Below are 144,179 nucleotides of genomic sequence, written 5' to 3'. Positions count from 1 at the left end.
AAAAAAGGGATTGTGTATGTCATTACTGTCACAGATATGAACATTTTATTAGAGACTGCAGAACTAAGAGATGGGATGAAGAAAGTGGAAGGACAGGAGTTTACACTCATCCAAGAAACACGGTAGTGCAGTCACATTTAAACCCACAAATAATATATGTACCTCAGACACAGTCACTAAGATTTGCAATAATCTGTAATGCCCCAAGTGCAACAAGTGCCACCACAGCAGAATTATCAAGCACCCCCAATGGTGACGCCACCTCAAATTGGACTGGAAGGTGTGATTGTGAGAGAAGGAAATCCTCTCCAGACAAATGATGAGAGAGGATGCATGCAATGAAGGTGCCCACAGACTTTTTTCATGTTTCCAGTTGTGAGAAGTTGGCCTGATATGCAGTGCTCACTATTCTAGTGATCACTATGTATCAGTCCAAACAACCCTTATTGATGATTGGTTGTAAGTCAACCTTATAGACCAGCTATCCTAGTAGCATGGATACGAGCAATCTAAGGCTAAGACTCTAGAGGGCGTGTTAAGCCAGCTGTTTTACCATCACATTACCCCTTGAACACCAAGTGAAAGGACACCACACAAGTTGTTATCAAAAATAAAGTATATTTATTTATAACAGGACTACCCTGGCTCTTTATGAGACAGGGAGCTAAGCACACAACAAAACTCTTAAAGAATTACTGAAAGTCGCACAATTTACACAGATGCCCGAGGGGCACGAAAAACCATATACACAAGAAGTGGAATGCGAAGTTACTAGCAGGTAAGTAATACTTTTCTAGACTGTAGAAACGCTAGGCCTACAATGCTGAACCCTTGGATTAGAAGCAGGAGGCCTAGGGACGCCGTGTGCAGAGTGGAAACTCTCACGCGTAATGCGGGAACAAGTCTATGGATACTAGCAATCACAAAGTTACTGTTCTCGGGCGAACCCGACTAGGTGGGTCGAAAACAAGAGTGGATCCGAACACTTAGGGTGTTGGAATATGCTGGAGCACCGGAGTACTCAGTTTACCTAGCCCAGGGGCTGCGGCTGCATAGGGTTCAAGTTGCGTCGGAAACCCTCGTTGAAGATCCAGGAGCCTGAAGAAAGAAGTTGCTGGCAGGCGGCCAGTGAAGAAGTTCGTGGGGATCCAAGCCTGGATCAGGGAAGGAGAAAACCTGTAAGCAGAGGGGACCAAGTTCTGAATCACTAGCCAGTGATTTAGGTGGGCACCAGGATGGCACCGGACGAAGTCACCTCGACCAGGTGAGTGGGCGCTGCTGGGCTCTGCAGTCTCTCGGACCAGGAGGCGTTGTCGGCGACCAGGATGGAGGTGCGAGCTGTCCCACGAAGGTCTCTGCTGTCGACGTCGCTGGACCCAGGATTGGGGCAACAAGTCTTGGCAAATGCAAGCCCACGCGGTGGACTTAAAATGGAGTCTGGAGTGGACCAGGAGGGTCCAGGGTGCTCCTCTTTTAGAGGGGAGCAAGGGCTAGTCTGGAGCAACCAGACCAGCGGTGTTTGTCGTCGTGAAGCGTCGTAAGGGGGCCACTAGCCAACGGGCAAGTGACCTGGACAACGCGGTGAGCAGCAAAGAGCAGAAGGGCCCCACGCAGATCTCGTGGATGCAGGGGGGCTGAACTTCGGTGCTGGAGCTGCTCAGGGTCGGGGCTTCTCTTACCCCAAAGCACTCAGTCGAGGGTCACTCGGTGGTCGTGCTGGACAAGCGTCGTGCAGTCTTTAAAGATGGCCGGTCCCTCGAGGTCTCGTCACACCCACGGATCACAGCTGGGCTGATGATGCAGGTTGAGGTCAGAGGTGCCAGGGAAGCCGGTTCTCGTCGTGCTGGGCAGTCTTGATCCGGAGGAGAGACTTACAGCAGACCGCGATGCTTGGTTGGTGCCTGCTGCTGCAGGGTGACTACTCCTTAGTCACAAGGGAGAAATCTTGAGAAGAGTCTTGAGGTCCTTTCGTGGAAAGTTGGTTCAGGATTCAAAGATGATCTAATTTGGAAGGGGGCCAGTTCCTACCTTTATCATGCAAAAAGGGGCTGGCACGCGACTAAGTCCTGCCCTATGGGTGGGACTAGGAGGGGGGTGGTTACACCCTTCTCCTTTGGCGGGCTTTCCCCAGATCAGGGGCTGGAGTGCCCCTGGAACTGGTTCAAGCCGGCCTATGCACAGTGAGCACCGGGGTGCCACTTGCAGTCACCTTCCTCTAAAGCCCTGCCTACCTAGGATACACAAAATCCTGTCTGGGACGGTGCTGGCACCGCCCCTGGCAGGAAACCCTTTGTCCTTGCCTCCTGTGCTGGGAGGACTCCCAGCAGCAGGAGGGCAGACTTGTGTCTCGGTGGCAGCATCCATCTTGTGGAGCTGAGGCTATGTCTGACTTTAACCGGGGTTACAGGTTACATACATGTCGTGTCCCTCTAGAAGGGTGGAATGCTAACCCCGTCGCCAGAATTGGCGAGGGGTTAGTATTCCAATTCGTATGACACCTTACTCGACATGTTTTGATAAAGCGATACCAGAGTTGGCATTTAACCGCGAGGATTATAATGCACTTAAGAGTATATGGTATGCGTTATCATGGAACAGCTATTAGGACTTGGTTCCGCAAGCTGCAAACGGGCTCAGCTCATGCCAGAGCACCATTTCACCTTATCCCATGCACTCTGCCTTCAGGATTGTTAAGGCCTGCCATAGGAGTGACTGATAGGAATATAGGTGTCCATTGTAGGTTTAGATATAGGAACACTATATCTAAAGCAAAGGGTGATTACACCACCTTGCCCCAGCTGTCAAGCAGCCAGTTGTGTCTGATTTAGTTAGTCAACCCAGGGGTGGCATAATACATGCTGCAGCCCCTGGGAGACTTCTGGGAGCACCTCAGCCCTGGGTACAGGGACTTGGAGAGGGCCCAGTGCCAATTCAGTACCTGAGTACAATTTGGAATAGAGAGAACAGCTAGGCTGTGGGTCTGATTAGCAGGCCCACAGCCAGGGAAAGTCGTAAACCAGTGAAGCAAAAAGCAAAAATCTGGGTGATCATAGGATTGCAGACCCTACTCTCCTACACCAGTATTGTCAGTGATGCACAGGCCAGATGAGTAACCCACTGTGACGACAGCTATCAATAACAAGATGTGTGCCTTCCTTATAGATACAGGAGCAACCAGATCTTGTATTGGAGAGGGATCAATGGACACACAAGGATGCACTGTGGGAAGTAATGAGAGTTACATTTCCTAAATCAGAGGAGTTGGTAATAGGATGGAGGTACATTGATGACTGTTTACTGTTTTCCCCAGCTGCACCAGCTAATCTGTTGGGGAGAGATCTTATGGCCAAGTTAAATATGACCATTCATTTTGAGTCTGATGGTACCATGATTTGTTCTACCCCTGGAGTTTCACCTTCCAGGGTTACGGCAGTAACCGTAGATTCCTGTACTGGAGATCAAATCAGAGCATGGCCTGCTGATCTGGAATCATTTGCCATAACACTGTATAGAATCTTAGCAGAGACGACAAAGTTACTGGAAAGGGAGGTCCAGTTACACAAAGAATTCATTTCAAGCGAAAAGGGCAAGATTCTTGGATACCTGACGCTGAGTTAATATTGCTAATAGAGGCCTTAAATATAACACCCGCCTAAGGCGCTCTTATAACCAGGGATAATAGCATGTTTTATAGACATGTGTTATATTCATTGAGCCAAGTAAAATGGTTAGGGAAATATTGTATGATCAACCTTTTGATGATGATGATGATGCTAATAAAACAGTTGGAGTCTTTCAGGATGCATACCTTTGAGGACAGTATTGAAAGTAAGGACACCCATACCAGGTAGAGCTTTTGATTCTGTTAGGGAAGCAGATCTTTCTAAAGTACCAGATATCTTGTGGGCTAAGGGTTCCCATGATGTAGGACTAATTCATACTGTTACACCATTTAGAATTACATTAAAGAAAGGTGGTATCTTACCTAGAGTGGGGCAGTATCCTCTTTCTAAAGAAGCAGATGAGAGCATTTCCCCTACTATAGCTAGAGCAGGGAGTAATTTATCCTGGAGTATCTCCTTGTAACACCCGATTTATCCGGTCAGGAAGTCTACAGGTAATACTTGACATATGGTTCAAGACCTGCACCCCCTGAGCAATGTAGTGGTACCAGAATTTCCAATTGTCCCCCGACTCCTCAATCATTATGATAAATATTCCTCAGGATGCTAAATATTTCTCAATTATAGATCTGAAGAATGCCTTTTTTTAGCATCCCTCTTCATCCAGATAGCCATTATTTGACATTATACTCCAATCTCGGAGCTCAGTACTTGTTTTCTTGTTTACCTCAAGGGTATTGTGAATCCCCTAGCATTTTCAACAGAGTGCTGAAAATTGACACACATTTTCAGTGTTACAGTACATTGTTGCAGTATGTCGATGACATTATAGTTTGCAGTTCTACAGAACAGCAGTGTAGGAAATATACTATATCTCTTCTTCCACAGAGAGGATACGAGGTAGAGACCGACAAAGTTCAGTATTGTCAGGAGAAGTCCATTATTTAGGACAATTATTATCAACTTCTGGCTGACGAGTAACCCCTGAGAGAGCAGCATCTATATGTCAAATGACTAAGCCAGAAACCTTTAAGGGAATGCAGAAGTTTCTTGGTCTCTGTAATTATGTGAGAAAACGGGTTTTTGATTAGAGCACTTTAATAGCGCCTTTGCAATCTTCTATTAAACAAGCAAAAGACAGAAATGACAAGATAACGTGGACATCAGATATGAGAGAGACTTTTCAGAACTACTGACGGGCGAATGGGAGGCGGTGGAGGGAGACGACTCTGCTTTACTAGATGCGCGCGGAAGACACGCGCTGCTCCTTGACAGGCTGAAGAACCCGAACTATGCAGCCCACTCGGCGCGCATGCATCACGCTGGCGATAAAGCTGGCAAACTTCTGACATGGCTCATCAGGAAGGACACCCAAACACTGCCGGTGATGTCGATCCGCACGGCGCAGGGAGATGTGGTCTTCACCCAGAGGGTGTTTTCGGGCCACTACAGAGCCTTGTACTGCTCCCGCTTGCGGGTGAAAGTACCGGAGATCGCCGAGTACTTATCCGGCCTCCCACTTCCGACGGCCACTAATGCGCAGTGTGAGGAACTGGGAGCGCCGTTCACTGCGGAAGAACTCCGGTCTGTCATATTCTCGCTCTCGAATGGCAAGTCCCCCGGGCCCGATGGCCTGCCGGCGGAGTTTTATAAGGCGTACTCCACCATTCTTATTCCGGAATTACTGCGGGTGTACGCGGCGTCGATCCGAGAGGCGGCTCTTCCTTCGTCCCTGAACGAGGCCAATGTGATCTCCTTCTTGAAACCAGACAAAGATGCATTGAACATGGGATCTTACCGGCCACTTGCCCTCCTTAACACGGATTATAAGATCCTGGCATCTGCGCTGGCCCAGAGATTGGCACCTTTGGTCCCTACACTTGTGCACACGGACCAGAACGGATTTGTTCCTACCCGCAGCACGTCTTACAATATTAGACGACTCTTTCGCGTGCAGAGTCAGGCAGTGTCCCGGTGGCCACGTTCGGGTGTGTGATCCTCGACCTTGAAAAAGCGTTCGACTCGGTGGAGTGGCCCTACCTTGCGCTGGTACTGGAAAAGTTCGGACTGGGTGCGGCGTACCTCCGAATGGTGGAACTCCTGTACTCAGCACCTGTAGTGCGCGTTCGAACGAACAGGCCCTTCTCGGACCCAATTCGAGTCTGCAGGGGCACGAGGCAGGGGTGTCCCCTCTCCCCACTGATATTCGCGCTCATGATGGAGCCACTGGCGACACTGCTGCGAGCCTCTGGCGAGACGTTGGGGATCAGGTTGATGGATGGGATGCACACAGTATCGCTCTATGCCGATGACTTGTTACTCTATGTCAGGGACCTGACCTGTTTCCCCCGCACACTAACGGACATCTTTCGAACCTTTGGCGAAATGTCGGGGTTGCGCGTCAATTGGGCATAGTCGGGAGTGTACTCTTTTGCAGCAGACACCCCTGAGTGTGATGTCGAGGTAATGGGCGAGCGACTACTGTGGTACCCCACAGTATTCCGATATTTGGGGATCCGTGTGTACCGCGAAACCACAGACCTACTGGATGGCAACCTCACGAGGGCGATTTCCTCGCTCACAGCGCAGGTTTCCTTCTGGAACACTCTTCCGCTGAATGTGCCCAGCCGTATTGCTCTGGCGAAGGCGATCGCCTTGCCTTGGCTCTTATATTTCTATGCAAATCTGCCGGTCAATGTGCCAGTTCGCACATTTCGCGAACTGGACACGTTGCACAGGCGATTGATTTGGAACAAAGGCCTTCCCAGGGTGGCGTTGAGGACCCTTTATGCTGCGACAGAGAATGGTGGGCTATCGGTCCCGAACCACGAGCTGTATTACTTGGCTGCGCAACTGCAGTGGGTAGCTTACTGGCTGAGCGGGCGTAATCTGAGTGACACAGCCACTACAGAGACTATCATGTCGATCTCCCAGATCCATGCGCTGTTTCATCCTTTGGCTAGGTCACATGTTCAGGACCAACTCCACCTGGAGGTGGCGAGGAAGTGCTTCCTCAGAGGCCTGAAACTTACTGCAGCGGTAAAGCCGTACGCACCCAACCTGCCATTGCTGGGCACGCCCTGGGGATCCGAGATACTCACGGCACCCCTGCTGGACAGCTGGGGAGCGGCTGACTTAGAAAGCTTAGGCGACCTATTTGCGGATGGTGCGCTGCTTCCTTTTGAAACGCTAGCAAACACCGGGTTACCGGTGGGGCAATTCCTGACTCACGCAAAACTACTACACACATTGACGAGGGCTTGGGGACCACTGGCGGAGGAACCACCGATGCACCTGCTTATCCAATACTTTCATGTGATGGGACACGGCTCTCATCTTGTACACTGGATTGCTCAAGCGTTGCACACACATACACATGTCTCCCCTCAACGCCTACGGGACAAATGGGCGACTGATAGGGGACGGGACTCGACTGACAAAGAATGGGCGAGAGTGCTGGCTGGATCGCAACTTGTACCGCGTAATGCACGCTTCAAGATTATACAATACTACGTGATCCACCGAGCATATCTGTCCCCGGACAAAATTAATAGGTACTTCGGACTCACTGCGACAGCATGCCCTAAATGTGGCCTTGTGGACGCACAATTTTTACATGTCCTTTGGTCCTGCGCTTTGCTGCAGCCTTACTGGTCTGCAGTGTCGACTACCTTGGCGAATGCAACGGGGGGCACCCTCCCAACCACCTGGGAAGCTTGTCTGTTGGGGTTATTTAGAAGAACGAAACAGACGAGGGTGCAAACGAGATTCTGGGATCTGGGGTTGATCACGGCAAAACATCTTCTTACTAGGCGTTGGAAGCATCATGTGCCCCCTCAAACGGTGCAGTGGCGGCGCTCGCTGGATAATTGGGCGAGAGCTGAGAGTGTGGCATTGCACCGCGAGGAAACGGCAGGACTCAGGATGTATCCTATTGCGCTGGAGTGGGATGGAATCCTGACGACCTATCACCAGGTGTGTTTGCGAACTGGGATTGCGTGAGTGACTTCCCCATGCTCTCCGACACCACTGTTGTCATTGCTCTCGCACCCGCCCCCCTCCCCCCTATGCTACCTCTCTCCTTGCTCCCTCCGCCCCCCCCTCCCCCCTCTCTCACCACGGCATTTCCCACATGCTTTGCTATACATAAGAAGTCTACCGAGCTAACCATGCTCCCGTCGCCAAGACATACTTAGTCACACTCCTCCCAGTATCCCAAGCTCCACACGCACACACGTGATCACGGTTAGGCACCGCCTGGTTAATGGTTTCCTATATGTTTAGGATTGTTCCTTATGGTTTATAGTTTTCGATTACAATTTTGAATGTGCAATTACTTGGCAATGTAAACAACTGACCTGCTTTTCCGGTCATGGTATGCCTTGAGTGCTATATGGAATGAGACTGGGCTATGCAGCCACTACACAGGGGTTCTTTGCATCAACGATAGACACTGCCACTACTGAACGTTAATGTATCGTGCATGTGCTGGAGCTATATGAACCTGTTATGCTGTTTGCTCGTGCTCCTGTTAAGTTGCCCCTTTGCTGTCATACCTCCACGGGGGGGTGGTGATTCGCGAAGCCTGGGACTCCCTGTCTTATGTAACAGCGCCGTTTATTCGCAATGACTGCATATGTGTATACTGTACTATGACAAAATACAATAAACATATTCACAAAAAAGAAATGAGAGAGACTTTTCAGAAATTGAAGACTGAGATAACAAATGCCTCATTTTTGGGAACTCCTGATTATACCAAGGAATTATATTTGTTTTGTCAAAGGAACAACCAAGTCATGACAGCTGTCCTCATGCAGACATATAATTTAGAATGCAAACCCATTGCATACTTTAGTGAACTTTTGGACGTAATTACAAGAGTACATTACCCTTGCAAGCAAGTTCTTGCCACTGCAGCATTTGCAGTATAGAAGAACACTCACATTGTCATGAGGGCACTGTTAAAGCTCTATGTAGAACATGCAGTGTTTGCTATCATTCAGAAGACAAAGACTACTCTAACTCACTTGAAGCCCAAATGCCTGTCGAAATTTTTCTCGGTTGAGAGGACACACAGGGCCCCGATTCCACATCCAAAACCGGGGGCCCCTCCACACACCCTCATAGCTCGGCTGCTGAACTTCAGAGACTGGGATGTCATTCTGCAGACAGCCTGATTAAAGGGAGATGTTAAATATGAGAACTCTACATTCTGCTTTTTTCCTGACTTTACCTACCGTATCCAGGAACAAAGAAGAAGCTTCGAGGGCGTCAAGAGATTCCTCAGGGAGAGAGACATCAAATACATGATGCTGTTCCCAGCCAAACTACAAGTCATAGCAGAAGGGAAATCCTGGTTCTTTACTTCACCGGAGGAGGTGGGGGAGTGGGTGGAGGGGTGGCGGAGGAAGGGGCCAAAGCATCCAAGAGACCCGAAGAGGACCTAACCTCATGTTTTAGCTGAAGGAGACCCCCCAGGCAATTGAAAATGGCAGTCGGAACGGGGAGCGATCCCCAACAGTGTCCTAGATGGACAAAAGGGGAAATAACCATTAATGGAAGCTCTGAATCCCACCACTTGCAGGACTAGCGAGATGATACAGAGATCGCACTAAGATAACCACAGGACGAAGTAAGAGAAGCAGATTAGGCGGCGGGACTGCTACGACAGGTGGCAGCATGAATGTAACTGACGAAAGTACTGAACCCAGGTTGGTTACCAGAATGTACAAAGAACATTGGCTTGAGGGAGGGTGGAGGGGGGAAAGGGGTGCAATGAGTAAAGTGGGGGTGAGAAGAACTTGTGGCCGAGTGAGCACGTGAAGTAGTTACATTGGGGCAGCCAATCCCCTAAGATGGTTAGTTTGTACTTAAGGGCGACAGGCGCACTGCAAATTGGGGTCATGGGAAGTTCAAGTCCCACAGTGCAAGGTGGCAGGGAGGGGGAGTGAGGGGTATTATGGTTTCACTATTTAGTTCAACAGCAGTTGGCCAAGGCACAAGGTAATGGGATGGGGCACACACCAGGGGGAGGGGGGAGTTATTCCTTGGGGGACACTCAAACGCCCAACCCAGCGCGAGAAAAGATTATGCAAAAACAGAAAGCACTTAAAATAATATCCTGGAATGTAAACGGCCTGGGGTACAGAATAAAACATACACTAGTACTCCAAATTATTAAGCGGCACAAACTGGATATTGTATTCCTGCAGGAGACGCATGGACAGGGGTATAATTATAAAGCATTGAACAGGTGGGGATATAAACGAATAGCGCAGCGGGATACACGTCAGGGTCACGGGGAGTGGGTATTCTTCTCAGAACCGCCACAACGTTTGTTCCTTAGAGAACATGGAGAGATCAATTGGGCAGGTTTGTAATCCAGTTGGGGAGGTGGGATGGTAGAATTCTGAACCTAGGCTCTGTGTACCTCCTACCACCAACACTACAGAGCGAGACCAAATCAGCCATGGGAGCGCAACTTCTGGAGATGCTGGTTGATACGCTAATTGTTGGGTGTGACATGAATGATGTCATCTCCCTGTCTGAAGATAGATGGCCAGGAAAGGCAACCACAAATGCCGGGGCTCCTCTGAGAGGCTTCACATAGGCACTAGGGTGGGCTGACCTTTGTAGATCTCATAATAGTGGAGAGATCCAATACACGCACCAATTGGCGAGACACAGGAGTCTGTCACGAATAGATTATCTGTTCACCCTCAGTCACAAGGTGGGCAGTTTCCGAGATACACAACATTTAGCAAGATGTATCTTGGACCATTCACCTGTGGTCACCTGGCTCAAGGGGAGAACAGCGAGAGCGGCCTGGCACCTAATGGACAGGGAATTTGTGGAGCAGATGCGGGAGGGTATTAAGAAATATTTTCAGCAGAATGAGGGGTTGGTGGAATCAAGCTGTGTTCTCTGGGAAACCTACAAGACAGTTATAAGAGGACACTATCAAGCCTTAGTAGGGCTTAAAAAGAAGATGGACAGACAAAAATACCAGGAGCTTGAGCACAAGATAGAGACCCTGGAATCTAAGGTGGTGGGCGGGGCCGACCGTGACGGGGCCCTGCTGAACCAACTACGCATGGCACAGCGAGAATTACGGTAGGTAGCAGAGAGCGCAGCAAGGGCCCACACTTTGTCAATTCAGCGGAAGATATATGGGGTGGGAGATAAGGCCACGAAACGTATTGGCTCGACAAAAGAGACAGCAAGAGAAGCTGGGTGACGGAAATCGTAGACTGCGATGGGGTGGTGCACACGAGGGATGAGAAAATAGCTGCAGTTTTGGGTGATTTATATGAGGATATATACACCTCAATTTTGAGCTGCTCTAGCGTGGACTGCACAGAACTTCTAGGAACAATGAACCTAAGTACCCTATCGAAGGAGGACTCGGAGATGTTAAATAGCGGTGTAACGGTAGAGGAAATGAAAATACCAGGGGCTCTTGGGGGACTCCAGTCCGGTAAGGCATCCGGCCCAAATGGTTTGCCCCTGGAACTGTTTAAGAAAACTGCCCAGAAAACTAGCCCCCCAACTATTAAGCATGTTTCTGGAGGCCAAGGAGAAAGGACAATTGACTGAGGATGAAAGAACCACCACAATAGTGGTAATTCCTAAAAAGGGGAAGCCATAAGCGGAGTGTACATTGTACCGGCCCATCTCCCTGCTTAATGCAGAGCCCAAAATTCTAGCCAAAGTCTTTGAAAATACATTAGAAGGTGTATTGCCTTCAGTGATACACCCTGACCAGTCTGGCTTTGTGCCAAAGCACAGTACACGTTTAAACTTAAGACGGCTATAAGGGGGACTCCACTTGACGAAAGAGTATGGGGCGGAGGATGTCTCTTGACGCCCGAATGGCCTTTGACAGTGTGGAGGGGACCTACCTATTTGCCTTATTAACCCGATTGGGCTTCGGCCCTAATTTCTGCGCCTGAGTCTGTCTCCTATATGAAGCACCTAGGGCTAGGGATCGAATAAATGGCTCTGCCTCCCATGTGATAAGAGCTACGAAGGGGCACACGGCAGGGATGCCCATTATCTCCCATGATCTTCGCTCTAGCGCTGGAGTCATTGGCAACCTGGGTGCGTGGAGATCCGCTCATTCGTGGGATTGCAGTAGACGAAAGATGGGAGGAAAAGATATTGCTCTACGGAGACGATATCCTACTTTACATAAGTAAACCCCGTACTTTGATACAGAGGATTCTGCATATCTTTGACCTATTTAGGAGTTATGCTAGGTACCAAATTAACTGGGATAAGTCCCTGATTTTTCCTCTTGCTCCGGGCCCCCTGACCCTACCAACTCGATGCCCAGCCCCAATGGCTACAGATGGATTCACATACCTGGGGATTAATGTCACTAGAGACGACGACCTATTTTTATCTCGTAACATTCTCCCTCAAATTGAACGCTCCCAGACAGATGCGGGCCATTGGCGTACATTCCCCTCTCGTTGATGGTACGGGCGGTCCTTTTCAAAATGATGACCCTCCCGCAAGTGCTATATATTCTTCAAAATACACCAGTTAAAATCCCTGAATCCTACTTCCGTAAAATTTATGAAATTTTGAGGTCCCTACTATGGGATGGTGGGATGGCCCGAATTGTGCTGGCCAAATTACAGCGGGTAGTCTGTGACGGGAGTCTGGCAATCCAGACATCTGAGTCTATTACTGGGTCACCCAGCTAATAATAGTGAATAAATGGGTGTTTGGAGACCGGCCGGAACCTGCATACAGAATGGACCGATTGGCCATGGGGAGTAGAGATTATCCAGCGCTTTTATATGGCAGAAGAGGGGAGAGAGTTGGCCCCCGCCTTACACGTTGACGGTATTACAAGCTTGGAAGGCAGCCAATAGATGCCTGGGGTGGGATGGGAAGCTCACGGCAGAAACCCCACTGTGGGATAGCGACAACCTAGGTGAGGTCAAGAAATTGAGAGCTTACACAAAATGGCATAAGATAGGGATCGAGAGGTTAGGTGATGTATGGAGGTCGGGTATCCTAGTTGCCTTCGAGACTTTGCAGACTGAAAAGGATTTTGCATGAACAGGAATATTTTGTTACCAGCAGTTGCAACACGCCATGAAATTTCATCTTCTTGAAAGGGATATTATCCCAGACTACCCTCCCTTGGAGGACAGACTGCTATTGGACCTGATGCCCTCTAAGCTAGTCCCCCTGATGTATAGAAAGATTATGAACAATATGCCTGACTGCTTTGCCCCACTTAGAGAGGCCTGGGTGACAGACCTGGGGCCCGTGGATGATGAAGAATGGACCGAAGCATTTCAGAGCCCAAGAGAGATAGCGATTAGGGCTCGGTATCTTTTGGTGCAAATAATACTGCACAAATCCAACCTATCCAAGATAAGAGTGTTTAAAATGGGCCGGATAGACTCAACCAATTGCCCCAGGGGATGTGGCGTGCTGGGCACATTTTACCACACACTTTGGACCTGCCCCTACATATAAGCTTATTGGTCCAAAATAACTGACATAATTAGAGAGGTGACGAATGTGTCAGTACCACTGGACGCTAAGTGGTTACTGCTGGGAGTGTCAGTTGAGGAAAAGTGGCCAAATCATGCAGCGGTGGAGAAACGCAACCTAGCTAGGCTTTGGGGGGCAACCAGACCTCAGACACTAAAGGACTGGAAAGAAGACCTAGATTGAAGCCAGCATGCGGAACAGACAATATTCCTCTCCCGAGGTTATACGAGTAAGTTCGAAAAAATATGGGGACCATGATGCAGTATTGTGGTATACCCGACCAATTTGGGGGGAGGCTGGATTTTTTTTTAAGCTTAGTGCGGTGGGGAAGGGGGCCTGAGATTAGCTAGGGAGTATTGTAAGTACCACTAAGTCTAAGACTAAGCCAGAGTCGATATTTAAAGAGAGATATGGCCCCCTGCAAGTGGCTAATTCATGGTATTCTGATCTGTTGTATATGTGATGTGTCATAAATCAACTGCTAAATAAAAATAAGTTTACTTTTTTTTTTTTTTAAAAGACTACTCTAACTACACTGAGAGTGTCAGGATATGAGGTGATATTGTCACTACCATCTTTGAAGGTTGTGAAGTGTCATACTGTAAATCATGCAACCTTCTTTGGTCATCCTATATTCAACCCTGAGGATGATGCACAGATGTGCAACTTACATTCGTAATGCATCTAGCCAAGCAACTGCGGATCCTATACTAGGTCGCATGGTCTATTTTGTTGATGGTTCTTCTACAATTACCCAAAATACAGGAGTGAGACTCACAGGTGCAGTAGCAGTTAGCGCATGCTTCCTCAGACACACTCCACATAATAGAGCAGATAACACTACCAGCACCTTATTCTGCACAAGCAGCAGAATTGATAGACTTGATAGCAGCGCTTAATCAAGGAGCAGGAACAATCATCACGATCTATTCAGATTCAGCTTATGTGACTACTACTGTACACTCCAGCGTTATGAGATGGAGCAGGAGAGGTTTCCTTTAGTCAGACAGAAGTCCTATTATCCATAGAAAACTCCTAGAGGCTTTAATAGAGGCACTTGTTTTACCAAAGGCAGTGGCAGTTGTGAAATGTGCAGCACATGCAAACAAACAAGAATTTGTGTCTCAGGTAATGCACTAGCAGATTGTGCTGCTAAAGATGCAGCTAGGCACACCCCCCCCGCCATCGGTTTCCCTAAATGACCCTAGTCTGGTGGTTGAGACAGCCTCGCTGTCTGAATATGAATCTCACCCTACCATAAATAAGGTCAAGCCTCAATTTTGCGGAGACAGCGTGTTTACATCTTCGAAAAGAATTGAAAGGAGCTGCTTCACAGCATGAGAAACAGTTATGGGAGGCTGTAGGATGCTCCAATCAGGGGATGATCTAATATAGACAACTATCTGCTGGTAACCTAATGATACCTCAGGCTTTACTTATGATAGCTCTTGATCAGTTGTATTTACCAGCCCACATTTCAAGACATCACTTGTCTATGCAAATACAACACAACTGGTTTCTTCCCAATTTGCATGATATGCTTACTATGTACCTTCATAACGGCACTGTCTGCCAACAATTCACCCTCAATCTCACCTTGAAGGTGATACATTTTACCATTTCACAACCACAAGGCCCTTTTAAAGACCTCTATAATGACTTTGTAGACATGCCAGACAGTTGTAACAAGTACTGGTATCTTATAGTTGTAGTTTGTCCTTTTTCCTGATGGACTGAAGCAGGACCGTGTGTCCTTTGTGATGCTAAGTCAGTTGCTACCTTTCTGATTAATGAGGTGATTTCATGCTGGCGAATTCCAGAAGAGATAAGATATTGCAATGGCACATGCTTTGTTAATGCAGTCTTCACACATCTTACGACAATGTTAGAGATAAAACATAAACTATGTGCTGTTCATCATACCCAAAGCAACGGCATAGTGAAGTGCCTAAACAGCCTGCTGAAGAATAAGATCAGGAAGCTATGTGCCACATTGCATAAGAAGTGGTTGTATTGCCTGCCACTGGCACTCTTTTCCCTTAGCAATACGCCTAGTTCTGATCATCACCTGACACCTCATCAGATAGTGACAGAGAGATACATGAATGTACACATTCCTGCCACTAGATGTAATGTACAGGGAGAAAGCACAACAGAAATTTTAGATGATGAAATGCATTCTTACCTCTATGATTTAAACAAGGTTGCAAAGTTCATTTCAAAACAGGTAACCAAATGGAAGGAGAAACGAACCACAGCTGAGGTCCACCACGCAGATGTGCACATAGTCAAAATTGTTTATATCTGCAATTTATCCGGAAATGGAGATAGCCCGGGTTGATAGGCCATTTATGGTGACCATGGTAACCCCCACTTCCTTCAAGGTAGATGGCAGGAAACCTTGGATCTAGCTCTCCGATATCTGTCTGAATCCAGCATCATGCCAAGCATCGTCAACAATGTAAATGAAACAAGAGGGGGGAAGATGATTGTCTTTGTAAAAATCCCCCCCTCCACCTCTAGACAATTTTTGGGATTAACAGAACGAGAGTTATGTCTTTTTGTTTTCCTTTCCCTGTTTTGTCTCTTAATAACATATTTTCTAGTGTTGCCCTTTTATAGCAAATAACTTTTAGCTCTAACATCTCAGACCTACGAAGAGAACTCTCTATTCATGCTAATGTGTACCATATTATTCATACTAGATTATCAGATAATATGTGGTATCAGCATATGTTGGACATAGGTTCACAAAGTACTAACGAATCAGGTTCTGTCTGCTTTCTAATTCCTCATGCTACAGGAGCAGATAGGGTACATTCAACAAGAAGTACCCCCAAGCACAGCTCTATGTCTTTTGCATCTCTCCTTGTGCAGGATTAAGGCCCACATGCAACTAACATATGTTAAAGTAGCATGTTTTATAGTAAATGCCACAAAATATTACTCTTCAGCAGACCTTTTTTATATCCTCTCCGATAGACAGGATGAGTTAGCACAAATTACGGAAACATGTTGTCCTATTACTGCAGAATAGATAGAAATGGCTTTAGATTTAGGGGTTTTAAAAGTAACACACCCGCCCACTGAGTGTAATAATTATTTAGTGATTCTTTTACCCCAGATTGTGTCCATAGGCCAGGATTTAGAGTTACTGGATAAGTTTTTACCCAGGATCAATGGCATGGATCTGATATCGAATTTCCCTGTAGGGTCATGTTTTAATGGAATGGTACTGGCGTTAGTCAGGTTGCAGTAAAAAAGTGTGCGTGTATAATGGATGATAATGTTACATGTTACACTTGGGCAGATAGCACAGTAAGTCCTCAGACAGTCATGAGATTAACTTTTGTTTATTTGTGTTACAGAGGAAATAGCACCATTAATGTAGGATACAATATTAACTGTAGTGCCATAATAGATAACACCGACATGAAGGGGGGAACTTCCAGCCTCATGGACTATATTGGCAGTGTAGAGAACTACTGTACACCCAGTTACCACCAAACTGGGAAGACCTCTGTACATTATTAACCTTGTACGCCTCTGTTTTGGTAATTCCTGAAGTCAATGTAGCCATTTTACATGAACACCCCATGAGCCATCCAACAACTTTATTACATTATCATCCAAGAAAGAGAACTGCAGAGTATTATGGTACTACGACTTAGAATGCCATTAATGAAGAGCATTGGTAGTTTAATAATGCACAACTGTTCTTTGGAAGCCTTTTGTCGTTTGTGCAGGCTAAGGTAACAGTTTGATGGCTGCAGATAATTTGATGGGAACCTTTCAAGTGCATCAATACTACAAAAGATGGATTTAATGCCATAGAGGAAGAACTGTGTGCTATGAGAATGCTGATAATGCAGCACCATTATGTACTTGACCTTATGATGGCCATGGAAGGAAGGCTATGTGCCAACATAGGAACTGCTTGCTGTACTAATGCCCCAGCTAATGATGCGGACAATGGAACTTTGTCAAAGGCCATACGAACTTTGGTATAATCTACAGAAGAAAATGGTGGATGAAGGAGGTGCCCCAGATAATTTGTTCAACAGTTGTTTTTCTTTTTTTACCATCCTGGATGTCGGGACTGTTGGGACCCTTGTTGCCAGCTATTGTGGCTCTATCAGTAATATATTGTGCTATCCAATTAGTTGTGGTACAAAAGGGGGTGGTGGTAATGGACGGAGCATCTGAACCAATCAAACACTCACACCCAGTCAAAAGATCTGGGTTTAATCCATCACCGTTCTTTAGCCCACTCTGCCACCCCAGTTCAGACATGGCTATATGCAAATCAGTCTGACCCTGTGCCTCTTGGGAACAGTCCAGCCCGAACTGCCAAGCCTTGCCTTCCCTGGACCGGAAACAAGCTTCCGAGGACCTGTTTCTGGCATTGCAGCCGTCTTCAGCCCGGCTTGCTTGAATCCAGTGGCAAAGTTCGGGCTGGACTGTTCCCATGAGGCACAGGGTCAGACTGATTTGCATATAGCCATGTCTGAACTGGGGTGGCAGAGTGGGCTAAAGAACGGTGATGGTTCAAACCCAGATCTTTTGACTGGGCATGAGTGTTTGATTGGTTCAGATACTCCGTCCATCTCCACCCCCTTTTGTACCATCCAATTAGTTGTAACATGTTGTAGAAGGATTGGTACAAAGACCGGAGGAATGTTTCCAGTTACAACACCAACATGAGTAGTAGATCCTCAGGGCAACATATATCACCTAGGGCTAGATGTAGGTAAATCCTATTTACCGATTCATAAATACCGAATTTTACCGATATGGTATTTATGAATCAGTAAATAGGAAGGAGGCAGATGTAGTTAATTTTAAATTCACAATTACCGAATCTGTAAAATTCGGTATTTACCGATTCGGTAAATACCGAATCGGTATTCCCCATTGATTCCTATGGGCTTTGAAGCCCATAGGAATCAATTGAAAATACCGATTCAGTATTTACCAAATCGGTAAATACCGAATCCTGGCAGGGGGAACGGGGTGTCACTTTGACACCCTGTAGCACCCCAATTGCAGGCTTGTGTGCCATGTGGCACACATACATGCCCTCTGGGCATGTCTGTGTGACACATGGCATAGGTGTACATGCACAGATGTGCATGTACACTGGAATTCGGTATTTTACCACCCAATAGGATTGGGTGGTAAATACCGACTCCTAAAGGGCCTGTGGCACTCTTTGAAGTGCTAGCTACATCTAGAATTACAGAATTGGTATATTTTCCGATTCGGTAATTTACCGATTAAACGGTAAATATACCGATTCTGTAATTTTAAGCCCCCTACATTGCAAAACCCAAATACCGGTCGGTAACGGCCGAAATCGGCAGTTACCGACCGGTATTTGGGCTCCTACATCTGGCCCCTAGTGCCAAGTGTAGACAAAGGTTTACAACCAGTAGTTGAATTGTCAACTGGAGATGGGAATGTTAAAGAAGATATGAAATATGCAGACAGCAGCAGAGAGCATCACACAGCTATACGTGGTAATAGAGCTGTGCAGGCCTAAAATCTGGTGCTAAATACTACACTGACCCTGCACTCCTTAATTGGAAAAGGAGAAAACTGAATTACAACTAATAAAGGATTTTTTGATACAACTACTATCAAGATATACGATTATTTGATATTATTATGTCTGGGAAGTTTTTTCTATGTTTGATATATTTGGTTTTGAATGGCCTGTATATACTGTATCGCACTAGCCACACTATCATGATACATATTTCTCGAGTGCAGGGTCAGTGTAGTATTTTGTAGACGGTGGATTTTGTTCAGCCTTAGTGGGATGTATATGGGCCCCATCCCCAACCTGTTGCGCCGAGGTTAGAAAATTCATTGAATAGGCATATTGAGCAGTGACATTTGGTGCTGGAATCTTTAAAAGCTCTGGCTCTGATTCTGTATATGTATTTCTAAAATCTGGTGCTGAATGATAGAGAGGTGAAGGGTTCACTGGATGACAGAATGCATAACCTGTAAGGTCATAGTTAAAGGAAAACATGTGTCTGGCAAGCTTGAAGGAATGAATGCCTTAAGGTTAAGGCACACGTTCTGTGTCCTCAGCAAATTAAAAATGATTAAACAATAGTAGCCGAAGTTTGAATTAGCCAAGAACACACAGAATCTGATGAGAGGTCTTGGGAGGAGACTGATAAAGCACACGCACAAATACACAACCATTCAAGAGTAGAAAATAGTCAGTGTGTTGAGCATTGTTAGAACTGCAATAAAGGATGTGTAGAGAATTAGGTTAAAGTCTAGGGTCACAGGTGACTTCATGTTTTTCCACAACCAGTATGTAATTACATGGTAATTCATTGCTTAAACTTTTGTAATAAGTATTGTCTGTGTAAAAGTTGGAACCTGTGAAGCCGCAAATTGAGACTGACTGTTTACCTGTGTGGAGACGGTCGCTCTCCCTGCTGCGGCAGTAAAGAGCTGTTTTTACCTTGCCAAGAGAAGTCTGTCTTTTTCTTTATTTCTAAGTTACACTGAAACAGCTTGTTATTTGAAGTTCTGATCACTAGGCTAGAAAAAGGAGAGGAACATAGACAGAAACCATGGCTATTGTATGTCCGTTAAGAGAAAGGACTGAGGATGAGGTCAGTATTGCAGTGCAATGCTGAGAAGGAGATGGATTGCCTTGCTTGATTTGAAACTGCTTGCATGATCACTGTCTGAGATTAAGTGGGCCTGCTTTGCTTTGAAGTATTTCATGGTGCAAAGTGAGACCGGAGGAGATGATCCGAGAACCAAACTTACTGAAGCAAAGCTACAAACATGAGATCAACATGTGACTCTGTCAGTGGCTTCCCACATGGGGGTCACCCCTACAACTGAAGCATTAAAGCTACTCCACTGCTTCTCCCACAGACACAAGATCAACGTTTGACACTGCAAGAAGCATCCTGTTTGATGACCATTCACCCTTGTGATTCTTTACCCGTGAAGTTTCAAGGCTTTGTGTCAGTACCACACTCAGTCACAGGCTGGTTTTTGACCCTTGTGAGGAGTGGCACTCAATACAATGTCTGCTGGGAGCCCCTGCAATCCAACCCGAACTGCAGCTCTGAGGCTGGGCAGCACCTCTAGGAGATGACTGCAAAGCTGTAGAGAAGTTGCCACATCTCCCCAGCACATCTGAAATCACCAATGAATAGAGCACGGCTTCAATGAAGCTGCTGTTGTAACTGCGACTGGACGACATCGCACCACAAAGAAGCAAGAGTGCCACAGGAGTAAACACGACTTAAAAGCTGACCTGACTTATGGTGATGCTGTGGATTGAGGATATGGTGACTAATGATGTTATCCCTCAAAGCTACCCCACCATTTAAAATCCTTTCTCTTCCTCATTACCCTTCTTTTCCTCAGGCAGCTGATTTTGATGTTCATGCTAATAGAAATGTATTGCAGTGATCTCTGAAGTGGGGATTGTGTTGGTCATGGTGCATGGCTCACGTGGTTTGGCCTTTTTAGATATCATTGTTGACTGTAGTTTCTTTTTATTGGTGCTCTTGGCCTCTGATTTCTGCTCTCAAGAAAATCCATTTAAAAACAGATGAGTTTGGAAACAAGATGAAGAGATCAGCTGGCTACAGTGCAACTCTAGCGGTGTGGGAAATTCATATAGTTTGATTTCCCATAATTACGTGAAACAGCAACAAAATTACATAAAAATGCAAGTAGTTATGCAAAATGCAAATCTGTCATTTCTTGCTATATTTTAGAGCAACACACATCCTCGTGTCAATTTTTGCTGCGAGAACACATTTAGAGAAAAGCAGCACAAACAACAGACACCTGCATTCTGTTGTTTCTGTGTATTCATGTTCTGTGTATTCATGATACATTTTTACAGTGAGTGGCCAGTAATTATGTTAAGTGACATAATGGCATAATTTTGGGCAAAACAAGTCTATCGCAAAATTCCTGAAAGGACATGATTACGTTCACATAATTAAAATTTTGCCCCAATATATGTCTTTGTTGCGACCTTGCATCATGCTTCTGGCATCATCTACTCCCAACCATGACTATTTCCTTCATCAGAAAATCTAATCACAAGAAGCACATATGAAGCTAAACCGAGGTCAAATAACTCTTATATGACATGGGCCATGACCTACTGCTGTGTGAAAGAATTTTGCACCATAACAACATCTGCATGAGAACTAACCACAAAACTGACCATTCATTTCTCAAAACATCTTAACTACAAGTCACCACATAGTTAATCTTGAGTCTGTATAACCAACTCTAGATATCACCTGGGACCTGATCCAAATAGAGTACACTGTGGACCAGAAATTATTCTAAGAGAAAAGCTAACTTTTATTGAACAGTCACCGCATGACAACATTGCCTAACTCATGGCTCATATCCCAACATGGTAGTTGACGCCAGCCCAATTATTAGTTCTCTAGATACAGTAAAGGGTTTTTTCTGAACAGGTTTAACTGTAGCACACTTTGATGGGACACGACGATAACTCATTTTTATTGGACCCCGAAACCCAATGATAGGTTAGTTAATTTCTAGTTAATTTCTTAACTGGCTGTCCCATTATCATTACTTTTTTAGGAAATCCAGTTTGTAAAATGTTTACAGTTTTTAAATGTAACTTTATCTAAACAATACATGTGTTAGCCCATGACTTTGGGGCAGATGTATCATCCCCATCATTTGTGATTCCCAAATAGCGATTTTTAAGAAATCGCTATTTGGGAATTGCAAATTGGGATGTATGTAGAAATTCGCTATTTTTTAGCAATTTCTTAAAATTCCTTAATTGCGATTAGCAAATTGCTAATCGCAATTAAGGAATAATTTCCCATTCATTTCTATGGGCCAGGAGGCCCATAGGAAGGAATGTGAAGTTATTCTCAATATGCGATTCGCAATTTGCTCATCGCAAATTGAGAATAATTTCAAGGGTGCAGGGGTGTCCAAAGGACACCCTGCTGCACCCCCTGAAACATACATGTGTGTGCATATGGCGCACATACATGCCCTAAGGGCACATGGGACCTCAACAAATGCCAAAAAGTGCATTTGTAAAAGAAATCGCAAATTACCACCAACTACAAGTTGGTGGTAATTTGCGATTTCTCAATGTGGATTCACAAAAAAAATGCTTGATGCTTAGCATTTAAGTAATTGAAAAATTGCGATTCCTTAAATGTTTGAGCAAAATAAGGAATCGCAATTTTTGCGATTCCTTATTTTGCTATTTTGCACATACATACCAAAACACAGTTTGCGATTCGCAAACGCCGGAATTCTGCGAATTCAGGCGTTTGCGAATCGCAAACGGCTTCATACATCTGGCCCTTTGTCTTTTATTTGCTGCTTCGTGCATTAACCTGAAACTTGTGCAGGGTTAATGCTTGACCTTAGGCAAGATGCCTAAAGGGATGGTTAAGAGTTCTTCAATGGACATTATGCCTAGCCTAGCATACCTGGTTTAGGATGTTCAAGAAGTCTTATAGAATACGTTAGTTTCTAGTTAAAGAAAGCCTATACCTCTCAGCAGGGAAGGTGACGTTACATGTGGCACTGTGATCAATCACTCTAAAGACATTTTGAAACATTGTCTATGTTAAGGAAGGCAAATAAAACCTTCATGAGGATTCATAGGCTTTTTTTTATAACCTTTATTTATCTTTTGTAACAAAGTCACATCAGGTGTACAATTACGAAGGTGCAAACAGGTGGAATGTACAGCAGAGCACAAATATACAAGCAGGAAATTCCCACTTATGGCATTACAAATTATCACATTTCTAACAGCCCATTGCTATATTTCCAGGTATATCAGTCTGACTCTCCCTCGGTCATGCCCTCACTTACATCTGACTCATTCTGATCACTCACATTTGTACCAGGGTTCAAGAACTGGACACATAACTCCTTCCATGTCCTGAGGTCCTCTTCCAGTTTTTCATCCCTTTAACTGGGTTTCATATGGGCTTCTTCTGCTAGTGTCCACTCATGCACATCTCTGAAGGGATAAAAGGCTTACTGATATTTCATTAAAGATTCTCCCTGCAGATCAAGGGTATTATATTCTACCCATCCCGCGGGCAATATTACTAATTAATAGACTTCTTTCAAGTTCCACATGACAGTGCAGCTTGCCAAAGATATTTTACTGCACTTACACCTTTTGTCTGCTTATGCTGCAACACAAACTATGAATTAAAATTGAGAACAATACCTGCAACAGTCTCCCCTCGATAGATAGCAGGAATGCCTTCAAGGCCAGGTGAATGGACCTAAGCTCCAGGAAACTGATGTGGACCAGCCATCCACTAGAGACCAGAGTCCTCCGATCTCCACATCCCACAGGTAATAATAATAATAATAATACAGAAATTTGTTAAGCGCGAACAGCTACCTCTGGAGAGGTGTCCCGGCGCTAGCGAGTCCTACAACAAGAGTGGGTAATCAGGAGGGAGAACAGGATTTATTGCATAAAAAGCCAAGTTTTTAGGAGTTTCCTAAAGCTGGCCTCTGACGTGGCGGCTTGGATGGCAGGGGGAGGGTATTCCAGAGTTTTGCCGTGCCGGCCGAGAAGGACCTGCCTCCAAGTCTAGCTTTCCTCACTCGCGGTACAGTTAGCTTGAGCAGGGAGTTTGAGCGCAGCTCTCGTTTTTGGTGGTAACGGGGGAGTCGGAGTTTAAGATAATTGGGACACGTGCCTTTTAGCGCTCTGAAAGCCAGGGTAAGCACTTTGAACTTAATTCTGCTTGCCACTGGCAGCCAATGCAGCTCGTGCAGATGCGGAGAGATGTGCTGCCTAAAAGGGACACGGTTTATCAGTCTCGCAGCCGCATTCTGTAACCACCCTAACTCAGTTGTGAGGCATCCGGCACCACTATCAAATCTGGGTGGGGACTGGAAAGTAGCTTGCCGCAGGACAAACTGTGGCTGGTCAGTCACCACTGAAGATCTTGAACTCCAGCATTCCAAACATCATCATACACATCAGCACTCACTCTGGCTGAGCAGTAGGGAAAAGAGACATGTAAGTTATAACAAACTATTACCCTAGAGATGGCATCAGAGAGGTGCTGGTGCTGAGTTCACTGGGACTTTAAGTTCCACTGTAGGGACTGCATATGCCACCTGGCATGGCTGACAGGGAGAATACTCAATGGTAAGAGGCCAAGAACTCTCAGAACCACTCACAGTAGGAAATGGGCTTGAAACATCGGCATCGTAGCCTGAATGCCTTGGACGTGCTGTGAGGAGAAAGCCCGTAACTCCACCGTATCCAGGATTGCCCCAAGTGACTCGAAGTCACTGAGAGGGAATTAGTTGGGACTTCAGCTCTTTTATGCTGAAAACCAACCATCTCAGGAATTCCACCATTGTCCAGAGGTCGATTATGACTAACACGACAAGCCCGCTTTCAGCTGCCAGTTGTTGAGGTACTGGAATACAGCAAATCCCGACCTGCGAAGATGGGCAGCGACCATATCTCATCATTTTTGTAAACACTTAAGAGGTGCTAGTGAGGCCAAAGGGGAGCATAGAAAATGAACAATGCTCCTGGCCCACCTTGAACAACAGGTAACACTTGTGGGACTGCAGATGAGTATATTAAAATGCGCGTCTTCGAAGTCCAAGGACACCATCCAGTTGCCCAACTCCAAATCAGACCGGTCTGGGGCAATGTGAACATTTCGAATCTGCCCTTCCATAGTAAGATATTGAGGGGATGGTGATCCAAAATAGGCCTCAGGCCCCCAGACATTTTCAGGAACAAGAAACAGCGAGAGGAGCTACACACACCTTTCTATGATTCTTGCTACCCTCTTTAGTGCACTTTTGGGGAGCAAGAGACATTCCTTCAACAGCATGATGGACAGATGCTCTTCTTAAACTTGTTCTATGTTGGAAGGATATAGGGCAAGAAGGGAAGAAAAGATAGGGCATGAAGATTTTGAATAATTTGCATGACCCAACTATCGGATGTGATTGATCACCAACACGGAAGGAAGTGCCAGATCATGTCTCCCACTGGGTGGGCATGCGCCTCGAAGGGCAAACTAAAGGAGTTTGTTGGCTGCTTTAACAGGAGAGGAGGCGGTGGAAGACTGGTGACGAAGCTGGTGCGCACATTGCCTGCCAGATCCACGGTCCCATAAGGACTCGACTGTTGGTTGCATTACTGGTTGGGAAGGCAGTCGCTATCTATACACCAGACTCCTGGAGGACACCCTAAATTTCCAAAACTGGTGCAGGAATTGTTTTGCAGCCCCAAATGATGTGGTGTGCCTCTACTGTCCCTAAAGCATTCCAAAATGGAGTGTGCCTTCTTACAAAAAGGTTGGACCCATCAAATGGCAAATCTATCAGCAAAGCTTGCACATCAACAGTGATCCAAGTCGGACTCATCCAGGTATGTCAATGAAGGACTACACTGGTACAAACCTCCATGGTAAGGTAATCTGTGGTACCAAAACCTACACGGATACTATATTTGTCTGCTTCCTGCCCATCATGTATCATTTGGGCAAAGAGGCCCTAACATCTTCTGGGGGTGCCAAAAAGATCTCGCTGGCCATATCCCAAAGAGCAAGGGTATATCTGCCCAACAGACAGTTCATGTTTACAAGATTCAATGCCAGACTGGCTGAAAACATGTTTGTCAAAGGCATCAACACTTTGGATTCTTTATCCGGAGAAGTGGTAGGAAATGAGTAAGGATTCACTTTACTAGTCGATGCCTGTACAATAAAGCTCTAAGGAGCAGGTGCTTGATGAGAAAATCTAGATCACTAAGCACCGGTCTATGACATTTGGCCACCTGCCTATCCACAGGTGGGCAAGAACATGATTTCGAAAAAGAAGCCTTCAAACTGTCTGTGAGGTCATTATTAAATAGAAATAAAGGCTACGAAGTTGCTAGCCTGGGCTACAGAATTACTGTTTGTTTTAGTTTCAATGGAAGGAGGGAGCTGTAACTCAAGCATCTCCTCTTCCCTCCGAAAATTACTGCAAATGAGGCACTCTTCTCCAGTGATGACGCATGTGGTGAGTTAAGTTCTGCTTCAGGGGAGGTGTCAAGCCCACTGGAATGTTGTAAATCCAGGTATAAGGGTAATAAGTGTGAAACATGCTGTTCCCCTCACTATCATCATCATCATCCAGGGAGGCACCTTGCTCTGGCGCAGGGTTAGAATCCGAGCCAAAAACATGATGGAGCCTCTGCTGATAGCGGTGATGCGGGAGAAACACCGGGTTAGAGCTAGACTGTACGACAACCGGTTGTTCTTGAGTAATTTCATAGTAGGTATTATCGGTTGTGCTCGAGCTGATGCCGGTTTTGGGGCTGACATGGATGTTGGCATAGGATCGTCCTCTCGTGTGAAAGTAGAAAGATTTGCATGGATCAGGTGAATAGAGTAGAAGTCTGTAACAGAGTTGGTACAGGCCCAGTAATGAGTACAGGGAAGACAGATGGCACCAGTGAGGGACTGTCTAGTGGTAACCAGTAGTGCCTAAAGGTGCAGCAGAGAGAGCCAGAAGGACACTGAATATTTCCAACGTGGCCTGTTTGAAGACTTCAGTTTGTTGATAGGTCAACAATAGGCCAGGAAGTGCATCAGCATCTGCTGAGGAAACCACTCAGTGACCGGTGACCTCGATGGAGTCCAACTCACAACTTGATGCCCTTATGCTTTCTGTTTGGAGTCAGAGTGGCAAGAAGGGGTGAAGTCCTGCTTCACTTTTTTTAAGTCTCGCCAATGCAGCGCGCATGCGCTGCATAGGAGGACCTTTAGCCATCGCTCTGGACCTTTTCAAGCACACGCTCGTGCTTGTGGCGGCATGCACCTTGCGGGAGTGAACAGGGGCGTGCCACAAGCACGAGTGCAGTGCTTCAAAATTAGCAGACTGCTCTCTTCGCGTGCAGTGGCGGACACAAGCACGCCGCGCGCGCCCCACTCCCGGGCTTCTCTATGTCTTGTTTGCATACAAGCACAAACAGTCCCCCTGAACCACACTCGCAGCCTTTCCCTTCTTCTCTGTCACATACACATCGTAGTCTTTTTTATTTTGGTATCTCCTGCTCTTCCGGGTTCTCACATCCTCGCTCACCTCTCTCGTACTCTTTTATGTCCCCTCAACTCCCCTTTTATCACCCCTCTGTCAGGATTTCCGGCCGTTTGCGCCTACCTCGCACAACAAAACTACAATTCCCAGAAGGCGGGCTGGAATTGTGGATTTAGGAGCGTGAGTCGTGTAGGAAGTTGCACGTAATTCTGTTCATGTTACAGTGTTCTCTCTCAGCTGAGAGAGAAGGACGTTGCCCGAGAATCTTCAGGAGTTGGAGTTCTCCTTATTCGTGTTCCTGCCCAAACCGCCCGTGAGTACAGTTGGGGGCCTTTCTGTTGGGAGGAGCGGAGCGAAGTACGTCGGTATTCTATTACCGCGTATTGCCGTATCCATCGGATTTTGAACTATCTGAGGATTGACGGCTTGCGGAACACAGCAGTGACTGTAAATCACGTGTTACTGTTAAGCCTATTTGGTTAAGGACTGTAATATATTTCAACGGCAGCGGAGTACGGCGGTGGTCACAACCGCGTACTACCGTGAGCTGATTTACATTCCTGGTGATCTGTGGAGTTAATTTGCCTGCAACAGTTTTCGGCTGCTTTACCGCGTTCTCCCGAGTGCAGCAATTGTTCTCCTTTGTATGGATGTTACTTTGCATCGGAGTGCAACGCTGGTCACATCTGTGTACTTTTGTATGCATAAACATTGATCCTATGTGTTTAAACGCAGTTCTACAGCGGAATACAGCGGCGGTCGCAACCGCATATTCCAGTGTGTAGATTGGATGGGTATCCTTATGCTTGGTGTTTAACCCTTTAGTACTATGATGTAATAATTTATTTCTCAGCTTGCTACAATTGAAGAACTCTTGACTCTTGTTCAGAGGTGAATTCAACCCTGTACGAAGAACGCCAACCAGACTCTAACTTGCCTGCCTATTTAAGACGGGCATTGCAAGCGTGCAGCGAACCAGACTCTAACTGACTGTTCTCACGCTGACCATCTGTTGAGGGGAAGCTGGGGCATTATTACGGCAGTGTACTGCTACTTGTGAAATTGGCAAATTTTTGTTTTAAAATTGAATACATTGTTTTATCTCACTACCCTGAGACACAAAATCGTTTTTAAAAGCCCGCTTACTCGCACATAAAAAACTTTTCAATTCACCCGCTGCTTAGCGGGATTAAGGCTCCTCAAGGCTTCTCGATCTGGCACTTTGCCATCTTGGGTGTGGGGACTGAAGGCTTGTTGTTCCTTACTGAGCGCCATCTTGGTTCGTGCTCTAGTGTCTGGCTGACAGCACTTGCCTGCCTATTTAGGACAGGCAATGCAAGCTCGCAGTGGGCGCGCCAGAGGCAAGCCCGTCTGCGCCCGTCCGTGCCCCGGAGGCGCTCAGCGCCAGCCACGCTGCTCGTTCCGACAGAGAACAAGGTCAGACAATATACTCAAGGGAGCAGCTGCTTAAAATAGGTAAGAGGGAGGATAAGGGACTTTTGCACAGTCCATATGGTGTGGACCACAATAAAAAGCCCCTGAACTGTGGGTTGATCAACTGCAGATCTTTAGTAAAACATCATTTGGAATATCCCGATAGAAGATATGGACTTGGATGTCCTTTTCTTAACCGAGACATGGACTAGCGTAGAATCCGCTGTAGAAATGGGGCTTCCCTGTCCTGAAGGGTATAAAATCTTTCACAAACCGAGGTCTGCGGGGAGAGGAGGTGGGGTTAGGGTGATGTTCAAGGAGGAATGGAATTTTGCGCCGTTAAAGATAGATGATGTCAAAGGAATCGAAATTTGGGGGTTCTCGCTGCAGGAGGCCAAAGACTACTTACAGGAATGATCTGCTACAGACCTCCAGGATATGATACCCAATTTCAACCTTTTTTGGACACCATTACTAATTTGACCCTAAGTCACTCTAGAATAGTTATATTGGGAGATTTTAATATGTGGGACAATGGAAGTATGGGCAGCCATTTCAGAGACTTGAAGCACACATGTGCAAATCTCGGCTTACAACAACTGGTCCAACAACCTACTCATCAAGGGGAGCATGCTCTTGATTTGCTGTTTGCTACCCAAACTGAGACTGAAGTGATAGACATCTTGCCACAGAGCTGGACTGATCATTATCTAGTCCACTTTAACATCAAGGCACTCAGATCTGAGGATATCAATAACTGCCCAGCGAAAGGAAGAGAGTGGGCTAAACTAGGGAAAGATAAGACTCAGTCAGTTTTTACAAATCTAAACATTTTTACCCCCTCCATCTCTATAGAGGAGAATTATCAAAGATTTTGTGACTATATAGCTAGCACCTAAGACCCGATAATACCAGTAAAAAGTCTGAAAATTAGGAAGAAAGTTTCAGCCCCCTGGTATAATGAGGAACTGAAATTACTGCGTCTGTCATGTAAGAAAGCCGAGAGGAAATGGAGGAAGAATTATTTAGACCTAGACAAGAAAGATCTGAAATTAGTCCAGGCTAAATACAAAGAGTCTATCGCAAAATCCAAATCGGACTTTTATGCTAACTCTATCCTACAAGCTCCTAATAGCACTAAAGCTCTTTTTAAAATCATTAAGGACCTTTCCAACCCTAATAGTATGAGCAATAAGGTAGCTGCATCGCAGAAACTCTGCGATGGGATTGCCACCCACTTTGAAGACAAAATCGCTAAAATTGTTGGAGATCTCCTCCCCAATGATAGTAGTGACCGTGATAATTCTACCCGGATGCTGGATGAAGTATCCCGGGTGAGTACTTCCTTGGACAAGTTTAAAGTCCTTACGGATATCTCTTTTAATGACCTGGCTCACAATGTGTCCTCGGGCTCTCCTCTTGACCCCCTCCCACATAGAATTTGGAAAACTATTGGTCAAGAAACCTTTCCTTGGCTGCGACAGATCTGCAGCCAATCCCTGAAAGAAGGAGTGGTCCCGGAGGTGTGGAAGCAGGCAGTAGTGACACCCCTATTAAAAAAACCCTCATAGGATCCTAAGATACCAGCAAATTTTAGACCCATTTCCCTCCTGCCTTATCCAATTAAAATTTTGGGAAAAAACAGTTAGCAAAAGTCTCTCATGCTATCTGGAGGACAATCAGTTGTTGGACAGGGACCAATTTGGGTTTCGTCTAGGCCACGGTACCGAGTCTGCTCTGGCCACCGTACTGGATAATTTACGTATGCGTGCTGACAATGGGAATGATACCATCCTAGTGTTACTAGATATGTCAGCCGCATTTGACACGGTGAGCCATACAGTACTGGTGGATAGACTGGAGAGGATAGGGGTGACAGGACGGGTCTTACAATGGCTACAGTCCTACCTATCAGGAAGACAACAGATGGTGACTTTGCCACCGTTCACCTCCAGCAAGTCTCCAGTACATTATGGGGTACCGCAGGGCTCTGCGATCAGCCCTATTCTTTTTAATATCTATTTACAGCCCTTGTTCCACATCATTAGATCCTTCGGCATTGACCTGGTCAACTACGCTGACGACACTCAACTGGTGTTTTCCCTGGAAGGGAAACAGGCGATATCCATGGACACGTTCCAGGAGTGTATGCGTCAGACTGCTGGATGGGTTAGGAAAAACTCACTACAATTTAATGGGGGGAAAACAGAGGTGGTCTACTGCCCCACCGCCAGAACGTCCCAGCATCTACCTCTGGAGTTCAGGCTCACTCCAGAGGAGGAGCCTTTGGTTCCAGTTAATACGGTGCGTAATCTGGGGGTCCTGGTGGATGGCAATCTCCAAATGGAGTCGCAGGCCAACAAAACCATTAGCGTGTGCTTCTCTCTAATGCACATGCTGCGACAGATTCTACTGTTACTCCCAAAGGACTCACGCTCCCTTGTAGTGAGGAATATAGTGCTGAGTAGGCTGGACTACTGCAATTCCCTGTATTTGGGAGCACCACAGTACATCCTTCAGGGATTGCAGAGAGTCCAGTCTATGGCAGCAAAGTTGGTGCTGAATAGACCACGCGGGTCCTCTACTACCTTGGCCTTAAGGGACCTTCATTGGCTGCCTATCAAGGAAAGGGTTTGTTTCAAATCGCTATACATTGCCTATAGAGCAGTTCAAGGCTTGGGCCCAGTCCCACTGCAAGAGAAATTTACCTGGTATAACCCCAAGAGGCAGCTTCGTTCTTCTAACACAAATTTGTTGACAACTGCCAGATTTAAGCGCTCCAGGATGGGGGGGAAGGGCTTTTAGTGTGGCAGCCGCACATTTATGGAATGAGATGCCCCAGAGTATCAGACAAGCCAACTCCCTGGTTGAGTTTAGAAAGAGCCTGAAAACCTGGCTCTTTCCCAGGGCCATTCTTTAGCCCTGTCCCTGTCGTCATACTGGTCTTCCTTATGATGGTCTTTTTTGAATCAGAGCGCCAGGATACCCGTAGGGTGGCAGTTCAATTCAATTCAATTCAACGCTATGCTGTGGTATTAGAATACGCTCCCGCTCAATGTCCCCGCTCGAATCACCCTGACGAAGATGATAGCACTGCCCAGACTGCTCTACTTTTATTCCAACGTACCGGTATACGTCCCCAACAGGATCTTCAGAGAGCTTGAAATCATGGTCCGGACGCACATTTGGAGCGCCGGCAGACCCAGAGTAGCATTGAGGAAGCTATACGCTCCCGTGACAATGGGAGGGCTGGCAGTTCCAAATCAAGAACATTACTATCTGGCAGCACAACTGCAGTGGGTCGCGGGCTGGCTCGCAGGCAAAGGCCTGGCGGACACGACTTCGGACACTGGGGCCCTAACGCAGGCTCAGACACTCACACTGCTCCACCCTCTAGCCGCGCGCGCCTGCCAGAAGCAGCTGCACCTGATGGTAGCGTACAAATGTTTCCGCCGTGCACTGAGACTCACGCGGGAATTCAAGCCCTATGCCCCCGCGCTCCCATTACTGGGCATGCCTGTCGGAGGCGGCACTCTCACTGCAGCCGCACTGGAGAGCTGGGAGCAGGCGGGAATGGAAACGATGGCGGACCTCTACCAAGATGGTGCCCTGCTCCTGTTTGAGAGACTCACTGCGGATGCCGACCTACCGGCGGGGCAATTGCTACAATATGCGTCTCTGGTTCGCGAATGCACGAAACACTGGGGAGACATGGCGGAAGAACCGCAGACGCACCTGCTGCTGCAGTACCTGCACGTGATGGGCAATGGCTCCCACATGATACACTGGATAGCACAGGCTCTACAGTCACTTACCACCTGCACACTCCAGCCGCTGAGAGACAAGTGGGCAGCTGATAGGGGTAGTGAGTGGTCGGACAAAGAATGGGAACGGATCCTAGAAGGGCCGCGCAACATCCCGCGTAACTCACGATTCAAATTAATACAGCTGTACATTGTACACAGAGCGTATCTCTCCCCGGAAAAAATCAACAGGTACTTTGCACTAGACACGTCTGGCTGCCCGCGCTGCTCATTACTAAATGCTGACTTGCTACACATGCTCTGGGCCTGCCCCCGGTTGCAAACATATTGGCAGGGTGTAACCGCGCCCTTAACAGAGGGAGCAGGAGTGGAGCTGCAGTCCACTTGGGAAACATGCGTGCTGGGGCTGTATAAGAGAACGAAACACAACAAACCCCAGGCCAGGTTCTGGGACTTGGGCTTGGTGACTGCGAAAAGGCTCATAACAAGACGCTGGAAAGATAAACACCCTCCACAGGTGCAGCACTGGCACGCCTCACTCAACTACTGGGCGATAGCTGAGGGAACGATACTCCATAGAGAGGAGACGGCGGGCTTGCGGGCTATACCAATAGCGCAGACATGGGATGATATCCTTCGGTCTTTTAACCGGGCGTACCGGGAATGGGTAGACACGTAGTTGACGGGCCAGGCAGACTGCGCATACACGGCAGGGTCGCTGCAGGAAGGCTCACTCGTGGGATGAGAAGGGGATCCCCCGGGTGATGTCCCGTAGGGGACACCGAGTGGAAGACACCAAGGGCCGCGAGTGGGCGAGAGGCCGGACTGCCCGCTAGCCCCCCCCCTTCCCCCCCCCTCCCCCCGCACGCCGATGTGTTCATAGGTACAGCGACTGTGCAATCAGTAGGCACAGAGGCGAGACTAACCAGAGGGGCATCCACGTCTCCCCCTCACACACCACGCCACAAATGAAGGAACATACGAGCAACTGCTCCCGGAGGCACACAGACGCGACACCAGGCCATCGATTCCGACAGACCAGATTATGAAGAGCAGAGCTTCTTTTTCTTTTTCTTTTCTTTTCTTTAGCTTATTGCTTGGTTCATTACTTCCCCATTAATCGAATTTCCCCCCATGTTCACCAGTTGAGTTTAGACAACTGATTTCCCCCTAGTTGATAGAGCTACAGTTCCGAGACACGAGAGTTGCACATCTAGGACATAACGGAGGTGACAGCTCATCGCCACACACTGCTGAACCGGGGCGGCAAGCCAACCACACCACAACGCCATACGGGCACTGCACCACGACAAGGGGCTGACCCGCTTGAAAGGCATCCACAAACACGCGCATTCAGCTACACCGCAGAGCTCGGATAGAGCGCAAGACCTGGTAGGAGGCCCCAAACGGGCGCCCTGAGCCTGAGCGAGCTCCGGAACTCTAGGAAGATGGGATACACTCCCGGCAATGACGCGCTGCGAGGGGACTCTAAACCTTACGTATTGTTGGTTGCTCAGATACTCTTTACAAAGTAGTCTATGATTGCTTGAAACGCATAATATGACTGTAATGTTTATTTCTTGTTGCGAACTTAATGTGGCGCAGACCAATGCTTCCTCGCAGTGCAATGTACAGAGATGGTACTCTATGTTGTATGATGAATAACAATAAAAATATATTCAAACAAAAAAAAAATGCTGTGGTATTAGAAGTTCAGTTCACTAGTTTTCACTGTTTCTTTATGGGTCTGCTGCTGAATTGCTAGGGGTAGGTGGTGACATGATTGAACAAGTTTATTTGGACTCTGAGGAGTGTATGATTGGGACTTAACGATATGAATGCTTCATTTCAGGTCAGATGTTTATTGTATACTGAAACCCATATGCTTGATCTTCAGCGGTTATTCGCTCAGGTATATATATGTTATTGTTTAGTGAGAATCAAATGAGAGTAGAAATCTTCTGTTTAACCCCTAATTTTTGTTGTTTTTTGGTCCTATTTCCCTGCTGTCCCTTCCCTCTCCTTTCCTTCACCTGATAATTCGAAGGCCCTGTGGATAACTCCTTATCAGGGACTTGGTAATATCAGGAGGTGGACCATACGTTCTACTGCGACTGAATCCTGCGGAGGTGGGCCTGACAACCTCGCTGTCTCTATTTGTTTCTTGTCATTTTTTTATTCTCACTTTTTCCACTCTTTCTTTTTCTCTCTCCCTCTCACAGTTACTTTCTCTCGCACTTTTTTCATCTTGTTCACGGAGAATGAAGTCTACACATATGTTTGAATACATAATCTAAAGCTGGCTCAGAGATAAACAAATGTTCTTTTTAGAATGAATTGCAGAGTTCATGTACAGAAGCTCTCCGGATGCAGCTCTTAATAAACGGAAGCCTTGCGTGGCACTATTTCCTGGGAAGAAACGGGATGCTGTTGAGATCGGAAAGGCACATGCCTTGAATTCAATGATTGGCATCATGTAGGAAAGCAGATATCGGCATCCCGGAAGGACCACAGGCCCCATGTACTGAGCCCACTGTGTCACCTAGACTCTCTGACACTCTCACATCTTTTACTGCCCTTCTTCATCACAGTTGTTCTTGAGAAATTGCTGTCACCTGCCCATGGCTCTTACGTGTTGTGCATAAATCCCCTCAAACCTGAGGATTCCACCTTCTGCTCTGCATCAAAGAGAGCAAGGCCTTTCCTCCTTACTGTCCCCAACTGCGCCCACGTGCCTCTCTTTTGAAACTTACCTATGTGAATGCCCCAAGTGAGTGCCAAACTCCTGGTGGCAGCGAGGTTAAAGGGAATTCATATGCCCCCTTTGCTTTAGGAACAAACTGGTGAGGTAAGTTGCTGCCCAGCACAGAGTCCCTCCAATCTCCTTACTCACCTTGCAATGGAGGTGACTAGGAATGGGGGTGGCATGGGTGGTGGGCATCTTGCACCCCACCCCCACCCCGATCTCCCTTCCACGCTGCACTGCCAGTGTCGCTTCTGGACATCTGGACATAGGGTGGTATTTATTGAAGGCAGATCATGCTGTGTTTAGTTAGCTTTGATCAGTGTTCGGGGGTGGGGGCTCTTTAGCTCCTGCTGCTCCTGGGTGGATACCTACGCAGCATGACGTAAAAGGCATGGGGTTACTTTATACTTTTTCTCTTTCAACATAAGCCCATGTGCTGGATAATTAAATACTTATAGGGTACTAAAGGCGAGACCTATTGGCTATGCCAATGCTTGTTATGCTTGGTTTGAACTTTGACTTACTGGAAGACATAGAGCAGAAATAGAACGGGCATGGGTCCGGCCATATGACATGGATAGAATCTGGCCTATGACCTGGAGGAGGAGTGGACCAATCGGAAGGTTTCAAATTCTTCTTGTGTTTGGCAACATACAGCTTCTCCTCCCAGTCTGAATTGCCTTTGGTTGCATAAGGGTGCATTTGTCACACGACTTAGAGTAGTGTCCTGAATCCATGCACCCAAAGCACCTATCATGCAGATCAATGGCCAATGTTTTCTGCCTCCAATCACAGCATGGCTTGAATTCTGTTGTTTTTGTTGGTGGCATTGTTCCCTAGCACACAGTGAAAAGGGTGGAAGTCATCAGAAGACCCAACAAGTCTGGAGTGGAGGTATGCATCTGCATTGGAAGGAGCGGAGAGAAAGTAACTAACAGGAGTGACACTTATATACAGCTTTGCTCTGTCAGTTCTGGGGCAATATGGAGCCAATGTAGAGCTGCACAATGCCACCTTTGGGTGCATGAGAGCACTGCTACGAAAGATCTCCATGCAGTCTGGTGATTGGGGAATACTTCAAGGTGAGGAACCTGCGCTTAGAAGTATCCATTAGGAAAAATGGTTACCAGCCTCTAAATCATCTTCCTCAGTTCGCCTACAATCCATATTTAGCTCCTCAAGCCCGTCAATCTGATCAAAGAGTTCTTCTATGCGAGGGAATTTTTTTACTGAAGGTATACGTTGAGGAAGACTCTGATCCTCAAATGACGCTTTTTTCTTCTCTTTGTAGCCGACCAAATGATTTCCTCATATTTCAAGGGCAGAGGGAGCAACGAACAGGGACCTGAGAGAGACATCAATGTGAGTCATGCTAACCTCTGATATGGGGTGGCTTTTGCAAAAACTGTATCAATTGTGCAGCTGTAGAGGCATTGAGTCAGGTGGTGTTAAAGCTGATGGAATCACAGGCCTGAATGGTTTATCTCACCCTTTGAAGATAGAAAAGGAGGGTGAATGTGCAGCCCTTAAGAGATCCCATTTACCGCTACCTGCAGCTGCGCCATGCCCTCCACGCTCATATCTCAGAGGGGACCTCCTTACCCGAATATAGTCCGCCCGAAGCCCAGGTCTTGACTGGCAATTTGGGGAAAGTGGGGATCTCCCCCATTTATCGCTCCCTTACAAATAAACCCCCAAATCTCTATCCCATCTCAGGGGCACGTGGGAGGGTTGGCTTGGGTGCCTAGATGATGCTGATTGGAGGGACGTGCTGATGGATCCCAAAACGGTCACAGCCTCAGCGCAGCTCCGATTATTTCAAATTTACTTCCTACATGCTGCCTACATCACACCATTGCGTCTTCACCACACTGGGCTCCGACCTGCTGCATCCTGTCACCGCTGCGGATATCCCCCAGGCAGTCTTTTATCATATGGCATGGCTCTGCACCACAATTATGCGTTATTGGGAGTCAGTAACAGAGGAACACACAGAGGTTCTGGGTTGGGAGGTCCCCCTTAGCCCGATGAACTTACTCCTGGGAATTACTGAGGGACTGGATGGCTCCATAGCTGAGAAGCTTTGTTTAAACATGGCTCTGATGGTGGCTAAGAGAGATATTGCGGCCAACTGGCTGAGCCCGACTGCTCCCACAATGGCGCTTTGGTGCAGGGGGGTGGATTAGTGCGCTGCGCAGGAACGACCCATGAATGCGGCCTGAGGCTGCCCGAAGAAGTTTTGTAGAGTGTGGGGCAAGTTGGTTGGGATGGTAGAAGATTGAACATCCTAAAAGATCACTTAGGGACTTCGGCGAAGGCACTATTAATGGACTGTACATGCTGGGGTATTAATCTCTCGGCAATGTTTTGCACTCACAAATGTACGAAGAGCTGGTATTGTTTTTTTTTCCTTTGCTGTCTTTTATAAAATCAATCAAAATTGATTATAAAAAAAAAGAGATCCCGGAAGGAAAAGTAGCCATTATCACACTTTACATCCAGCACTTTATCATGTGAGGACATTAGCTTTCAATTCTTGTCTAACTCAAACTTGCAATTACCAGGTGTAGGCCTAGCTGCATGCTATTTGCTAGAAATTGGTTATTTTTAAATAAGGTTAAATGAGGTTCACATGAAAGCTATAGATGGAGGGCAAACCAGGAGTGCCATGGAAGTCCTTAGAATCTTAATTTTCAGGCACATTTGACTACAGGCTCAGGTGGATGTGCTCAAAATAATAGACAGTGGCATAGGGTCTCTGGTGAGGTCATCTAAAGGAGGGACCATGAACTAAGGCTGATGGAGTTGGAAAAGCAAGTTAAATAAAGGAAGGGAAAGAGGAAAGTAAGCATAGGAGCAAGAAGTGAAGGGCCAGAGGTAGAATAAAGACAAGAAGATTGAGTTAAAGGCTAGGTTAAATGAATGATAGAGGAAAATGAGAACCTGGAAGGGGAGAGATGCTCATGTTACAGACAAAGAAGTAGAGTAGGTGGGAGAGACAGGGACATAAAAATAGAAAGAATGAGGTTCACGGTAAAGGAACAAGAAGGATATGGTTAAAGGAGGGTAAACAGAAGAGTAAGAGAGTTGATATATGTCTTGCTCATCTTTAGGTACCTGGATATGGCACTGAACATTAAGTCATTTCTATCATGCTCACCTTCATATCCATTAAGGCCCTGCCTGCAGTAGACCGAAAGCTCCTTATCATCAAATTCCACTGGTCAAGAGATCCTCAGAGTATCATGCTCACCATGACCTACCCAGAGGACTGAAGGTTCATTAAACTTCATTTTATTCCCACTCTCAGGACCCCTGCTGCTCCTGCTCAGCCTCCGATCACTGAGGCTCCTAGACACAAGGAGGTCCCCAGAGACTCCGTTACACCTTTAGGGACTCATGGATTCCTGCTCACCCTCAGGTCAGTGAGTTCTTGGTTCACCATGAGATTCCCTGTTTCTTTTGTTTACGCTCAGCTCCTCCGGACTAACAGCTCATTATAACACCTGGAGGCCTACTTTAACCCCCAGATCCGTAATCTCCTGTTCAACCCGCAACATCCCACAAGGCTCATTCTCACTCTGAGGTTCCTAGCAAGAGCACATCTGACATTAGGCTTCGCGTCTCCAGCAAATCAGCAGTTCCGAACCTCAGGCTTGCCCTGAGTTCTGAAGCTCCACCACATCCTCATTTCTGAAGCTCCACCTCATCCTCAGTTCTGAAGCTCCACCTCGTCCTCAGTTTTGAAGCTCCACCACATCCTCAGTTATGAAGCTCAAGCTTGCCCTGAGTTCTAAAGCCCCACCACATCCTCAGTTCTGAAGCTCCACCCCGTCCTCAGTTTTGAAGCTCCACCACATCCTCAGTTATGAAGCTCAAGCTTGCCCTGAGTTCTAAAGCTCCACCACGTCCTCAGTTCTGAAGCTCAAGCTTGCTCTCAGTTCTGAAGCTCCACCACACCCTCAGTTCTGAAGCTCCAGCTTGCCCTCAGTTCTGAAGCTTCACCAAATCCTCTGTTCTGAAGCTCCACCACATCCTCAGTTCTGAAGCTCCAACTTGCCCTAAATTCTGAAACTCCAACACTCCCTCAGTTCTGACGTTCAAGCTTGCCCACTAAATGTAGTATTCAACTTCGGTAAGGGTATACACAGATTATGCACAAGTATCGGCCAAGTTACACTGGTAGAGCTATGTGTAGATAGGTAATGTGCAGGCCGAGCTTATGTATTCTGATGGTATGTGCAGATCAAGGCTGCGGTGCAGTGGCGCAGCTGTGTGTCAGTTTACCTGCAAGAAAGGGTCGAGATAGACTGACACAGCTGTGTGTGCAAATGAAATGCACAGGACAGGGGTAAAGTGCACTGGCAGAACTATGGGCCTCATTTACAACAAAATTGCGCAGCACAGGGCTGCAAATCATTTTCCTGCACCGTGATGCTTTGTTTTGAAAGCACAGGGACGCGTCATATTTACAAAAATGTAATGCATCCCTGTGCTTTCCCCTGCTCTGGTGTACAATTGGCTGCTATGCGCCAGCGCAGGCCCCCTTGCGCCATTGTACAAGGATGCTGGCGTTGTGGGGATAATTGTTTTTGTGCAGGAACGGACACCTTCCTGCACAAAATCAATCAATGATGGTGTTTTCTTCTTTCTACATGTGCTGCAAATGCATCACGCATAGATAGAAGAAAAAAAAAATGAGGAGAAATAAAAGTATTTCTCAGGATTATGACGCATTCCCAGGTTTACGAAATGTTGTAAATTTGAGAATGTGGCAGACTTCTTGTGCTGCGTGTTAACACCCAGAGCAACACCCATGGCATGCCCCTTTCACGCAAAGTGATGCTTGAAAAGGGGTCATATTTACAAGGTCATGAAAACCCACACAGGGTGGCTTTGCGTGGCCTTGTAAATATGAGCTAGCACCCTGCGCCACTGGTGCGCCCAAAAAAGTGACGCACCAGCGGCGTAAGGGGCATGTAAATAAGCCTCTTTATGTGCAAATATGATTTGACTACAGGCTGGGCGCATTATCTTGGTTCAGGATGAGAACACTCAACCCCCACAGAGCTGTAGCAGCATTTCAGGTTATGTGCGGTGGCCAAGCAGGCCATGGCAGGTGCCCCGCTTAATCTAGAAATAAAAAAGATGGTTCACCAGCTGACCACGGGCCTGACAGGCAATGGCCGATGCCTTACCTCTCCTACCTTGGCTCAGACTGGCTTAGGCTGTACTTATTCCTGACTAGAGGTGACCTGGCCTGGATTTGCAGAAATAGGAGCAGTACTACTTTGTGGAAAAATGTAGCTCGTGATTAGTGCTTCCAAACAGCTAGCTAACACTACAGTGAAAGAGCGATCTGGGTTACTTGTGCAGAAGTAAAATGTACTGACAACAAACAAAAACAAAATCATTAGAGGCGCATTCAATAAACAATATGATAATGAAAAAAAGGAACAGCACATATTGGTGAACATGAATAAGAGAGCGTAGAGCTGTTTCTAGCGATTATCAGCTGTGGCATAAACGGAGGGACAGAACCATGAGCATCAAGATGACGAAATTGACTGCACAAAAATGTGAGATTGGTCCTCCCTGAACTGGAAACAAGCATCCTAGGACAAGTTTCGGGCTGGACTGTTCCCACTGGGCGCAGGGTCAAGACTGATTTGCATATGGCTAGGTCCAAACTGGAATGGCATGGTGAGCAAAAAAACGATGGATTTAGGCCCAGATCTCTGTACTGGGGTGAATGTATGACATTGTTCTGCATTCTGTCCATCAATTGTTCTTTTTGCATTTGTCACCCCTAGTAGAATGGGTATGCCCAGACGTGGGTCCCGTGCTCTCCATTCCACTGGAGTCAAGCTATCCTGGCTGATGAGGGCTGAAAGCCCGAAACCAGTCCTAGGATGCTTGTTTCCAGTCCAGGGAGGACCTGGCCTGGCAGTTCAGGCTGGACTGTTCCCATTGGGCGCAGGGTCAAGACTGATTTGCGTATGGCTGGGTTCAAACTGGAATGGCATGGTGAGCAAAAAAACAATGAATTTAGACCCAGATCTCTGTACTGGGGTGAATGTATGACATTGTTCTGTATTCTGTCCATCAATTGTTCTTTTTGCAGCCGTCAATAACATAATGAGTTAACTTCAAGTGTCTGGGAATGCACCCTGCATTCAGATAACTCACTCCTCATTCCCTCCCTTCATTTTCATGCTCACCCTGCACTCAGAGCGATCACAATGCTCTCACACTGATCACCATGCACTCACACCATTAACCCGCTCACCCTGCACTCACAGTGATCACTCTGCACTCACAATGCAGTTGCGCTGTTCACCCTGTACCTCACCCTGCAGTCACATGAGGACACAACTCACCCTGAACTCATGTGACACTTCACTCACCTGTTCTCCTCACTTCTCAATCTGCATTCTCACTCAAACAAGCCCATCACTAACCATGCATTCATTCGTCCCACTTTGCACTTACATCCGCACCAAAATGGTCACTGCACTCACACTGCAGTCACTCTTCTTACCCTACTCTCACACTGTCGCTCACCGTGCACTCACACGGGCACTCCTGCCACACACACAGCACAGAGGGTTAATGTGCCTGCTACAAAGTACGTGTACCATGCAGATCACAGAACTGAGTGTAAGTATACTATGAGTAGCGCTATAAAAGATGAAATGTTTGTCAGAAAGGTACTTGGAGGAGGCTGGCTTAGTATATGGTGCTCACTTATATAAGTGTAGCACCCTGTAATAATCCAGATAACCCTTATGGTGATTTTAGTGGTCTTAAACAACCATAGAAAGCTCTCTCAGTGGTAGCTATGGAGAGCAGCCTTCAGGCTTGGTCCAAAAGGAGTGTAAAGCAGCTTGTTTTACCAGTACCTAATCTTATGGTGTGAGTTAAGTGAAGAAGGACCACACAGTGTACTTACAAAAATAGGTTTTTATTATAATCGCTCACTAACTATCGCAATTTCTCCTACCCGGAGATATAACCACAATAGTTCAGTAATAGAACAGGTAAGTAGCATACTAAAATAGTGGAATGCGAACCATGACCTAAGTCCAGACTGGGCCCAGAGGATGTAGAAGAGTCAGGGACCCATGGAACCACCCAAGGTGAGTATCTAAGACCCCCAATGGAGGTTGTGTGCTGAGTGGGAACACGACCGTGTGCTCAATACAAGTCAATGGGTAAGTCGCGGTTGCAGTTTTAAAGAAGAAGGACCCTTCCCAGTGGACCCCGAAGAAACCCCGTGGACAATGGAAGGTTGGAGAGTCACCCCACCTGTGGATACCCCAGGAACCAGGATACCTACACCAGGGAAGCCAGATGCATACGTGTGATGTCAGAATCCCCCGTAGACCACAATGGAGGACTTCAGCAGCTGCGGCCCATGCAGGCAAGAGAAGTGATGCGGGGGGACATAAGGGGGTAGGATTTCGGTAACCACCTCCCTGACAGTATTTAGTGTATTGGGACAGGCCCTGTCCCAATACTCTAAATACTGTCAGGGAGGTGGTTACACCTCCTTGTGACAGGAAACCTATTATCCTGACTACCCCTGCCTGAGCCCGGCTCTGCAGCAGGGGGGCAGTATCTTGTCTCTTGTCGCCAGCAGCCATCACTTGCTGTCTGGGTATAAATGACTGGTACCGGGCGCACTGAGGGCCTCCCGGAGGAGCTTTATACTGCATGGACTCATACCCCCAACACTGTTTATGGTGTTGAGATATGCTTCCAACATGTTTGATACCAAACACAACAGGGTTCTTTCCAGCCAGTTAAGAGATGGCCATCAGATAAAAGCGCATGGCCCCTCAATGTATCACAATGGCTGATACACTCACAACCCAGAAGAAAGGACTCCGAATGTTGTAGGGGTGCCCTGCATGCAGGGGCACCCTCACACTTAGAACAGAGCACCCTGCCTTCAGGATTGAAGGGCCTGCCATAGGGGTGACATACAGGTTTTAAATGCAGTGACCTCAGCTATAGGTAACCCTATATCGGTCATAAGTGGTGCTAGCACCAGCTTACACAAGCTGCAATGGCAGGCCTGTAGTCACAATTTGAGTGGTCCCTCATGGGTGGCATAATACATGCTTCAGCCCATGGGGGACCCGTGGTGTATCTATGCCCTAGGTACCTTAGTACCATATACTAGGAACTTACAAGTGTACATCAGTAGTCAATCTGGGGGATACCTCACCATGTTCAATTTATGGAGGATGCACAGAGCCTGGGGTCCTGAATAGCAGGATCCCAGTCAGGCTAGTCAGAAAAAGATAATGACACCAGCAAAAAGTGGGGATGACCATGAAAGCAGAGCCTACTTTCCTACAATGCTATAGAGATGAGGTGCATTGTTGGTGAGTGTTAGTGAGGCACAATTCATGGGGAAGGATGAAATGCAGACGGGGTGCCAAAAATGACTGTTGCACCATGTGAGACCAGTGCTAGGGCCAGCCCTGGCTGGGAGTGAGCTGCCCCCCCCCGAAGTTTGGGCCTAGTTGTACCCCTGATGCAGCCAACACAGGGACGCAGGTAAGGTAGTGTGTGCATGAGCCAACTGCGTGTAGTAAGTGCTGGGAGAGCACTTGGGGCGCAGAAGGTGAGGATGGACTGCCGACTGTTGGGCCCACTAAGAGGAGGTAGGAAGCTTATGGGGACCGGTCATGGGGCAGGAGAGGAACCAGTGGGCAGAGCGAGCTGGGGGAACTGATAGAGTAAGGTGTCCCAGGCAGTGGAGATGGACATTTTGCGAAGTTGATGAGCCTCTTCGTAGTGAAGAGCCTCCGCTTCAGAACTCCCTATTTGCTCACTGCCCTGTGCCACGCTGCCACAGGCAACACCAATGCCACCCTCCAATGCATAGTCAAGGCCCTCTTCACCAGCAGTAGGGCCACGCTGGCAAAGTCGATGCTTAACCTGTGGCCCTTTCAGCACTTGAAGATATCCAGGGGGCAGGACTCTCACAAATAGATATTGGGCAGCTCTGTAATGTTGTGCAGGATCACATATATGGAAAGCCAATATGCAGAGAGGGAAGGGCAGGACCAAGGCATGTGACCCAGATAGACTGAGGTCGATTGGCACCGGGAACATCGCAGGTGCGCTTGAGGGAAGTAGCGATTAAGCTGGTTGGGGTGGGGTAGGCCCAATGTCGGATAGAAAATTGAATTCTTTCAAACCATGCATTTTGGGAGACCTTCTGGGAGAATTCCAGGGCCTGCTCCCATTCCTTGTTTTGTAGCACGCTCCCGATATCATCTTGCTACCTGCTACGTAGCTCTGTCAGTGGTAACCCAGTATGTTCCCTGATAACTTTGAAAATCCAAGTGATGAGGTGCTGCCCTGCTCCCATTTGGAGCAGGGCTTGTAAAAGTGAGTGGACTGAGGGCCTCCTTGTCAACTGTGGACCAGAGATTCCAGCAAGTGTTGTAGAGTTGTCTGTATGTTAGGAATTGGCCTAGAAGCATGTCTTGATCTGCGACAGGCTGATCGAAGGTGAGCAAGTGCCCATCGGTGTAGAGATCCCCTATCGTGGCTAAAGAGTGCTCATGCCAGTGCCGCCGGTCTATTGCAGAGTATATCCTCGGGGTGGGTGGGGGGGGACAAGGCGGGCCCTGTAGCAGGGGTGTTGGAGCATACGGTGAAATGTGGCATGTGAGAAAATGCATCCTGGCCAGCATTTCAGGGCTACCTTCATCTGTAAGGACCACAGGGATGGAGGTGTCTGTCCAGGAAGTAGAAAACTTCTAACTGTGGTTGGTGTAAAAGTGCCTGTCCCCTTTCACTTTCACCTAGATTCCGCCCTGCCAACCAGGGGACAACAACTGTAGCTGAGCCGCCAGGTAGTAGGTCTCAAAAGAGGGGGCACTCAGTTTACCCATGCCTATCAGCAATTGCTGCTTTGCCAACGCTATGCTGTGACGTTTGTCACCCCATATAAGCTCAATCAGGAGGGTGACCATCTGCAGGAAAAAGAATTGCGGAGGAAAAAGGGGAAGTTGTACAAAATACTACAGGAGTGGGGAGGATGACCATTTGCAACAGGGCAATTTTCGTTGTCACAGCTAATGGAAGCTGTTTCCAGAATCACACCCTTGGCCTTAGGAATGATAGGGATTTTCCCTGGTTCCCGTTGCACCCCATGATACCGGAATGTGGTGCCCCGCCAACTGAGTATGGATGCCCCTAGCGACACCTCCCATGGGGGAGCATCGGAGTCCAGTTGCCACAGAGGCCTGCTGCATGGGCAAATGCGTCTAGTGTGGCGTTAATAGGTGTAAGGTTAGAGCACATGTCACAGAGATGGAGAAGCAGATCGTCTGCATACAGGGACAGTGCATGCATGCCGTTCGCTAGGGGGATTGCCCAATCCTGCCCCTCCCTATGAAGGCAGATAGCAAAGGGCTCCATTGTCATTGTGAAGACCAGGAGGTACAAGGGGCATCCCTGTCTAGTCCCTCTGCTTACAGAAAAGTCCAGTGAGATGAGCCGCCCAAGGCATATCCGGGATGTGGGTTTGTGTTAAGTAGTTTTGTATATTTTAGGAGGTGGTTACCAACTCCCATGCAAGCCAATGCCAGAAAGAGGTAATCCCACGAGAGCATATCAAAAGCCTTTTCAAGATTCAAAATCACACAGGCTATCATGGTACCGGCTACATAGCTCTGTCAGGCTACATGGGGGAATTGGCTCAGGTATTGCTCCTGCACAGAAAAAAGGCATCTTATATTTTGGGTTGTGTTAAGGCCAGGAACAAAGCTGTTCTTTTTTTTAAGTTTAAAGAGCTTTATTGAAGCAAATAGAAATATGGTATGACAATAGTTATATAAAAATAGCAGTAAAAAGCAACAAACAGAATATACACTGTAGAGGAATGAACAACTTTAAATACCTACCAATAATAAGCAAATAAGTCCACAATTGAAGGCAATAATGAAAAGTTATACCTTAAAACAAAGTAGCATTTTACAATTATCAGAAAAACGGGGGAGAGCTAGAGAGGGAAAAAGAAAGAGAAGCGAGGAAAAAGAAGGAAAAAGGAGAAAAGAGATAAGGAGAAGGAAAGGAAAGTAATATCCCCATCTAATGTCATATTTTAAGGTAACTTCTTTTTTTTAAAATGTTTTATTAACAGCATGAGAGATACATTCCAATCATACATGTAATAGGGTTTATGCAAAAAGAAAGCAAAAGAAAGAAAGGGGGAAGCTAGTTAAACATTAGGACAAATAATTCGTTTTTCCAAACAAAATCAATCAATTACAAAACAGAAGTAGCAAATACATGCAATAGAGAAATAAAATCTTAGATAAAAGTACCCCAAATTTTATCCAATTTCATTAATGAACGTACTCCTCTTATTTTAGTTAATGAGGACTCCATACCATATGTTTCGTTAACCAAAGACCACCATTCCATAATATGGGGTGGATTCCGTGATATCCACGCCCGAGCAATAATCAATCTAGCACATACGAGTAGAATAGTTATAAGATCTTTCTGTGAGGTATTCAGAGTCTGTACACCTAGCAATACCATTGATGCATTGAGAGAGAGAGAGGTCTAGCAGGTTTTTGATTCAGAACCTGTTCAACTCCTAGCCAGAGCTCAGTCAAATCCGGACAAGAGAATAACATATGCTCTAGATCGGCCGCTATTAAATCGCATTTGGGGCATTTAGACCGATCGCTGGTTGGGCTATTTAGGGACCATTTTGATATTCTTTCTGGTGTATAATACAGAAAGCATATTGTTTTATACTGTTGTAGCCTTAGACTAGAAGACTGTACTGACCTATTGATACTGCCAAAAGCGGCAGAGATCTGATTAACAGTTATGTTTGTGCCCAATCTTATACTCCATTTCTCTGCCAGTTTCACACAGTCATCAGCTTTATAGGAATTGAGACATCTATAACCCTCGCTAATTAATGATTTAATCTTGGCCAAATAGAAACAATTCCAAATATCTGAGTCTGAGATCTTTCTCAGATTCATACTACCTATAAAATAATCTCGAATTTGTAAATATTTAAACCGCATAGCTTCAGTCCAATTATAAAGGATCTTTAATATCACAAAATCCATAAAGCCATTATTACCATAAAGGTCCCCCAAGGTTTTTATTCCAGAAATAGGCCAGATATTGCAAGCCCCATCATGAAAGATTTCAGGAAGTCCTGGCTTGCTCCACAAAGGGAGTTTAGGATGAAAGAGCGTAGTCTTGCTAATAGTGAGAATCGAAAACCAAATTTTAATACTCTCTCTTGCGGTCTTAAATTTCACCCTTTTAAAGTAATTAGGGTCATTCACTTTAGCTAAAAATATATTGGAGTCCTCTCCTAACATAAATTATAAAAAATATAACCTAAAATCAGGAAAGTTAAGCCCCCCTTGCTTTGACGAACGCTTGAGCAAAGCAGTTGATCGATGGGCTTTTTTATACCCCCAAATGTAGATGCTAAAGATCCCATCTAACCTTTTAAAAAAAGAATTATTAACACGTAATGGGATGGACCTGAATAAATAAATAAATTTAGGTAGTACCTTCATTTTAATTAGATTGATCCGGCCAATAATGCTAAGCGGCACCTTATGCCATTTTTTTAGTATAACAACTGTTTCTTTAAGTAAAGTCTCATAATTAAGTACAACTATTTCGCTTATTTTAGGAGAGATATTAACACCTAAATATGTAGCTGTTCTACATACCCCTTGTACTGGGACCTGGGATTTATAATTCATTAATATCTGTGTTTTATTGATGTTTAATTTGTATCCGGACACTGCCCCCAGTGCCAGCCTAAGGCATGTGCAAGCTGTGCACCTGCACAGGGCCGCCACACCCCAGGGGCCGCCACGCCAATGTATATCCTTAGATACATATTTGCGTGGCGGCCCCTGGCAGGGATTTGGCGGCCTCGGGCCCCCTACCTACACTCCCTAATCAGGGCCTCCGTGAGCCTAGAGCCAGCCCTGCTGCCCCGAACCTGCTGGCCTCCTCAATTATTCCATGTAGAGCTTCTACCACATCTGTAGAATATATCGCAATATCATCAGCATAAGCTGTGATTTTTAAAGAGTTCAGGCCGAGATCAAAGGGAGCTATTCGAGATTGAGTCTGTAAAGCAGAAAGAAACGGCTCCATAGACAGCGCAAACAGCAAGGGTGACAAAGGGCACCCTTGCCGAGCACCCCGAGATATTATAAAACTAGAGGATATCATCCCTGCATAGCTAATTTTAGTAGTTGGATGATCATATAAAGCTTGTATCCAGCTTAAATATTGACCTTCAAAACCAAGGGCTGTCATTGTTGCACAGAGATAATCCCACCCCACTTGGTCGAAAGCTTTTTCAGCATCCATCAGTATCATACCGAGTGGGGTGGAATTTATCTCCACCACGTCGAATGCTGTTATAGCCATGTTTACATGAGCTGTTGTATCTCTGCCCATGACGAATACATGCTGTTGGGGGGTTACCAAATGCAGGAAAAGTTGCGCCAGTCGTGTAGCTAAAACTTTAGCAAACACTTGTGAGATGGGTCTATATGACCAACACTCATCAGCTGGCTTATTTAAAAAAATATACAATCTGTGTAGTATTCCACGAGTTAGGGGCTTTTCCGCCTACGCCAATTGAGCTGATTACCTGACTAAAGAGTGGGAGTAATTAGTCAGTACAACGTTTGTATAGTTCTAGTGGTAGCTTGTCTTCCCCAGCAGCTTTGCCCGATGGCAAGGCAGCAATTGCAAGTCTAATCTCTGCCATAGTTATATTCTCTGTCAATAAGTCGAATACTTATATTTCCCTATTCTTTATTATATTAGCATCCAAATACCTTTGTATGTTATTCATAGTAGGATGACTTTCTGGAGTATACAGGGCTCTATAGTAATTGATGAATTGCTCCAATATCTGTACAGGTTGGCTATATAACAAATTATTAGGTCCCTTTATTTTCTTTATCAATGTTTTAGCATTATCGTCCGCGACTTTATATGCTAAAATGTTACCAATTTTATCCCCACTCTCGTATTGAGACAGATGATATTTATGCAATTTTACACTGCTTTTTTCTCTAAACGTGGCTTTCTGAGCAGATTTAAAATTCACCAGCTTATAACCCAGTTCAGCTACATTTTTTGAGCCCTGACATAAAACCTCCGCTAATTTGTTTTCCAGTGACAATATAACAGTGATCATTGTTTCGGTTGCTTTCTTACATTCTAGGTTCTGCCTCCAAACAAACTGTTGCGTAAACCCCCTTATACTGGCCTTACAAGCATCCCATACTACAGTAGGTAGAGCAGAATTAATATTTATTTCGATGAACTCTATCAGATGTTTCCTAAGTTGTAAGATAAACACTTTGTTTAATAATAAATATCTAGGGAACGAAAATAGCCTTGGGCCCTGCCTTTTTTTGTGAAATATTGAAGGAGAGAAGGATTGGATTGTAGTCAGAGGTCACCCTTGGGCATATCTCCATAATGCTGGCTTCTTAAATCTTATTAGAAGCCCAAGCCGTATCGATGCGTGTACATAGCTTATGTGGTGCAGAATAGTAGGTATACCCTGCTACATTAGGGTGTATTGTGCGCCATGCATCCTTTATGTTGTGCATGCATCCCAATTCTATAATAGCAGCTCGTGACCTGCGCATCCATTGAAAAGCTCCCCGTCTAGTGGTATCTATATCATATTTCATTATGCAATTGAAATCCCCCATAATTTTGCGCTCTCCTTCCCATTCCAACAGTCCCATGTTCAACCAGGCAATAATTGAAGGATCATCAGTGTTCAGTCCATATATAACACAAAATACATAATTAAATTTTTCCAAAACTAATTGAGCAATAGCCCATCTTCCCCCATTATCTACGGCAGTTTTAACAACTTCTACTCTAAATTGTTTCTGTTTCAAATTAGCAACACCTCGTATTGAGATATTCAATGCTGAACAAACTATTACGTCATAGCCTAATTGCCCGAGTAACGTTCGGTCGTTAAGGGAGATATGAGTCTCTGATAGTAAAGCTATTTGATGGTTGTACATTGTTAGCTCCTCATAAAATAGTCATCTCTTATTTCTACTATTGAGACATGCTACATTCGAGGCCAAGCATTTCAATCAATACATTTCATTAATGTGTTGTCCCCTTCCATTCTAACCATACAAATAGCTATCTCCCTATTACCAGATTTTACAAACCTCACTTTCGTGCTGTTAGTTTTAAAATTTGTACCCCCCTCCTGGAGCCAACCCCCCTGCGCCCACCCACCCCATACCCCACCCCCTTGTCCCTTGGGGGAGGATACCCCTCTATACCCTGCTGCCGCTGACTGGGCAGCCCTGCAGAGTAACAGCATCGGAGGTCACCCCTGCAACCCTGCATAAATGCAAAAAGGAAAAAGAGAAAAAAGAAAAGAAAAATAGGAAGAGAAAAAACTGTCTAAAATATTTCGGTTAAATTGTAGTTTATCATAATTATACGTAGCTAAAAAAGGAGAAAAAAATACCATATTGACTAAGAGGGGACCTGACCTAAGAATCCCATAGCAGAAGAAAAAAGGGGTAAGAATAGAACAAAACAGATCCCATTGAGTAAGCCCTTCATAAAGCTGCATACATAGGAATTAAGTTGCAGAGTAATTAATCTCTAATATACCGAGCAAACATCTTTGCCCCCCTACCGTGACTTCAAGATGTTAATTTAGAGAGGGCTTGCTCTGCTTCCTTGTCATCCGTAAAAAAATATGTATGACCGCCCTTTATAACTTTTAAACAAGCGGGTTCTTGGAGGAAGGCTTGCCCCCCCAGAGATTTAAACAGATCTACAAGCTGGTGCAACTTCCAGCGTCTTTCCAGCGTTGCTTTACTTAGATCGATCGTACAAAAAAGGAGACAGATTCTATTGTAACAGGAGAATTAGGTCTAGCTTTCAATGAGACGGCCTGTCTCAATAAGAAATTGCCAAAATAAATCAAGAAAGGGCAAGGGAATTGGACACCCTTGTTTCTCTGGTTAACCGGTAGTCTATGAACCCTTTGGAGCTGTGAGTCCCAGTCCCAATCAGACAGATCCGGGAAAGCCTTCCGGAACAATTGGACTACAAATGCCCTCGGGTCTGCCCCTTCAGACCCTTCTGGTATTCCAAAGAGTCTGAGATTTTGTCTCCTTTGCCGGTTTTCCATACCTTCCAGCTTGATTTGTTGACTCCCAATCTGTGTCTGATGTTTATTTGCCAAAGTCTCAGTGCGAACAGACGCTTCTTCAACCCCCACCACCCTTTGTTGCAGTTCTTCGATCTCTTGGATTATTCCACCAAGCTTGCCAGTCATCTCCTGTAAGGAATTTTGCATTTTGCTATTATCTTCCCTCAGCTGCAGGAAGTGTTGTTGTGCTTCTTGTCGGTGATCAGTCAATGTCTGTAGTATCAGACTAAGTGGGGAATGAGTATCTTCTAAATTTTCAGGAGCAATAGCACTGGTTGTAGGCGGGGTTGTAAGCGGGGTGGCCACTTGGGTTGAATCGTAGCTTGAAATATGGTTGTTTACCCCTATAGCAACCACTGAGGCCGACCCTAGTGTAGTTACTTCTGTTGCTGCTGTCGTAGTTCTAGATGCAACTATAGATTGATTCCCCTCTGATAAAGCCGGTTTTGTACCTACATGCACGGTGGGTAGAGAAGGTAGAGGAGGTATGGTAGAGCCATTAGATAAAGGGCGGTCTTTCAGATAATCTCTCTCCGTGGGACTAGTGCCGGAGAGGCGCAATGCCATATTCTTGACCCCACCTTTTCCTTGGATCCACTTCCGAAGAGGGCTTTTATCGACAATGAGTTTCCCTCATAATGTTGAGGTAGAAATAGAAGTATTAGCAATGTTGAGATTTTTCCCTTTCTTTAATTTGTTCTTTGCTTTAATCTTCCCCTTCTTACAGCCAGAAGATCTAGCTGCATCTGCTGGGGAGCTAGCTGAGTCTTCCACCTCTTCAGTAAATTCCTCATAGTCGTCGTTAGAACATACCTCGCCCCCTTCACCAGTAGCATCAGTCATCTCATCTGTAGCCAGCGATACCCTCTCTGCCGTTAAATGCACCCCTGAATTGTCCCCCTCAGGCTCAGCGGAAGATAACGTAGAAGGACACCCCATATTTAATGTTTTTGACGTCTCTGTCAGATCTGTTTCCAGAAGAGATTCAGATAGTGATTTATCTGGCTTATCTAATGGCTCTGTATATGTTTCTGTCAGTTCAATAGTTCTCAAGTCAATAATATTCGTTTTTTCGGAATTTCCGGGATCATTCTGGCTCCTCAAGCTTACATCCCCAGCCTTGATTGTTTTATCCCCTGTCGTAAACTTCGAAATATTAGGCACTTCTGACCGCTTAACTGAGGGAGAACTAGGTTTAGGGTGGTTACTTGTGGGCTGAGCCAGAGTAGCAACATTGTTGCAGATCTGCACAGGGCTAATGGCTGTATTCACAGAATCATCATGGTTTTTATTAGCGGCAACATTGTTCCCTGCAGTGAGCTTTCCACCGTTGACAGCTAAAGAGTCAATTGAGGCAAGAAATAATGGGGCGCGGATCAGCTGCTTACCGGATTGCTGGTCATTTTTTCCCAGAGGTAGTGGTACTGTTCCTGCCTTTGCCGCCGTTACCGCGATGTCCGCTCCATCAGTAATAGAAGCTGGCTCGGATGTGGCAGCGTTTCTTCCCACTCGGGTCCCCCTGGAGACATTCTTAGGCGCCATCCTAACTCGTGGCGCTGGAGACAGTGAGGCCGTGTCAGAAAGCGTTGCAGCCAGAGCTGCTGGAGCGGCCGACAGTACGAGACCCGGCCAACCGAGTCCCGACCAAACAAGCAGCCGCGGGATCGACAGACGAGCAGCCCGCAGCACCCACCCGAGTCGTCCTCCACGGAAGCGCAGCATCCGCCGCAGGAGCACAGAGGCACAAGGCGAATTATTCTATTTTTTTCTTCTTTTTCCTTTCCTTTAAAGACTTAAATTGAGACTATGGCTGAAAAGCCATCGCTAGACAAGCCTGTCTCTGTGTTTCTCGTGGGAGCAGGGGACCTCCGACCTGGCTGCAACTCCGTGGCGTCTTCAGCCCGCCATCTTGCTCTTCCCACCCCACCACACCTCTGAGAATTTTAAGGTAACTTCAATACAGTTGAACAAAGCTGTTCTGGTCGGGTGGATGATCTCATTGAGAACCCGTGCAAATCCGCCTCCCAGGATTTTTCCCAACATCTTCTAGTCAGCACCTCGGAAGGCGAACGGACAATAGGTGAACAGATTGGTGAAGAGACGTGTCGCTACACGACACACTGCATTCCTTCTCAGAAACCCCCTGAACCCACGAGCACCCACCCACTCACATTCCAGGTCCCAACAACTGCCTGGGTCTCTGTCGAGCTTGGGAAGGGAGCCGAAGAGGGATTTGCGGAGTGACAGGAGCACCACCCCCATATGTAGGGCTTTGTTGTACATTTTAGTTAAGTAGGGTGTGAGGCTCAAGACAAAAGTGGTGTAAAACTCAATGAGCAGGTCGCAGAGGCCAGGAGCTTTGTTTGTAGCACGGTTGCGGATGGCTTCTTTCACGTCAGCAATCATGATCGGTGTGTCAAAGCTCACTGTGAGGAAAGCAATAGGTAGTCGAGACAGAAAGGCGTTCGTTGCACCCTCAGCAGAGAGGAGAGGCGCATTGTATATGGTGAAGAAGTAATAAAATAATGTGCTCTGGATGCCGGTCTGCGTGTAGAGAGTGCTGGTGTCACAGCAAATAAGCCAGGCAATTGGATGGCCAAACTTATCACCCTCAGGATGTGTCCTGGTGGCATAGGCATTGAAGTGGAAGTACCATAAACACAGCGTGTTGCTTCTTAGCCTTAGACAGCGCAGGCCCCCTAGTAGAATTGCTATTAACTCCCCTCTCCAACGCTGGTGGCGTTTGCTAAATGGTCTCAATCTCCCTGTCTAGGGCCCCATGCACCCTGACACCTCCTGTCGGCACACACCCCTGATAACCACATTGAAAGGGTCCCTTTCAACTGCTCTAGTAAATCCTGAGTAATGGTTTTCCGAGAAGTACCTGTGTATATGGGACTCTTGGGAGTCCCGAAATATTGGGCCCTCCAGGCAATCTCATGGGAGATGCCATTTGGGTGACGGTCGGGGTGGGCCATTCTATTGCACATCAATAATGTGGGCACTGCCCAGGTAGTACCTATGTTGTATTGATCCCAGAATGTTGTGGGAGCAGAGGATATGGTCGAGGTGCACATATCAACTATGTGGCACAGAATAGAATGAGTAGACCCGGGTATTATGATGTTTAGCCCTCCAGACAGCTGCAAGTACCCATTGGTGGACCCACCCCGCAAAGCATTCTGTTTTGGTATGTAGAGGAGAACAGGGGAGTGGTGGGGGAGAGTGGTCCAAGTACAAATCAAGCACACAATTGTAATCTCCTCCTAAAACCCACAGCATATATTTTCTTTGCGCTAGGATGCCAGAGAGTGCATTCCAGAAGGGTCCATGATCCACATTTGGAGCATAGATACTCCACACAGGGACCTGAGAGCAGTGGCAAGTTTCTTCATTAGGGCAGGGGAGCATCACCCCAGTCCGCTGGAAGCCGCACATTGCAAATGTGAAAAATAAAATGGCAATGAAAAGATTTTATTGCCATTGTATTGTTTACCAATGCGCAGCCACAGCCTGCCTTAGACGAGTTAAAGTCCTCTGTTGCTAACTGGCAGCATGGAGGACTGGAGTAGAGGCCAGACACTCAAAAGCGTGCATGTCAGTTTGTGCAGCTGTCTTGTGATGGCCAGCCTGAAATGCGCACTTGGAAGCTCTCAAACCTGAGCTGTATTAGGCAGCTGGGTGGAGAGCAAGCACAGGCCTCCAGGGCCTGAAGGAGCGTCCAGCTAGCCCACTCCATCCAATCCTGACGCTTCTCTCATGCTGGTTAATAGCATGAGAGCAGCATCGGGATTGGTTAGGGGAGTTAGCTCTTCGACTAGAGCCACAGACCGCAGAAGAACACCAAGGAGGATGCACAACCCATGGGCAAGGGTGGGCTCAGAGCGCAAACCAGCCCTGGCATATGCACTCAATACATCTCCTGAAACTTAACGTGTGCTATAAGAATAACGCAGCAAAGCAAAATATATCAAGAGATACAAAGATTTCAGTTGAAAAGTTTACAAGTAATTTGGGAGAATATATTACTGTATAGGAATATCAGTAATGGTTCACTAACTACCATGTCAAACTGCTTTCACTAGAGCAGGGGTCTCAACCCTTTTTTATGTTATAGGAGCTACTTATGTTCAGGTAAAAACACTAAGAGATACTAATTTTAGTAGTGTTGTAAAGGTGACCACATCGGACAAGATTACATTAGCGACCACCATATGCAAGATTAGTAGCAGAGATCACCTTACCAGTAAAAAAACACGTCTTTGTTAATTCGGAATGCCTCTACAAAGGTGATACATGCCAGCCACAGCTGCAGTACCCCTGTAGTCTCCAAGCATGATTTATTACTCACAAAATCAGCTTTAAATATACTTTGGAAATTCAGCCATTTTTGTATCCAAACATCATCTTATAAGTTCTGAAAATATAGACATTTTTGTCTAGAATACACATTTTTGGTATACATTGTGCATTCTCTAATTTGCAATTCATTAAGCTTTTATGTTGTGATATTCATTAATGTATTTCTTCCAATGCATGCCCAATCTACATTAGGTTACCTGGAGATGTAGTGCTCTCGATTATGGATTATGTTTTTGGTGTTTGTGTTCCGAATGGGAAATGCCGTCAAAGTCTATGATAATTGGCCATGTGTAAAACCTATAGTGCAGGCTTCTTCAACGAGTAGCTCGTAAGCGACTGGTAGAGCTCAGGTACTTGTAAACAGCCCACCTTGGGCATCCCACAGCTGGTCCTTTATTGGGAGCTGCGGGGGAAGCCCATGACCCCCACAGCCCAGCCGGTTGCCCTGCTTGCACACATCGCTGGTGCAGGGCATTGCTCCAACCCCACCGGAGCAGTTTTCTTTTGCGTGGTGGGAGCAATTCAAAGCACTTCCTGTTCTAGAGCTTTGTGCTCTCACTCAGTGGGAGAACTTTGCATTTTCCTGCTTGCGGCCAGGGAAATAGATGGCATCCGATGGGTTGGGCACCCCGGGACACCGTCACTAAGACTGCCCTGGGTATGGGGTCCTTGGGGACAATGTATGGCTCAGGGAGTAGGGGCATGCACCCCTCCCCCTTATTCAAAATACAGGCCCTGTGGGGATGGAGACCACATGGCGTCCCCTGGCTCGTGGGGGGAGGACGCGCGGCCTCTCTCCCCCTTTTTTAACGTATCGACCCCGGGGATGAGGTCCCCCCGGCCTATTGGAGGTTTGGAAAGGGAGGCCACAGCCCCCTTCAATATACAGAAGTCAAATAACAGTATACTGTTCCAAGGGGATTTATCCCCAGAGAAATTATCACTAGCTGAATGCAGGTACCCTGAGAAGCATGTGCTTTTGCAGAGGCGAAAATGGGGGGGGGGGGGGTGCTAGTAGGCACTGTCCAGTGGAGACAAGTCCTGATCTGTTTTAGTATCCTCACATCTGGATGGGTCGATTTGTCCTAAAACTCAGGAGGGTTATTCTAAGCTGGGCGCTTTATTAGTAAAGTGCTCAACAGTGGCGGTAAGATGCCAGCCGGCACCTTATCACCCACGCACACAGTAGGGCTTTGATTTATAGAGCTCCTCACTCTACTGAGAAGATTAGGTCACTTTAGATAGTGTTGACCCTGATGAAATGCCACTAGATCGCTCTTGGATTACTTTAGGCATAAAACATGTGGTCCTATAACTTAGACCAGAGCTTACTAGCCAGTAAACAGGTGACCGATTTACACTCACAGAGACAGGGACCATTACATCCTAAGTGTCACTGCCTTCTTTTTAAGCTCAACATCAACCAGGGATATATCACATTAAATATTTTGATGGCATCTGATTGACAGTTGATTTCATTTTGACACCATTCATCAATCTTCTCACATTGTAGGACACACCATTCCTTGCCTTATGGTGCTCAATCGCCATATTTATTAAAAGATCTCTGACGAACAGCCGTCTAACGGGGCCCACCAGGCATTGCAGCGCCGACCTGGCGAAGAGCACCGCCCAATGATGAAGCATTTTACCTTCGGGTGAGTAAGTGCAACTGTTCTCAAAAAGCACATGCTTCTCAGGGTACCTGCATTCAGCCATGGAAAATTGCTCTAGGGCTGGAACCCTAGGCATTGAATACTGGTATTTGACTTTGGTTGTTTGGGGAGAGTGTATTCTGGACCGATAATCTCCCACCCTCTTTGGTGATAGACCACATCGATATACACAATGCATCCTCCACCCTAGGCCCTGGCCCAACTGGGGAGGGGGGAGTTAAAAGACATGGGCATTTTAAAAAGAATTTGCCATGAATTTGTGGATCCTCCACGAATTTGTAGCAATTTTGTTTATTAAATAGCTTTTTGGGCCCCAGGCCTAGTTGGTCAGGGTATCCCTAAACTGCCCCCATGTCTTTTTTTGTGCATTTATTTATTAAGACTCTGGACTGAGTCCAGAGTACTAAGATGGCTGCCACCACTTCCTGGTTGAGGTGGTGGTAGCCAATTGGATCTCAGCATGAGCACTGTCAGCTCTTTGGTGCCTCCACAGTGTGAAATGCATGTTTTTGAGCATTTATTGCTCAAAAACTACTAAACAGATTTACACCCAATCACAAAAAGCACTCTTTCTGGATCACTCACTTATACAGTCAGTCACGCACCTACTAAATCCTCCATCCAGACACTTATACACCCACTCATTCTTCAATACACCTTGGCATATTTATAAAACATATTTAAACTTTATTGAAACACTAAGTCACAGGATGATGTCATCAGTGATGTCATTTGAGATGTCATCAGTGATGTCACTGACCATGTCATGAAGAATGTAATATGTGACGTCACCAGCAGCGCATTGTGGGGGCGCGAGTTATAGTTAGCTGAACTAACTATAACAGCGGAATTTCTCTGGTTTTGTACGAGTGAAATGTCCAACTAACTATAATGTCCCTGAAACCTATGTTTTTTTCAGTGAATTTCTAAGGTTTTTTAAATGCTAATTTCTAACTATAATGTGCTTGAAACCTATGGTTTTTTCAGTGAATTTCAAAGATTTTTTTAATGCTAATTTCTAACTATAATGTCCCTGAAACCTATGGTTTTTTCAGTGAATTTCAAAGGTTTTTTAAATGCTACTTTCTAACTATAACATAGCAGTCTCGTTTTCAGAGTGGTGGAGAAAGGTGAGCATGGCCTCCAAACACCTTTTAGCAATCCCACTGTGTGGGATTTAGTGGCGGTAACAAGAGGGGTTGTTAGCCCCCAAAGTCAACCTTGGGGCCAACTACCCCTTTTATTACCTCCAGTAAGTTCCACACAGCAGGATAGCTAACTTGTTATATCATGCCCGCCCCCTCCATGCACCACTGTGCAAATGCGCCCACTGGCGTGTTGTAAATTGGGGCATTAAGTCCCCTTGAATACTGAGGGTCCCTGGGGATCAACAAGCCCACCAGGTAGTTCCAGTAAGCACCACAGAGCTGCGTTGCAGAGAGGTGTTCTGAGGCCACGCCCCTTTTTACACCACGCTCCACTTTTGGCCCTGAGGACCCCATCCCCCGGGGCCTGAGCATTTTCCTAAAAATACAACCGGGAAGGGGGCTGTGTGGCCCCCCTTTCCTGGGCCACTATTGGCCCCGGGGACCCCATCCCCTGGGGCCTGGCCTGGTTTATTTATTTGTTGTTATATTTGCGGGGAAGGGGGCTGCGTGACCCCCCTCCCCTAAGCCATTTCTGCCCCCGGGAAACCCATCCCCCAGGGCCCAGCCATTTTTTTTTATTTACACAGAGGAGGACCGCCTGGCCCCCCTCCCGGGCCCCTCCTGGCCGCGGGGACCCCATCCCTTGGGGCCGGCCCTTTGCGTTGTGGATTGTGGGGAGAGCCCCAATGCCCCCACGGCCCCGCCGGCTCCCCACCGCCTGCGGGAGCCGGCATTGCTTTTGAGCAAGGGGAGCTGCTGACATGCAGCTCCCCTTGCTCAAAAGCAATCTGCTTTGCTTTATTTAAGCAAGAGCAGGTTTTCCTCCCACCCTGCTATAGCAAACGGCAATGCCCCGAGGATGGGCACCCTGAAACATTGCAGGAGCTGGCCCTGGGTGGTGGCGGTCCCCAGGGCCATCGAGGGCTCCTGGAGGGGGCCATGCAGCCCCCTCCCAATTCTTTAAAACCCCGGGGAGGGGTGGTGGTCCCGGGGGTCCGCTATGGACCTCTGCATTTTAAATCAGTATGAGCCCCGGAGAGGTGGCGGTCCCCGGGGCAGCATGGGGGGATTGGGACCCCCCACGCAGTTTTTTAAAGCCTCGGGGAGGTGGCGGTCCCCAGGGCTGCAGGGGGCCGCAGTGCCCCGCATACAATTAAATAACCCCCGCGGACCCCGCAAATTAATTGGTGAGTGCCTCTGGGACCTGGCCCACCCTGGGGCTTTCAAAAAGGAAACGCGGAAGCCCGTGCTACGTTTTAAAAAGAATTTCTCTGCCAGATTCGTGACCCCAGCGTGAATTCTGCCGATTTTGTTTTTTAAAATAATGCTTTTTTTGGTACCTGTGGTCCCTATGGGACCCCCTGAGCAGGCCTAGGGGGTCAGGGTATTTCTACCCTGCCCCCTTTTCATGTTTTTTATCTTTGTTTTACCCTTTTTCTTGTGACTCGGTCACCGAGTCACAAGATGGATGCCAACACTTCCTGGTTGGGAGTGTTGGCAGCCAATCAGAATTGAGCTCGTGCTCGGGAGGGTTCGCGAATTCTCCTTGGTGCTTAGATATCGATATTTTTCTTTTTTAAATTTCTCATGAACTACTGAACATATATATATATCAACAAAGATAGCCCTAATTCCAGAGGGGACCTGCACTCCGTGTCGGGGGAGTATCTATACTTTTAACTGCACCAGGTAAGAAGAGAGTCCACATATCATTCACAGGACCAGCAGAAGCTAATTCCAGGCATTTTTTGAAAACACGTTTTGGCTGTCCAATAGCCTTTCTCAATTAAAATCGTCATTTTAAAACCACTGGATCATGTGCTCTTAATATACTAATAATTTACTAAACATAGAAAACATACTATAGAATTGTCACGTATTTAATAATTGCGAGGTGCTTTTAAATTTTGTTATATTCATTGAAATGTTCATCCTTCATCATAGGTACATCTTTTTGTTATTCAGCACTCCAAGTAAATGTTTTAATGTTCACATCGAGAAAAATCCAAATGTTCATTTTTAAACCATCACAGTTCGAGCACAACAGTAGCTTTTCACCTTGCTGTGTCCATGATTGCTCTTATTATGTTGTTTCATATCCCGGTCCATAAATAAAACACACAGTACTGAAAAGCCCAGCTATTATCTTCCATTCAGTCTTTTGCTTCCAGCTAAGTGTGGTATTGGTTCCTTCTTGACTGCTTGTTATGCAGTAACAAATGTTCCCAATCTTTTTTTAGCAAATCAAAATTGCCCATTTAATCTCTTAGTGACAAATGATGGAGAATCTCCATTTTCCTCTACTTTATTTGGCCCTTCCTGTTTTTGGCACACTCACGCCACTGGGCACCATTTTGGATGTTGCATTATTAACTATGAGAGTTGGCCACCAGCAGAATTTGCCACGTACAGGCAGCAGAATGTTTTTCTTTTTAGAATTGTGGTATATGCGTCAAACAAACACTAAATGCACAAGTACCCATTGCACCACCTTTCCAGCCCTCTTGGCATTGCCAATTATGGTTCTTATTGCAACCCCTCTCGATAGGCTTCATGTTTTGGTTTACTAAACCATGTTGTAGAGCCTGAATGCAGTAGTAAATTATGGATCACAACAGGATGTCTCGGTAACAGCCTTGTCGGTGGACAGTGATGGAGCGCGATGGTGCTCTTTCAATTGTAGGGGTGCATTATAATCACGAGTAGTCTTTACCTACATTTATTCCGTTGTTGTGTTAACCATTGGTCATTAAGGTGTGTTCTGTAATATCCTGTGAAAGTGAAATGTTAGAAAAATGATGTGCCATGTTAAGAAATAACATGGCAGATGTGTTTTGAATAATGTAGCCTTTCTGTAATTGTTTAACTTAGTTGCTCATTTATAATTTAATGCATAGAGACACACATGCACTAGATTAAAGTTGTACACATATGCGACAACTCAGATTTAAATGTGTAAAGGTTATAGGCTGCTTATAATGATGTGCACATTCAAGTGATCTCATGTAATGTGATAACTTAGAAACGATTGAGGAAACCCGTTCATTTATATGTATCCTTATGTTATGTTATGTTATGTTATTTATTTCTTCTATAGCGCACGGCTACTCCAAAGGAGCATCCCGGCGCTTTAGCGAAGAGAACTTATGCAGAGTGACAAAACATAACAACTAAAAGCTGAAAGAAAGAAAAACCCAGAAAAGAAACCCTATGCAGAAAAAAGCCAAGTCTTTAATTCCTTCCTGAATACAAGAAGGTTGCTTGCCCTTCTTAAAGTCAGAGGGAGCTCATTCCAGCCCCGCGAGGCCAGGTAACGAAAAGCCCGGCCTCCAGTTCTGGTGCGCTTAATGACCGGAACAACCACTTTGGCCAATGAGGAAGAACGTAGAGCCCTGCTAGGCTGGTAAAAAGAGAACCGTTTCCCAATATACTTGGGACCAATACCATGAAGGGCTTTGAAAACAAGAGTGAGGGGGGGAGGAGCCAAGCTCGCGTCCGAGATGGCCGCGTTTTAGCTCGGCTCCGTTCGCTTTCCTGTCTGGAACGTCTATCCTGTGTTTTATCCTGCCCCGGGAAGTATTCTTTGATAGACTATGGAACTACGACATTTCACAGGCACTTACCGTTTGATCCGTTTGTTCCTGGGTGCCGCGGATCCTGGGCTGCACCCTTGTCTGCTTCGGGGCCTCCGGAGCGAGCGGGCCTGACACTCCTTGGCGGCGCCCGGGCGGGGCGGAGCGCTGTGGCCGGCCCTTGGTGGCGGTGTGGGTTCGGTCGGAGAGGCCGATGTGCAATTAGACCGATTGCGGCGATCCGGGCCTGATCCGGCGGTCCTGCGGCCTGGTGTTGGGGCGCTGCCTTCCATGGACGGGGTTGACCGTGTATGTGGCCCGTCTCCCCTTTGTTCTCCGGTCCGGCCATTTTGAGTCCCTCCGCCCGGACTCGGAGAACGGAGCCGGTAGCGTGTGGGGAGCCGGCGACCCGCCTTCTTCTGGTGGCCCCCCTTCCTGCTCTGGTGGTGCCTCTGCTGGTGGTCGGCTGTATCCTGTTTGCCCCGCTGGTGTCCGGACGGGGGTCGGAGTTTGCCGCGGCCCCGCCGGGCCTCCAAGATGGCGGCCGACCCCATGTCTCTCGGACTGGCCGAGACTGGCGACGCTGATCCGCCGCATGGCACGTTTGCTGAATACCGTAAAGGTGAGCCTACACTTGGCGATATCCTCGCCGCCTTGCGCTCCTGGAGTGCTCCCATGACCGCGCCTATCATTGACCTGGAGGAGGATCATTTTGCCGGGCCTGCCGAGCCCCCCCCGGTGTGTGCGGCTTCATCTCTGTTGTGTGCTGCTGGAACTTTCCTGGAGGTCGTGGGCCCGGCGGCTGCCGTTGGTGTGGGTGTGCGGATGTCCGCTGCCCTCCTTCATCCTGTGCTCCCCCCTGTACAGGGGGTCCGCCGGCCGGGTCCCGTCCGGACCGGCCTTGTTGGATCTCCCTTTCCCTTTTTGCCTCGAATGGCCGAACGAAGATCCTGTCATTGCTCCGCCGGATCGGCTTCCCTCATGTTGTCGTCGGAACTGTGCCTGCATTGCCTGAAGTGGTTGCCGTCCTTTCCGGTTCATCCGGGTCACAATCGATATGACTTGTGTGGATTGCCGATCGGACTCCCTGTTATTCACCTCCTGTTCCACATGATCTGGTTCCTTGTGCGTTGGACGACTACAGCTTGGGATAAACAAGGACAGGGTTGAGATGAACTTGCCTCGGTGGACTGTTATCTTGCGGTATGATCGGATGATCCGTTTGTAACTGTATGACTATGTTCGATTCTCCTTCGTGTTCCTGGAGCTTATCCTTGTGCTTATTATCTTCCCGTGGGTTCTGCGTATTTTCGGACGGGAGGGTGGGAGCTGATGGGGTTTTGATTATATGGCTCCTCTCCCGTTGCTACTTCCCTGTTTTCCCTTTGTTTTTTGTCTTTGTGGTTCTTGCTTACTTTTATCTCTTCTATATTTCGGGTTCTGATTAGGGCGACAGGCACGCTGCCGGGGGGTAGGCCATAGCCTTCTGCAGGGGTGCAGGGTGGGATGTCCGGGGTGGGGGGGGGGTCTGTTGTATTGTGTTTTCCCCTCATTCCTTTTTTGGTTCTATGGCTCTTATGTATCCCCTTTTTTCGAGACGCGGTGTCGGCATGTGGCCCCCTGGGGTGTTTTTGCTAGCATGGGCCTTCTGGTATTCCTGCCGTCACGGTTTACTACGCATTCATTCCTCCTGTTACCACTGGTTCCATGTGCTGATCTATTCTTGAGTGCTTCGTTAGCCGTGGGGCGCGTGCAGTGATGCTGCGTTCTTACTTCTCCCCCCTTTTTTCCTATGTCTTTTCCCCCCCTTTTTTTCCCCTCTCCCCCTTTTTCTTTCCTCCCCTGGGTTGTTGTGGCAGAGGGCTCTTTGTTTTGCAAGCCTATTTTTAGTTCTGTGTATTATTGTGTGTTTTCGTAGTGGTGGGAGGGCGTTGGGCAGCGGTTGCAATTGCTTATTACTGTGGGACTCACGTTCTGACTTTGCCAAAATGTACCTGTTCTTTTTGAATTTTCCTGTGTTCGATACTGCTGCTTGTTCGCGGCCCACCACGGCCCTCTGGACTTTACGGATTGCCCTTATTCTGAGACACCCTTTCTTCTATTATAAAATCAACTTTCTCTAATCCTGTACGTGATGGTTGCTCGGTGGCTTCTTGCCTTTGCTTCTCATATGGATTGCTGTGATGTCCTGTGGGAGCTTCTGTATTGCCTGCTATGTTTCTTTTATTGTGGTGGCCGGCCCGATGGGTTGTAGGCCCGTATCTGTGAGCGCTTTCTGTACAATAAAGGTTTTAAAAAAAAAAGAAAAAAAAAAAGAAAACAAGAGTGAGGCTTTTAAAGAGGATCATTTTAGAGATGGGCAACCAATGCAAAGCTTTTAGTAGCTCCGCAGCGTTGGCCCGTCTTGGAAGTCCGAAAATAGCTCGGGCCGCAGAATTCTGCACCACTTGCAGGCGGGTCAAAAGATATTTGGGTAGACCCAAATAGAGGGCCCTAAGTGCTTATAGGCCCTAAGTGCTTCATTCTTATGTTGGCCGATTTCTGTAGGCCTGAAATGTATTCTCCCTGATGGCTCTCGAGGTGGAGTAAGGAGATTAATTTTATGTGTATGTTGGATTTGTTCTGTTCTCACGTTTCTGTTGCGGGTGGAGAAAGTTGTCTTTGTTAGTTAGTATAACGTCTTTAGTTATAGGAGTTAGGCACAGGGAGGAGAAGATTCTTTTATGCAAGAATGATGCTAATTGGGAGCCGGTGTTCTTTCTCACTGAAGGAGACCTGGGAATCAAGGTCATCGAGCTAGGAGTATCGAAACTAGTTGTAAATTTACTTATGAGAAGTGCCGCAGGATGAGGTGACCGAGATGTAAGCAGTGGGCGTGTTTTATGTTTTGCGTTTTGAATTAGGGACAGTGCCCCGGGAGTTGAGTCAGGAGAGGAGGTGAGGCGATTGATGGAGAGGGAAGGAGCATCTTAGAACGAGCTCTGTAGCTTTGGCTACTTGGCCCATACAACGTGAGTGTACTTCTTAGGAAGTCTTCACGAGTTGACACCTTTTTCTGATCTTGCCTGGGAAATGTTAAGTAGAGATGTCACTGTAGTGATAGTGTAGGGATAGACTAATGCTTTTCACTTATTCACCCCAAATGAAGACTGATCTTGACGTGGGGGCAATCATTGCCTACGTTTTGGTTCTGGAATTTGTCATTCTGTTTATGATCCAGCGTCTTTGTCTCGCCCGAAGGTTTGGATTTGTATTAGTTCCTATGTACATCTACAACCTCGTCTTGAGGTGCCTATGTGTCCAATTGTTTTTGGCTTTGTAATAAACTGACTAACTTGGAATTCAGTCATGGTTCTTTAACCCCTTCGAAGCTGGCCCGTTTCCGCCGCGGTGTGGTAAACAAACGAACAGGGCGGGGCCGTGACGAACCTCAGCCGTCATCAGCACACGAGCACCGTGGAGCGTGACGGCTGGGGTTCGTCACCAGCATGGAAGGGGTTAAAGTCACTGAGTTTGTCTTAATGAGTTATTTCGCCCCTCTACACTTCTCAGCAGGCAACAAACATTCATTGACCAGGGGTTCCAGAGCAAATTGATAGTGAGGAACCTGGCCCAATCAGTTGGTAGCAACAGGACGGTTGCCTCTGCAGTGAGGGAAGAACATTAAGGAAAATTAGCCATAGAGCCCCAAAGAGCACAAAGGATGAAAGCCCAGAGGATTGAGAGTGGAGGACGACGGAGTTTGGCGGAGACCGATGGGGAATGACGGTGCGGCGGAAACAGCGGTTCACAGTGGAGTGAGTATGAATAGGTATGTGTGTGTTGTCTTGCAGTGATGTTTTCATTGTGTGATGTCTTGCGGAGTTGGAATAATAGTCGAGTGATTGTGGTTTCGGGCTGAACGTGCGTGGTCCATGTGATTTGTTTGGTTTATGTGTCAGGCTCGACAAGTAACCTAAGATCCCGGGATAGGTTTGTGGTGTAGATGACACCAGTGCTGTAATTGTTTGATCAAGGTTGTGGGAGTCGTGAAGCGCTATCCCCAACCCACTCGTGATAGGGAAACACGTGTGAGAGAGCTTGATAGAGTTGTGTGGGAAGGTAGTGCACAAAGGCGGACCACAGCGATTCGAGTGACCTATGCAGGTTGTGGGTCAACGTGTGTGAATTATTTTGAGCGATTGGATCCTATTGATTCTTTTATATGGTTGTTGTGGGCAGTTGGTCTGAGGTGACTATCCGGTCATTTCGCAGACAGGCGGTTTCCAGTGGTGAGATAGGCAATTACTTGTGAGACTGTCTGGTCATTTCGTGGACAGACAGGTGGATATGTGACAGGTCCAGTCGTTGGTGGACAGACAGTTACTTGTTTCTATGAATGAAGTGCGTGAATGCGTAAGGAAGTGATTGTGAAGGAGGGTGAACTGTTGTGTGAGGAGGAAGAAGTGACATTGGAGTGTACAGCACAATAGGTCGGTTGGTGTAAAGCCACGCTGGGATTGGTGGATTGACATCAGAAAGTAGGACAAAAACATCTTGTGGGCAAAAATAATTTGATTCAATCATGTGATGCTTTAGGGTATTACGAGATCTCTGTAGGGGAGACAGAGGTGTGGTGACTCGAGTGGGTGAGGAAGCACCACCTGAGGATACCCCAGCACATTACATGGCCCCAAATGTAGGACTTCATACCATTGTTTGGCTTCCAAATTGGCTTAAGATTACCGAAAAGGAGGGAGATTTGTCTTTTACACGTTATGGCTCATTTGTTAGAGGTGTTGTATCAGTTAAGGGCAGTGATGACTTAATTGTGACCTCCACCCAGACCAACACAGTTTGAGGCATTAGATGCATGGATACCAGCAGCACAGGCAAAGAATAGGGAGCAAAGTTAAGGAAGGATGATTAAGGTGATGAAGGCATGTCAAGATGCGCGTTGGGATGCACAGTTGAAGAGGTGGAGCGTAGACACCATTGAGGGAGAGAGTGAAAGTAGGAGACGCTCAAAAAAAGAAGGAAGAGGATGATAGTGACACCGACAACAGCTTGTTAGAAAGGTTGCTAGCAAAGTGTCCACCTCCATACAATCCAAGTTCGGAGGAGGGAAGGCGAGCGCTTATGGAGGGAACGGGAGAACCACAGGTGAGTCCTAGTGCAAGAGTAATGGGAAAGATTTCAACAGAGATTGAAGGAACAGGGACACAAGCACCAAGGAGTGCAGAGATGAGTAGAATGCACACTGCTACATGGTTACCGAATGCCCTTACTGTACCGGTCACCATTGGTCCCATAGGGACAGTGTATGACCCAAGTAAGGCAGAAAATAGTAGCCAAATACCATCAGCTTATGAGAGGGTACCACTTCTGGAGGAAATGCTGCGGTGAGTGAAGGTGGTCCCTTTATGAGACCTGTAGAGACTAGTACTCCATTGCCAGCCACTGCAGACTCTCCTTGAGCAGTAAGATCAGTGTTGTTATCAGATTCACGGTCTTACTTGCGGATGTGGGAAGCCCCAGTTAGTGGTCCCCACGGGAGGATAGCAGGAGGAGCTGCTCAGGGAACATCTGGGAGTCAGAATGTCCCACGGAATATGGCAGAAGGGAGTCACCACGGAAATCAGAGTAGTGGGAGTGGAGAGTTGAGTAGTACATCGAGTCAGGGAAATGATTAAAGCTGCTATAAGAGGGGCGTGGCCAGCCATCATGGCCACTCAGACTTGAATCCGAACGGCTCTGTCCCAGGCCCCGTGCAAAACGCTATTAAATGGGTACTAACCACCCGATGAACCCAGCCAAGACCTTGTAGGAGCAGAGAGAGATCCTGCAATGCTGTAAGGTCTCTGTCACTAGAAGCCGGCCTTCAACCAAGCGGGGTAAGCTGCGGACTTGCCTCGCTGCGAAGCCTCACCAAATGACCGATGGGGTTAACAGGCGCAGAAGAGCCGCTGAACAGACACAGAAGTGCCGGCCCAGTGCCGGGAGGACCGCGTCGGGGTGTGCAGCAGGGGCACCCCCCGGGAGAAGCGATGCACCTCAGCTCCCACAGTCAGCATCGAGCCCGGAGTGACCCAGCCTGCATCTTATGGGTGAGAAGGGGGGTGCGGATCACAGCGGTGATATGGCGGCAGTCAGACCCTCCCAGGGAAAAGAGGGGGCCTCTCTTCGAAGGGACAAGCGGCGCAGGGCTCCCGGCAGGATGCCTGACTCCCGGTGGGGGTTTGCCTGACTTGGCGCTGTGTACTTGCAGCACCCTACCACTCTAGTGCTCACAGCCCTGAGCGCATGGCCCACATCTGGTGTGATCCTAGGAGGCAGCGCGTGTGGTCTCTCCCCCGGCAGTCACAATGTGAGCATCTCAGTGAGCAGGAGGAGTGACAGTAAAAGAGTCCTGCGGCCCAACGGAAAGATTCGAGGTCCGATGGGGACACTGGTCCCGGCATGCACTTGAGCCCAAAAGTGCTGATCCACGGGGGACAGTCCTGATCCCTCGAAGCACCTACTATCGGGGAAGGCCCATGGTGGCTGATCCCCCAGCCCTCATATGCCACGCAAAAAAAGCGCAACAAATAAGGTCTCGAACTATTTCACACTGCCTGGCCCAGGATCAGCCAAGGAAGGTGACAAGCAGCATGGCTCTCACCCATGAAGGCTTGTTGGTATCCCTTAGAGACTTCAAAAAGGAGTTAAGAGAGGACATTAAGGCAGACATGGACACCGCCTTTGAATCCTTTAGAACAGAGATGAGAGGGAAGATGGTGGCCCTGCAAGCGGAAGTGGACTCGGTGGGAACGTGCACTTTAGATGTGGAAGTGAAATGTCAAGAGCTGGAAGAACGACTGGGGCTGATGGAGGAAGTGACGGCAGACATTTAAATCAGTGGGTTCCCACACATTCAGTATACATCTACCGGCTTCCGGTCGAATCACCATCCCCAGTACTTCTCCCATTACATCATGCACTTTCATCCAGTAGGTTTTTATCTCGTCACAGTGCCATAAAATGTGTATGAACGTGCCCACTTCACCACACCCCCTCCTGCAATCCCCGCTATTCACTCTTTCCATCTTAACCAGCCTTGGCCCTGTGACGTATGATCTATGTAGGATTTTAATTTGCACCAACCTGAGCCTCATCTGGACTGCTATTACCCTCCGGGCAAGAGACCGCCTCTGTTCAATCCTCATCGTCCAGTTTCAACCCATCTGCACTTCACGCATCCCTGATACTACCAAGCGGATTTTCCATGTTATTAATTAGCTTCTTATACATCAGCAAAATGGTCTTTTCAGGGAGGTGCCCATCAAGTACTTGATCGTCAAAGGGGGAAGCCTCCGGGAGCTCTGTATCCGACGGCACATGAGCAAGAAGGGCGTGTCTAACCTGGCGATATCGAAAGTGTTCATTGGTATGCAAGTTATACTGTTATAGCTTAGAGGTGAATAAACTGATTTTGTTTAAGACACTTTCATGCACATGCATCAAAGCTTTTTGCGATCGCAAACAGTGCAATTCGCTCTGCCCGTGACCAACCCCCAACAAGTGTTTAACACGCTTAACACCATCTTGATTAATCTTATTTGGGGTACTGGTCGAAGACGCATTAGCCTCCGCAAGCTCCAGCTAGGGACTAGATTGGGGGGCCTACTGTTTTTAGAGCGACTCGAAGGTCTGCACAAAGCCCCTCCCCCACACATCCTTAATCTGACTGATACCAATGAGGTCCCATTTATCAAACCCCTTGGTACGCCACAGACTCCCAAGCCGCTCTGAGTTGAACAGGGGAGTAGTCATCGTTAATTTCCCTTCCCATCCCAAACCCCTGGTGGCCGCATGCCAGACGTGCACCGCATGCGCCGTCGGACCCGACAGAGAAAATCTCCCTGGTCTGGCATATAATGCTCTGACTATGTCTCCACCCGGGGCGAGTCCACGATCCATGGCAAAGCCAGGGTCTCCGGGAGGGCCGTAGATCACGTGATTTACTACCGCGAGATGAGCGGCCCAATAGTATTTCTTCAAGTCTGGCAGTCCGATTCCACCATCATACCAAGGAAGAGTAAGTTTGACAAAGGCTATACGAGCCCTACCGCCCCAAAGAAGCTGCCGCTGGAGCGCTTCAATCTCCCGAAAATAAACAACAGGCACAGGGTCCATGGAGTTTTGAAGTATGTACAAAAAACCGGGGCAAGGCCATCATTTTGAACAGAACCGCCCTACCAAGTAATGACAAGGGGAGGGCCCTCCATCCTTCCACGTCTCTTCTAAGCCGACTCAAGGGAGGTTCTAAATTATTAGCATATCTCACTTTTGGATCCAGTGTTATATGTATCCCTAGGTACTTAAATCCCACCTGCTCTATCCTTATAGGGCACGCCTGTGGGACAACAGGCGGATCACCAGATATGACAAATAACACGGACTTCGTCCAGTTTATTGCGAACCCAGAATATCTGTTAAATATCGCCAGAACATCTAGGAAATAACTCAGGTACACTCGGGTTTGTGAGATATAACAATATATCATCTGCATAAAGCGAGATTTTATCCTCCCAGTCCAATGTCCAGCGCAGTCCACATATTGACCGGTCCCACTGGACCCATGCCGCCAGCGGCTCCAATGCTAGCGCAAAAAGAAGTGGAGACAACGGACATCCCTGCCTCGTGCCCCTTCCAAGAGCGATGTCGGCTGATTTGCAGTTATTTACAATCACTCTGGCCAGTGGAACGGCATACAACAATCTAACCCATCTAATGAAGTCAGGGCCAAAGCCCAATTTAATCAGAACGGCAAAGAGATAGGTCCATTCAACTCGATCAAATGCCAAGGTGGCATCTAAGGGCACTAAGACTGATGGTTCTAGTATTTTCAAAGAGCCGCCCAATATTCCATGAAGTCTACGCAGATTCAGGGCTGTATTCCGACGCGGCATGAAGCCCGACTGATCGGGGCGTACCAGAGTAGTGATGACTTTGACCAACCTAGTGGCAAGCAATTTTGCCAGTATCTTAGGTTCAGCATTGAGAAGCGAGGTTAGGCCGGTACGAGGAAGGGGACGTCCTAACCCTGCCTGGTTTATGTCTGACGACAATATTTGCCACCCGTTGATCATAAGGCAATTGCCCCAGGTCTCTACTTTCAAGGAACATGGCACGCACACGGGGAGCGATTTTATTGGCATTCAGTTTATAGAGTTCTATAGGCAGTCCATTAGGGCCTGTCGCCTTCCCGGACTTGATGCCTCTAATTGCTTGTGCAACTTCGTCGTCTGTAATGGGTGAGCCCAAGTATGCCCTATTTTCTCCTGACAGGCTGGGCAAGAAATCGCTATTTTTTAAGCGATTTCTACATGCATAGGCTTTTGTAATTCATTAATTGCGATTCCCTAAAAATCGCAATTAAGAAATCGCAAAAGTCAACATTGATGCATGTGCCTGTTTGCATGTTGCACAAAGCAATTGCCCTAAATAACACAGCTCTCAGGTTCAGCCTCAAGTAACCTCTCAAAAGTTTCATTCTTCAGCTTGTGAAATTTGTTTGCCCCTATTTTACATCACAACGAACAGACGGATGTCCTTCATTGACTCCTGTTCCTGTTTCTAGGTCACCAGAGATAAGACTGTGCCAGTGTGATTGCAAGGTGAGTGATGTGTGAGGGTGAAGCAAATTCAGGCCCTACTTTTGGCATGGGCGAGCTGGGCCCAGGCCCAGAGCACCAATCTCACAAGGGCACGCAGAGTTGTTTGGATTAAGGTCATGCAAACAGCAGCGCCCCCTTACTTGGCACCAGTGAATGAGTGCAAAGTACTGCAAGTACTACTAACACTCCTTCAGACACTTCTTGCCCTTCCATCTCCCTCTTACATCCTGCCCTCACACACAAGCATTGCCCTGCCACCAGCAACTTGTCATCACGTGAGTTGAGGGGGTGGGGAGTGAAGTTATTTTGTTCAGAGGCCAATCACTGCTGCATTTAGCCAAGGACTAGATTTTATTCACAAGCAGCAACAAGGGAACCACATATTTTTCTGCCTGGGGCACTATCCGAGCAAGGGCCGGCTCTAAGCATGTTAAATCCAGATCTGTTAGCATTGTCAATGCTTATTTTTTACTATATAAGTAGAATGACAAAAGAAATCATTATTTTTTTAATGTTTTTTATTGTCAGCAATGACAATGGGCCAGATGAGCATTACAGCAGTAATCTTCCCGCAGCAGTTTTCCTGCCAATTGTTCAGTGAAACTGCCACTGTCTGCCTCTGTGCTGGGTTTACACCTCTGCATGTAGCACCGCCAGTCAGGACGAGACAGCAGACAGCTGCACCGCCTGCAGAGTAATGACCTCTCCTCCCCCTGCAGCAGCTGCGCAACCTCGGCCGACACAACATGGCTGCGGCTCCGCGTACGTGCACACGCTGGGGGCTGGATGACCGCGAGGCATCGTGAAGCCCCCCCCCCTCTTTGTCCTACCAAAGTGGAAATTTTCCATCTAGACTTGATAATCTCCACAAACACATTAGAAAATGATCTTTTATAAGATTCGCTCTCCTGGACACTGCCTAGTAAGGTGGTGACTCTGAGCGCATGAATTGTTCTTTTCAGGCCGAAGTAATTAAAGTATTGGGTGAGAGTGAATTTTTTTTGTTTTTTAAGTTATATATAGCGCAAACTCGACCCGGAGGTATTGTATTGCTTTACATGAGCACCAGTTTAAGCCACTGGCATAACGAAACTTGAGGGGGCCTCCCTGCAAGGCACTTGGAGGGGCCCCCTCTGGGCTCAGTCAGGAGCTCTACAGCCAGAGTGCAGTGCTGAGGCCATTTCAGAGACGTGGACAAGTACACCTTTGCCATTCGCATCTTGAGAGTTCCATTTATTTGCTTCACGAGCCAGATACCTCGGACCTGTAGCTACAATGCAGTCTCTGATCAACTTGTAAAGCAGCACAAAGCAACTTCATAATCTCACTATGGAAGTGTGTTCCTCTATCCGACTCCAATGAGGATAGAAATCTGAACAGAGGAATAAGCTCTCTAAGCAACAACTTCGCTACTGTGAGACTATCGTACCTTCGTGTTGGTTAAGCTTCTACCCACAGTGAAAAAAACACACCCCACAAGCACAAAATAACTCAAACCGTTACAGCTAGGCATCGCAATGAAATTGAGTTGGATCCTGTTAAAGGGTCCCCCAATCTCCCAATGTGACTCAATGCAACCACAGTCTTCTTTCCTGCATTCATTTGTTGACACATAAAATATTTGGGACACACTGCTTCAGCAAACGCAAGGAACCGTGGATTAAACCATGTTTGTCTGAACACTCACACCATGGCGTCCCTACCAATGTGTACGGCTCCATGAGTCTGTCTAGCCATAGGGCTTAGTAAATCATCTGGTAACAATGCTCAACCATCAGCTGAAACCCAAATGCCATCATCTCTTTTCTCACAACCTGCTTTGATCCAACCAGCTTCTTCCTGTCCTGACACTACTCCCTGCAGACGTTTGACCTCGTCCCAGGTGTCCGCAATGGCTAACATCATGCTGAGCTCGGTCCTTTCTGTGTTCTCCCCGTATACTCTCCAATGAAAATGCATCCCTGTTCAGTAATGTAAAACCTCATCGGCATATCTAAAGTCATTTCCCTTCCAATGAGCCCCACACTTCACCACATCAATGTGTTTTGGACTTTGTAAAGCTTCCAACAGTTGTCTTACATATTCCTCATTTCTGATAGGAGATCCTGATGACGTTAGGAACCCCCTCTGTGACCCTAGCTGTCTGAAGTCATGAACCACATGGGGACTCGGATTTGATCAGCAGCCAGGCAGGCAGGTGTCAAGCCACTTGTGCGGAGTATACTCCTTGTAATCAAGCAGCTTCCACAACTCCAGAAATGGTACATACAGAAAACACTGCTCTCAGATGACCCACATTGTTCATCGACAATGAAAGGTCTCGGTTTGGATCAAAGTACAGTCACATCGAGACAGTCATGGTCCTCACAATCTTCACCATCAACAGTTGGAAGAGGCATAAAAGTAGCAGGATTCAATACAGAGCATCTTTTTAGTGTCACATTCTCGGAGGCAAGTAGGATTTGCTCATAACATGTATCTTTTATATGTCAAATGTTGTGTCTTGGTTCTCGTAAACAGATGCTCTACTGAGTGTGGAACATAAACAGTAAGAGGATGACCCATCACAATACTTTCAGACCTCAATGCTGACACCTGTTGTAGCAACAGATTTGAGACATCTGGGCAACGCTGAAGCTACCGGATCTAAGGTACCTGAGAAATAGGCAACTGGTCTACGGACACCTCCATGTGTCTGTGTAAGTTCTGAGAGTGCGCAACCTTACAGCTCACAACAAAATAGTGAGAAGGACTTGTTGTAATGAGGCATTCCTAGAGCCAAAGAGCAACATAAGCTTCGTCTCAGCTCCAGAAAGGCAACCAAACAGTCGTTATCCCATGGTATCGGATCACTCACATCGTTGTGTGTCAACCTTTGCAGAGGTTTTACTTCCAATGGGTAGTTGGGAATCCACTGGTGGCAATACCCAACCATTCCCAAAAACACCCTGGCTTTTTTTTGTGTGTTAGGCTCAGTCACTTTCATGATTGCCTCAATATGGTCTGGTAACACCTTCTTCTTGCCTTTTTCAATCTGATGACCCAAATACTGAACCTCAGTCAAACAGTACTGTAGCTTGCTTGGGGACACCTTGTGTCCATTCTCTGTCAGATGATTTAACAAAGCAACAGTATCAATCCTGCAAGCGTCCTCCAATTCAGATACAATCAAAAGGTCATAAATGTACTGCACAAGGACTACATTTTGTGGCAGTACCAGACTCTCAAAATTCTTTTTCAAAATCTGATTAAACATCAATGGACTCTCTCTCTGTATACCCTTTGGGGGAAACAACACTATGTTAACACACGATTTTCCAGATGGAAAGCAAATAAAAATTGGCTTTCCTCATGTAGGGGTCTTGAAAAGAATGCTTGGCACAAGTCGATCACAGTAAACCATTCAGCTTCACATGGATCTGAAACAAGATCACTGACGGATACGGGTCCCCAGGACAACATGGGACTACAATCATTCCTTGCCTTTCGGGTCACATCCTTTGCCACAAACAACAGCTCATCCTGTTCATAAAGCTCCATCCTTTCCAGAGGCAAGTTTCCACTTATCACCTCATCTGCTGGTTTTAACGTCACTACGTCCAGCACCTTGGCCCTTATTGCAGCTTTATTTCAAACTCTTTTTATTGATTTTTGTAGCAACACAAGAATACAAAACATGATAGAAACATCCATTACATTATACAGGTCAAGTGTTACAGAATGCTTCCTGGTGAACACAGTTTGTTAACGAGGACTCGACCCAGAAAGTACCTGCGCAACTATGTCCCTTAGATAACCTTCCACTTCTCATTGCATTTCCCTTGGTCATCAACCCAGTTGTAGGGACTCTGAACTAAAACACGGATGTATTCGGTCCAAACTGTGCCCCCCACCTGAGGCCTAGTGTGAAGTCCAGACTGAAGAAAGCAAAAGAACGAAAAAAAACAAAAAAGAAAAGATAAAATGTTGAGAGAGAGTGTAACCGGTGTATCATGGTGGGTGTGTTCCAGAGTGGCAAACTTTGCGGGGTGGCTTGGCGCGCAGGAGTTAGGTATCTCTGACACAGGGAAACCCTGAGGGGATCCCTGCTTGGTTAGATGTGGAAGAGGTGGAGGGCCCTCAGTAAGGGGCTACATGCAAATAAGGGTAAACCCTCTGACAGATACTCCACCAGCGGAGAGCAAATATAATCAAATCCCTTCCGTGAGTCCTCTGAAATATCTGTCTGGCGCTCCAGCACTAATGCCCACCAGAGTCACGCGTGCCATTGCATTAGAGATGGGGCCTCCACCTTTTTCCAGGCAGCTTTGACTGCCATCTTGGCCGCACCATGGCACAGCCACATTATGGCGCGGTCACTAATTGTTTTTCTTTTAAGAATCAGGTCTCTCAGCCCCCGCAGGGTATGTTCAATGGTCTCCGGAATGGGATAGCCTAAAATCAGTTTTATCTGCAAGAGGATTTCTTTCCAAAAAGGTTTAATAGAGGGGCAGTCCCACCAGATATCAGAAGTCTCCCAACAAACCACAGCCTCGCCAGCATCTATCTGAAGTTTTAGGGAATATATGATGTTGTTTCTTGGGGTACAAGTACCAGTCGTACAATATTTTGGTGTGAGCATCGCGAAGATACGTAGATCGATTGTGTTTAGTTATGTCCTTATATAAACAGCTCCATTTCTTCTCCTCCACTGGTCTAGCAAGGCTAGCCTCCCAGAAAGCCCTGTGTCTTTTACGCTCCTGTGGGCTGAGTGCCCGGATGAGGGAGTAAAGAAAGGAGATCGTTCCCCTGGTGGATGCCCAAGACTGTGCGAATTACTCTATGGGGAGCAGGTCCCTGCTTGCGGCCAGCCGCTCCTATGGTTGCAGTACCCAGTAATTGAGTTGCATGTAGTGGAAGCGCTTCGAGGGCGCTAGCTGGAATGCTTTAACGCATTCCTCAAAAGTCAGGAGTTCCCCTTTCTCATATAGTTGGGAGATCGTAAGGCATCACCCCTGTTTCCACTGCCAAAATGGCCCCTCCCTCAGTGCCGGGGGGAAATCAGGATTAAAATGTATTGGGGTGTATGGCGAGGGGAAGGTCGACAAGGAAAGCATTTTAGTTAGCAGGTCCCACACTCACAGGGTGGTGGACGTGGGGGTGCTGATATATGCATTTGGCGGTATGTGTTGCTTTTTTAACCATATAAGGTCCCATATGGTCCTGCCCGTTATCTGTCAATCCATGTGAAGCCAGTGTTTTTCAGACTCCCTGAGAGACCACTCAGTTATGACCTGGAGCTGTGCCGCTCGATAGTAGCTTCGGAAGTCTGTGAGGGCTAGGCCACCCTCAGATCTCGGCCTGATCAGAACCCGGTACAAGAGTCAGACTCTTTGTTACTGCCAGATGAATTTGGTGATCGCCTTTTTTAAATCAGTGAACAATTCCCTGTCTACTGGGATCAGGAGGCCCTGAAATAGGTATTGGATTCTAGGGAGGATATTCACCTTCACTGCATTTACTCTCCCTATCCAGGAAGTGTAGGCCGATTTCCAGCGAGTCAGGTCTCCTTTAATCTGTCTGTGAGCTTGACCCCTAGGTATGTGATGTCCTTGCTTGTGCAACAGAAGGGGAAAGTCTCTTATATTCGATCCCACTCCTCTGCTGGTAAGGTTAGGTTGAGCAAGAATGACCTTGTGCTATTCACCTTAAAGCCCGAGATCCGTTCAAATCGCTCAAGTTACTCTAGAAGTGCAGGCGACGAGTTCCGTGGGTCGGTGGTAGGAAGAAGCATGTCGTCAGCAAAGAGGGAGATTTTGTGGGCGTCAGTGCCGAAGGTTACACCCTTAATAACCTTGTTCTCCCTTACCCTCTCTGCTAGGGGCTCAATACTTAGAGCAAATAGCATCGGGGACAGAGGGCATCCCTGCCTTGTCCCTCGCTCAAGTGTGAAGGCGTCAGAAGCCACCACATTTACTAGGACTCTTGAAGTGGGAAAATACTAGTTGGCCTGCATATGGAATTTCCTGGAGTATACTAACTAGTTTATTTTATAAAAGAGGACCTTTACAGTATTATTATTCAAACTCTGACGTGACATTTTCTGAACTTCCTGTTCGAAGAAACCTGAACCCTGTACATACAACTAGAGACGTAGCTAAATACATGAGTGATTATTTTCTAACTGTAGGAAAAATAAATATAGATGACGCACACAAAAATAAATTGACCTGTTCTTTACATGAAAAAGAGAAAGAATTTCTGGATATGGTAGAAAAGAGAAGAGAAAGGTTCCAAAAGAAAGCCAAAGACAAGAACCAGAAAGTTCCTTAATGGGCAGAGAGTATAGGGAGCACCTCAAATGGTGGAGCTAACGCTGCAATGTTGCCGGATTTCGAAAAGAAAGGGAAACTTTGTCTTAAAAGAGAGAAAACTAGTTATTATAACAATATTTTCATTGGTTCCAGTGAATGCGAACATAATTACAAGGTAATTGGGGGTTTGGGTTTCAAAGATGGGTCAGAGCCTATGTTTCCGGGAATTTATTTTATATGTGGGAACAAGGCTTATTTCAAATTGCCCGACCATTGGTACGGAAGTTGTTATTTTGGTATTGTCTTCCCAAAGATATACCATGTGGGGAAAATCACTGGAAGCACTGAAAAGACTAATGAATTAGCGCGTACTAAAAGAGAAAACACTGGTGAAATAGTAGGAGATATTTTTAGTGCACTGATACCTACAGTGGGAGTGGTTCTGAATACACACAGAATTTGCAAATTGTCAACAGTTGTGGATCGGTTATCAACTGACACTGCTGGAGGTTTCCTGATGGTCAATACCGAAGTGGTTGCGATCAGATCTATGGTTTTACAAAATAGACTTGCTCTTGACACCCTATTGACAAAAGAGGGCGGTGTCTGCAGAATGTTGAAAGCGCAACATTGTTGCACTTACATACCTGACAAAAGTGTGGAGATCAAAGGGTATGTGAGGAACATTACTAATTTGGCAAAAGAGCTCAAACCACTTGAGGTTGACAGTGCATGGAAGAGACTTACTGATGGTCTATCCACTGTAGGTCATTGGTTTTCTAACCTAGGTAAAAGTCTTTTGAGTAAAGTACTGATGCCAATTGCGGGAATAGGGTTAGTAATATTTAAAATAGTAATTTGCTGTAAATGTCGTAAACACCAAAAGAATTATACTGTGAACAAGAGAGGTGTGAAACGAAATGTTGATGAGCTTGAATTAGAAGAACTAAATAATGAGATTCATAAAAGGGTGAAAAATTCTCACCCTAATAAAGAAACTAAGAAAAGCTGAACAGAATGTTTGAAGAGATTGAACTGGGAAAAATGTCAAAAGATGGCATCTGGTTCCATTAATTTGTTATGATATAAAATATCAACAAAGAGGGGATTGATGGAGCAAGGATTTGCACGTACAGCGACTTGCTTGTATCAAGAACCTCAAATAATGTTAATAAGTATAATCAACCTGTTTCTGTTACTAATATTGCACATTTGACATTACACGGGGTGTCCCAGTGACGCTTGCTTATGTGTTTACTCATCCTAATACGCTTGCCACTAAAATGGCTGCTGCTACGCGGGAATTTCTTCTGCGCATGCGTTGGTCACACTCACGTGACGTGACGTACTCGCAATTCTGGTGGGTAATCTTTGCGCTTGCGCACTAGCTCTAAAATGGCCGCTCTGTGTCCTCACATGTCTGATGCTTGCACTGCAGCTCTTTGCTATATTGTTTGTCTGCACTAATCCTAATGCTACAATTATTATAAAGTAATGGGAGTCATATAGGGATTTCTGGTATACAGTGTACACTTTTATTTCTGTGTTCTAAATTGTTTTCCTTTACTTTCCATGTATCGAGTCTTTTGGGCCTGGGAGGTGCTTACTACTCCATATTTGAAGTCCCTACTGCGCATGTCACCCTGGCAGAGGGAAGAAAACATTGTACCAGTGGAACCCAGCCAGCTGGCAGCCACAGCCAAGATGCTCCTGGGAACCGACCTGTAACCCAGCAAGACGAAGCTGAACTGTACTGCATTTGTAACAATTGTATATTAAATTGTATTAGCCATTGTTAGGAGAAGAGCACATATCATGGGAACCCCAAATTCAATAGGCGGTCCCAAAAGATGTAAATAGGGGCTTGTGAAAGTCAAATCCTGGTTGGTGTGTTGACCTGTCCTACTTGTGGACCAATCGAAATTGTGGAATTTTCCACTTGCAACATTTGGGGGGTGGTACACTGACCCGAAAACAGTATAACTAGCCTAGGTTTAGCTAGAGAATTTGTCCGACTTGTCCGAATAGCTGACCTGTCACTGACCCAACACACTCAATAGCTGATTCTGAAACAGAGGTGCTGCGGAACACCCTGTCCGACTGTCTCACAGACCCATTGGGGGTTTTGAGAACCTTAAGTGCTGGTGGAGCATTTTGCTGGGGAATTCGATAACCCAATCGGGGTTTTGACTGATAGCTGCAGAGAGGGTGTAGCGCAGGCGTTGCAACAGAACTGCGGGTGCTGGTCTTACATTGGTGGTCCCGTCCTGATCCTAATCTGGTTTTCCTGTCCTGGGTTTCCATTCTGCACCTGTTGGCCTACTGGCGGCTGTCCTTCCTTGGGGTCTCTCCTGTCCTTAACTGACCCGTGGCCAGGGTTGGTCTCCACACCGTTCTAGGTAAATATAAATCTGAGGGAACCCATTTCGCATTCTCTATCATCCTTGCTTTTAATAAAATCGTACTTGCTCATTGTTCCTTTTCTTACCCTTCCTGTGCTGACCAATGATAAAATCTTACATTTTAGTTGTTATACTATCATGTTCCATTCTTCCCCATCCTATAGGTACATTTCCTACATACAGTTCATGAAATATAGATGTTCCTTTTCTTTACCCATTCCTTTAGTTGATTAATGTGGGTACTCTGAAGTATGTAGCGTGTTTCATTTTTACCTTCCCTATAGCTACATGTTACCTTCGAATTTTCTATAGACTGATTAAAGTTCTTTTACCTTACCCACCTTCGAGGGGTAAATTAAACTGTGATATTTTAGCATGTTCCTTATCTTTCCTGTCCTTTAGACATCATACTGAGTCTAAACTCTGAAAAATTCTTATTAGCATATTCCCTGTTTTACCTTCCCTTTAGAGTCCTAAATGGTTGGTCTTATTTACTTCCTATATGGATATGTGCTCTTTATAATCTTAGTTATTGACAGTTTACTTGCTGTGAACCTTATGCTTTCTGAATCTGATGAATTCTAGATAAAGGTTTTAAAACTTCCCGAGTCTGTGGTTATTACATGAGTGCAAATATAGTAAATGGTATTTGTATTTTGTGTCTGCCTTTCTTTTACAGCTAGCTCCCTGATCCATTAGGATCATAGGTACCCGTAACAGTGGATTGGTAAGTCGGGTACATTGGAAATAAATAGGAAGGAACTGGGTTACTGGTAGTAGAGTGTAAGGATACCCGATTAATAAATATGGTGAATTGAATTTATGGGCCCAATGTGTATATGATAAAAAATTATGGTCGGGTGACCTTCGCGCTCTATCACTTGTACAATGTAAATCCCCTTCCTATGGTGTTTGGCAAGGATTTTATAATATAAAACTCCTCCAGAGTCTATTTTGTTTTTTAGAAACTTCACAATATGAAATTCCTTTCCATTACAATTTAAATGCCTCCCTATTGTACCTGTCAAGAAGGTCACAATGTAAATCCCCTTCTTCTTGAAAAATCTGGTTTGAGAAGTTCCAGGCCATTTGGCAGTTACTGGACTCCAACTGTTTAAACTGTGGTCTTTCACCGTTGGTGTCCTAAGGCCTGCATACTACAAACCCTCAAACTGAGGCTCAAGGACTTCTTTTAGCACTTGGCTCTCAGAAGAATGAGGCTAACTTATAGCTAACTCAGGGAAATGCTGTGGGCTAGAAACTCAGGACTTGACTTAATGCACAAAACTAACATCTAATAAATCAGAGCCCATTCTGTGCTTTTACTTCAAAATGCAAAAGTACTTTAATGTGCATACATTGTAGTACTCAGTACAAAATTACAAACATTTGCAAGATTTCCAGTTGAATTACAAATTGGAACTCCTCCTAAATGGGCCTTGCAAATAACCAGTGCATAAATCATATACCAGATATAAATAATCACATATGGCAACTAACCCCATACTTCTATTCTGTTCCCATTATCTACAAGATTCCACGTGACAATTTGGGCTCCATCAGGATCTAACCATCTAAGCCAGCAATGCCATTATAGTGGCATATTGCAAAACAAAGCTTTTCACAATCAACACAGTTAGATCTACAGGCTTTCTTAAGTCATTCATCATATCAAAGGAGAATTCTCAACACCGTTAATTTCCAATTAAGCCAGCAACCAGCAAGCCTACTATATAAACATGTCTACGTGGTCTGTGCCTTGAAAGATCCAATACACATTTTAGGCAGAACCAAAGTATACATTGACATGAACATTATGGGCACAATTTAAATGTTGGCAGTAAGCATACTCCATCGCAATTGCAACAGAGTGAGCTTACCTCTAACATTGATGGTCCACCCGCTAAATTTGAAAGTGGACGGATCATAGTTTGACCGATGTGCAGACTACACAGTCTCCACTGTGGACAAACTTCTCCGACCGCCCTTAATCTTTTGGCTATATGTACGTCCACCCAATTAGGATTGGCCGACATACAGCCATTTTTTACCACCTGTTACCGCCAGGTAAACCCTAGCGGTAAGGGGCAGTAAAAACCAAAAAGTGCTCCCCCGTCATGGGAGTAATCTCCCATGGCAAGGGGTGCATTGTTTTTTTTATTTGTTAACACAAAAACCCACTTTGAAAATGAAAAAAGTTTGGAAACTTTGCTGTACGGCTCCGTCTTGTTTGATGGAGCTGTAGGGCAAAGTTCAAATGCATATATAGGAACCGCCTTGATGGCTGTTCCCGTGAATGCTAGAAATGCCCTTCGGTCCGATTTAAATTTAGTGGTCGGTACCTCTGCCAGGACTACGCAGTATTTTACTACATTGCTCAGGTGGAAAGCGGCCCAACCACCCAAAATTAAATTGGGCACCCAAGTCCTTCTCTGTATACATCAAGTGTCTACTGTTGCTGGACCTAAAAAGAGATGTGGATTAATCCTACAGGTGGGTCAGTCTCCGGAAATTCAGGATGGGCTCAAGCCAGAAGCTTGGCTCTGCTCAGCTCAGGGTTAGATTCTAGCATTGGCACAGCATCCTGTGAATCCCACCAAATCTTCCTGTTGCTCTGTAGAACTGCCAAAATCAAGTATGTATTCTGCGTGTCACCCACTCTCTATTCTAATTGTCCAAGAATTAAGTACAAAGCTTTGAACTTTAATGTGAGAAATAGATATCTGTGTAGTGGCTGAATTGCACAGGGTGAAACCAGAAAACGCAAGATCAATGCTGTTTTTCCTGCTTGACCAACATGTGTGATCCTAAGCAAATAATTTATTTCAATGAGCCTTCTTTTTGGTCATTATTACATGTGAGAGCACTTCAAATATGCGAGTTTAGGGTGTGCAATGTACAAAAACCCCTTGCGTTTGATTTTATAAACTATAATGTTGCTCCAGCTATAGGAAGAATCTAGGCAACATACAGAATACACATCACAAATGACTTGCCTCCTATTTCACAAATAGTATTGCCATCAGTACAATGTTACAAGGCAGCTCCAATGATAGCCTAATGGAGAGCTAGTTTTTGCTACAAGGTTGAAGAGGCCAAGTGGACTTTGCAGTGCAGTGGTGAGGCATCACAGGCGTCTGTGCTGCAAGTTGGTGCAGAATTCGGGGAGTCCTTGAAGTCACACACGTTGCAGATTAAACTCCATGAGATTGAAGTTAGGAGCGCTGACGTCGGCAGTGCTGGGGCTGCGGTGTCATTGTGGTGGTGCGTAGTGCATTTCTCGATGCGGTGTCCATAGTTTCGGTGCAGGCAGCGTTGTGGCGTCAGTGCGGAGCACTGGCGTCGAAGTAGAGGATGCTGTAGTTGACAGCCCAAGGCTGCGGTGTTGTCGAGGGCAGTGCGGTGAGGTGGTGACCACGGTGACAGTGCAAGCAGTGGAGCCAGTAACGGCGCTTAGGTGTTGTCTTCAGTGAGACCAACGTTGTGGTAGAGTTGAAATGCATGCGACGAGGCGGTGCCCACGGCTACGGTACAGGCAGCGCCGTCAATGTCAACAAGAAGCGTCATCGTCAGTGAGACCAGAGCTGCAGTGTTGTCGAGGTCGCTTACCCAGTGAGCGGTGACCATGACCTTAGTGCAGGCAGCGGAATCAGTGATGGCATCAGGAATCCTTTTTTTGTAGTTACAGCACAGCAAAGACCTCCAGTGGCTCAGAACTGGGATTGGCAACACTTGACAGGTTCAGGACCCCCAGCACTGGAGACCAGGTGCTGTTGATGAAGTCTTTGATGGCCTAAACACTTCCAACAGGAGGAAAGCACACACAAGCCATTGGAGAAACTTGAAAATCAGGATTAAAACAGCAAAGTCCAGTTCCTTCACTTCCCACAGATAGAAGCAGCAACTGCAGGCCAACCTAGCAAAGCAACTCACAGAAAATGGGCAGTACTCCTCCTGACAGGCTTTTCTTGGCAGAGTCCTCAATCGAGAAGTGTTCTAATAGTCTGGGGTTTCAGGTCTTATATTTATACCCCCTTTATCCTTTGAAATAGGCTTTCTTCAAAGGATTGTCTTTGTAGTGCACAATTACTTGTCCTGCCTGGTCTTGGCCCCAGACACACTCTGGGAGGGTGGAGACAGCATTGTGAGAGACCAGGCACAGCCCTATTCAGGTGTAGGTGACAACTCCCCCCATCACTCTAGCTCAGGAAGGCCCATCAGCCTGGTGATGGGCCATCGGAATACGTAGGGCACACTTCAACTCCCTTTGTGTGACTGTCTAGAGTGAATGAACAAAACAAGCCCTATCAGTCGAAACCAGGCGTTGATTCCACAGGTAGGTACAGGATGGCAAAGCAAAAAATGTCTACGTTCTAAAAGTGGCAATTTCACACACACAATTTAAAAACCACCTTTACGAAAACGTGTGTTTTTAAATTTTGAGCTCTGAGAGCCTAAACTCCAAATCTCTAGCTGTTTCAAATTGAAACTTGCACTTGTACAATGTTACAAGGCAGCTCCAATGATAGCCTAAGGGAGAGCTGGTCCTTGCAATAGTGAAAAAAAGTGGCAGTATTTCACTATCAGGACAGGTAAAGCACACCAGTACATGGCCTACATTTCACATACACTGCACCCTGCCCATGGGGGTACCTTGGGCCTACAATGTTACAAGGCAGCTCCAATGATAGCCTAAGGGAGAGCTAGTCCTTGCAATAGTGCAAAACAAAAGTGGCAGTATTTCACTATCAAGCCAGGTAAAACATACCAGTATATGGCCTACATTTCACATACACCGTACCCTGCCCATGGGAATACCTTGGACCTCCCTTAGAGGTGCCATTCATATAGTAAAGGGGAAGGTTAGGGCATGGCAAGTGGGTTCACTTGCCAGGTCAACATAGCAGTTTAATACTGTACTTACAGACACTACAATGGCAGGCCTCAGACAAGTTTACAGGGTTAGTCATGTGGGTGGCACAACCGGTGCTGTAAGCTCACTAGTATCATTTGATTTACAGACCCTGGGCATACACATTGTGCACTTTACTAGGGATTTGCCATACATCAAATATGCCAATCATGGATAAACCAATCATCAATACAGTGTAGACAGCCAGCATATGCACTTTAGCATTGATTAGCTGTGTTAAAGTGCCCAGAGTCCTAAAGCCAATAAATACAGGTCAGAAAAATAGGCGGCAAAAGGCAAAATGTCAGGGGATAAACCTTCACAAAGGCCCATGTCCAACAGACCACAATGTAAAACCCATTTTCATTCTATTTGACAAAGTTCACTTTTTGAAACTGCTTCTTACTGCATATTTCAGAGAGTTCACAGTATAGATTTCCTTTCAATGATAGTTGTCTCAGATTTCACAACGCAAAACCCCTTCATGCTGTAGTGGTTCGAGAGTTCACAATGATTAACCCAGTCCTATTGCATTTATCACAGAGTGCACAATGTAAAATGTCATTTCTATTTTATCTTTCAGAGAGTTCACACTGTTCCTACGGTGTCGGATGTGAGAGTTGGATTAACTATTACCCTATAAGTTATGGCAAGTGGAACTACTTCTTAAGCGGACTGACAAAACTACTGTCCAATAAAATGCTTTAATAGAAGATCAATACGTGGGTGAAGGCAAACCCCCTTTCTGAATGCTGCATCTTAAAACTCTTTTTGGTGATCATATGCACTCTGGACAACAGCTGAACTGTCAAGCTAGGCCCAACAAACAATGAAATTCCATTAAAACAAGGGTTCTCACAAGTGTAACCAAAACCATTTATTTCTACAATAATATGTGAGCTTCTGTGTTATATGGTTTTAACACAGTGTGATAACAATTCACCCCTAAAGGCATATTGGCTTTAACAGAAACTATTCACAATAAATAAGTTAAGCCTCCTGTCTTTGTCATAACTTTCAATTATAAACAGATCAGACCTATGGCATCTGACATAAATTTCCCAAATGAAATAAACAAGCTTAGAGTCTTTATCGTTGGTTTATAACCATAATCAACAAAGGCATATTGTGCATAAGCTTTTCCACAAGTCTGCCGTTAGATATGAAATTTAAAAAACGCTAAAAATTACATTTGATGAAAAAAGTGCTACTGTTTTTATCTGAACTGTTTCTGATCATCCTATTAGCACCTTGGTAGAAATGTATCTACCATTCACTATATTGGTACTAGCAATCTCTTTGGTATGCTTCTGTCTCCTGATTGTTGCAGCACATATGTTTTACACAAGGTTGGCTCTGACCAATAAATACTTATTGAAACGTCCTTGTGGGAGGGCAGGTCGAATATACAGACGCAGAGGCTGAATATATTTTTCAAGTGAGATAGTTTTATTGTCAAGAAGGGTGCTCTTGGGTTTCACTACTGGGATGGTCTCTTCTCCTTCTGGTAATGACTCTTCGGTCTTTAGTGGGGTGCTGGGGTAGGTCTGTTCTTCTTCGTTCTCCTCTGAGCTGGTGCTCAATGGTGTCTGCCTGGACTCTTCCGCCGTGGCTGATTCCTCCAGAAGGCTCATAAAGAGAGGGAAAAAAGGTAGTCCGTCAGTGATAGGTTCACTTGAACTAAGCAGGAGTTATTGTGCCTGTCACCTCACCAGTGCGTTACAAGGCTTGCTATACCAGACGCAGCAAACAAGGTTTTTACAAAAATGGGTTCACGAGTATTAGAGGTGGCAAGTGATTCTAGTAAGACCAATGCACCAACTTCTTAGATGGGAGTTGGGCAAATCCGGTGCAAATACTGCGTGAGGGGGGGGGTTTACTAAAAACGAACTCAGGTCGAGCAAGGGATGTGCAGGGATAACGGTGACACAAATATAAATTGTCCTTGCCCGAGTGTACAGTCCGTGCCCATTCTACCCTCCCCTCTCCCTCTGTCTAACCTCCTCCCTCCTCCCCAGTTCCCGCCCGCACTTCCCCTTGAACACCAACACTCACCGGCCTGTTGCGGCCGCTCCACAGCGTCCTCCGGGGGACACCACCACTCTTCACTCCAGCGGTCTTCTGGGTCCTCCGTCTCGATTCCATCCCCAGTTTCGGCTTGGTCCAGCCTGACGTTGTTCCTCTCTTCGCCTCTCCGGTCCGCCTGTCTCTCTGCTCGACTCCCGAATCCACCTCCGGTCAAAGACACTCCTTACTGGGCCAAGTCTCTTTTCAGGGGTTGGACACCACTGTTTCCGGGGTCAGCTACGCCTTCCTCCGCCGTCTTGCCTCGCTTTGGGAAGACACGAGAGGTAGGTGTGGCTGGCTGGCGTGACGTATTCCCCTGTGTTTCATGCCGGCTTGTTTGTTTTCTGCCCGGAACAATATCATGTGCTGGCGCTCACCAACTACAGGCAAGTACCGTACCCTGAGTCGGGTCCCCGGACCCACCCCCTTACAGTCCTAGTCGCCATCCTGTGTATTTTCTGAGAGAAAGCAAGCACGATTGTCTGAGCAAAACGTACTGTACTGTTTTCCACAATCCCTGAGGAATCAGGGTTGTCATGTTCCGTGGTTGCCAGAGACCACCTACAGGACTGTATAATACAAAGGGGTGGTAGTGGCACTGTAGCTCTAGCTGGTCTAATGGCTGACAAATCCTGTGGGGGTGTCTGGAAGCGGTTGGGACACCAAGCCCTCACTTTAGGTCATTCAAAATGTGTAGGTCCTGGGGGACTCCTAGGAATTACACGTAATGGCGCCCAACGTGGAGTGCCATGTCGTGTAGTTCCTAGGAGTCCCCCAGGACCTGCGCGTTTTGGGAGACCAAACCCTCAGTTTAGGTCATCCAAAACGCACAGGTCCGGGGGACTCCTAAGAACTACACAACAAGGATCTCACATTGATTTTCAAATGGAATATCACAGGGCAGATCTTCTACCCCTTCAGTTGTCAGAGTGGTAACCAACACTAAAATCCTTGCCTGTCATGGTAATCTGTGCAATTCCATGGAATAAAAACTTGTCTACAAGCTTTAGCACAGTACAATAATGATCCATCAGACTATTGACTTTAACATAAACTGTTTACAATGAATATGTCAAGCCTACTGCCTTTGTCATATTATTTTGTAACAAACAGATCAGACGTAGGCATTTTCCCAACAAATCAATCAGGTCTTCAGCCTTTATTGTTGGCTTATCACCATACCCAACTCAGGCCTACTGCATTGAGCATCAGCTTTCCCAAAAGTAAACCATTAGGCATACAATAATAGCATTACAAATATGTACAGAATTACAATTTGTAACACAATATACAATGGCTCTAACAAAGTAATAACAAACCAGTCGTTCAGGCCAATTGACAGTAGCATATGCTTTTCACAATAAATCAATCAGGCCTGCACATCTTTGTTATAACCTTTCATAATAAACAGTTAAGACCTATAGCATCAGGCATAAGTTTTCCCAAGTACCTAATCTGGCATACAGCTTTGACCATTGGCTTATCACCATAACCAATTCAGCAGTGCTTAATTTGTAAACATAGTAAGTGCCAGGGCCCTCGTCAGGAGGCCACTGAAGCTTGTACCAAGTGTTGCCCCTTCCAATGCCGCCAAGACAGAACCAACAAAACTACTAGGCATCATGCCCTACAAGTGAGACAATTCAGACTATTCCAGGCCCTCATATTTATAAGAATGGCTTGGGCAGTTGTTGTGTTCATCTCTAATTCAGACAAACACCGCCACCATGTGGCAGATTGTCATAAGTGGTGTGTTGACAATTAAGTGCCAGTGCCGAGCACTGGAAACCACAGGTTCAAATTGAGCACTGCAGCTCATGTCTACTGTATTGAGTATAACTTTCCACAAGACAAAAGTACCATACAAGAAAGAAATTTCAGTAGATGCACACACCTACTGTCCACTCAAAAGCTTTTAGTGAGGGGTCTCAACATGTGGACGCAGTATAACCCCCTTTATCAGTACTGCTTCTTAAAGCTCAATTCTGGTGATTGCCTACGAAATGCAACAGATGTGCTGTCAATCTATACCTAAAAGGCAGCTAATGATTTTATTCTCCACTTCAGATGAATATTCACTTAAATTGTACACAAAGCAGTACGATTTTTTTTGGTTTGTTTTTTAACAGGTTTTAGAACAAGGACAAAAAAAGCTAAAAATGTGAAAGCCCTTACTGTCAACATCAGCTAAATAGTTAAATATAATAACATTTACATAGAGGCTTTTCACAGAAACCGTTCTTTGAAGAAGGGACAGTAGAAAGAATAAATGAAATGATAATCATGCTTCCCGGTTTTATATTTATTTTTCCTGACTTCCGACTGTATTTATGTTTATATTTTTACTTCATGCTATTGGTAATTATCAATGTTATTTCAGTTGGATAAAAAAATTAAGTTTAAATTAGTACATTTTCTTAATTTATTTAAGTGCTACACGAACAATCATATTTTGCGGTCTCTAGGGCTGGACGCCTGATGTACAAAGTTAGTTTTGTTGACACAAAGCCCACAAATCGCAAAATCACTGGGTTTGTGACTTTAAAATACCTTTTAGCAAAGTACAAAAGCCTTTCTACGAGTCAGAAAAGTCCTTCTGACTGGTAAACTGTATTTTTATATTTTGTTCGGCAAGCCCTTTATTAAGGAGCTAGGCAAGTTTGTGAACACATAAAGAAACAAAGACCCCCCCTAAATTGCTTCTAGGCCCAAGAGGAGGGGGGAAACAAAAACTAGCTAACAACAAGTACCTCTAAACTGACCTATATTGCTTTTAAAGCGACCCAATTAGGTTCTAACATGCCACAATACCCAACATCAAAATACAATAGACCAGACAATTGCACAGATAATTGTATTATTTATTGTATTACGTCTCTAGCATGTATTATTTTATTTATTAAAAAAAACTTGTGTTATTTTTCTCTTTCTTTTTTGTGTACATTTAATAAAAAATACATATCCACATATATCATTATCTGTACATGTAATTACTTCGAGTTTATAACTGGTACAGTATTAATTCCTTTAGCTCAATATATGCATAACCCCACAAAAGCTTTCAACAATTCATTCTCACCAATCAGACCTAACTCATACAACCTCAATCATACATAAAAGAAAAAGAGATTCAGCCCTATGAGGGTCCCAAATGGACCTGGAGAGAACAGATCCTACAAAATTTGGTGATAGAACATCTCAAACATCAGCAGCTTCTGATGAGACTGTCTCTCAGGGACCGCTTCTCATAGGTATTGTTGGTCTACGTGCGTTTCTGTGGCAGAGCCACCTTCCTCAGGACCAAGGTTTGTTTATTTTTTTCTATGAATCTCAAGAACGAGAGACCTGGGGTTATCAGTCGGGTAATAGAAAATATAATGGCTATTGGCATATAAAAATACTATTTAGGAAAATTATTTAAGGATAACCTCTTCTTCATAACCATACCAGTAAAGCTAATATTGTGGATTGCAAAGCATACTCACTGATTGAAAGATTACTTATCTCAAAGAGAGAAACAGACCTGCTAACATGTGTCACTTCTCTAGGGTCTTGTGTTGCAAGTGAGAGTAGAAAGAACCATAAGTGCAAGTGAGGTAAAAGACAATGAAAATTATTCCCCATCTAGTTAGATGTCATGCAAAACTTATTAGGCAGGACATGGAAAAGATGAAAGTTAAATTGATTAAAAAAACAGCAAGTTCCACACCCAAATGTGTGGTGGAGAGAGAACAGAGACTGGGGCTATAATAATCGAGTACAAAGCTGTAGTAACGATTTCAGTCCCCTGAGGATAACTATTTTTCAAAGAGTAAGTATACCTGTAGCTACTAAACCAGTAGTTGACAGTTTCAATTTCAAGAAAGAAACGTCTAGTCAGATGATATGACACCTACGGCATAGATGTTCAAATCAATTCCTATGCAAGAGGACTTAGTTATATCTGTGAAATGGAAACATAATACTTAAGTTTAAGGGACTTCTAGGCTATATGAGAAACACTACCTCTCTGTTGTAGAACCACAAGAACGACTTACCCTATACAGGGGCTTCTATCTCATTTTTTCTTGAAAATTGGTCGGCATAGCTGAACCAGCGCATGTATTTTAAGAATTCTCATTTTGGTAATTTATCAGAAATGTATCCCAGCTAGAAAAAGAGGAAAATTTGTGTTTTAGTCCTACACGTGCTTTCTTTTTAAGAAAGAATAATGACATTGCACCAAATATCCTAACTATGTCCTACCCGATGGGCTTATATGCTCTATAGTGGATCGTTGCCTTTTATTTTTAATATAAAACCTATCCATCTAAGTCCAGGAGACTCTAGTTAAACTACATCCAGAGAATGCCTATGTTTGTTTATCGCACAAAAAAGGAGAAAAATAACACAATTTATTTTATAAATAAAATAATATACGCTAGAGATGTAATACAATAAATAATAAAATTATCTCTGCAATTATCTGGTCTATTGTATTTTGATGTTGGGTATTGTGGCATGTTACAACCTAATTGGTTCGCGTTAAAAGCAATATAGGTCAGTTTAGAGGTACTTGTTGTTAGCAAGTTTGTGAACACGTTCACATCGCTTGATAAGGCTCAATCCTCCAACAAAAAAGTGTTCTCTTCCCGGGTTTTCCATGGGGCCGGTCAAGGCAGGGGCATCTCGACAGGCCAGGCCCTCCAGAACACCAGGGGACAAAGCTCCAGGCCTGGGCAATATCCAAATCAAGCCCGTTATAATAACTTCTACCCCTCCCGTGAACGAAAATCCAGAGGTTGAGGTTTCAGAGGTGGTGACAACGCCTCTAACACCGGTAAGTTTTTCTACCGCATCTCTGGTTCGAGTGGGAAGCTGGCTTGCCAAATTTGTGCGTGTGTGGGAAACTGTCACGAATGATGCTTGGGTGTTGCAAACGGTTTAAGGGTTTAAATAGAATTTTGCAGCAACCCCAGTCAAATAGTCAAGCCCAGACCTATCCAATTCCCTGCCAAGAAGGGGATTTGATCAATGCGGAAGTGTCCTCCCTTTCAGAAAAAGGGGCTGTCTGTCGCACCTCGTTGCACCCACAAGGTTTTATAAGAAACATGTTCTTATTGAACAAGACAGATGGGGGCAACACCCGGTCCTAAGTCTGTGTGAATTCAATGAATGGCTCATGTATTGGCATTTCAAAATGGAGGGAACTCACCTCTTAAGGGACTTTTGCGCCTGGAGGATTGGATGGTCCGTTTGGATTTATAAGATGCCTACCTGCCAATCCCTATTTTTCCACCACACAGGGAATTCCTTCAGTTTCTCTGTGGCCAACGAGTGTACCAATTCACCACTCTTCCTTTCGGGCTCTCCTCCACTCCTTGACGAAGGTGAGACCAGTCGTGAAGTACATCCGAGCGCAGGGAACTCGTCTTATTGTGTACTTAGACGACATGTTTCTGTTGGCGCAAGATCCAGAAGTGCTACGGTATCAGTTACAACAAGCAGTGGATCTCCTGGAAAGCCTGGGTTTCGTGATAAATACCAAATAATCACTATTGGTCCCAGCTCAGAAAGTCACCTTCTTGGGTTTCATGATAGATTCTACCGAGGCAACTCTCATCCTTCCTTCGCGGAAGATGTCCAAGATCCACCACGAGTTGTGTCGAACTTTGACCAAGGTGAGGGTCCCGTTTTGACAAATCGCCCGCGTGGTGGGGCTTCTGTCGGCATCCATCCAGGCAATATTTCCGGGCCCGTTGCACTACCGAGCCTTACAAAGCATCTGCGGAAGGGGTTTCCTTATTCCCATCCAGTTTCCCTGTCAGAGGAGGCACGGGAGAAGATTAGTTGGTGGCTCACTCACATGGAAGCTTGGAATGGGTGAGCAATTTTTGGCTCAACCCCAGACCTGGTTATCGAGTCATATGCCAGCAGGTCAGGTTGAAGTGGCAGGTGTGGAGATTTTTCCACAGGAGGATTATGGTCTCCACAGGAACAGACCCTGCCTATCAATTGCCTGGAGCTGTTGGCGGGGTCTTTTGCCGTGCGGGGCTGGATCAAGGATCGGGTTCAGTTGTGTGTCCAGTTAAAAATAGACACTATCTCGGCAGTCCGATATATAATTCACCTGGGGGGCACCCGATCGAAGGGGCTTTCAGATTTTGCGATAGGCCTGTGGGTGGCAGTTTTGTCTCGATCATAATATTTCGGTGACCACAGAATATCTTCCCAGTCGGGAGAATCCGGTGGCAGATGGGCACTTGCAGCACAAGTTACATCCAGATGTTTTTTCAATGGTGCAGGACCTCTGGGGACCTTTTTTTAGTGGATCTTTTTGCCTCCAGGCTGGACCATCAGGTTTCTCGATTTTTCAGCTGGCAGCCGGATCGGTTAGCAGTGGCCAGCAACGCTTTCCTGCAAGACTGTACGCAGGAACACGCTTATGCGTTCCTGCCTTTTGCAATGATCACTCAGGAGTCTGCCCAGATCAGGTGGCAGCAAGCGCCGGTGGTTCTCATCACACTAATTTGGAGGTCGCAAGTTTGGTTTCCAGTTCTACTGAAACTTTCCTGGGATTTCCCAATCCGACTCTCCAACTTTCCAGAATTGCTTCTCAATCCGGATCAGGTTCCACATCAGATGGTGCTCAGCAGATCCCTGCTTCTCGTGGCGTGGAGGATTACAGGAGTAGATGGTCAATCCTAGGTCCAAGACCTGGGTTGATAGTATAGTCAAGAGATATCGATCAGCCTGGTGGCGATGGTGTAGTTGGTGTGTGCGACAGGGTTGTGCTCCGGGGGGCACAGATGTAGTCCAGGTTTTGAACTTGCTGGCAAACTTAGCATAACAGGTTTAGCCTACCGTTCGGCGAACACCTTTTGACCCGCCATTTTAGCTGGACATTTTTCGATGCAAGGGGCACCTGTCGGGGAGCACCCTTTTGTTTGTCGGCTTCTGAGGGGACTCAAGTTGTCACTGCCCCCGGAACCGAGATACTCGGAATTATGGTATGTCAATAGGGTTATCAATTTGTTTTTGTCTTGGCAATCCAATTAGTTCTGATCAAGGAAGGAGCTGTCTGCTAAGCTGGTGACGCTCCTTTGTCTTGTCTCCTGTACGCGAGTTTCTGATGTAAGGGCCCTGGACATCATGGGCAGAGTTTTTTCTCCCTCTGGAGTGTCATTTACCATTCGGCAAAGAACGAAATGTCACACTAGAGTGATACAGTACCCAGTGTTCCCAGATTCCCCCAAACTGTGTGTGGTTCAATGCTTAAAAGCCTTCGAAGAAATGTCTTTGGAGCTTAGGCCCCCAGGGGAGAGACAACTTCTGATCGCTCTCCGAAAGCCACATAAGGCGGTGTCATCTCCTACGATTGCACGTTGGGTGCGATGGGTCATGCAGGAGGCTGGGATTAGCCTGCGACAATTAGGAGCTCATTCAACAAAGGGTGCAATGGCTTCCAAGGCTTTTACACTTGAGGCAAGATTGGAGGACATAATGAATGCGGCTCATTGGTCCTCAGATTCAACCTTTGAAAGGTTCTATTTCAAGCCTAATATTGATATGGCTTATTTGGTGGTAAGTAAGCTTTAAACTAGCATAATCCGATGACTCCGGTCCTGATATAGAATGTAAAATTTCCTAGATATCTTAACGGAAAGTTTCAATTCTATTAAGGACTCGGAGGGAGGATTATCCTACCCATGGAGATCCTCCGAAATGCCCGTCCGTTGGTAGTAAGTACCATATTTCTCTTGTTTTTTACAGTTGTTGATGGAATTGCATAAATTGAAGTGGATTGTATCCCAATTTTGGATCAGTTGTTCTTGGGTATTCTTGTGACTCAAAGTCCAGAGTTTGCTGTCAAATAATACATTGTTAGCTTATATGCAACTGTTTCTTTTGCCAATGTTAGACGTCTAGCCATGATCTTGTGTTTTGATACCAGGAGCGGATTCTGGGAAACAAGACACATAGATTGAGACAGATGACGTGACTCGCCCAACGAAAGAGGATGGGCAAGAGTCTGAAGAGGAACTATATGGGGGATCCTGTGCTATGATTGGACATTGGACTTAGGGATATGTTTGTCCCTTGTTTGTTTTTCCTCCACAGTTTCCCGGGGCTGCTGGAAATGTGGTCTTGTTAAGTTGTTTTAAAATCAATGCTCTCAAATGAGGTAAAGAAAGTATAGCATAATCCTCGCCTCCCAGTCCTTAATGGAATTGAAACTTTCCATTACGAGAGCTAGGATATTTTTCAATCACTCTTCAAGGTGTCTACCACAAAACCCAAAAATTCTACAGTCAGTCTTGGTACAAACACAGATTTCTCTGCAATGACTCACATGATTCAGCATCTCCTCCTTGCTCTGGTTCATTATCACTATATCATCCAGATATATGATCAACCTTAATCCGCTTTCTTTCAAATAACCTAGCAAAGGCCTCATAACCTTTTTGAAACACCATTGGGCTGAAGACAGACCAAATGGTAACCATTGAAACTGGTACAGTTGACCCTTCCACCTGAACTGCAATAGCTTTTGATTCTCTGGATGAATTGGGATTGTAAAATAGGCATCTTTTAGATCCAACTTGATTAACCAATCCCCCTCTAACAACATATCTCTTAAAATATAGATACCCTCCATCTTGAAATGATTGTAGGTGACGAACAGATTCAACGTTCTTAGATTTATGACAGGTCTCCATGCTTTGTCTTTCTTCTCTACCAGAAATATTATACTTGCAAACCCTCTCTTCTTGCTGTCCACCTTCACTATAGTATTTTTAGCTACCATTTCATCCACTTCTTGCAATACCACCTCGTCTAACTCCTTGTGAAAACTCCACTCTCTTGGCTCTATGGCCTGAAAGAGCATCCCTTTCAGATACATTAAATAAACTTGTGTTGCAAAAATTACTCATGGACCGTTTGTCAACTTTTTCCACTCTTCGCTGAAATACTTCAACCTTTCTCCAACCCCTTGAACATAGAACCCATAACAGTCCTCTTACTCCCCTTGATTTGATGCTGATCCTCTGGCTCGGTTAAATCTATTTCTTGAGCTATATCCATATAAAACCCGTTAGGCTGATGGTAATAATTGCCTCGTTGATGGCAAACACCTTGTGCCCTTAAATAATGGGACTTGTAAAAATATTGGCAGGGAATTGGCCCCCTCCTCCCAGCCCTTCCATAAAAACTGCTTCCAGAAAACATTCTTCTCATTAAAGATTGTGCCTAATGGAGACTTGTAAAGATTTGGACATACTTTCCTATATTTTTAACCATCCCCTCTACAAAAAGGAGATCTTTCACCCCATCTGAGGATTCTCAGACACTGAAATCTGCCAATTTGGGATTTATCCTCATCAGGATAGCCTTTTGCCTTTCAGCTAAAATGCATTGCCATTCACAATTAAGCAAACAGCCTTGCCACTGGCCAAATAATATCCAGCACCTTATCCTGACAAGATTTCAAAGATTTCTCTAAACCTTTCCTTGTGTTCCAGCCCAACTTAAATAAATATGTAATCATCTCTGGTTCAATATTGGGGGTATTGTCACTTTCTAATCTATCTGGGGTCATGAATACTCCACCCTAAATCCACTTCTTTCCTCTTTTTCCAGAGGTTTACGCAACCATAACTTAATATATTCTGCTACGTGGTCCAAAGAACACCACTCCTTGCTTCTCGGATGCTTTATCTCTTTCGGGTCAAATAACTTTTCATCTAGAGGATTCAAAACCATAGACCTTTTCCTTTCTTTTTTCCTTGATCCATCACCCCAATCATCATCTAGATCAGTGTTTCCCAAACTGTGGTCCACGGACCCCCAGGGGTCCGTAACACATTCCCAGGGGGTCCGTAGGCAACAGTTTTAAAAGCACAGAAACGTTTCTTGTATAATTAGCAGCTTTCCAGCAACAATAAAAGTGTCAAGAGAATGCCAATGATTAATGTACCTGCTGGAGAGCAAGGAGAGTTTTGTTCAGTGGCAGCTTTGACTTAACTAATGTAGCACCGAGGGTTAATGTGCCTACTGCAAAGAACGTGTAACATGCATCTTAAAAAGCAGTATTTTTATGTGCCTATGTTCGTGGTTACTGCTTTTGTCACAGAGATTCTTTTGTTTCTGTGCACTTCATAAGTGACAATCGTAATCTAGCAGAGGGACCTATAAACTGTCATCAAAGAGCTGCTTGCAAACTGCATGGTACTAGTTAGTAACTTACGTTTTTTTCCCAGTTATTCATTATCCTGATGCTGCTAAAAAGATTTATGTGAGTGGAAATACATTTTTAATGTTAAAGTCAGTGCTAGCCACTGTGTTATGTTCTGAATCCTAAGTTTGTGCTTTTCCAGACCAAGCACTAATTAAACAGTTTATATACACACTGATTTACATGTATGATTCAATGTCTCTATATGTGTGTGATGTAAAGTGCTCTGACATCCTACAATGGTATGAGAGATGCTATAAAACAAATGAAATACATGTGACCGAGGGGCTATTACTTCAAAATAAAATACTAAGGGCCAGATGTACGATCGGTTTTTATATGTGCGAACGGGTTCGCGAACCCGTTTGAGCATGCAAAAACCTATTGGGCCATTTACATAGCCTACAATGGTATGAGAGATGCTATAAAACAAATGAAATACATGTGACCGAGGGGCTATTACTTCAAAATAAAATACTAAGGGCCAGATGTACGATCGGTTTTTATATGTGCGAACGGGTTCGCGAACCCGTTTGAGCATGCAAAAACCTATTGGGCCATTTACATAGCCTATTTCGCGAGTAGCAATTTGTTTGCGACTCTCTAAATAGGTTTTGCAACTTGCTATTTGGAAGGGTCATTCCCTTCCAAATAGTGAGTCTCAAAACCATGAACAAATGTTTTGCGGTCGCAAAACAGTCACAATCACCACCTACTTCAAGTAGATGGTAATGCATTCGCAAATTGGTACTTTAACTATTTGTTTTGTGTGCCACGTGTGTATTTTTTTGAGTTACTGTTTTAATGTTTGAAATTTAACTCATACAAATTGCTTGGGGGTCCCCGGCTTCCAGTGGTAACTCAATGGGGGTCCTCATGAGTCAAAAGTTTGGGAACCACTGATCTAGATCATCTTTGTAATCTAAATCCAAGCATAACCCGACGCTCATCCTTATGCTCAAGCTCATCCAGCTTGTCCTTTTCCATTGCAGTGTTAAACTGCCCATCTCGGTTGTCACTAAGGACAAATTATATTTTTGAGCATTTTGGGACTCCTTTCTCACCATAAGCATGCTTCCTTTTGCACACACACTTTTCCCCTGGATCCTTTATATTTTCCTCATCTCCATCTGAAAAATAATACTCTTCCTCTTCTAAGTTCTTTCTACGACTCTTTTATTACTGAATTCCTTATTTCCTGCTGTCCTTCCTGTGCAAATATCTTACTTATAATCTCCTCTTGCAAAGGCTCATTTTCTTTCTCTGACATGTTTCACTTTAACAATTTCTATACAATTCTTTCTGTAAAATGTATAGCAGTTTTGTGGTCCAGCTCCCAATTTTATTTTGTCCACTTCAAAACCTTTTTCCCCCTTTTATAATTTTTTCTCCTTAAGTCTTCTCCTCAGGAGAAAAAAACAGCACTGCAACACAATTCTGTTGTTGCATTTACTGGATCCTTCAGTTGCCGAGCAACCAAATAGCTGCGAGGAGAGATGCAATGGCACATGTTTGCTCCTTCCTCACATGCTGTTAAAACAAGCCCAACTTCCCTCAAAAAAGAGAAGAGCTCTATGGACATATGATGCGTTAGCCTCAGCCAAAATGGTCATCCATCATGTATAAAGGAGAGCGGGTGAAGTGGTGTTAGGGCAGGCCCAAACGCAAAGGACGCTTTTTAAAATGCAGCTTGCATAGCGCGAATCATGGAAAAACAGTCATTTGTTCCTTCTATCACATAAAACTCTGTTTATTTATACTATACCCCTGAACAACATACAATTCTTTCCCCGTATAAAACCCTAGTTCTTAACTTAAAAACCTTCTGTGAACAATAAACATGCCTAAAAATAACCTATTAACACATAGATTGGGTTACATGCTGACTACATAGTCATAATTTAAATCATCATAAAACAAAACAAGTCTACACAAATTGTAAACCTAACACATGAAGTTCAATTATAAGGAAACTCCCAAGAATACTTATTGGCTCTGAAACAGCAAACAAAAGAGAGGAAAAAGGAACCTTTAGGGAGTTATATGGACTTGAGTGTTCTGTTTGGTTGTGATGTAGTTTAGTTCTATTATTGGAACTTTTAAGGTTGCTGTTCTAAACGGGTGAATCATAGGAATATGCATAATGTTAGCCTCCTGTCTTGCCATAAAATAATTTTTATTTTGCCACAATGAAAAAACTGTGATCCAGCGCGGGTCCAATAATTTGGACAGGGACGAACATTTAATTATTTCATTCGCTTTGGCCCATACACATACACCCAAAGTCCCGCTTGCGCTGGTGTCAAGTTTGCGAATTCAATAGCAATTCATGCTCAGCTGCTTAATAATTAGACCGTTCATCATCTTTCTCTATATACCCGTTTGTTCAAATTTCCATCTTCTTGGTCGATGGACCAATTCGTTGAAAAATTGAAGGCAACAGTTATTCAAAACATTGACAGACTAAAATAACCACAGACTCTTTGTTTGCAATTTGTTAAATTCTATCTAACTCAAATGTATTAATCTTACAAATTTCCTCATGAGACAAAATACACTCTAAACAGTCAACAAATAATCAATCTCAAGAAACATATGTTGCATGGAGGGGATAGATGAGAAGACATCAGATATATGCATAAATCAATTCTCAATTCAGAAGGATAGATGAAGAGGCAAAAGTACAGGGATAATAACTTCAACAAATTATTAAAGATACCAACCCAAGAATTAAGAACGGGAAACCACCAAACAGGCCTAGGTAGCGGCAAGGGACCCCGAGACAGAGAGTCAGGGATCAAAGATTTCTAGGATCAGGACAAAGATAGGACTGGAATAGCTAGGCCTCTCTGCAACCCGATAATCAGCAACGCACCCTCTCTCTCTCCTTGCCTAAGACAGCAGCCACATCTGCCGCCCTCACATCGAACTAGAACCCCACCCCTAGTTTACCTATTCTTTATACCATTAGCACACATGTCCATCCCACTAAAGTTGCTAAAGTCACCCATTCTAGCTACGAGATTGGTTAAAACAAGGGGCGAGTGATCACCCTATCTTTAGGTCATACTTCTTTGACTACCCCATTGTTAAGCTTCCGTTCCCAAATATTCAATATACATCCCTGTTCTCTCATGAAGTTAAAGTAACAAGTTAAGGACAAATGTTTGTACATTGAACATCTTGTGGTTCTTTCACACGAAGACACTGGAGTTGGCTGCACGTCAAGCATCATGTCCTTCACCGTGCCATGCTCTTTCAGCTTGTTCAGCATTCCAGCCACTCGGTCACATGATTTGTACGCACTGCAAGTTTCATTCATTAGAGTTTGGCTAACTTAACGCAAAATGTAGACTTTGCCATTTACTAAAAGAGCAGAAAGCAGACATTAATTAATAATGTGGTAATGACATTTTTCACTGTTAGCCACCCACCTTATCTCTAACCCATGCTAACGGTTAACCTAGCATAGAAAAGCAGGAAAGCAGCATTCATTATTATGACAAAGCAACACAGGTCATGCTTTTTACTACATATACATGCAATGTGCCATGCAAAACATTCATAACACGTTCTACACACAATATTATTACAATATCGGTTATTTACGTATTGTTAAGATTAATTTCATGCATATCACAAAGCAAATTCCCTATGTGTGATGTGTAATTGCACGTTAATATTACATACTACTTAAAATTTGTATGTATTACAGGGGTACTTGATTCAAGCGGGTTTTTTTGCGAACCCCCGCTCCAACAATTTCCCCCTCTGATGGCTTTTGAAGCCATCATAAATACTCACCAAACCGAGTTCCACCTTTCATTTTATCTAAAGTTTAGTATCTCTATCTTCTTTCATGACACTCTCATTTAGTCTTTTCTTTTTTTACATTTTTTTATTTAATCAATCATGTTAAATGCTTGTTACATATACAAAAAGGGAAAGAAAGAGAAATTATGCATGATACATGCCATACAAGCAGGGCATAAAGTCTAGATCCAGTTTTTGTTTTACACCCCCCCCCCCCCCTTCACCCCACACCCTTGCTCCAGGACCAGGGGGAACTATGCCAAAGTCGGGTTACGACAACAAAAGCAAAAAAAAGAAAAGGAGAAAAGGAAAAGCAAAAGCAGAAAAGAAAAAAATTCCTTCCTTAGAGAAGCATTACAAATATAAAGCAGAGATTGCAGGGATGGGTGTTCTTCCTTACCCTGCCTATTTAACATACTATAAATCTTATGCTGATTCCCAAGAGTTAAATCCCTGAGGTTATCTATGTCCCCCCGGACGACCGCCAGGTCCCAATTGTTTCAAGCCCGTATGGCCATTCTCCTCAGTAAAGTTTTACAACATTGATTCGTTAATCCAGGTGCTGATTGGGGACCAGATATCCTTCCCTCTTTTCCTTGCTCTCAGGCCTCTGCGTTTGTATATCTCTTTCTCCCACCGATAAGTAGCTAACAGTTTCCCCAGCCAGCAGTGCACTGAGGGAGGGTCTTTGTCTAGCCATATGGTTGCTATGGAGAGCCTAAAAACCGCCATCATAATAAAAAGCATGGTCTTCCTGGGCGCCGTCAGAGCCTGGTTGCTTACCCCTAGCAAGATGACTTGTGGAGACAGCAGAACTTTATAGTTCATGATTTGATTAACGTAATATGTCATTTTGCCAATCAATTTGGTTAGCCGGGGGCAAGTCCCAAACATGTGGACACTATCAGCGGCGAGCTCTCCGCAGCGAGGGCAGTAGATACCTGTAGAGCCTCCCCATTTAAAGACCCGAGAAGGAGTAATACATAGATTCATCCATGTTTTAAAACATTGAACCTGTATATTGGCAGAAATAGCTGCTGTTGAGCTTAGCAACAAGGAGTCCTCGCACACTCCTGTATCCGCCTGAACCTTGTCCTGCCATCTATCCATATGTTTAGTGAGGTCGTCCTCCATATTTTCACTAAGCAGTGTGTAATACTTGGAAATGGATACACCTTGAGTCCCCAAAGCCGCCTCCATAAGGGGAATGTTAAAACTCTGAATCTTCTTTTTTGACAAAAAATCCCTGATTTGTACAAATTTAAAAAAGTGGATATTTCCAACTCCAAACTTTCCCTTTATAACATCAAATGGTAAAATTGTATTTTCCCTCATTAAGTCCCCAATAAATCTAATTCCTTTATCGCTCCAGAGTTCCATATAGCCATCATTAAAGATTTCAGGTAGGAGTGAGTTATTTTGCAAGGGAGAATCCTGTTCATCTTGAGTTTTTTCCTAATTGCCGTCCAGATTCTGAAAGCGCACAGCAAGACCTTGAACTTTATTCTTTTAAAATAGGCAAAGTCGATGTGCCGCATCAAGCAGCCTTGTGCCTCTTTTCCAAGCAGTAACCTGTAAATAGATGGATAAGAGCCGGCTGGCGCCTCTACAGAACCTTTCCCTAGCAACTCGGTCATCTGGCATAAGTTCGCAGCCCAGTCAAATATCTGAATATCGGGGACAGACCACCCACCACGCGTCTTAGGTAAGGTCATATATTTCAACGCTCTCCAAGGGTGTTTTCCGGCCCAGAGAAATTTAGAGATAATTCGATTGAAGGCGGAGAGCTAAAGTTTGTTAACCTCCAGCAGGATTGACCTAAAGTATAAGATTCTAGGCAGAAACATCATCTTTATCACGTTACACCTTCCCAGTAGTGTCAAATGTAAGCTGTTCATTCGGTTGAAATCAGATATGGTCTTGCGTATCAGGGGCTCCAAGTTACATTGCACGATCTCGTCTACATTTGCGGAGATGTCCACTCCCAAGTATCTAGCCGTGTCCGTAACTCTGCTATCCACCAGAGTTGCCCCAGCATTTTTAAAAATCATTGTTTTACCCCTGTATAAAAAATAACCAGAGACTGCTCCAAACTTTTGAGCCTCTAGTCCCACTTCCTGAGAGGGGTAGGTTTGGGATTTTCGTTGCTCTCACAGTGGAACGGGTAGCACCAGTGTCCAATAAAAAGGTGATAGCCTTTCCTTCTACTTTTCCATCAATAAATGGACCTGACTGATCTACTGCTAAAGATGCGCCAAGTATGCATTCTTCCCCCCCCCCCTCAGGCACCGTCACCTTGTCGAATCCAACTCACGCTCACTACAATGCACCAAATACTGCGAAACGAATGGATTCTTATCAAACTGCTCTTCTCCTTGAATTCCCGAACATGCACTGTACATCTGCATGTGAGTATTCATGTTGGGACGTATAGGTGGTTGTGGCACCTGTAACTGGGGCGTAACTACCTGTTGCTGCTGCCTAGTCACGTCATTCTTCATCGGTGGATTCTAAATTTGATTTACTCCGTTACCTTTTTGTACAGATCTACACTCGTTCTTCCAATTTCCCAACTTCCCGCAAGCATGACGAGGATATTTCTTCTTAGTTTCTTCCTTACTCTGTGGGAGCGCAGGTTTAATATACAAGCGAGGAGGCTGTATGTATTTGCGAACAGGTTGAGGTTTATTTTCAACAAACTTATTGTCAGGAGAAACAAATGTTCAGGCGTCGCAATAATCTTCTTCAGGTGATTCTTCCTCTCTTAAAGTTGGGGTGGAGGGCGATGGTTCCAGCTTCTCGTCTTCGGAGTCCAAGGGGTTTCCCCGGAGGCTCATAAAAGAGGAAAGAGAAGGGACCGTCAGAACACCAGTTTCCTGAATATCTAAAGAGGGGGGAACCCGTCACCACACCTTGGAAGTAGTCCAGTAATTGGCAAAGTAAAATTTCAGGACAAGTGATTTTAAGAAGGAAGGACTAGTGCGGGAAGGGAGGGGTTAAGAATGGGTCACAAGACATTCAAACCAATCTATTGTCTCCCGAGATATACTCAGGTCCTATCCGTTTAGGAGCAACCTTTAGTCAATAACCTGGTTCAGAATACAGTGGGTCCCGCTTTAGGCTAAAGTTTCAGGGTACAGTGGGTCACGTCATGTTTAGGCTATAGGCAGTCAGCGAGGTATCACACCCATACGCACCCTCAATCATGCCCCTCCCGCAACCCTCAGTTAACTACCCACCTCCCGCCAATCCCGGTGGTACACCCTCACTCACCGGCCCTGCCGCAAACTCTCCAGAGTTCGCTGCCGCTCTTCAGCATCCTCCGGAGGACTCCACCACTCCTCACACCAAGGCCTGTCAGGTTCCTCTTCCTCGGTGTCTTCTCTCCGGGGCTCTTTCGCGCTGGCCTCTCCGCAGGGTTTCTCCACCTTCGCCGCTTCGTCCGACGTCTCCTCCCGTTCTCCAGCTTCATACAAGTGCCCGCCCTCTCCCTCGCAGTCTGTGGCTTTCATTGGTTCCCGCCGAGGCTTTCCGGGGTCACTTCCTTCCCCTTCCGGGTCCTGGTTCCCGGCTCTCTGTAGAGAGATGGAAAAACGGCATGGATGCGTTCTTTCGGGATTGGGAGTTTCCTGGCCGGCAGAAGTCCCGCGATTAGCTGTCTGACCACGGAGAGCCTCTACCCATGGAGAGACACCGGTGAGTCCCTCCTCACATACTCATTTTAAACTTTCCTCGATTTTCACTGCTTGCCTGTCTTTCCTGACCCTGTTTTTGTGTAAAATTATTAACTTCTTGTTGCTGTTCTGACAATTTTACTTGTCCCACATAATTTTCTTTTTTCACTTTATAAGACGAGATTCTATATTGTCGCTACAATGCTTGGCATATCGCAGAATCTCGTCAATTGACTTACTCTGCCAGCACAACATATGCTGCTGTATCAAGGCACTAATTTCGGGTCTTAATCCATATACGAACCGATACACAAAATGTCCCATATCCTTGTCTCCAATATTCTCAAACTCACTATAATGTTTAAACACCTGCAATAACCTCTCATAATAGGCTTGAACTGACTCTTCAGGCACTTGGGTTGTTCTGTCAATTTTCACCCAATCTGTTTCTTTTGGACTGATTTTTCCTTTCAAAAAGGTAATGACTTGATGATACTTTTTCATCACCTCTTCAGATGGGGCACCTGTTTTTGCATCCCTAGGATACTCATCCTTTGGCCAATCAACAGTAATCTTACATTCTGTCCATAAATCAGCCGGAACTCTATACTGATTTCTCTAACTCAGTGTCAACCTAAACCATACCCCAACCTGGCCACTGTCCTTTTTAGTTGGGTACACTACACAGCTAGTTGGGAAACCTCAGTCTGACCCCGCCCTATCATTATGGACTAAGATATCCCCCTGCAGACTGTTTAAGTTAAGCAGACTGTTTAAGTTAAGGACTTGACTGGATGCAGCATTCTGGATTCTTTGTAGCTTCCTGATTAGATTAATTTTCAACTGAGTCCAATGTAGTGGTATTTGCATAGTCCGAAGGGGACATCACCAGTAACAGTGATGTCTGAATTATGTGTGAGAGTTCTAGGTATCAGAAAGTACATCAACATACTCTCACTGTACAAAACAAGTCTCTTGACACTTTGGTGACATATGATTGAAGTGAGAAGTTGGAGTCCATGATCACATGAAGGTATTTATATTCATTTGATGTGGCTGGGGGCTGTCCCATTTCCATAGGCCAAAAGAATACATGGTTATGATTTTGCCATGATCTACAGGTGAGTATTTCAGTTCTTGGAGAATGACATTTGAGGTGAAAATAGCACATGAAAGCCCAACATGTAACTCGCAGTCATCTAGTTGTGAATGACAGGGGGAAAATCCTAGGTTCAGGCCAACTGCGATGGAGCGTGGGTCCGATAAAGGTACCAAGTTAGTCATATTGAAGTTATCTTCTGTGTTCAGAGCAAAGAGTTCCGTGTACGGTAGAGGAGGCCACGAGGAATAGGTAGGGCGTTGGGATAGTTATCGCTGTAGCGCAAAAAGCTGTCCTGGCAACAAACGACAGATTCCTTTGTGTCTGTAGGAGGCAAAGCAGGGGCGGCCCGTGCAGGTAATAGCAGTAAAGCGGGGTGGGGAGGGAGTCGATAGACGATGAGGAGTTAAAATGAAATTTAAAAAAGAAAAACAGTTCCCTTGCGCTCGCCACTTCGCCATGGCAGTGATGCGGCGAGCGCAAGGTAAGTGGTTTTCTTTCTTTTTTCAATTGAATTTTAGTTCGTCATCATCTGTCGACTCCCTCCCCACCCTGGCACACCACTTTTACCTGCACAGGGCGTTCCTAAAGCAAAGTAATTTGAAATGTAAGTAGGACTGAGTCCAGCCCCTCCCCCAGCCATCCTGTCAGGATGGCCCATCCTGTCACACCAAACCCCCCTTTAAGTTACTGTCCGGAAGTAATACACAAATCCCAACAGCAGGCCCATTCGTGTGACCTAGGACAATGGCCAAAGGCACAAATGGTTAGGACAAGAAAATTTCAAGTATCTAAAAGTGGCATTTTCACAATAGTGACCTAAAATCTGGCTTTATCAAGAAAGAGTAATCAAGTGTTAGTCAATGAGAGAGATAGGCCTTAAAATTATGAAAAACAACTTTAACTGCCAGGACATGTAAAACCTAAGTGCACATGTCCTACATTTTACAAACAATGCACTCTGCTCTATGAGGCTTTAGGGCCTCCCTTAATGGTGTCTGAAACATAGTAAAAAGGAAGGTTTAGGCCTATCAAAAGTTTTATTTTGCCAGGTCGTAATGGCTGTTTGAATCTACCCTACAGACCGCAGTGCAGGCCTGAGACATGTTTTGAAAGGTTACTTCAGTGAGTGACACAATGAGTTCCGCAGGCCCACTAGTACCATTTAAGTTACAAGCTCTGGCTACATGTTATAGCATTTACTAGGGACTTACATGTAAATTAAATGTACTATTCAAGTAGATGATAATTATACCATAGTTTAAGGAGTGAGCACAAGCCCTTTACCATTGGTAGCAGGAAAAAGTGCACTGAGTCCTCATGCCCAGAAAACGGGTTCAACAGGAGAAGGCAAACATCTGGTGGAGACTCTGCAAAAGGTCCAGGTCCAACAGTGTTCAAATTGGGTATATAGAAAATCTGCAGTAAAATCATAACTGTGTGACATAAATTTCCCCAAAATCATCACACCGAAATTCGACAATGGGTCATCTAAAGTGTGCATCCCATAAGTGCAATTAAAATTAGAATAAAAAATTGTGGAAATTTGGCAAAATAGATACTTTGCGCCACTAATAGGTGTGGAATATGTGAATACAGTAATATAGTCTTTTTTCCACTCATAAAAAAGAACTATTCCTACAACATAGATTTTTTACACACCAGCTAGAGAATGAATTAGGAACATTTGAAGACTGCCTGAATTATTATTTTCCCAATACCTTCTTTTTATGATGTTTCATTTTTTATGTCCAGAAAATATACACTGCACACTGGCAGGAGGCAGCCCCCAATAAGCATGTTGAGTGTGTGTCTTCTCATTCCTGGCAGCTCCTCTGAGATGAAGGTTGCCATCTTCCAGTCCCAGTTAGGAGCAAGAGGTCATAAAGGGTAGAATAAATCTCCAAGGAAATCTTGATTGTAGTTGATAGTTGAAATTGAGGGTGGGGGTGGAAAGCAAGGCACCAAAACTAAATTGAAATCAGGGTTGAGTAAGGGCCCAGCTTATGATCCTTCAGAAGAGAGACTCCCAAAGAGATCCTGCCAAAGAAAAAAAGGCAAAAACCAGGGGTAAAGCAGTAACTAAGTGGCCAATGAAAGGAACTAAGTTAGAGAAGAAATTTGTTGCAATGCATCCATCTCAAGCACACACCTCCTTATATATGATCTAGGCAGGAAACATCATCACAGGGAAAGAGACTGGTACCACACTAGATTGGGACCTTCAGGCCAACAATGGAGAGACGGCCATCTTCAAAAAGCATATAAATAAGACTAATATATTAAAATAATAATCACATTTATAAAGCACCTGGTTATACTAGCCTAGTGTGTCCCGAGCTGCGGGAATCATGCATACTCTTCAAACAGATTGGTGTTTACCCAAATTGGCAGACGAAGAACCATATGTTTGACATCCCTCATACTGTTGCACACTGCCAAATGCCTTTAGAGCTCTGCTGAGCAGTTGCCACCACAGCTTCTGACCAAACGCAGGCCCGAGCATCAAAGACATGCTGTCTTCTTCTTGTACGCAAGAGAGGCCTGGGTAACATGCTGCTGCTAGTCAGACCTGCTCTGGCATATAACAAAGAGGGGGTATTTAGTTGTTTCTTGAATGACGGGAGGGTACAGTTGGTAGCTCAGTTGGGAGAAAGTTCCAGAAGAATGTAGCAGTGCTTGAGAAGGGTTTGGTTTAAAGCTTGCGAGGGGCTTCAAGATAAAGACCATTTGCTCATGTGGCCTCTTTGGCTGCCTGAAATGTTAAAGAGCTCAGCCAAGTAAGGAGTCAGTTTAGTAATATGAGTTTGTGAGTAAGTCAGGCGTTCTGGAATTCAATCCTGCTTAATGTCAACCTAAGATAGGCAAACTGTGTTCAAAGTTTCCGAAGAATGACAGAACTGAGGCTTCAGAATGAAGTACTGCCTTGAATGAGGCAAGCAAAGGTTGAGGGACCCCACTGTGTGTGTCATTGGTAGAATAACGTCCAAACATGACATGCATGTGTAGCAGTTTTCAGCAGCGCTATTTAGGAAGAGTTTGATCTTTTCAAGGGAGTGCAGATAGAAATTGGCTGATTCAATAATTCTTTTTATGCATGCAGTGGGTGTCATGTTACCAGGGGCACAATTCAGTGATCTTACTGAAGTTGAAGGTAAAAGTGCAAAACCTTCCACTCTTGAATTCTATTACAGGACCGGAGGCTTCTGATTATGCTTCTCTTTTGTTTATTTGCAACTCACAGAAGCTAATGAAGAACGTTTTGTATGCAAATAAAACTACATTTCCCAGGATGCTTAGTTATACATCACATCCTGCATGACCCTATAAGAGCCACCATATCCTGTTGCTGAGCCTCACGCAGAAGTTAAGTCGACTTCGTTGCATTACATGTTAATGTGCTTGCTTTTATTAATATGATTGATGCATTTGAGTGTTACGCATGCTCGCGCTTTATTGCCTTTAACCCGCTGAGGCTCTGTGATTGATAGGCTCCCGCTGGGAGCATTGACGAGTTTAAGTGCTGGCAGCCCACTCTGGCATTGTATATTCCCGCTGGGAGCATTGGTACCACACTGCCTTTGGCAGTATTAATCATCTGTGCATGTGTACGCGATGTCCGCTACAGGCTCCCCTAATTAGCTGGTGCGGTGTTTATAGAGCTTTCATCGTTCCAACGTACGTAGCCCAATTGGGCTACCTTTTGGTAGAATTTTGGGCTAGGCACGTTGCGTGCGTCCCCAAAGTAATCCACGGCTCATTTAGCCCGGAGATTTTACACGGAGATACGCCTGATTGAGCTGTAACAATCGTCTGGCCCAGGAGTAAGCACATACTCCTTATATCTGTTGTTTTGGCTCTCACTACGTCCTGTGGGCAGCAATAATTGTTATACAGCCGTGCTGAGGAGATAGGTACCTTATTCCTTTTGGTGTGCAGTGGGTTGGCTCCCCCTTACTCCTCTACATTGGTCCTCATTTTACTAGATATATATCTTAAAATCCAGCATTGTCATGGAAGACTGGGTCTGATATGAAGTGGATGAGCTATATCAGGAGGAGATTTCTACACCTTCATTGGAGGACAATATTGTTGAGGCTCTGGACGCTTCGGTCCAAGAGTCTGTCAATCGGGCCATTGAGAAAGCACTCCCTGGGACTGTGCAGCAGGCTGCTGCGTTGAAACCTATTACAAAACAACTAGAAAGGTTTGCTAAGCGACATGGTTTAACTGGACCAGCCAAACCCCAAAAGGATGACGCAGCAGGTGGCCCTAAAGGAGAGTCTTGGCTTCATGCTGATGCCCTAGCAGCACTAACTACAGCTCCCACTCCACCTAGCAAGGGCGGTAAGGCTAAGCGCCAAGAGCACACTGACACGGATACAGACACCGACACCACAGGGACTGACACCCCAGATGAGGTCACGGAAAATGAAGAATGTGGAGCAAGACTTATCCCAGGTTTTAAACACACCCTTCACTTTCAATCCGGCTGACATGGTACACCCTAGGTTGTTGGATTGGGAACCTGCTCCAGAGGTTGCTAACTACTTACACGACAACCTGCGCAAAAGTTTTGACAAGGATGTGCGTAACAGGTTGCGGTCAGAGTGCCCTAGGCCCGATATCCCTGATATGGTAGCGGACACCCCAGATATCGACGCAAGCCTCCTTACTTTCTTGAAGAAGTTTGCTAAAGACCCTAAGAAGGGAATTGATTGCGCCTGGCGAGGCTGCCATGGCAAGCTCCTGGACGTGGCAGGGCCATTAGACAAGATTCTGGAAATGGCCTTGGAGGCGAAGGAGTCAAGCGCTACCATGGATCCTGACTTACTGGCAGGGTGGACTCAAAGGGCCTTATGTTTGTTGGGGAATGCTAACTGTGCTATCTCCACTGAGAGACGTAAGTTTCTCCTTATGAGGATGGACTCGAATCTCACCGAGCTTGCAGCTGCAGAACCTGGGGCCCGATGTAGGTAAAACGCATTTTCCGATTTTAAAATACCGATCCGTACCGAATCGGTATTTCAAAATCGGAAAATGATATGTAGGAAAAATTAGTCGGAAAAATACCGATTCGGTAGCAATCGGTATCGTGAGTCGGTACGTACCGATTCGACAAGTACCAATTCGGTATAGGCCGGATCGGACACGTCCGATTCGGTAAATAAAAATGCGGATCCTACCGAATCGGTAAACGCCGATTCGGAAATAGAAATACGCCCCATGGGCCGAAAGGCCAATAGGAACGCATAATACATTCCGAATCGGTATTTTACGAACAAATTCGGTAAATTCCGAATCGGAAAATACCGATTCGGAGAATGCCGATTCGTCGAGCAGGTTAACTGACACTGAAGACATCAGCCAATGAGCTGGAAGCACCCTCCCCCACAGGGAGTGGCAACCCAGGCAGGTGCAACTCATCAGAACTTTCTGGAAAGTTGCCTGAGCTGAGCAAACACAGTGAGCAGCAGTGTTAGCAGGATCCCTGTGAGACATGGCAACCAGCACTGAGAGCCAGAAGGCAGCGCGTAAGAGGAATCCAAAATTCAGCACCATGGAGCTGCAAACTTTGGTGGAGGAGGTAGTGAGGGTGCACACGCAGCTTTATGGAAGGCTGTCCCTCACTGTTCCAAGGAGCACCAAGAGGAGGCTGTGGATCGACATCGGGGAGAAAGTCAACGCTGTTGGTGTCACCCACAGGACGACCTCAAGAAGAGGTTTTACGATATCCGTGGCGTGACAAAGCGAAAACTGGCTGACCTGCACAAGCAGGCTGGACTTACTGGAGGAGGAACAAACCGGGCGCCACCCCTCACTCAGCTGGAGGAACTAGTGGCGACCACCATCGAGAGGGCCAGTGTCGTAGGAATTGGGGACCTGGATAGCTCATTCCGAGCTACAGCTACAGGTAAGAAGCATGCGCAACTTGACACACCATACCAGACACCTCCCCTATAGACCCAATGCACAGCCAAACCCCAGGCCAGTACTGCTAGCAACAGACATGAGCAATGCATCTTGCTAAATGTAGTCAGCAAAAGTACCCAAAAATGCCACAGCAGAAGCATAAGAAAAATAACAGTAATACAGCATCAACGTGTTTGTAATGAGATGTGCAATGCTTTAATAGTAGTGACTGGAACACATTAGCACCCAGTTGACAAATGCTTCTTTATACCTAGGGGCACCATCAGGCGGGGGAGCAGCATCAGCTCCAGCACCAACAGCCAGTGCGGTGGCGGTGGCAAGCACCAGTGCAGCAGCACAGGAGGAGGACAACAGCTGTGCCCTTGGCAATGAGGAGGACTCTGGACATTCCCTCACACATCCACACTCCCCCCGACTGTCTCTGTCTCAGTCGCCCACATTGCTATTCTCCCCGGAGAACACACCACCACAGAGCCACCCTGCACCTGCCACATCCCCGGCCCGGAGGAGAATTGCTGCTCCATTAGTCATCATGGAGGGGGCAGCGGGTCAGGCTCCTGCACAAGACCCTGTGACACCAGCGTCACCCCAGCACACACAGCAGGGCAGCAGAAATCCACGGAGGCCACGTGCAACCAGCAGCCCAATACAAGCTCCGGGAGGCAGCGTCTTCGCAGGGCTGGAGACCAGTATGGTTACGATACAGAGGATGCAGGCAAAATCCATCCTGGCCTGCCATCGCCAGTTGCGCCTGCACAACCTGCAGATAGGTGAAATGACACAGGGCTTCAAGACCTTTGTTGACAGCAACAAGGAGATAGCTACATCTATTGGCCGAATGACCACTGCCATCACCCAGCTCTGCAACAGATTGGATGACCATGAGCTATGTCGTCGCAGGGATGCACGAATACAGAACAGGTCACTCAACCGCCTTGCAGCTGCGACTGCCCAGCTATGCCAACGTGGGGCAAACATGGAGGCCAGCCTCACACAGAACATGTCCGAGGTCACTAGGGGCATGGGCCGTATTACCACCGCCATGGAGACACTACTGATCTCCAACACCGTAGTGAATCCCGTCCTGGGCGAGGCTGGGGACAGCAGCAGCCGCAGCAGCCCGGCCAGCGCAGTGTCAGAGCCGCGCCGGAGCAGCAGGCGCTCAGCTGAGGCTGCAGGGCATTCAGAAGGGGGTGAGGCTCATCCTAGTGGGCCTGCTAAGCGCAGCAAAAAATAAGACTGCCAGTGCGGGTGAGGCAACCCGGACAATGGACATTTCTACCCCTTCTTGTTTAACTTTTCTTTTGTTGCACATCAGTGCAGTAACGTTGATGCAACATTATTAAATTTAATTTCTGAAAACATACATTGACCTGTTTGTGCATCTGTACTCACTCAGAAATAGTTGTCTGTTATCTCCTGACGCCTGTATCTGCCGTCAGTTGGTGCAGGGAGTCCAGCAGGTTGTGGTAGTGGCACAGCATTGTCATCATCAGGGTCCTCGTAGTCGGATAACTCAACCTCAGTGCCTTTCCTGACTGCAAGGTTGTGCAACATTGAACAGACAGCAATAATCTTGCAGCAGGTGATGGGGGTATATTGCCTTGCACCTCCGCTCTTGTGCAGACATCTGAACCTGCTCTTCCAGATGCCAAAGGTCCTTTCCACCACATTCCTCGTGCTTTTGTGGGCACGGTTGTACCTCCTTTGGCTAGGTGTTGAGGGGTTGAGGTAGGGGGTGAGAATGAACGAGCGTAGGGCATATGCACTGTCGCCTACAAGGAAAAGGGGTAACATTACTCAAATGCATACATGTACTTCACAATGCAATTTTGGTTATGGGGGTCTGACACTGTGTCTTACCTAGGAGGTATCCTTCACCAAATTCCCCTGCCATCAGCCGTGCATAAATGCTGCTACTCTGGAAGATATAGGAGTCGTGGGTACTCCCCGGAAACTTTGCAACCAGGTCAGTGATGACACACTTAGCATTGCATATCACCTGCACATTTATGGTGTGCCGTGACTTCCGATTGCGGAATACGTATTCCGTGTCAGCAGGGGGGCAAATCGGAATGTGTGTGCCATCTATGCAGCCAATGATGTGGGGGAATCTTGCCATCTGATAGAATTCAGCTTTTGTCTGTGCCAGTTCTGCATGGGTGGAAGGGAAGGAAATGTAGTGGTCCATCCTCTGGATCATGGCATCAAGGAACTTGTGGAAGAACCTTGACAGGCTGCTCTGGGTCACCCCTCCTGCCACTGCAACTACACTTTGATAGCTGCCAGACGCCAGCAGGTGTAGGCAGCATAGCACCTGCACCTGCACAGGGATTGCGTGTGCCCTTGGGGTGGGGTGCTGCAACAGGGGTTGGAGGTCCCTAATGAGGTCTCTGATGGTCTCTGCCTCCAGCCTGTACCTCTGTAGGATCTCTGGATCTGTCAGGATGCACAGGGTGATCCGCTGTCTGTACACCTGCTCCTGTCTCAGCCATTCCCTCTCTCCTTCCTGCTGTAGCCGTAGCCGTCTTGCTATGACATAGAAAGCTGCCATGTTGCAAGTAGAACTGCATTTTGGGTCCTTTTTTATAGGTTGCACCTGGTTACCACCTGATTCCAATCCATGGTAATTTCCGACTCTGAAATACCGAATTTGAAGCAAATTCGGTATTTCAGTGCTTACCTACATCTCAATCTTCAGCTTTTCGCATCGAATCGGATTTTCACCGATTCGGAATTTATACCAAATCGGCGATTTTACCGAATCGGAAAGTCACCGAGTCGGTAGAATTCCGATTCGGAAAAAAGTAGGAATCGGAAAAATCTCCGATTAGGTATTCTACCGAATCGGAGATTTTTCCGATTCCTACTTTTTTCCGATTCGGAATTCTACAGACTCGGTGACTTTCCGATTCGGTAAAATCGCCGATTTCGCCGGATTTCGGCCTCCTACATCCCGTTGTCTCTATTCCGATCGGTAACGGCCGAAAATACCGATTTTCGGCCGTTACCGACCGACCTACATCGGGCCCCTGGTCCTCTAGCAGACAGTAACCTCTTTGGGGAATGCTTCATGAAGGACGTCTCCAAGTATGTGGGCACATTCACGTCCCTGAACAAGGCCCAAACTGGCATTAAACGTGTTTTTCAAGCTGTTTTTTTAACCAACGCTCGTCAGGCTGCCAGTTCTACCGAGGAGATTACGGCCATGGCCGAGGAGAGTGGGATTCCACTCATTTTTTTATTTTATTTTTTTTAAAACTTTTTTTATTGCAGAACAAATGCACAGTATACATATCATTACCGGATCTTGTCAGTACAGATTTTTCCTCCATTCAACCCCGCACCCGATCAATACAAACAGCCATTCAGCCCACATCCCGAAGGCCGGGCGGCGTCTTCCGCGTCCTCGGTGCATGTTACAATTTCTGCTACACATAGTCCTAGTATGAGGTAATCTGCTATCTGCTTTTCAGTCAATTCTCCCTGTCCCTCCAGTAGTGTCAGGCGATAGTCCTCCTGTTCTACAATTCGTATCCCTGAACCCGCCCTCCCCATTCCCCCCCTCAGTGTCCCCGCCTTCGCCTAGCTCTGAGTAGCGTGAGCCTGTGGTGATGGGCAGAAGCATTTTGGTGATTACTATGTGTGTGTGTCTAGCGGGGGGGGGCCGGCACCGCGGCACTCTCGGTTGGGTCTCCATGGTCCTCAGGGTCCACCCCGCTCTCCTCCTCCACTGAACTATCTCGTAGTGACTGCACCAACATCTCCCATGCCAATGCCGCCTCCTGAGCACGCTCGTCTGAGCCGCGGCGAGCTAGTTGGTACCTGATCGTGCCCTCGGCTGCCGCCCACTTTAGGAATTCGTTTAACCATCTCCGGTGCTGAGTGGGATTCCACTCATGGTGGAACATACTATCCCACCAGACAGTGCTTCAGTAGGAGACGCATCAACAGTGGGGGACATTGAGGGGGCTTCCAGGCTCCAGAGTCTGCAGGTAAGTGCTATTGAGACATTTCTGTTACCTTTGGGGGGTCGTACTCAGTTTTTCATTCACAATTGGGCTGTGATCTCACAAGATGCACAGATTTTACAGACAATTCAGGGTTTTCAACTAGACTTTTATCAGACTCCATTCCAAGACACTCAACCCAGACAGCTCTCTTTTTCCCAAAAAGAATGCATTTTTATAGATGCAGAACTCGAAGGATTGCTGCAGAAAGATGCGATTGCCTATTGCGACGATGGTCCTTGCGGTTTCTGCAGCAATATATTCTTAGTAAAGAAGAAAGGAGGAGGTCACAGGTTACTATTGAACCTCAAGGAGTTCAACCAGTTCATGACCTACAAGCATTTCAAGATGGAAGGCATCAATCTTTTGACGGATTTACTGGAAAAAGGAGACTGGATGGTCAGGTTGGACCTAAAAGACGCCTACCTGTCAATCCCTATTTTTCCTCCTCACCGCCGTTTCCTAAAATTTCAATGGCGGAACCGGTTTTTGGAATACTTGGTCCTTTCTTTCGGGCTTTCCTCTGCGCCATGGTGCTTTAACAGGGTGATGAAACCAGTGATAGCTCATTTACGACCTTGAGATCCCCGGGCTTGGTGAGTAGTAGTAGCTATTTCTTTACTACTCTGTTTTCTCCTGCTCTGTGTTTATATTGCAAATTTTAGTTTTTTAGCAAGAGCAATAATGCTGCTGCTTACATTGTAGGTAAATTATATTTCACAATCTTCTGTGCATTTCAGGTGCACTGCTCTCCTTGTCAGTAGCGTTGCTACTATGCTTATTTGTTTTCGATTTTGTGTTCATTTCATTGGCCTGTGAAATTATGTATGAGTGTAGTTTAAAGAACTGCGTAATGCGAGACACTAAGGGTCAGATTTTTCATTACCGGCGCATCCCTGCAAAGTAGCAGGGATGCGCCAGTAATTGTGCGCCACGCCACCACCACCCATGGTGCGCCGTATTTACAATGTGGCGCACCATGGGCCCAAAACGTCACCGACGCGTTACGCATCTGTGCCGTAAAGGCGGCGCATTGCTGGAGTTGCGTCGCAACGATGGCGCAGCTCCAGCAATGCTCTGGGGTTCCCTATCTCCCCAATGCTGCGTCAAGCTGTACGTCTGCTTCAAGCAGGCGCAGGGTTTGAGTCACGCATCATTGTCCTCAAAGTGACTGATTGAAATCTTGTAGATTTCCCTCAGCCACTTTTAGGGTGCGTTCCTGCGCAGGAACGCCCTCCCTTGTGCCGGAACGCCCCCTGATGGCGCAGGGCTTTACAACGTGATGCATCTCCCATATGCGTCACGTTGTTAATATACGCCGCACCATGGCGCCTCTTTTGTTCTGCCGCTGCGTCACAATAGTCACGCAACAATGGAGCAAAAGAGCCGCAAGGGGCTTCTAAATCAGCCCCTACAGACTCAAGTCCAGTCCTTCCTTTGTACACCTGGCAATAAGAAGAAATAGTGGTGGTGGATTGATAGTAAGTTTGAGTATTTTAATGACTGGTTAATGTAGTAGGAAACTTTTTAGTGTTGTCGCTGATCTGCAATCACGATGGACTTTGTCTGTCTCTTCGCGTGCTGCGGACTGCTGCCTGCCAGTTCTAGGCGAACCTTTTTAGTAGTTTGTTTAGTGAGTTACATAACTTTCCAAGTCGACGGTCCGCAAATCAAGCAATACTAATATCGTAGTAGACCACATGAGATAGGTCAATATTTCCCGTGGAATACTTGTCCATTTGCTATTTTGCCAAAATATTTTGTTATTGTTCTTTTCAAATGTTTGATTTGGTTGACAAATATCATCCATGTTTTCTGGTCTTTCTTTCTTTCATGTTGTACATCAGCTCCCCCCAGGGGCAAGAGGGCATTGGAGGAGGCTGCTGCTGCTGCTGAACAAGGCCAGGATCGGTCAGGCGAGGGCTCCTTTGCTGGCCCCAGTAAGTTTTAATTTTAATATAGAGTACCTATTTTTTCCTAGCGGTCCTCATTCGATTTTTTCTAAATCGTCTTTGAACTTATTGTAGACTGTATCTAAATTCTTATCCTGCCTCGACTATGACTCCCTGTGGTATTACTAGATTATTCTTATTAGTCTGTCTGTGTAGCTAACTAAGATTGAACATTTGGCAAAAGGTGTAAAACCAAACTCTCATTCTAGTCAGCAATAGCTCTATGCACTGAGAGCAGTCCTCTGGGATTGTCCATAATGTCTTTTCAAATCTTCTAAATGTTTATGCTTTGACAATTACCAACAATAAAAAGGTGAATGACCACCAAGAAAGAATAAGATACTACTTTACTTTTGGTTTGGATAGGAGGACAATCCATACTACTACTGTTGCAGGGACAAATCTGTACAAACAGAACTATGGACACTAAATAGTGCATTGTTTATCAATTATAATAGGCGCAGGTAGACTTTCGACATACCTCAGTGATATCAGACTTTGAAGAACCCCCAATCTCCTTACTGACTAGATAGTGTGGCAGAGTCATTTAGCTCCCGAATTCATCGATGATTGATCCCCAATGATGATTATCCAACGCAGGACAAGAGTACGGAGTCAGAGTCCAGAAGTGTCAGAGGCACGGGCTCATGCATTGCAAATTGCAAAACCTTTTGCTCATTCACTCATGACCAAAAACCACAGAGTCTATTTAAGTTTTAAAGCTTTATTAAAAGTAAAAATATTTATTAAAATCAAGCTTGTCATAAAACATAAACGGTTGATTAAAAATGGAAAAGTGCTTATAGTGATTTATTTCATACATTTATTGTGGGCGAGCCGAGCCCTCACCTGGTTTAAACTTTAATTTTCTTTTTGGTGCTGAATCGTTGGTCCCTCCGTCCTAGTGATGATGATTTGTTCTTAGAAGTGAAGCTTCTGTCTGTTATGAGACAAATGGTGTGTGTTAACAAGCAAGCATTCATCAGTTGTGCCAAAAAGTGCAGCAAGACAACACCCTTCCCTGGAAAAAGGGACATTTTTACTTTAGAGTAGACAGTCAAAATTATTAGATTGTTTTCTGTATTCACATTTCTTCATTCCTAGACAAAATACTAGTGATTGGTGTATGTCTATGACATCTAACATTCTTAAATGTACTTTGTAGGTGGAACATCTGGTGCTGGGCCCAGCACGGAGGTGGAGGAGGAAAGTTCTGGGGAGGAGGCGGTGCAAGTGCCGGACCAAACTGCTGTGCGGGTTGCCACGGTAGTGGCGGGCAGTGGTAAGCTCTTATATTCCTTACTTATTTAGATTTCAGACTGCATAGTGTGCTCCCCGTGAGAAAACGTAAGGTTTGTCCAGATGAGAGACATGAAGAAGAATGATTGACATATAGTTTGAATGGATGGATGCCTGAAACATGGTACTATCTGACTCTTAGATAGCATATGTGTATCTCGAGAGAGTACACGGTCACTGGATGAACTAAGTGTTACTTTGAAGATCATGTAACACCGCACCCGCACGTCCGTCCCAGTGTAGGAAAGGCAAGGAAAAGAAGTTGTAATTTTGTCCGAATACTACCATGAATAGCAGCTGTAGTTTGTATTGCAAGCACAGCATATATCCGGCTATTACGATGGCCACTCACTACCTCTGTTAATAAGTTTAGTAGAACTCGGTCATTCTTGTGTGGATGTATCACTGTTCACTCAATAAAAAGCAAAGCACCTAAAGTCATCTCATATGTAAGGAAATACATACATGTGCAGTGATAGATAATCAGATTATTTATCTTCTTCATTTTCCTTTTCTAGTATTTATTCATTGGCACTGTAGGGTGAAAGTTAAATTAATTAAGCAGTAGCCCCTGTAACAGAGTATTCTCAGTGCCACCCGTAATAGAAAAGTAAGAGCATCACCACCTGCATGTAGTGGACTGGTACAGTAACGCAAGTCTGTCTCACTCATCATGGCAGGCGTCTGTTTTTCTTGGGTGCAAGTTGACTGCGCTGGCATTATGCCCGCTTGCAGAAGTTAACGTACCAATTTTGCTAAACAAGAGAGAAGAAGAAGAATAAGACTGGTGTACTGTCATAGTCGACTCTAATGGAGTGAGTCCATAGTGCTCGTAGAATTGATTCCTTAAACTCCCACTAATGTTAGAGCAAGGATTGAGAAGTGGGAGGTTAGATAGATACTGGACACAATAGTTATGTACTGCGCTTGCAAGTTGCTACTTCTACTGTGACACAACTTTCTGCTGAATCATTTTGTGTTAATCTTAAAGAGCATTGGTTACAGACTATGTCTTTCTTTCTTCATATAGATGCTCCTTCCAAACCAACCCGGAAGGAGCTGGCTTCACGGGCCCGGCAACGGAGGCTGGAGGCCACTGTCGCTAAATATCGGCGGCTGGTGGCCCAGGAGGTGGGGGACACGCAATCTACAACAACATCTACCGGCACAGCTGCTCCCTGGGTCACCCAGTCAGCGCAGAAGGTCTCCAGCGGTACGGAGCCGGGGTACCGCTGCCGCAGCCACCCGCCACCACCGTGCAGCAAAGAAATCAGCTGCCCCCCCAAAGCAGTTGCAAAAAACGTATGCACCGCCTTTCCCTGAGGGTTTCCTACCTCGAGCAGGAGCTGCTCAACACGAAAACCCTGCTTGAGACCCTCCGCAAGGAGCATTCCGACCTGGCCCGGAAAGTCAACAGCAGTAGGAGGAGAGACTGTCCCTTGCCCCTTTTTTTAAAGACTTCTGGGGGGTGGGAATTGGGAGTTGGGTTTTTTCACTTTTTTGGACTTTTCAAGGACATTCGTTGGGGTTAGGGAGTGGGGGTGGGTGGGTCTTGTGGGAGATTATTTTTGTCAGGGATATAAATATAATTTAAACTTTATCTTAGCATACGTGTTTTTTTTTTACTGCTTTTGAGGCTGGTGGGTGGGGGTTTAACAGTAACTTTGTTTTCGTGAAACTGAAGTGGCATCTTGATTCAAATTGTGTAATTAATTGCCCAAATGTTTTCAAAACTAAGTGCCTCTCACAGAGTAAGTGAATTCAATGGTCCTAGGACTTTACTAGTACTAGCGTCAGTCTCTAGTCTCTCCTAATACTCCATTATACTTCCTCCCCCCAAACGCTTATCTTACCTGTAATTTGTGTTTTGAAATAGGGCTAGGCACAGGGCTGGCTGCACGGCAAATGGCAATTAAGGTTGGAAATCCTGGGCGGATGAAATGTCATCATTGCGTTGGTACTAGTGGTGTTACACAGTGGCAGTTGCAGTATCTGAGAAAAAAAGAAAATGAAACCTTGTTTGTCCTTACCGTAGCATTAGAACGGTACGATAGAGAATATAGCAGGTGACAGTACACTAGAACAGTGCCACAATGTAGCCTAACAAATGGTAAAGTATTGAAAGTATAACTAGTACTTGCGTTGAATTTATTTGACATTGGCTACTACTACAAGAAATAGTACCGAAGGTGAAGGACACAGCAGCGTAAAAATTTGCAACGTCTAGGAGGAGGATATTCTAATCTTGATGACCTATCAAGTTGATGGCGCACATGATAATCTGCTTTCATTTGCCAATAGTGACTGAGTGTCAAGCTGGGTAAGAATAGAATATATATCCTCGGATTCCTTCACCAGCCTGATGCTATGACCTTATCCTCCCCAGCAAGTGTGTGGAATTATTGCTGTCATTTAGTCACACATCAATCAAAACCACACAGCCCGGGGGAAGAGGGTTAGGGTTTGGAAAATGGATGGGAATGGTTTTTTTTTTGGGTAAGTTTTGTTGAGAGAAGAAAAAAAAAGCACAGCATGGACAAACAATAATTTTTATTTTTTTTTGCAGAGTTTTATAGAGCGCGAACTAGAACCGAACCGAATCAGTTATCAGAGCGCTTTACATAGCACCAGTTACGTTACATGAGGACACACTTTCATTTTAGGCACGGGGAGATTAAGTGATTTGCCCAGAATCACAGGGGGTTTTTGGCGTCGTTACTGAGACTCGAACCCAGATCCCCAGGTCCGAGGTCGAGCGCCTTAGCCGTTAGGCCAACCCCTCTCCCCAAATAATTGAAGATTAAGAAATATTTGGGTACAAAGCTAACCATAAATCTTTTAAGTGACATAAAGGAAGTGCATGCACGACTGCATGCATGGTCACTGAAAAGTAAGTACTATTTTCGACAACCGTGAATGACAGAATGCGACAGTACAGGGCTGCAGCGTTTTCACTTGCCTATCTCTGCACTCAGAGAAACACTTCTTACATTAAATTAGGTTTAAAAAATAGCAGAAGTAAAACCTATAGAATGGCTGTAGGGATGAATTTAGAAGCAGAGAATGGAGATCCAAGAAATGCAGAGTCACACTCATAGAAGCTCACAGCAATAACATTACTTTAAAGATAATTAGAAAAGAACGGATACTGTATCTGTATGTTGTTGTAGTTGTCCTGTTGAATTTGGTAAGTTGCATGCATCAAACCATTCCTCTTATTAGCAGGACTCCTCCATTCCAGCTGACGCCCCGTCCATCAATGTTGGTGACCAGAAGACACCCTGTCCACTGCCTGCCTGGCGGATGCTGAATTGCGGCTCGCTAATGTGAAGCCTGACTTCATCCTTTTTTTCCCATTGCACAGACTGAAACCCGGCCTGTAATTATTGAAGGAAAAACAGGAAGTGATATTAGAACACCACTGACAAATAAATATAAGGTATGTAATCTGTGTAGTGCAAAAAGTCACACTTTCAATCAATCAATCAATCATACCATTTGTATAGCGCACTACTCACCCGGGAGGGTCTCAAGGAGCTTGGGGAAGGGGTATGCTACTGCTCGAACAGCCAGGTCTTGAGTTGTCTCCTGAAGGCGAGAGGGTCCTGGGTCAGCCGAAGGTGGATGAGGAGGGAGTTCCATGTCTTGGCAGCCAGGTAAGAGAAGGATCTTCCTCCGGCGGTGGCTCTTCGGATGCGTGGTACGGCTGCGAGGGCGAGGCTGGTGGACCGTAGCTGGCGGGTGGGCGTGTAGAAGGTCATGCGGTCATTGAGGTACTTGGGGCCCAGGTCGTGGAGAGACTTGTGTGCGTGGGTGAGGAGCCGGAACGTGATCCTCTTGTCGACGGGGAGCCAGTGCAGGTTCCTCAGGTGGCTGGAGATGTGGCTGCGTCGGGGGACATCCAGGATGAGTCGGGCGGAGGCGTTTTGGATGCGCTGGAGTCTTTTCTGTAGCTTGGCTGTGGTCCCGGCGTAGAGGGCGTTTCCGTAGTCCAGACGGCTGGTGACGAGTGCCTGGGTGACTGTCTTCCTGGTCTCGGTCGGGATCCAGCGGAAGATCTTGCGAAGCATACGCAGGGTGTTGAAGCACGATGAGGAGACGGCGTTGACTTGTCTGGTCATCGAGAGGGAGGAGTCCAGGATGAAGCCCAGGTTGCGTGCGTGGTCGGTTGGCTTGGGTGCGGTGCCCAGGGCTGGGGGCCACCAGGAGTCGTCCCAGGCGGAGGGCGAAGATCCCAGGATGAGGACTTCCGTCTTGTCCGAGTTCAGTTTGAGGCGGCTGTCCTTCATCCACTCGGCGACGTCTTTCATCCCTTCGTGTAGGCAGGTTCTGGCGGTGTCGGGGTCTCTGGTGAGGGAGAGGATCAGCTGGGTGTCGTCGGCATAGGAGATGATGTTGAGGTTTTGCTGGCGTGCGATGGCTGCAAGAGGTCTCATGTAGACGTTGAACAGGGTGGGGCTGAGTGAAGATCCTTGCGGGACGCCGCAGATGACTTCGGTGGCCTCGGAGCGAAACGGGGGGAGGCGGACTCTTTGTGTTCTTCCGTCGAGGAACGAGATGATCCACTCCAGTGCTTCTCTTGGATGCCGATATTGCTGAGGCGCTGGACTAGGGTGCGGTGGCAGACAGTGTCGAAAGCAGCGGAGAGGTCCAGGAGGATGAGGGCCACTGTTTCCCCCTTGTCGAGCAGGGTCCGGATGTCGTCGGTGACTGCGATGAGGGCGGTCTCGGTGCTGTGGTTGGCTCTGAAGCCAGACTGCGAGGGGTCGAGGGATCCGTTCGTCTCGAGGAAGGCGGCCAGCTGTCTGTTGACGATCTTCTCAACGACTTTAGCAGGAAAAAGGAGGAGCGAGATGGGGCGGAAGTTTTTGAGGTCGGTGGGGTCCGCTGTTGGTTTCTTCAGGAGGGCGCTGAGCTCGGCATGCTTCCAGCTCTCCGGGAAGGTGGCGGTGTTGAAGGAGGTGTTGATGATGTTCCGGACATGGGGTGCGATGGTGGAGTCCGCCTTGTTGAAGACGTGGTGTGGGCAGGGGTCGGTCGGTGATCCGGAGTGGATGGTGTTCATCGTGCGGGCTGTGTCTTCGGTGGTCACCGTGGTCCAGGTGCGGAGGGTGGCACTGGGGTGCGTTGGTTCTGTGGTTGGGTGCGTGGATGGTGCGCCGAAGCTGTTGTGGATGTCGGCGATCTTGCGGTGGAAGAACGAGGCTAGGGAGTCGCAGAGGTCTTGTGACGGAGTGATGTCGTTGTTGCCGGTGCTGGGGTTGGAGAACTCCTTGACGATGCTGAAGAGCTCCTTGCTGTCGTGGGTGTTGTTGTCCAGTCGTTCCTTCAGGGATTTCTTCTTGGTGGTGCGGATAAGCTGGTGGTGCTTGCGGGTAGCGTGTTTGAGGGCGGTCATGTTGTCGGTGGTCCGGTCGAGGAGCCAGGCTTTCTCGAGGGTGCGGCAGGTCTTCTTGGAGTCCTTGAGTTTGTCGGTGAACCAGGATGCCTTCTTGCTTCTGGGTCTGCTGGGAGGGTTCTTCAGTGGTGCGAGGTCGTCAGCGCAGGCGGTCAGCCACTGTGTGAAGTCCCGGGCTGCTTTGTTGGGGTCCGTTGTGCTGGCGGGTGGGTTCTGGCTGAGAGAGGTGGTAAGCTGCTCGTAGGTGATCTTACTCCAGCTTCTGTGGGGAATCTGAAGCGGGTGGTGGTGGGTCGTGGTTCTTCTGAAGCTGAAGTGGACGCAGCTGTGGTCGGTCCAGTGGAGTCCGGTGGAGTGGCTGAAGGTGATGTGCTTGCTGGATGAGAAGATGGGATCGAGCGTGTGGCCGGCGTAGTGGGTGGGGGTGTTGACCAGTTGCTTGAGTCCGAGGTTGGCGAGGTTGTCCAGCAGGGCGACGGTGTTGCGGTCCTTGTTGTTCTCCAGGTGAAAGTTGAGGTCTCCGAGGAGTATGTAGTCAGCGGAGGGGAGGGCGTGCGGGCTGATGAAGTCTGTGATGTCTTCGCCTAATTGTGTGCGTGGTCCCGGGGGTCTGTAGACGAGGGTGCCTCTGAGGGTCGTCTTTGGGTCGGTGTGAATCTGGAAGTGGAGATGTTCGGCTGCGGCGAAGGTGTTGTTGGAGTCGGTCGTGATGCGGATGGTGTTTCTGTGGACGATGACGATGCCTCCTCCGGTCTGGTTGACGCGGTCCCGTCTGATGATCTTGTACCCGTCCGGGATGGCGATGGCGATGTCGGGTGCAGAGGAGGCGTTCATCCAGGTTTCCGTGAGGAAGGCGACGTCCGGTGATGTAGCGTCGAGGAGGTTCCAGAGTTCCACGGCGTGTCTGTGGACGGAGCGGGTGTTGATCAGGATGCACTTGAGGTGGTTGCTGCTGGTGCTTGGCTTGGCGGGTGTGGTGCAGGTCCGGAGGCAGGTCAATTTGCAGGTGAGGCAGGTGAAGGGTCCGTGGGTGCGTCTCGGGGTGGCTCGGCAGCAGGCGTGGTTCCGGCAGGCATTGAGTGTGTTGAGAGTTGCGGCGTCGTATGTCCGTCGTGTGGGCCGGCGTCGTCGGGGGCCAGGGGTCCTGGCACTGGGCGCGGTCCAGGCGCGGACGGGCGCAGACGGGCTTACCTTTGGCGCACCTTCGGCGCTCCATCAGTGCTCCCGCTGCGCGCGTCCGCTGCACGGTCGCTCAGGGGGCGTCATAAGTAAGGAGCCGGGAGGAGGAGCAGCTGGGTGGCAGGAGCGGGGCGGCAAATGGGATCACGGGGGGGCGGGGCCGCAGGGAGGCAGCGGCGGGAAAATCAGCGGCGATCAGCTGGGTCGGCGGGAAGGAGCAGCGGAGAGCGAGGTCAGGAGGCGGCAGGCAGGCAGGAGCGGCAGCAGAGTGTGGAGCGACCAAGCCCTGTGGAGGGCTGAGCGGTCACACTCTGTGGGCCCCTTCAGTCCCCTTAAGTAAGGAGCCGGGAGGAGGAGCAGCTGGGTGGCGGGAGCGGGGCGGCAAATGGGATCACGGGGGGGCGGGGCCGCAGGGAGGCAGCGGCGGGAAAATCAGCGGCGATCAGCTGGGTCGGCAGGAAGGAGCAGCAGAGAGCGAGGTCAGGAGGCGGCAGGCAGGCAGGAGCAGCAGCAGAGTGTGGAGCGACCAAGCCCTGTGGAGGGCTGAGCGGTCACACTCTGTGGGCCCCTTCAGTCCCCTTAAGTAAGGAGCCGGGAGGAGGAGCAGCTGGGTGGCGGGAGCGGGGCGGCAAATGGGATCACGGGGGGGGCGGGGCCGCAGGGAGGCAGCGGCGGGAAAATCAGCGGCTATCAGCGGGGTCGGCGGGAAGGAGCAGCGGAGAGCGAGGTCAGGAGGCGGCAGGCAGGCAGGAGCGGCAGCAGAGTGTGGAGCGACCAAGCCCTGTGGAGGGCTGAGCGGTCACACTCTGTGGGCCCCTTCAGTCCCCTTAAGTAAGGAGCCGGGAGGAGGAGCAGCTGGGTGGCGGGAGCGGGGCGGCAAATGGGATCACGGGGGGGGCGGGGTCTGCAGGGAGGCAGCGGCAGGAAAATCAGCGGCGATCAGCGGGGTCGGCGGGAAGGAGCAGCGGAGAGCGAGGTCAGGAGGTGGCAGGCAGGCAGGATCGGCAGCAGAGTGTGGAGCGACCAAGCCCTGTGGAGGGCTGAGCGGTCACTTTGAGTTTCCTAATAGACAGTACAATATTTTTGAAAGTGCGTACTCTGTCTGAGTCTCCTTTTGAAGGATAAATAAGTATGGGCAAATTAATTTAGCGGATCTTTCCCCTCAAGCTAGGTGTACTGTAAACTGTGTTTTAGAACAAAATTAGACCTTCCCAGCAGTGCTCCCACCCAGACCCTTACTAAAGCCAGTCGCAAAAATGTAGAAGACCCCCAATCAGATCTCAAAAAACGAGGCCTAGTAGAAAACTGGTGACAAAACGTACTTTGAAAGTAAAAGTAGGCCCAAATCCCCCCTTACCCACCGTGGATTGTATTCAAAGCACTTGCAAGCAAGCAAAAGTATCCATACCCAGCATCGCTCCAAGACTCACAAACCCCCCCACAAACAGCCCCCCACCCAAACACATGCAATACAAATACTGCTAACCCTAACGAGCCCTAAATTAAGAATAGTGGCAAACGCTTTCTTTAACCATGCCTAATCCCCCCTTTCCCACCATGGATTTTCTTCAAATCACTTGCAACCAAAATTACACATTCCCACGAGTGCTCTAAGACCCCAGAACTCAGTTGCAAAAATCAAGAACACCCCGAAACACATGCAATCCTGCTGCTAGGGCTAACCCTAACGAACCCTAAGTTACAAAAAGTGCCAAAAGGCTTTTCCGCATGGATTTTGTCCAAACCAGTTTTATCCGGTATTAGACCTTCCCAGCAATGCCCCAAGACCCGCCAACCCACCCGCAAAAAAGCACAACACGCCCAAACAGCCAAAATGGAAAATCTCATATTACTTACAATATTTTTCGGCCTTCTGTCCAAACGCGCTGTGTAGCTAGGTCATAACTCCTGTTTTCCTCCATGGATTTCCTGAAAAGCAAATGCAATCAAAACTAGACTGTGCCAGCAGTGCTCCCAGACCCCAAAACCCACCCACAAACACCCGGAACACCCCCAAAGAGCACCTCAAAGTCAAGCAAGTCAGCAAAAACGCAAAAAAATATTTATCCTCCGATTTTGTCCAAACCAGTTTTATCCGGTATTAGACCTTCCCAGCAATGGCCCCAGAGACGTCAACCCAGGCGAAAACAAGTAGAAGACCCCCAAACAGCCAAAAAGCAAAAGTACAAAAATGGGGACTTTGTCACTTTTGGGGAAATTTCCAAAATCACTCAGCGCGCGCTCTGCAGCTAGGCCCTAACTCCCCTCTGCCTCCATGGATTTCCTTCAAACCTCTTGCTATCAAAACTATCCATACCCAGCAGTTCTCCCAGACCCCGAAACCCACCCACAAACACCAGGAAGCCCCCCAAACAGGCCCCCGAAAACACTACATTGAGCGAAATGTCAGAAAATGCAAAAACTTTTTCCTCATGGATTTTGTCCAAACCAGTTTTATCCGGAATTAGACCTTCCCAGCAATGGCCCCAGAGCTGTCAACCCAGGCGAAAACAAGTAGAAGACCCCCAAACAGCCAAAAAGCAAAAGTACAAAAATGGGGACTTTGTCACTTTTGGGGAAATTTCCAAAATCACTCAGCGCGCGCTCTGCAGCTAGGCCCTAACTCCCCTCTGCCTCCATGGATTTCCTTCAAACCTCTTGCTATCAAAACTATCCATACCCAGCAGTGCTCCCAGGCCCCGAAACCCACCCACAAACACCAGGAAGCCCCCCAAACAGGCCCCTGAAAACATGATAGTGAGCACAAAAAGTCAAAAACGTTTTCAAGTCTGATTTGGTCCAAACCAGTTTTATCCGGTATTAGACCTTCCCAGCAATGCCCCAAGACCCGCCAACCCACCCGCAAAAAAGCACAACACCCCCAAACAGCCAAAAAGCCAAAATGGAAAATCTCATATTACTTACAATATTTTTCGGCCTTCTGTCCAAACGCGCTGTGCAGCTAGGTCATAACTCCCGTTTTCCACCATGGATTTCCTGAAAAGCAAATGCAATCAAAACTAGACTGTGCCAGCAGTGCTCCCAGACCCCAAAACCCACCCACAAACACCCAGAACACCCCCAAAGAGCACCTCAAAGACTGCTCTGCTGATGGGCTTGTTTTTGTGATTAGGTGATTAAAGTTTTAATTATATTAACTGTGCAAAACAAAGAAAGACAGACACACAGGAATAAAAGTGAATAAGGACGAAAAAGAAAGTTATTGATTCATTGGCTCATTTTCAGGGCTCGGTGTCAGGGAATAAGAGTTTTTTTTTTTTTGTTTTTTTTGGTGTAAGATATTTATTTCACATTGTCACAGAGTGAAAGTACAGTCTCGTCGCCTACAACCATATGAGGCCGGCTTAACATTCTGTGCGTAGCATTTTACCGTGTCGCTCTTCATACACAGCCCTTCAGCCGACAACCGTAGGTCCGGCGGCGTGTTCGTGAAAATTCTAACATGCTCGTATTTAGACAATGCTGTAAGCTAGTACATTTACGTTCTCGTTCTTACATTTTACATGGTTGATTTGAAACCTCAGTAAACTTGAGTAACAGTGTAAAAAAATAAAAAAAAATAAAAAAAAAGAAAACCCCTAAAACTTATTGCACTGTGTCACAGCATTCTTCCCCCTCCATCACACTATCAATTACCAAACACTGTAGCATGAGGCCGGTTTCAACTCAGCTCCACAGGAGCATCGTGGTCTGTTGCAATCTGTAACAGGTACTGTCTAAAAGGTGCCCAATAGTCTCTAGGGCGTGCACCAACCGGCAGTTCCTCTTCGTATGTGGCCAGTGTGTCACAACAGTATGTTAGGTCCTCCAGCCAGCTTTTCATCCTGGGCCTCAATTTACTGCACCAGTGCAGCGATACTCTTCTTTTTGCCATTAGCAAGGCAATCACACACAGTTTTTTCCTCTTCGCTTTTAGCTGTGGCACAATTCCTAGCAGACATAGTTTGGCTGTGCACTGCAAAGTAGCCCCCAGTATGTTGTTAATGGCCTGTACCACTTGTTCCCAGTACTGCGCCACTGAAGCACAGTGCCATGCCAAGTGCATGGAGTCTGCATTGTCTTGTCCACATCTCATACAGTTAGAGTTGTCCCTTAAGCCGTATCTGTGTAATCTGTGAGGTGTGTGGTACATGTGATGTAAGTATTTATAGTGAATGATTCTCAGATTGCCATTCGGTGTCAGCATACCCGTTAGTGTGCAGGAGGCCTCCCATTCTTCTTCTGTGAGTGCGCCATCTAACTCCACGCTCCATTTTTCTCTAGCCCTAGCAGCGCATCCCCAGATGCTTGTTTGCGCGCTGTTGTACAATCTAGATACCAAATGTGAGGCCGAGGGTGTAGTGAGGACCAATTGTAAAGGGGCTAGCGTCTGCGGCTCATCTGGGAACGTAGGGAAATATTCTTTCACCGCCCTTTGTAATCTATAGTAGTTGAAACTGAACAGCAGTGTCGGATTTTTAATATAATCCAGTTTGTCCAACGTTATGAATTTCCCATCTCTATATAGATTGCCCAGCTTGTCTATGCCAGCGTGTTTCAGTAGATCCATTCCAACCCGCTCTTGAGTGACTGACAGGGCAGGGTGGTGTTCTAACGGGAGTGCTGGTGCGTAAAGTGGTGTGCATTGTGCTACCTTGCCCAATAGTCTCCATGCTTCGACTGTGGTATTTACCGGGTTGATGTCATGGTCATGCAATTTGGGCCTTTTATGTGGCAGTATACTCGTCAGCGGGACTGGATCCGCGTCTCCCTTTTCCACCGCTACATGCGTTAGGAAAGGTATCTCTTGGTACCAGTAATGCGCAAACTGCGCCTGAGCAGAGATAGTAGAGGTAGATATCGGGACCTTAAATCCCCCCTTAGAGTACGGTAGCGTCATTGTTTGGAGATCTAACCTGGCTTGTTTACCTGCCCAGATTAGGGTCAGCATGAGGGATTTGATATTACGGAACACCTCTGCTGGAGGTTTGATAGGAATGTTGTTGAACAGGTACAAGAACTTTGGGAGCAGTACCATTTTCACAATGGCGAGTCTATCAGCCAGGGACAGCGGCAGCCTGATCCACCTCTTGATCTTGTCTTCTAGGTCGGATATAGTTCTCCCGTAGTTGGTTCGAATAACCAGTTCCGGGTCCCTGTGGAACCAAACTCCCAAATACCTAGTCGGATCGTCTTGCCATTTCAGAGGGTAGTCCAGTGCAGTTGGCTGGGTACTATCCGTCAATGACAGCACAAGGGACTTAGTCCAATTGATCTGCAGCCCTGAATACTGGCCAAATTTAATATATTCCCGCAGCAGCGGGTTAAGATTCTGTTCAGGGTTTTTAACATATAAGACCATGTCGTCCGCACATAACGATATGTGTATGGGACGCGCTGGGAGCTGAATGGCTGAGTAGTGATGGTGCTGCCTGATCTTGCAAGCCAACGGTTCAAGGATGAGCGCAAACAGCATTGGCGATAGGGGGCATCCTTGCCTGGTGCCTCGTCTGATTGTTATTGGGTCTGAGAGGTGTTTATTTATCCTAATGCGCGCCGTTAGGCCCGTGTATAGCATCGTTATCCAACCTATAAATAGTGTTGGAAACCCCATTCGTAGTAGTACTGCATGTAGAAAGGGCCAGTCAATTGTATCAAACGCTTTGGCCGCGTCTAGCAATACTGCCACCGCCTTTATATCAGGAGCCAGATAGTGCGCTAGGGCAAACAAAGTGCGAGTGTTATGCGTGGTTGATCTGTCCGGTATAAACCCGGATTGGTCAGGCCTAATCAACAGTGGCATGAGAGGTTTCAGTCTATCAGCCAATAAGCTCGCTAGTATCTTAGTGTCTACATTGATAAGCGATAGTGGGCGATAGGAGTCACAGTGTTCTTCATCCTTTCCTGGTTTTAGTAGTGCAATGATCAGCGCCTCTCTCATTGAGGACGGTAATGTTTGTGCTTCGTGAGTCGACTCATAGAGCCTTAGTAGGTGCGGTGCAAGTACATCAGCGAACGTTTTATAAAATTCTATCACAAAACCGTCGGGTCCCGGAGCTTTCCCGTTCGGAAGCCGTCGAATGGTGTCAACAACCTCCTGGACCGTAATGGGGCGGGCTAGGTATTCCCTATGTCCGTCAGCCAACCATGCTATTTCCACATCTGCCATGTATGCCAACAGTTCTTCTTGCGGTACCAATGGTCGCGCCTCATACAGTGCCCCATACGTGCCCATGAATTCTCCCATTATGTTCTCGATATTATGCGTGCGTGTGCCCGCCTCAGTTGTAATTGCTGTAATGTGCTGTGGCGCCCTGCCTGTACAGATCTTTTCAGCCAGGGCCCTACCCGGTCTACCCCCCTCTCCATATTTTCTGGCAGTTGTTCGTTTGAATATGTATTTTAGCTCGTCCTCTGCATATTGTTGATGTTCTGTCAGGAGGGCCCTTATGTCGCTCAACAAGGTAGCGTCCCCAGTTTGTGTGTATTGTTTTTCCAGCTCAAGTATGTCCTCCTCCCGCCTCTTTAATTGGTGGCGTATATCTTTTAAAATACCGGAGGTCGTGCTTATGCATACTCCTCTTATTGTTGCCTTAAAAGCTTCCCACAGGAGGCATGGGTCTTCCGTCGTGGGGGAATTAAGCTCAAAATAATCCGTGATCGCTTTCAGGATGGTGTCGACATACAATGGATCACGTAAAGCTTGTGCATTAAACCGCCACATGTATGGTGGCGGGACATAGAGAGGGATCTGCACCTGCAAGAGTACAGGGCTGTGATCCGAGAGTGTCCTGGGGAGGTGTTTGATATTCGCAACCCATGATAGCATATCTTGTGTGCCTAACCAGTAGTCTAGCCTGGACCAGCTACTATTTGCCGCATTAATGTGTGTTGCTACTTGCTCCCCCGGGTGCAATAACCTCCACATGTCGCCCAGGTGTAAATCAGACATTGCGTCTAGCAGCATCGCCCTCGCTTTCACATGTGGTTCCAGCGTGTGTAGTGTTCTATCGAGCCCATCCGTCAGCGTGACGTTAAAATCCCCTCCCCAGAGTATATTCTCAGCCTGAATATCTGCTAGTGTATGCCACAGTGATTCATAGAAGTTGGAGTCGTCTATGTTAGGGCCATATACGTTTACTAATGCCATGTGCTGCTGTCTCACCTTGCCCACCACCACTACGTATCTGCCTTCCGTGTCTTTATGTGTGTCTGTGATCTGGAAGTGGGTCCCTTTCTTGATCAGTATGCTGACTCCCCGTGAATACGTCGAGTAGTGTGAGCTAGTGGTAGACTCTGCCCACCTAGCGCCCAGCGTTGACGTGCCATGAGGTGGTAGATGCTTTCCTGTAGAAAGGCAACGTCTACTTTGGTCCTATCAAAAAATGCAAACATTTGCCTTATCTTTTTTGGATTACCTAGGCCCCTTATGTTCCACGTGATGAAATTTAGTGTGTCAGGACGTGTCATTATGATGTGTCTGGTCGTCGATTCTCTGTGCTCGCGCCCTCCAGTGCCTCCAATTCGCAGGCTGTCAGCTCCATGGCACGCGTGCGTTTAACTACTCTGGTAATGAGCGTAATCTGAACAACATCAGTGCAGGCAATGAAAGAGGTCGCAATGCTTCTCAGACACAGTGCATTCACATGTAGTTTTTCCAACATTCCTTCCCTCCCCCCACCCACTTCAGCGTCCAAACTGTGCCAAAGCCATCCCCCTAGTAACGTCAAACTAAAGTCATAACTTGTATTGGGGTACACCCGCCTGGGGGTGTCCCCAGGTGCACACGTCTCCATCCACATGGTGGATGTGGACGGGTGCGCATATCATTCTAGCAGTTGTCAAGTTCTTTCCCTCCCCATCCCATCGCAACTCAAGCTTGGTAGTAGAACCCCCCCCACCAGCAACCTAACCTCGTTGAGGGCATTCATAGACATTGTACCGCAGATCTCACATCTGGGCCCACCCATGCATGCGCCAGCTCAGTTCAGGGGTGTAGATGCTCAATAACATTAGTTGTCCGCGTATGCGCCCCGAGCAGGCCCCCCCCACGGATCACCAACATATGTCCTGCATCGATGAGTGTACTTGTACTCACTGTTCAGCAGCAATGTTCATGCCCATCCTAGTAAAGTAGAATGATCACCCATGTTCCGCTTTGTTGTCCAGTCTGCTGGAGTGTGCCTGCGGTATCTTCCGCAGACATCGGCTGCCCATATCGCCGTCACCAACTCACTCTTGGGGCTCCGTTGCTCAGATCCTCAGTCGTTGTCACTCATCCTGTCCTCTCTGACCCGTTCTTTGCGGCGCTGTCCAAGTTTCTTGACGTATTCTCGTGCAGCTTGCACCGTCGGGAGGATCACAGGCTTGCCCTCGGTAGTGATTTTTAGTTTCGCAGGGTAGAGCATTGCATACCCAACTCCCATCTCCCGGAGTTTCAGCTTAACTGCGGCAAATTCTTTCCGCGCCAGTTGCACCGCCATGGTGTGATCTGGATAAAATTCCAGGGTGTTACCCTGATACGTGACTGTGCCTTTCTCTCTAGCGAGCTTAAGAATTGTGTCTCTGTCTCTCTATAGTTAAGCATTCGGGCAATAATCGTCCTTGGAGTGGCACCCGGCTTCGGGACGGGCGCCAAGGAGCGGTGAGCACGTTCCACCAGGAACACTTCCGAGAAGCTTTCCGCACCGAATATGTCTTTCAGCATAGTCTCTACGTAGGACTCCATCTTGCCAGTATTTGTCGACTCTGGCAGGCCCGAAATACGGACGTTATTTCGGCGGGATCTCGCTTCCTGGTCCTCCACCTTCGCTCTTAGAGTTTCCAGGGTCTTTTCAATGCTCCCGCATGCTTTCGTTGTTGCCCTGGACTCATCTTCAACCGTTGAGATCCTTTGTTCTGCCTCCACTAGCCTCTCCTCGTGATTTTCCAATTTCGCTGTCATGGTGTCCACCCTTTGCACGACATTATCCATTTTATTATTCATCTCTTGTAAGCTTTGTTGGATGGCCCTTAGAACCGCCTCCATGTTGGCGCCGTCGATCGAGTCTTGTTCCCCCTCCACTTCCGACGTGGTCACAGTTTTGTTTGTTTGCTTCCTGGTTTCGAAGGGCAGTTTCGATTGTTGTTTGTCGGGTTTCCCCATCCCGCCAGGAGTCGTCGAGGGGCTATTGCGTTGTGTTCCCGGGCTTGCCGAGGCCGTGGGTGCCGCAGTGGTCCGCTTTCGGCGCTGTAGAGTTCCTGTTGCCCCCTGTGTTGCGGTTCTATGCATCGGACCATTCAGCTTCCCATATATCAGCCCGTTATCGTGCAATCCGCATGCAAGGTATCCCGTCAAGTTGTGCTTCGTTGTCCCTCACCCTCTCTGTCGTGCCATGCCAGCCACTCCGTGACGCTCAGCAGCCGGGCGCAGACAGAAACGCACCTGGGGCCTGTGTTTCCCAGCGTTGGAAAGCCTGTAAGCCCTGATCATTCAAAACGCTGTCCTGCATAGAGCTTTGATAGTGGAATATAGCAAACGTTGGTAGGGTCGTGCTCCCCCTCCTCCTCTATTGGCCATTCAGGATTGCGTGTGCCTACCACAGCCCAGACGCAGCGTTGTCAGTCTCTCAATGTCGTGCAGTCTCATCTCACGCTGGGCGCTTAGTGACCATCCCCCGCATCAGGCTATCTGCGCAGTCCGCTTCCGCAGCTAGGCCTCCGTTCCCGCCCGCTTACCTCCGCGTCTTGCCTATGTGCAGCCTCGAGGCAGCGGGGTGCTGGTAGTACCTTGTTGGGCTTCGCCGTCCGTGCGTTCCACCGCCGCCGCCATTTTGCCGTGCCTGGAACGCAACAACTCCGCCAGTCCCGATAGTGGCGGCAGGGGTGCCCAGTTCCCCGGTCCCATGGATATCGCAGCTCCGCTGTAGTGGGGTGAGAATCCCGTGTTTCACAGGGCATCTGGTGGCGGTTACCTCCTTCTGGACCTGTAGGTCTGTGATGCGATCGCCGCCATTTTAGATCGCCGCTCTCTCACATCGGTACAATCGCCGATTCTACCCTCCAGGATCTGTGCCGCTGAGCTGGAGCGCCGTCAGGTTAATGCCTCCGCATTCCGGTTGCCATACAGCCGTTTTTTGTATCTGGTGGAGCGGGTTTAGGGGTATAGGGATCGCTTTTCCCGCACCCGTCCGGCGGAGCTGACTCACTCGCCAGCCATTCCGCAGTGCGCCCTCTAGCGCCCCCCCAGGGAATAAGAGTTCGTCCTCATACTCTGCGAATTCAGGCAGGAGTAGGTCAGTGTCACCTAACACAGAAGAAATTCCCTCATCTAAGTTGCTGTCCTCCTCGTCTTCTTCCGGCATGTATTCTCGTACTTTGTAATCTGGTGGTATGAGGTGCTGATTCATCTTGATCATTGTTAACCTCTCCACATTTTTGGGCGAGAGGCGGGTCTGTTTGCAAGTTACAATGCCACCAGCAGCACTGAAAACACGTTCAGAAGACACACTTGCGAGTGGGCAAGACAAGTAATTTATAGCCAGGTTGGTGATCTCTGGCCACAATTCTTTTTTCCCATGCCAATACGCCAATGGGTCAGCATTAAGATAGACCTCTGTTGAGTCATTCAGATAGTCCTGCACCATCGACTGAAGGTTCTCCGCGGTTCCTCCACTTTGCTTACTTTTTGCTCAGACCTTTTGAGAACCAAACCCAAGCTCAGTTAGCCAATCCTCTTCTGCACCCAATGTTTCTGTTGTGTCTGGTGCAGATGATCCGGTTGCCGGTGTCTTTAACGGCTGAGAGGTCACTTCTGCCACAGCCACAGGTGCAGAAGTGGATTCTTTTGACTGGGGATGGCCTGCTGATGCTGATGTACTGCCTTTTCCTTCAATTTTCTGCCGTTCTCTTTCAAACCTCATGGCTGACAAGGCTAGCCAACGTTTGTACTTTGTAACATCTTCATCACCAAAAGGAAATAATGCTCTGCCTGCCAGCGCCTTTTTGTAGCGTGGTTCCAGAATAGTAGCACAAATGTAATGCTGTTCTGAGTGGATCTTTTGAAGACGTTCATCGCCAAGTAGGCGCTCTAATAATTTCTCCGCCAAAACAAAAGCTTCTTGCTTTTCTTCATCTTTTTGAAACTTAGTAGACACCGCCTTCAGTTTGTGCTCCATGCGCAACAATGGGATAGCTTTTCCCAAATTACAGTCCTCCCTGCTGACTGCACGCGTGAAGACCTCAAAAGGACGAAGTATGTCTGTCAGGCTTTTAACTAGCTTCCATTCCGCCACATCTAGCCTCAGGTCCTTCTGAGCTGTACCCAGTGTTAAGAAATACTGATCGAGTACCGTAAACTGCTCATACATACGCTCAAGCATGTAGAAGGTTGAGTTCCAACGTGTTGGCACCTCCTGGATGAGTGCTTTCAACATTCGACGTTCATGTAGCAGGCTCCTCAGATGCTTCCGGGCCTTAAAAGAATGGCTGAAATGGTTGCACATTTTTCGGCAGGTGGCCACTAACTCGCACGCTGGACTGTCTTCACTCAAGAATTTTTTAACAACCAGGTTTATACAGTGCGCCAAACACGGCACTGAAAATAGTGACCCAGATCCATGGCCTTAACTACATTGGCGCCATTATCCGTGGAAACATAACCAATCTCGCGGTTTTTTGGGGACAGCCAGTGAAAGACCTTTGTGTTAAACTCATTCAAAATGTTTTCTGCTGTATGACGAAGCTCCAAGCCAAACATGGCTTGTGTTGCATGTTTCCGAGCAGCTTTAAAAACTTGGTCCGGGTCAACACCTGAGTTTAGCTTTGCTTTAACCCCTGAAAAAGAGACCCAGTGTGCAGTGATGCACATGTAATCAGTGCCTGCGCCACTTGTCCACATGTCTGTTGTCAGATGTATAGTGTGAACAGCACTCTTCTGCAAAGCTGCCCCAATCACCTCCAGCACATCTTCATGTAGTGCTGGAACCGCAACTCTGGCAAAATAGAACCGGCTAGGAACCTTCCATTTAGGGCAGAGCGCTGCCACTAATTCTAGAATACCAACCCCTTCTACAAAAGAAAAAGGGAGAAGGTCCAGCACTAGCATTTTAGCCAGCTTAGTGTTATACAGACGCGCCGTTGGGTGGTTGCGTTCATATGGCGCGTCTGAAAACAACATGGTTCTAATGTTACCCTGGACCATTTTACGGGATGATGACTTCTTCGACCCAGTTACGCTCGCTGATGAACTTTTTCGCATTGGTGTCTCACTCTCTCCCACACTCTTAGTGTGGCTCACAGGGGGTGTGCTGACAGGGGTACTGGGTGTAAGTGAAGTGTGTGACGCTTCTTCCTCCTCGTCATCATCAGATGGAACATTAACGTTTTCTCGACTTGCAATTCGGGCTTCCTTGATCTCCTTTAGGTGCGCAAACCATTGGACAGCGTGCTGTCTCTCAAGATGACCTCTCTGGCCTCCGGTCCCATAGTTGGTACCAAGCTTACCACGACTAACTGCAAGCTTACAAATGCTACAAATGGCTATGTTTTCCTTTTTTGGGCAAACACTAAAGAAGTCCCAAACTGTGGACTTGAAATGTCTGTGGGGGCCGGAGGAGGCGACACTGGTGGTGGTCATGCTGCTAATGCCAGATGAAGTGGAGGATATGTATTGCTGAACTTTACTACGTTGTGCACTTTCCCCACCACTAATTGAGGTCGAGGTCGAGGTGGATGGAGGTCCCTTCTGGCGAGGAAGAAATATGGAAGCGGTAGGTGGTGGTGTACTAGTTAACTCCAATGATTGTGGTGTTCCCATTGCCTCCTCGTCGACAACATCATCACGCTCAGCAGTTTTTCGGGCTAGGGTCAAAATGTCTGTTTGCTGCATGCCCGCTGAGGCTGGAGTGAAGCCTATGATGACTGCGTCGTCATCGTGAGAGTCTTCAGCAGCAGGAGTATACGCCACTTCTTGTTGAGCGTCATCACACTCCATAACTATGAGAGTTTCGACGACCTTCCTTTTACGCTTAGCTACCTTTGTCAGATCATGGTGTGCCTCAGCCTCACTTTCAGACGGCAGTGGTGCTGGTTCCCAAGTAAGATCCATATCATCAGAAGGAGGTGGGCTTGAATGAGATGTAGACACCACCCTTGATCTTTTCCTTGCTCGGGATGTGGAAGACAATGAATGATCATCAGGAGGAGTGGCTTCCTCAAATGATACCTCGGCTTGATTGTCGATTTCCTGATGTGCCCCTACTTCGGGAGGAACAACTATTGTGGGCACTTGTTGTGCCCCTCCATGCACCTCTGCTTGCGCATCTCCTTGCACTGCCTCTCCTTCCACATGTACTTGGGCTTGTACTTGCACATGTGGTTGTTGTTGCGGCTGTGGTTGTTCAACACTCGTCAGATGAGTTACAACAACCTGTGTTGATTGAGGGACATTGCTGCTACTTTCTTGCGATGAGCCAACATCACTGGTCGATGGTGATTGAACAAGTAGACTGGCTGCCTCTGCAGCACTCAAGGGCTTGGACTTAAGTTGGCGTGGTGGTGGTGGCACTGAGCCCAATGGAGCGGGGGTGCTGCTCCCAGCTTGGTCCCCAGCAGATCCCGCTGCTGCTGCAGGCATACTTTTTTTTTTATTCCCAAAAAATGTGGCGGGCCGCACACCAGTCTCCTTGGTAACTTGCTTCTTCTGCTCCTTACTGGCAACTTTCTTGCTAGAGGAGCTACGGGGAACTTTTTTTGGGGCCATCTTGTTCAGAGGGCAGAACAGCAGGCCGCAGTTGCACGAGTTGCACAGTTGTCTGTGGCCAGATATGACGTCGCGTGACGTTATGCTGCACACACACACCGCTGCAGGACTTTTCCTAGCACTGGTGATTCTCTTGAGTCTTGTGCACCTAAAAGCAATGGAAGTCAGAGGAACATCAGTTCAGTTATACACCCCAAAAACGCGAAAACCACATAAAAATGAGCACAATCCCATGCCATCCATGCCCTTCATGATGTTTAAATTCAAGACACCCCACAGAAAGACTAGGCCCATGCACCACTCACTACCCCTGGGCATAATGGATGAAAGCTTAGCTAGGCAAAATGGGTGCAGGCCTCAGACACTGCCTGTCTTCAAAATGGCCCCTTGCACCCCAAGCACATGTGGAGGGCCTGCCTGTACCAGCACTCAAGATGGCCACCACCACCCACATGGCCAGTCCACATCAACAGTACACCCCAAAAAACCAAAAAACACACAAAAATCACCACAATCCAATGCCATCCAGGATGTTTACATTAAAGAGACCCCACAGGCAGACTCAGTCCATGCACCACTCACTGCCCCTGGGCAAAAGGCCCCAACAGCAGCCCCAAAAAATCGAAAAAAACACAAAATTCAGCACAATCCCAGGCCATCCATGGCCTCAATGATGTTTAAATTCAAGAAGACACCCCACAGAAAGACTAGGCCCATGAACCACTCACTACCCCTGGGCATAATGGATGAAAGCTAGGCAAAATGGGTGCAGGCCTCAGACACTGCCTGTCTTCAAAATGGCCCCTTGCACCCCAAGCACATGTGGAGGGCCTGCCTGTACCAGCACTCAAGATGGCCACCACCACCCACATGGCCAGTCCACATCAACAGTACACCACAAAAAAACGAAAAACACACAAAAATCACCACAATCCAATGCCATCCAGGATGTTTACATTAAAGAGACCCCACAGGCAGACTCAGTCCATGCACCACTCACTACCCCTGGGTAAAAGGCCCCAACAGCAGCCCAAATAAAACACAAAATTCAGCACAATCCCAGGCCATCCATGCCCTCAATGATGTTTAAATTCAAGAAGACACCCCACAGAAAGACTAGGCCCATGCACCACTCACTACCCCTGGGCATAATGGGTGAAAGCTAGGCAAAATGGGTGCAGGCCTCAGACACTGCCTGTCTTCAAAATGGCCCCTTGCACCCCAAGCACATGTGGAGGGCCTGCCTGTACCAGCACTCAAGATGGCCACCACCACCCACATGGCCAGTCCACATCAACAGTACACCCCAAAAAAACGAAAAACACACAAAAATCACCACAATCCAATGCCATCCAGGATGTTTACATTAAAGAGACCCCACAGGCAGACTCAGTCCATGCACCACTCACTACCCCTGGGCAAAAGGCCCCAACAGCAGCCCAAAAAAATCGACAAAAACCACAAAATTCAGCACAATCCCAGGCCATCCATGCCCTCAATGATGTTTAAATTCAAGAAGACACCCCACAGAAAGACTAGGCCCATGCACCACTCACTACCCCTGGGCATAATGGATGAAAGCTAGGCAAAATGGGTGCAGGCCTCAGACACTGCCTGTCTTCAAAATGTCCCCTTGCACCCCAAGCACATGTGGAGGGCCTGCCTGTACCAGCACTCAAGATGGCCACCACCACCCACATGGCCAGTCCCCATCAACAGTACACCCCAAAAAAAGAAAAACACACAAAAATCACCACAATCCAATGCCATCCGGGATGTTTACATTAAAGAGACCCCACAGGCAGACTCAGACCATGCACCACTCACTACCCCTGGGCAAAAGGCCCCAACAGCAGCCCAAAAAATCGAAAAAACCCACTAAATTCAGCACAATTCCAGGCCATCCATGCCCTCAATGATGTTTAAATTCAAGAAGACACCCCACAGAAAGACTAGGCCCATGCACCACTCACTACCCCTGGGCATAATGGATAAAAGCTAGGCAAAATGGGTGCAGGCCTCAGACACTGCCTGTCTTCAAAATGGCCCCTTGCACCCCAAGCACATGTGGAGGGCCTGCCTGTACCAGCACTCAAGATGGCCACCACCACCCACATGGCCAGTCCACATCAACAGTACACCCCAAAAAAACAAAAAACACACAAAAATCACCACAATCCAATGCCATCCAGGATGTTTACATTAAAGAGACCCCACAGGCAGACTCAGTCCATGCACCACTCACTACCCCTGGGCAAAAGGCCCCAACAGCAGCCCAAAAAAATCGAAACCCCCCCCCCCCCAAAATTCAGCACAATCCCAGGCCATCCATGCCCTCAATGATGTTTAAATTCAACAAAACAGTTGTATCATGCACCCATAACTAACCCTGGTCCTACTGGATACTGTGGCTACCCACAATATATTTTATTTAATGTTCTGAAAAAGTTCCAAAATTGTAGTTGCAGCAACTGTAATGCCCCAAACAAACTTACTTGTGAAAGTTGATTTCTAATCCAAAAGTGATCCAATGAAAGTCAAAAAGGCCTCAAATCCAAATATCCAGCAGCATCCACAAAAAGTAATCCTTCCAGGTCAAGATCCAAATGAAAGTGACCAGCACATGAAGAAAGCACTGGGAGGAGCCTGCTGGACAGGAACAGGATGTTGGAGACTGTGGGGCACTTCCTCCCCCCCCCCCAAAATGGACTCCTTGCAAAAAAAAGTGCAGGCAAATGTCAACCTGAGGAGTTATTCTGATAAAAATCATCATTTCCAGAAGGTTTATGCTGCTTGCTGGTGGATTTCTTGTGCAGAATTGCAAATTTAGCAATTTCGCGAGTGCGAGATTGTTACTGCCCGCTGTATCTACGTGTTCGCAATTGCGAACTCTCGCGATGCGTGCTAGGCAAGGTGGCAAGCCGCGATGACGTAATCGCGGTCGCCAAACTCCCGCGGGATCCCGCAGCAAGATCCAAAATGGCGCAGCACACGCAAAATATGGAGAAAAACAACTCTGCAAACACTGAATGACGGTAAGTGAACGCCGCGCCCCGCAAAATTGTATCACCAAGCAAAAAAAATCCGCTGCGTGCGAATTTACGAATTTTCGGCAAATTCGCGAGAGTTCGCGGATTGCGAATTTGCCGAAAATCCGCAAATTCCGCGAGGGTAACGGATTTTACGCCCATACTTATTGGTAATATAACCTGAATTAGATTTGGGGTAGAAATACGACTTTACCCATGACCTGAGAATATTTTTGATCCTTGGAAGTTCATATGTAGGTAGAAATGTATATTTAATGTACGTGAGCCTTTTTCTATTCGGCGATGAATTAAGAGCTTTTTATAGAGTGGCATGGATTCCTTTAAATATTTTATTAGGATTTTATTGAGTTTTATACAGTTTCTATGGTTGCACTGTTCGTATAATTCCCATTTTAACTGTACACTGTATTGTGGCATTTCTCTTTTTATGGCTATATTTGCAAAATAAAAATATATCAACAACAATTCATTAAGGTATGTATTAATGTTTTAAGATCAAAATCTGATCGCAATGGGGACCCAGGGGGATTTTGGTGTCAACCGATGTCCCCCTGGGGTTTGTTCGCGCGATGGAACAATCCACGCGGTGCGATTGGTGGGTTTAGTTTAGGGCTCGCGGGCAGGTTTCAGTTGGTGCGGCGGTAGTTTAGGCGGGAAAGGGCGCGGAGGAGGGCTTGCGCGAAGTTTGATGTCATTGAGGCGGCCTCCGCGCCCTTTGTTTCCTGTCAAGGTTTTGAGGCGCTAATTCAGCGGCGGTATTGACGGCTGTGCAGCGGTGATGAATGCGGCCCGAGTTTCGGCGGAGGAGCAAGGAAACATGAAGGGGCCTGAGGTGTCTGTTTTGGGCATGGCAAATGTGCAGAGGCCGAGGAGGACGGCGGCGGAGGGGGTAATGGAAGCAGTAGCGGCATGTAGGCCAGTCCGGGGTCGCCTGGCAAGCTCTTCAGTGCCTTCACATACAGGCAAGTCTGGTGTGCGCAGGGGAAGGGCAGCAAGGAGGAGCGCAGCTGGTAGACTGGTGTCCAGGAGCTGCCCCACTTCGTCTGCAGATGCTAGGAGGCGGCTGGGGGTGGCGCTAGTGTTACGTGAGAGCCGGTCCTTGAGGCAGACAGGGTGTAGGGGAGCTGCACAAGACAATTTGAGGGTCTCTGCTGAACTGCGCAGTGTGTGGGTGCGTGGCGGCCCCTTGGTTTTTCAGAAAGGTTGTCGGCCCCTTCAGCAGAGTCAGTCATTGTTGGGGCTTTGGTGACCTATGGCCACAAGTGTTGTCAAAGGGTGCTATGCCCTTTGTGGATATAGCCCC

The sequence above is a fragment of the Lissotriton helveticus genome, chromosome 7 (assembly GCF_964261635.1).
Source record: "Lissotriton helveticus chromosome 7, aLisHel1.1, whole genome shotgun sequence".
Taxonomy (NCBI): Eukaryota; Metazoa; Chordata; class Amphibia; order Caudata; family Salamandridae; genus Lissotriton; species Lissotriton helveticus.
The sequence above is the reverse complement of the archived record's forward strand: the minus strand, read 5'-3'. Positions refer to the sequence as shown.